The sequence below is a fragment of the Carassius gibelio genome, chromosome A8 (genome assembly GCF_023724105.1).
Source record: "Carassius gibelio isolate Cgi1373 ecotype wild population from Czech Republic chromosome A8, carGib1.2-hapl.c, whole genome shotgun sequence".
NCBI lineage: Eukaryota > Metazoa > Chordata > Actinopteri > Cypriniformes > Cyprinidae > Carassius > Carassius gibelio.
In genome coordinates, this window is record NC_068378.1 from 1,438,798 (window position 1) to 1,554,704 (window position 115,907).

The following is a 115,907-nucleotide window of genomic DNA, read 5'->3' on the forward strand; positions in this document are numbered from 1 at the left end:
CCTTCATTTTTTAATTCCAAACACTTCAAAACCTTTTTTCATACAGACAAAAAGTCATTCTGAGTAAATATGGATAGTTTCACGACTTTACAACACTGTATGGGTAACAGAAAATTAAAAAACTGTCAGACATCTCATCTCACTTCTGTCCCTCTGTTTGAGTGTATGTGCTTAGACTTCCATTGTCTGAGAGAAATTGCGCCCCTACAGGTGCAATTAACGGAGTTTTAGTTTCTCTTTTAAATCGGTTAAAATACAAATAAATACTTAGATTTAATTCACACTGACAAGCTAAACCAACATATATGATTATTACCGGGTCAGGGCTCATTAATAATCGATGTGTGGTCAGTGATACGTGAGAAACAGGAGAGATTAATCACCGCTCTGAGCAGGAGCGTGTGGAATGACGAGCTCAGAAAAAACGAGTTTATTCTTGTTTCATAGCTATTAAGAATAAAGTATTGCAGCGATATCACACAATTCACAAATTAGAACACACCAAGAGCTAAATTAAGATGTTTTTGAACTGTTTGTGTGAAAATTAAATATTTGTGGCTGCCTATCTGAAATCACCGCTCCGATCAGCGCGCACAGTGCCACAAGTTCAAAACTAACAAATTTATTCTTGTTTAAGAGCTTTTTAAAATAAAATATTGCCATAAATGCACACAATACACACATTATAACACAACAAGAGCTAAATACAGGTGTTTGTGACCCGTTTAAGTGTGCAAGACTATTTGAAAGCGCGACTGGCACAATAACATATATCTCTCGAGCTGCAGGTTTCTGTCTTTCGTCGTACGAACGAACACATCACGGACAAGATTATTTCAAAATACATAATAGCTTGGCGAATATAAACGAAAACAGCCACGTGAACATAAACTGTTGAGAAATAAATCTGAAGTGGATCTACTGGATTTGAATATTAAGTGAGCGCATATACCAGCTGCTTCTGTCTTCAATTTTAATCTATATATCTAAAAAAGGAGACTCATTTGTCTTGGCTGCTTTTTTAATGTAGCGTATTTATTTATTTACTTTTTTATACATTTTGTATAATTTCATAGTTTATGTATTACAATTATAAAAACAAAAATAAATTTAGCCACTCACATAGAAATATCTTAGGCCTTATCCTTTTCTGACAGTTTTAGGGATTTTAAAAAATCCTAAAAAACCTTATTTGTGCTGCAAATAATAATTTCAAACTCATTTGATACTGACCTATGACATCCTCTGACATGCTATTTATTTGAATTTACATAATGTCATGGATGTAACAGTAAATCTGTTCAGCTCACAGATGAAGACTAAGCTGTAATGCAAGCAGAACACTTATAAATCATTTAAGGATTTGATAACACTGTAAAATAATGTCTTATTTGCTAACATTAGTAAATGCATTGGTAACACTTTATAATAACTGCACTCATTAGTAAATAGTCAGTTCGTGCTTTATAAAGTCTTGTCCCAACATTAATAGTCATTAGTAAGCAGCTTATAAATACAGCTATAAATAACTTTTTCTTGGTTTATAAGGACATATTTTAAAAAGGAGAGTAAAGGGTCTGTTATCTTCCTAAGAAAAATAAAAATAAACAAACACAACACAGATTGATACAGAAATATTTATTTCAATATGCAATAAAAGGAAACTGTACACTTGAATTATATATATATATATATATGTGTGTGTGTTGGTATGTGGGAAGCACAGTTTTTGAGTGCACTGTAGACTTGCTCTCCAGGTGGATTCTGGTTGTATGCAGTCCATAAGGTATGGCTTTGTGTGTACATGTGAACAAGGAGAATCAACATGCTAACCAAATCTACTAATTTCCACTGTATTACTAATAAATACTTTAATAATAGATGCAGAAATTACAATGTGCCGTTTCAAATTCAGTGTCACATTTTATTCTGCACTTTTGAAAATGCAACAAGGTAAACTGACAGCACCATCGCTGTCATGACAGTACAAATAGTAAACAAAATTCCATACACTCAGAATAAAAAATGTGCATAGTAAAAAAGTTTGTGTGCATGCTTTATCGTTGTTGTATGTTTCGTTAAGTTTTAAGCCATTCTTCCTTTGAAGGTCGAGCTGGCTTTTGTATTTGGTGAAAAGTAGTTCTAATAATTATAGTACCTCAGCCATCTGAATTCTTACAGCCAGTCTTCTCGAAAATGGTGAGTGTGGACCAGGGCCGGCCCTGACCAATTTGCAACATTTTACCTGGCGCCTCATGCATATATATATATATATATATATATATATATATATATATATATATATATATATATATATATATATATATATATATATATATATATATATACATACACACACACACACACACACACACACACATTACAGCAGAACTGTTTCCAACACTCATAATAAATCATCATATTAGAATGATTTCAAAAGGATCATGTGATAGACTGGATGTCACATGTGACACTGAAGAATGGAGTAATGATGCTGAAAATTCAGCTTTGCATCACAGAAATAAATGATAATTTAAAGTATAATAAATTGAAAACAAATTATTTTAAGTTGTAATAATATAACACAATATTACATTTTTTCTGTATTTTTGATCAAATAAATGCAGGCTTGATGAGCAGAAGAAACTTCTTTCAAAAACATTAAAAATAGTAATGTTTCCAAACTTTTGGCCTGTACTGTATCCCCCCAAAACTGCACAACTGTAGAGTAAAAAAAAAAAAAAAAAAAAAAAAAAAAGTGATAATAAAAAATGCGTCTTAAAACTGATTGTACAAAATCACAGTCTGGGGACTCAGATCTCAGAACAACTGCTAACATTAAGTTTAAGGTAAAAATAACTGCCATGAAATTATAGTATCTTCTTACTCCTATGCAATAAATTGCTATTTCACTACATCTCTTTACCTCTGTCTTTATCCTCTTCTCTTCTTTTTGGCACTGTATCTATCGCAGACTATGCTCATTTATAATGTGTCATGTAAATTCGGCCTTCCGTCACAATCAGGAAACTTTCACCGTGTCTAGAACTGGCGCGAGCTGCCAGGCCCGTTTCTACGAGCTGTGTGTTAACAAAAGCAGTGCTGTATACATTGGATGCGGCGTCGGGCACGCTACACAACAAATTACCAACAACTGATTGTGCGCGCACTCTGTTTCTGACACACTTCAAGCACTCGATGGGCGGGGGAAGATTGAAGAGCCGGATTTTTTTTTTTTTTTTTTGCTTTATTTGGAAGTGTTTTGAATTAATGGTTTTTAAATAGTTGCCTATTATAAAAAAAAATATGTAAAAAAAAATAAAAAAAAAAAAAAATCAATCGTTCACTCATTCTGGCGCCCCTATGGATGAGTGGCGCCCTTAGCATTTGCCTATACCACGGGCCGGCCCTGGTGCGGACTTTTTTAGCCACACCAACCTCTGACTCTGAATCATCATCTGACGGTGACACTAGGCTCTGGCACTGGTACACTAGCCGCAGGTCGGAAGAACGAATCAATAGTTCGCTTGCTCATAGCTCAGACGCACGCACATATCAGGTTGTGATGATATTTGTCTCGGTTTCCTTCCCACAGATGTTTACGCCCGCTCAATTATCTCTAGGCCCCTCCCCCTCCACACATTTTAGCCACTTACAGTGGCCATTCCCTATTCTTCTCACACGCATTTGCCGCCTCACAGACAGGCATCACTCAATGAGACGCGAGTGTGTGCAAGTGTGTGTGTGTGTTTGCGTGCGTGCGTGTGCAAATCTACTGGTCAAAATTCAAAACTGTAAAATTCAGTCGCACACTCTCAAAATTTGGTCGCAAAATGCGACCATTTGGTCGCAGTCTGGAGCCCTGTATATACTTGATAAAAAAAAAATATATATATATATATATATATATATATATATATATATACTTGATAAAATATATATATATATATATATATATATATATATATATATATATATATTTTTTTTTTTTTTTTTTTTTTTTATCAAGTGTACAGCTGTACAGTTTCTTTTTATCCATCTTGAAAAAATATTTCTGTGTTCTGTATCCCTCTGTGTTGTGTTTGACTTTTTAGTTTGGTAGATGAATGTTCCTTTAAATCTCATTTGTGAATGATTTAAATGTATAAATAGTCTTTGCTTTAGATGAGCTCACAAAGGACTGTCACCATTAGGACTCCCTATGCATAGGGCCCGGGATCTTGTGCAGCGCCCCTGCTGACAACTAGAATAATGTTATAATACTTAAAGTATGAAAATACAATGATTGAACTTTATAGCTTAAGAACAAAACATTTATAGCTGTATTTATGAACTGTTTAATAATGCCTATTAAAGGAGTGCTATTATTATTTTTCAAATTTAGTTATACTGTAATGTTGTTGTTTCAGCATAAAAAAAAGTTCTGCAAAGTTACTAAGCTGAAAGTCCAATTCAAAAGGAGATATTTTATTTAACAAAAAACACTTTTTAAAAACTATAATGAACAAATTGTTTGGACTACAACAAATATTGTCCGGGATTTGTGATTTCACAAATATGGACGAATGGGATGAGAATTGGTTGAGCTGCACTATAGAAAGCAACGAGTGTGATACATATGTAGTTGACCATGAAGCCTGGAAGAGAAAAACAAAACTCCTTATATTCAGGTGTGAAGAATTATTAGGCATTTTTTCCTTTACTGATAAAATAAGCCCAAAAAAAGGTTTAACTCAGATTGAAAAATGTGTTTCTAAAGTTATATATATTGTTCTGTGAATGTGATTTCAAAGTCTAGATGATTCGGATTAACCCTTTAACTGCCGTATCCCTTAAAACCTGACTGCCAGAGTGCTATTGTGAATGCATGTGCCCGCTTGGCACAGTTTACCTGATGCCACAGGGGTGGTGTTGCACTGATGGCTTGAGCCCGCCATCGCTGCTTGCAGCTATATTTCTTCTTCTTCTTCTTCTTCTCCCGAATGAATCGCATTTTTGAGGGCTTTAACATGCTCAAAAAGTCATGAAACTTTGCACACGCGTCAAACCTGGTGAAAATTTTCGTCTGATATAGGATTCAGAAGAGGGTGTGGCAAAATGGCTCGACAGCGCCACCTATACCAAGAAAATCAACAGCCTTCCAGCTATGTTTCACGTACATGCACGAAAATTGGCACACATTTGTAACACACCAATACCTACAAAAAAGACTCTTGGAGCGAAATTCTAAACACAACAGGAAGTCGGTTATTTTTAATATTATGAGCATATTTTGTGTAATTTTGGTCATTTCCATGTGTTGCATTTTAACGAACTCCTCCTAGAGATTTCTTCAAATCAACACCAAATTTGGTATGCCTAATCTAAAGGCCTTTGCGATGTTAAATTGCGAAGATCTTGAGTTTTCGTTGAAGGGCGTGTCCGTGGCGGCCTGGCGAATTTCGATGATTCGCCATGAAAAATGAAGTTGCTATAACTCACACATACAATGTCCAATCTGCCCCAAACTTCACATGTTTGATGAGATTCCGAACCTGAACAGATTGACATGCCCATATTCAGTTATAGTCATAGCGCCACCTATTGGCAACAGGAAGTGACATATTTTTCGCTGCGACGAACTACTCCTAGAAATTTTATGACATCAATGTCTTTTTTGTGGTCAGTCTAATCTAAAGGCCTGTGCGATGTTCAGTTGTGAAGATCTTGAGTTTTCGTTAAAAGGCTTGTTCATGGCGCCGCGACGAAGTTCGATGTCTCGCCATGGGAATAAAAGATGTTATAACTCAGGCATAAAATGTCCAATCTTCCCCAAACTTCACATGTGTGATAAGAGTCCTGACCTGAACAGATCTGCAGGCCAATATTCCACCGGGTGTCGCAGAATGGCTCTATAGCACCACCTATACACTTTCAACGGAGTGCGCCTCGAGCTATGTTTCACGTACATGTACAAAAATTGGTACACACATGTAACACACCAATACCTACAAAAAAGTCTCTTGGTACGAAATCCGGATCCCAACAGGAAGTCGGTTATTTTGAATTTTCCCTTCAAAATTGGTGTTGTTTTTGCCATTTTCAGGGGTTGTACTTTAACGAACTCCTCCTAGAGATTTATTCAGATCAACACCAAACTTGGTCAGTGTAATCTAAAGCCCTTTGCGATAATAAATTGCGAAGGACTTGAGGTTTCGTTAAAGGGCGGGTCCATGGCGGCCTGACAAATTTCGATGTTTCGCCATGAAAAAGGAAGTTGCTGTAACTCAGACATACATTGTCCAATCTGCCCCAAACTTCACATGTTGGATAAGACTCTTGACCTGAACAGATCTACATGCCAATATTCAGTTATAGTCATAGCGCCACCTATTGGCAACAGGAAGTTACATATTTTACACTGTGACAAACTACTTCTATAATTTTTTTGAGATTAACATATATTTTGTGGTCAGTCTAATCTAAAAGCCTGTGCAATGTTAACTTTTGAAGATCTTGAGTTTTTGTTAAAGGGCGTTTCCATGGCGCCATGACAAAATTTGATGTCTTGCCACAGCAAGAGAAGTTGTTGTAACTCAAGCATAAAATGTTCAATCTTCCCCAAACTTCACTTGTTTGATAAGAGTCCTTGCCTGAACACATCTGAAGGCCAATATTACAGTATAATGATAGCACCACCTGCTGGCAACGGTAAGATTGGCACATATATGGGATATACTTTGATATATTCCACTTATATTTAGGACATTAAATGCATATTTCTCAACGTTCACCTTTTTACTAAAGCCACACGATGGAGGTGAGCCCGGGTGCGAGGGCCCGTTCATCGCTGCTTGCAGCTTTAATTAGGGCTCAAGCCTGGAGGGCGAGAGCCCTATTGTTTTCCTTAGGATTATTTGTTATTATTATTATTATTTATTCTTCTAATTTTTTTCCAAGGTTTCGGGGGCTTTTGGGGTCCTTAACATGCTTAAAAAGTCTTGAAATTTGGCACACACATTGGAACCTGCGGCCATAAGGGCCGGGCAGAGACTGATACACGGGCGTGGCACAGGGGCTCTACAGCGCCCCCTGGAATACTGAGGGCCATATATCATACTTACTTGCACGTAGACACACGAAACTCGGTACACATGTAGATCTCATCAAACCAAACAACTTTCGTACTGCATGTCATAGGCTCCGCCCAACAGGAAGTTGGCTATTTTGGGTTTAGTAGTCATATTTTTCGTCAAAGTTGTGGGGGCTTTTGGGGTCCTTAACATACTCAAAAACTCTTGAAAATTTGCACACACTTTGGAATCTGTGGCCTTTAGGAGCCTGCAGAAGCTGGGACCCGGGCGTGGCACAGGGGCTCTACGGCGCCCCCTGGAACACAGTCAGAAATGTTGATGTATAGCTCACACATACTTGCCAATATTCATATGAAACTCAGTACACATATAGATCTCATTGTGCCGAACAACTTTCGTATTGAATATCATAGGCTCCACCCAACAGGAAGTCAGCTATTTAGAGTAATGTAAAAAGCGCATGCTCTGGAATTTGAAATACTTGTCATAGGTTTTTTACTCGATTGCCGCCAAACTCGGTCAACATGATCTCAAGACATTGAGGATGAAAAATTGCCAGGGGATTTTTGATATCTCGAACGGTTTGCTCGTGGCGAGGCTTTGAAATTATGGCGAGAAATGAGAAACAGGAAGTGTCTAATACCATCCACATACATTTCCTAATTTTAATCAAACTTCATCAGATTATTCATTGTATGATGTCGATCACATATATGTGACTATTAGGAGTCAAAGTTATAGCGCCACCAACTGGCAGCAGGAAGTGTGTCATTTTCAAAATGCTTTGAATTCAGCATCTTATTTTTACTCGATTTGCTTCAAACTTCATCAGAATAATGTTAAAACACAGCCGATATAAATCTGCAAGGGGGATATTGATATCTAAAAATATTTTTGCCGTGGCAACATGTCAAACTGGAATACTTCTCAGGTGATTTTGAGTCATATAAACATACTTAGAATTTCATCAAACTCAGAACACATATCAGTATTAGGGACAGCTAGACACTGGCACAATTTCATAAGAGGGCGTGGAAGAGGCACTCTATAGCGCCACCTTTTGTCAAAAGTGGGGGGGTTAGTTTTAGCTACAGACACCAAACTCAGTACAAAAATTGTTCTTATCAAGATGGACAACTTTCTAATTCACAGTCATCAGCTACGACCAACAGGAAGTCGGCTATTTTGATTTGAATGTGGATTGTTTTTTACATTTAGCTGTGAATTAATGCATACTGCTCAGAGGAGAGTAACACTATACACACCAAACTTTGTCTACATGTTGAAAAAACATTGAGGAACTTAAAATGTGAACGGGTTTTGGATAGCTTGGATGGTTTTGTCGTGGTGATTTTTTTAAATGACATTAAAGATGGAATTATTAATGTTCCTGCATTTTTGAATTCCAAACACTTCAAAACCTTTTTTCATGCAGAAAAAAAGTTATTCTGAGTAAATATGCATAGTTTCATGACTTTACAACACTGTATGGATAACAGAAAATTAAAAAAACTGTCAGACATCTCATCTCACTCTGTCCATCTGTTTGACTGTGTGTGCTTAGACTTCCATTGTCTGAGAGAAAATGCGCCCCTACAGGTGCAGTTACCGGACTAAAAAAGGGAGGAGACTGTCTTTTGGTTTCACTTTTAAATCGGTTAAAATACAAATAAATACTTGGATTTAATTCAAACTGACAAGCTAAACCAACATATATGATTATTACCGGGTCAGGGCTCATTAATAATGGATGTGTGGTCAGTGATATGTGAGAAACACGAGAGATGAATCACCGCTCTGAGCAAGAGCGTGTGGAATGATGAGCTCAGAAAAAACGAGTTTATTCTTGTTTTATAGCTATTAAAAATAAAGTATTGCAGCGATATCACACAATTCACCAATTAGAGCACACCAAGAGCTAAATTAAGATGTTTTTGAACTGTTTATGTGAAAATGAAATATTTGCGGCTGCCTATCTGAAATCACTGCCTCCGATCAGCGCGTACAGTGTCACAAGTTCAAAACTAATGAATTTATTCTTGTTTAAGAGCTTTTTAAAATAAATTATTGCCATAAATGCGCACAATACATCCATTATAACACAACACGAGCTAAATGCAGGTGTTTGTGACCCGTTTATGTGCGCAAGACTTTTTGAAAGCGCGACTGGCAGAATAACATTGATCTCTCTCTGGAGCTGCAGGATTCTGCCTTTTGTCGTACGAACGAACACATAACGGACAAGATTATTTCAAAACACATAATAGCTTGGCGACTATAAACGAAAACAGCCACGTGAACATAAACTGGATCTACTGGATTTGAATATTAAAGTGACCACATTTACCACTTGCTTCTGTCTTCAATTTTAATCTATATAAAAAAGGAAACTCATTCGACTTGGCTGCTTTTTTAATGTGTGCGTATTTATTTATTTACCTTTTTATACATTTTGTATAATTTCATAGTTTGTGTATTACAATTATAAAAACAAAAATAAATTTAGCCACTCACATAGAAATAGCTTAGGCCTTAAACTTTTTCTGACAGTTTTAGGGATTTTTAAAAATCCTAAAAAAAACTTATTTGTGCTGCAAATAATAATTTCAAACTCATTTGATACTGACCTATGACATCCTGTGACATTATATTTATTTTAACTTACATAATCTCATGGATGTAACAGTAAATCTGTTCAGCTCACAGATCAATACTAAGCTGTAATGCAAGCAGAACTTTCACAAATGCTTATGAGTCATTTAAGGATTTGATAACACTGTAAAATAATGTCTAATTTGTTAACATTAGCAAATGCATTGATAACACTTTATAATAACTGCACTCATTAGTAAATAGTCAGTTCATGCTTTATAAAGCCTTGTCCCAATATTAATAGTCAGTAGTAAGCAGTTTATAAATACAGCTATAAATAGCTTGTCCTTGGTTTATAAGCACATTTATTAAAAAGAAGAGTAAGTTATCTTCCTATGAAAAATAAAAGATAAAAATAAACAAACAACAACACAGATTGATACAGAACTCAGAAATTGTATTGTGGAATTATGATAAAATCAGCCTGTAAATGAATTCATACTCCTCCTCATACTACTCCATACTCCTTTTTCAACATGATGCCAATATACTGAGATGTGTTGCCATAGAGATTTATTAAAGTAACATAAAAAATACAATAGTTATTTTACTATATCTTTACAAATTTTCATTCTAACTCTTCATAATTTTTTATATAAGTAGAAGTCCTGATTTGAAGGAAGCACAGTAAGTTTCATAGCTTTATCCTTTTCAAGAGCCAGCATAAAATTAAAACTATCATAACTTATAAATCAAGCTTGCAATTCTTAGTACCTATAATGGCCACCAGAGGGAGCTATAGGATTACTTTTAAATAATTATTGTAGAAACGAGTATGATTTAAATAATTTATAGAAATCTTTCAAATAAAATAATATGTATTTTAGGAATTTTACTGATGAAATGACCCTCACTTAATTAGAATAACAAGCTGAAGTATTGTGAACTGTATATTAAGAATAATTCTTTATAGGCTTTATGGACAGATACGTTTTGAGTGACTCTTGAAGGTTCAGCACCACATCCTCTTTTACCACTGTTTAAAGAATTAATCTTACAGAACAGGTGTGAATGAATTTGGGATAGCTTGAATGGTTTTGTCGTGGTGATTTTTTGAAATAATAGTAAAAAAGGAACCAGTAAATGTCTTTTTATTTTTTTAAAGTGCAGCTTCTAAACACTTCAAAAAAAAAATGTACACATAGAAGACCAGTCATTCTGAGGCATATTTCCTCAGAATGACTGGTCTCATGACAATAGTTTCATGACTATACAACACTATATGGATGATAGAAAATTAAAAAACTATCATACATCTGATGTTACTCTGTCCCTCTGTCACTGTAGGTAATGTGTGTGTGTGTGTTAAGTGAATTAGGTGTGAAACTATCAGGGAGCATTTAGTCTCCAGCGCCAACATTTTACAGAACTGCCACTTTCCTGGAGTCTCCAGAATTACTCGGTGTCAGGCTCTGAGAGACTTAAGATTCCAAAAAATGATTTAATTAGAATACCATGAAGTATTGTGAAATACTATATATTAAGGCTTTATATATAGGCTTTATGAACAGATTAAAGAGACTCGTGAAGGACCAGCACCACCTCCTCTTGTTCGATGGTTTGAGGATTAAGATTTAGGAGCTCATTTTTATTCCACCTCCTTTCCTGAAAGTCTGTCTTGCAGAATTGACTAAAAATTAATCTTCACATTATTTCCTAATTATTTTGCAATTCTTTTTGTTAGTTCTTCTTGACCTGTTTTTCTCTTCCAGCTTTCCTGGACTATTGTATAGCACTCATAAATGATTAAATAAAAAATAATGGTAGTTATTAAGATTGATATGGTTTGGAATTGGTAAAATGTGCTTGGAAAAAAATCACAATAAAACAATGTTTTAATGTTTAAGTTTGGAATATTAACTGACATGAATGAATGCTATATAAATATTGTTCATGTTAACATAATGTTTATGAATGGAATCTTATTGTAAAGTGTTACTAAAGTTATATATATATATATTGTTCTGTGAATGTGATTTTAAAGTCTAGATGATTCGGATTAACCCTTTAACTGCCATATCCTTTAAAACCTCACTGCCAGAGGGATATTGTGAATGCATGTGCCCGCTGGGCACAGTTTACCTGATGCCACCGGGGTGGCGATGGCATTGGTGGCTTGAGCCCGCCATCGCTGCTTGCAGCTATATTTAGGGCTCAAGCCCGAAGGGGCGAAGAGCCCTATTGTTCCCCTAAGGATTATTAGGGCCCGAGCCAATGGGCGCAGGGCCCTATTGTTCCCCTAAGGATTATTCTTATTATTTTTATTTTTTTTTTAACCTTCCGGGGGTTTTTGGGGGCCTTAACATACTCAAAAACTCTTGAAAATTGGCATACACATTGGAACCTGCGGCCATCAGGACGCTGCAGAGGCTGGGACCCGGGCGTGGCACAAGGGCTCTACAGCGCCCCCTGGAACACCGTCAGAAAATCCTGAACCATAGCTCACACATACTTGCATGTATTTATATGAAACTCAGTACACTTATAGATCTCATTGAGCCGAACAACTTTCACACTCTATGTCATAGGCTCCGCCCAACAGGAAGTCAGCTATTCAGGGCTGTTTAAAAAAAGCATGCTCTGGAATTTGAAATACTCCTCTGAGGTTTTCCACCCGTTCGCCACAAAACTTGGTGAACATGATCTCAAGACATTGAGGATGAAAAATTGCGAGGGGATTTTTGATATCTCGAACGGTTCGCCCGTGGTGAGGCGTTGAAATTAGGGCACAAAATTTGAAACAGGAAGTGCCTAATAACATCCACATACATTTCCTGAGTTTCATCAAACTTCATCGGTTTGTTCATTGTAATATGTTGCTCGCATATATGTAACTATAAGGTGTCAAAGTTACAGCGCCACCAACTGGCAGCAGGAAGTGTGTCATTTTTTCAAATGCTTTGAATTCAGCATCTTATTTTTACTCTATTTGCTTCAAACTTCATCAGAATAATGACAAAACACGGCAGATGAAAATCTGTTGTGGGTATACTGATATCTAATATAGTGTTGCCATGGCAACGTGTCAAACTTGAATATTCTGTTATGGTGATTTTGAGGCAGACAACAAGCTCAGATTTACATGAAACTCAGAACACATATCAGTATTAATGATATCTAGACAATGGCAAAAGGTTTTAAAAGGGCGTGAAGGAGGCACTCTATAGCGCCACCTTTTGTCAAAAATGGGGGGGTTAGTTTTAGCTACAGACACCAAACTTGGTACATAAATTGTTCTTATTAAGACGGACAATTTTCTAATTCACAGTCATAAGCTATGACAAACAGGAAGTCAGCTATTTTGATTTGTATTTTTATTTTTGGGCAAATTCGGGTGTGAATTAATGCATACTCCTCACAGGGGACGTGCACTATACACACCAAACTTTGTCTACATTTTGAAAAAACATTGAGGAACTTAAATTGCGAATGGATTTTGGATAGCTTGAATGGTTTTGCCGTGGGGATTTTTTGAAATAATATTAAAAAGGGAAACATTATTTGTCTTGTATTTTTAAATTGCAGCTTCCAAACATTTCAAAACCATTTTTTATTTAGAGAACATGCGATTCTGAAGAAATATGCATAGTTGCATGACTTTACAACACTGTATGATTAAAAGAAAATTATAAAACTGCCAGACATCTGATCTCACTCTGAGGCATTCTCTCTGTGTGAGGGAAGGGAGGGGGAGGGGGTGGGGTGCTTGAGGGCCTGCCTGACAGAGAGCGAGAGAGAGAGAGAGAGAGAGAGAGAGAGAGAGAGAGAGAGAGAGAGAGTTAACAACTCTTTAATCAACAGAAAAAAATCTGTAATTGTGTGTTGTTGATTTTTTTCATCATTACAGCTTAAGAAATCTCTCTATCATTTTCTATCATTTTTAGGGACGAAAAAACCTAGTACAATTTGTAGGGCTCAGACAAAATGATTTTATATAATTAGGTTAAGAATTATGTTAATTGCAAAATAAAAAAAAAGATTTTAAAAATACATACACGATGACTTGTATATATTTTTTTATTCTGATAATAATTTTAAACTTATTTGATACTGACCTATGACAGCCATTCTGTGACATGACATGACATGACCTGAATTTACACAATCTTGCTGATTTAACAGTAAAACAGTTCAGCTCACAGATAAAGACTAAGCTGTAATGCAGGCAAACATATTTTACAAATGCTTATAGATCAATAAAATTGTTAAAAATGCTTTTTCACAAAGTACATAATAAGGCACGTTGATATTCTGATGACATTTTTTTCCAAGTATATTTTACCAATTTCAAATCACATCAATCTTAATAAATACTATAGATCTGGTATTTCATGATTTATGAGTGATATATATAATTGTCCTCGATGGCTGGAAGTGAAATACTCATATTCAGGAGTGCTGAATTTTTAGGCATGTCTTCTTGTCATGCATTGGTCATTGAGCTCATTGTAGCGATGCTTCAGGTGTTGAAATAGATTTGTTATAGATTATACAGGTTCACTGTTTGCAGAGTGTATACAGTATGTGTATGTGGTGCAGACGCAGTAGCGAGAGCATGTTATTGTTACGCAAAAACACATTAAAATAATGTGCGAGCATGAATCTCTCCGCTTGCATGCACATTTCCTTTACTTTGACAAAAAACGCGTCCTCTGATACATGCTGCTTTTGCTCGGAGAGCGTGCGCGCACTTAAAACTCGTTTCCTCTGCTCAAACTGTGTCCTGTGCACTCACAACTCTCTCTATGCTTATGCGCTAGATATTCATTCTTTTCACACCTTTCTACTTCTAACCTTTTCTGTTCACATCTTTTACCATGTGCAGTGTGAATGCTCTGATCCATTAACATGGGCTCTGAAAAAAATATGCATTACAGATAGAGCTTGTGAACCTAGCCTTGCATAGGCATATGCACAGTCTGTCCTGTTCTCCTGCTCCATTTAGGAACGCTTCATTCGGACTGGTTCAGATAGCAACACCAAACGTGCAGTGTGTAATACCTATCATGGCCACCACCAGATGGAGCTATAGGATTACTTTTAAATAATTGTTTTAGAAACGTGTATAAAGCATTTAAATCATTTATAAAAATCTTTCAAAGTAAAATAATATGTATTTTAAAAAGCTAATGAATTTTACTGGTAATATAGTTTTATATAATAATTTCAGAAATGTTTATAGATCAATAAAAGTATTTTTAAAAATGGTTATAGATCATGAAAAGTGCGAATAAGCTCTCTTTGGTTTACATTAGTTAATGCATTAACTAACATGAACTAACAATGAACAATCTATTTTTCAGATCATTTATTAATCTTTTTTATGTTAGTTATTCCTATCATTAAAAATATTATTATTTATGTTTTTTCACAGTACATAAACTAATTTTAAAATAAAAATGTAATAATAAAAAAAAAATATTAATAATGTATTAAAATATTTTAACTAAGCTTTAATTAACATTTATATAAACACTTATATTGAAAGAGACTGAAATTGAAGTAATTTTTACTTTTAAAAACCACTTGTAAGACACAGTTAACAAATGCAGTGAGCAGATGAAAGGACAGAACAACAAAGATATATAGTGCCCCCTATTGGCAACAGGAAGTGTCATATTTTACACTGCGACAAACTACTCCTAGAAATTTTTTGACATTAATGTCTTTTTCGTGGTCAGTCTATCTTGAGTTTTTGTTAAAGGTCGTGTCCATGGCGCCATGACAAAATTGATGTCTCGCCATAGGAAGAGAAGTTGTTGTAACTCAGGCATAAAATATTCGATCTTCCCCAAACTTCAAATGTTTGATAAGAGTCTTGGCCTGAACACATCTGAAGGAAAATATTCCATTATAATGATAGCGCCACCTGCTGGCAAAAAGAAGATTGGCACATATAAATGACTGACATATTCCACTTATATTTATGACTTTAAATGCATATTTCTCGCCGTTCGCTTTTTTTTACTAAAGCCGCTTTCTGGCGGTGAGCCCGGGTGCGAGGGCCCGATCATCGCTGCTTGCAGCTTTAATTAGGGCTCAAGCCTGGAGGGCGAGAGCCCTATTGTTTTCCTTAGGATTATTTTTTTTTTTTTTTTTTTTCTTTATTCTTCTAATTTTTTTCCAAGGTTTCGGGGGCTTTTGGGGTCCTTAACATACTCAAAAACTCTTGAAAATTGGCACACACCTTGGAACCTGCGGCCGGGCAGAGTCTGATACACGGGCGTGGCACAGGGGCTCTACAGCGCCCCCTGTAGTACTGAGGGCCATATATCATGCATACTTGCACGTATACATATGAAACTTGGTACATATATATAACTCATCAAACCAAACAACTTTCACACTGCATGTCATAAGCTCCGCCCAACAGGAAGTTGGCTATTTAGGGTTTTATGAAAAACACATGCTCTGGAATTTGATATACTCCTCTGAGGAACTCCACCCGTTCACCACAAAACTCAGTGAACACGATCTCAAGACATTGGGGATGCTAAATTGCGAAGAGATTTTTGATATCTCGAACGGTTTGCCCGTGGCGAGGCGTTGAAATTATGGCGAGAAATGAGAAACAGGAAATGTCTAATAACATCCACATACATTTCCTGAATTTGATCAAACTTAATTTGTTTGTTCGTTGTATGATACCGATCGTATATATGTGACTATTAGGAGTCAAAGTTATAGCGCCACCAACTGGCAGCAGGAAGTGAATCATTTTCAAAACGCTTTGAATTCAGCATCTTATTTTTACTTGATTTGCTTCAAACTTCATCAGAATAATGACAAAACACGGCCGAAGAAAATCTGTTGTGGGGATATTGATATCTAATATAGTGTTGCCATGGCAACGTGTCAAACTTGAATGTTCTGTTCTGGTGATTTTTAGGCAGACAACAAGCTCAGATTTACATGAAACTCGAAACAGATATCAGTATTAAAGATAGCTAAACCATGGCAAAAGCTTTGAAAAGGGCGTGGAAGAGGCACTCTATAGCGCCACCTTTTGTCAAAAGTGGGGGGGTTAGTTTTAGCTACAGACACAAAACTTGGTACATAAATTGTTCTTATCAAGACGGACAACTTTCTAATTCACAGTCATAAGCTACGATCAACAGGAAGTCGGCTATTTTGATTTGAATGTGTATTTTTGAGATTTTACAGTTGTAAAATTAATGAATACTCCTCACAGGGGAAGTACACTATACACACAAAACTTTGTCTACATGAAGAAAAAACATCGAGGAACTTAAATTGCGAACAGATTTTGGTTAGCTTGAACGGTTTTGTCATGGTGATTTTTTGAAATGACAGTAAAAAGTGAAACATTAATCGTCTTCTATTTTTAAATTGCAGCTTCCAAACCTTTAAAAAACATTTTTCATTTAGAAAACCAGTGATTCTGAGGAAATATGCATAGTTTCATGACTTTACAGCACTGTATGATTAAAAGAAAATTAAAAAACTGTCAGACATCTGATCTCACTCTGTCACTCTGTTTGAGGAATGTATGAGTGCTGACTGTGTGTGTGTGTGTGAGTGTGAGTGGGGGAGGGGTGTGAGCTGAGTGGCAGACAGACAGAGAGAGAGAGAGAGAGAGAGAGAGAGAGAGACTTAAACATCTCTTTAATCACCAGAAAAAAAAACTGTTTTTTAAATTGTTATTTTTTTGTTGTTGTTGTTAATTGTGCTGTTTTGATTACAGCTTAAGAAATATCTTAGGCCTTATCCTTTTCTGACAGTTTCAGGGATTAAAAAAAATCCTAAAAAACCTTATTTGTGCTGCAAATAATAATTTCAAACTCATTTGATACTGACCTCTGACACCCTGTGACATGACATTTATTTGAATTTACATAATCTCAAGGATGTAACAGTAAAACTGTTCAGCTCACCGATGAAGACTAAGCTGTAATGCAAGCAGAACTATTTCACAAATGCTTATAGGTTAATGAAATCATAACAAAACACTTTTAAATTATTTAAGGATTTGGTAACACTTTAAAATAATGTCTCAATTGTTAACATTAGTAAATGCATTGGTAACACTTCATAATAGCTGCAATTCTTAGCTAAGCATTAGTAAATAGTCAGTTCATGCTTTATATAGCCTTCTCCCAAAATTAATATTTTAGTAAGCATTTTATAAATACAGCTATAATTAAATTGTTCATGGTTTATATGCACATTTATTTTGAGGAGATTAAAGGCTGTAATCTTCCTAAAAAAATGTAAAATAAAATATAAAATAAATAAAATAAACAAACACAGAACTCATAAATATTTATTTCAAGATGCAATAAAAGAAAACTGTACACTTGAATTTTTATATATATATATATATATATTAGGGGTGTAACGGTTCACAAAATTCACGGTTCAGTTCGATACGATACACTGATGTCACGGTTCGGTTCGGTTCGGTACGTTTTAGATACAGCAAAATGTAAAAACATCTCAACTTTTCAGAATGCCGCAAGCGCACCGCGGGTCATGTGACAAGAACTAACCAATCAGCTTCATCCTTTCCCGTAACAACGTTGAAAACTCAGCCAAGATGAAGGAACAGCTGTTCACAGTTGTATATGGATTGCAATTTTGAAATAAATTTAGTAGCAGAGCTACTGCAAGCGATTTTTAGAGCTGCAAATCCATTTATCATTCGCTGAAATTTCCGCGTCTCATGGAGAGAGCACGTCATTGTTGCTTAGCAAAGACAGACGCCTCATGAGCGCTTCTGCCCGAGCGCTTTGGAAAGGAGGAGAAAGATGCGCTTAGCGTTTTCCATGCGTTTTTAGGCGCGATATGTGAACGGCCTCTAAGGCGCTCGCTCACTCAGCACGCGCTGAAGGCTCGTTGCAAAATGTCTAATGCATTTAACAGACCAGAAATATAAGATCCTAAAATAACCAACAGGTCTGGTGTGGGTGCACTTTGGATTCCCTGTAAGCTATAATACTGGTGTCTAAATGCTGGAGGGATAGTTTGTTGCGTGCTTGTTTCTCCTTTTTTTTCGTCTTTTCCCAGATACTGACACAATAAGGTGATGTCAGCGTAAATGAGTTGACATGTTTCAAGTATTCCCGCTGGTGTTTTTTTTTTTTTTTTTGTATTCCCGCTGGTGTACCCTGTCATGTTGCAGATGCGACATACCGTTGTTTTTTTATCCACCACTCTCTTGCCATCACCATTATAGCTTAAAGGGAATCCAAAGTGCACCCAAACACCAGACCTGTTGGTTACTGGAGGATCTTCTTTTTTCTGGTCTGTTAAACGCATTGGCCGTTTTGCAACGAGCCTTCAGCGCGTACTGAGTGAGCGAGCGCCTGACTGAGTCGCCCAACATAAACATATAAGTTGGTGTTTTTTTCTTCTTCGGGAGTGTCAGGGGCGTTGCCTGTTACGTCGTTTGGGTTATTGGGCTACCTTGTTGAACGCATATCATTATATTTCTACCAGAAAGACTCGGGAGATAGAGGAATGTACGAAGCATACATTTATTGACAGCTCAGCGAGCACAAATATAAATTTCTTTGGCGGAAGGCCCCGTCCATGGTTCGTAATCCGAGGGTAGCGAATCTGCATTTCCTGCCTGAAGACGAAGGCAGGGGCGCAGCAGACCCCCCCCCCCCCCCCCCGGAAGGTAAGGACAGGACCATCCTGGTGGTGGGTGGGGGTTGGTGACTGTGAATTTTTGGTGATTGACAGTGTGTGTGGATTGTAGGGAGGGGCTGTCTGGCAGAGAGAGAGAGAGAGAGAGAGAGAGAGAGAGAGAGAGAGAGAGACCTAATCATCCCTTTAATAATCAGGAAAAAAAATCTGTATTTTAAATTGTTATTGTTTTTGTTGTTGCTAATGGTGGCGTTTTTTTTCCTTTCATTACAGGTTAAGAAATCTCTTAGGCCTTATCCTTTTCTGACAGTTTTAGGGATTTAAAAACATCCTAATAATCCTTATTTGTGCTGCAAATAATAATTTCAAACTCATTTGATACTGACCTATGACATTCTGTGACATGACATGTATTAATCTCATGGATGTAACAGTAAAACTCTTCAACTGACAGATAAAGCTGCAATGCAAGCAAAACTATTTCACAAATGCTTATAGGTAATTAAAATCATTACAAAACACTAATAAATTATTTAAGGATTTGGTAACACTGTAAAATAATGTCTAATTTGTTAACATTAGTAAATGCATTGGTAACACTTTATAATAACTGCACTCATTAGCTAAGCATTAGTAAATATTTCATGATTATAAAGCCTTTTCCCTTAATAATAGTCATTATTAAGCAGTAATACATCTATAAATAAATTGTTCTTGGTTTAATTAAAAGCACATATATTACAAAGGAGATTAAAGTCTCAGTTGTCTCATAAAATAAATAAATAAACCCAACCCAGTTTGATTCAGAATTCAGAAATATTTATTTAAAGATGCAATAAAAGGAAACTGTACACTTAAATAGCTTTTGAGCGATTCTTCAAGGATTAGCATCACCTCCTCTTGTACGATGGTTTGAGGAATATATCTTCCAGATAGTACCACCACTCCCTATATGCAGAGTATGCAGTCTTCGTAGGGCACCAACTCCCAGAGGGGGCACCATCCCAGTTGCTCAAAAAAAAAAAAAAAAAAAAAAAAAAACATGCGCCATTCTCCCATCCGTTCGTAATTGATGGATGGACATCTATGCCTGGGTATAGGACATCAGCAATCCGACACAGAGAAAAGAAAACTAAAGAAAAAAAAAAAAAAGGCATAAAGCTGTCTTGACATTGGACATTCAAGAGTCTCAAATTTAGGGACGGTCTCTAAAGTTACATGTGATATTGTTATACACTTTTCTAACGTCAGTAGCATTTGAAGAGAATTACTTACAAAAACAACTGTAATTGTTCATCTAGGTGACAGCTATAATGCACAATTAATTTGAATGTTTGATATTTATTACAACAAACTGTAAGTCATATGTAAATTTGCTACTTTTTCACATGGGCTCAAATGCAAATTTGAAGCTCAATAGCATTTGAGAAGAAAGACTTGCAGTCACAAAACAATTGTAATGTGTTCATATAGGTGTCAGCTATAATGCACACCTTATACATTTTTTTATAAATATAAAAATAATGTGTTACTAAAGTTATATATATTGTTCTGTGTATGTGATTTCAAAGTCTAGATTGGTCGGATTAACCCTTTAACTGCCGCATTCCTTAAAACTTGATTGTCAGAGGGTTACTGTAAATGCTTATGCCCGCTGGGCACAGTTTTCCCGATGCCACCGGGATGGCGTTGCACTGATGGCTTGAGCCCGACATCGCTGCTTGCAGCTATATTTCTTATTATTATTATTATTTTTTTTATTTTTTTTTAAACCTTCCGGGCATTTTTGGGGGCCTTAACATGCTCAAAAACTCTTGAAAATTGGCACACTCATTGGAATCTGCGGCCATCAGGACGCCACAGAGACTGGGACCCGGGCGTGGCACAGGGGCTCTACAGCGCCCCCTGGAACACCGTCAGAAATCTTGAACCATAGCTCACACATGCTTGCATGTATTTATATGAAACTCACTACACTTATAGATCTCATTGAGCTGATCAACTTTCATGCTCTATGTCATAGGCTCCGCCCAACAGGAAGTCAGCTATTCAGGGCTGTTTAAAAAAAGCATGCTCTGGAATTTGAAATACTCCTCTGAGGTTTTCAACCCGTTCGCCACGAAACTCGGTCAACATGATCTCAAGACATTGGGGATGAAAAATTGCGAGGGGATTTTTGATATCTCGAACGGTTTGCTCGTAGCGAGGCGTTGAAATTATGGCGAGAAATGAGAAACAGGAAATGTCTAATAACATCCACATACATTTCCTGAATTTGATCAAACTTCATTGGTTTGTTCGTTGTATGATACTGATCATATATATGTGACTATTAAGAGTCAACATTATAGCGCCACCAACTGGCAGCAGGAAGTGTGTCATTTTCCAAATGCTTTGAATTCAGCATCTTATTTTTACTCTATTTACTTAAAACTTCATCAGAATAATGACAAAACACGGCCGATGTAAATCTGTTGTGGGGATATTGATATCTGATATAGTGTTGCCATGGCAACGTGTCAAACTTGAATGTTCTGTTATGGTGAGTTTGAGGCAGACAACAAGCTCAGATTTACATGAAACTCAAAACACATATCAGTATTAGTGATAGCTAGACAATGGCAAAAGCTTTTAAAAGGGCGTGAAGGAGGCACTCTATAGCGCCACCTTTTGTCAAAAGTGGGGGGGTTAGTTTTAGCTACAGACACCAAACTTGGTACATAAATTGTTCTTTTCAAGACGGACAACTTTCTAATTCACAGTCATCAGCTACGACCAACAGGAAGTCGGCTATTTTGATTTGAATATTTAAATTGAGCTCTGATTTAATGCATACTCCTCACAGGAAATGTTCACTATACTCACCAAACTTTGTCTACATGTTGAAAAAACATTGAGGAACTTAAATTGCGAGCGGATTTTGGTTAGCTTGAACGGTTTTGTCGTGGTGATTTTTTGAAATGACAGTAAAAAGGGAATCATTAATTGTCTTGTATTTTTAAATTGCAGCTTCCAAACACTTAAAAAAAAATCATACAGAGATCAAATCATTCTGAGGACATATGCATAGTTTCATGACTTTACAACACTGTATGATTAAAAGAAAATTAAAAAACTGTCAGACATCTCAACTCACTCTGTCCTTCTGTTTGAGTAATGTATGTGTGCTGACTGAGAGTGTGTGTGTGTGTGTGTGTGTGTGTCTGTGAGTGGGGGATGGGCATGAGCTAAATGGCAGACACAATGAGAGAGAGAAAGAGACTTAATCATCTCTTTAATCACCAGAAAAAAAATGTATTTTAAATTGTTATGTTTTGTTGCTTTTGCTAACATTGCTGTTTTCATTACAGCTTAAGAAATCTCTTAGGCCTTATCCTTTTCTGACAGTTTCAGGAATTAAAAACAAAATTCTAAAAATACTTATTTGTGCTGCAAATAATAATTTCAATCTCATTTGATACTGACCTATTCCATCCTGTGACATGACATTTAGCTTAATTTACATAATCTCATGGATGTAACAGTAAAACTGTTGAGCTCACAGATGAAGACTAAGCTGTAATGCAAGCAGAACTTTCACAAATGCTTATAAGTCATTAAAGGATTTTATAACACTGTAAAATAATGTCTAATTTGTTAACATTAGTAAATGCATTGGTAACACTTTATAATAACTGCACTCATTAGTAAATAGTCAGTTCATGCTTTATAAAGTCTTGTCCCAACTTAAATAGTCATTAATAAGCAGCTTATAAATACAGCTATAAATAGCTTGATCTTGGTTTATAAGCACATTTATTAAAAAGGAGAGTAAAGGGTAAGTTATCTTCCTATGAAAAATAAAAAAATGAAAATAAACAAACAACAACACAGATTGATACAGAACTCAGAAATTTTATTGTGGATTTATGATCAAATCAGCCTGTAAATGAATCATACTCCTCCAAGAAGACACAAGTAGTTCACACCAAACTTTTTCAACATGATGCCAATATACTGAAGATGTTAAATTGCGAATGGGTTTAGGATACCTTAAATGGTGTGGCCATACCGATTTATTAAAGTAACATAAAAAAATACAATAGTTATTTTACTATATCTTTAACATTCTTTATTCCAACTCTTCATAATTTTTTATATACGTAGAAGTCATCATTTGAAAGAAGCACAGTAAGTTTCATAGCTTTATCATTTTCAAGAGCCAGCTTAAAATTAAAACTATCATAACATATAAATCAAGCTTGCAATTCTTAGTACCAATAATGGCCACCAGATGGCGCTATATGATTACTTTTAAATAATTATTGTAGAAACAAGTATGATTTAAATCATTTATAGAAATCTTTCAAAGAAAAATAATATGTATTTTACTGATAAAATGACCCTCACTTAATTAGAATAATATGCTGAAGTATTGTGAAATACTGTGTATTAAGAATAATTCTTTATAGGCTTTATGGACAGATAAGTTTGGAGTGACTCTTGAAGGATCAGCACCACATCCTCTTTTACCACTGTTTAAAGAATTTATCTTACAGAACAGGTGCGAATGAATTTTGGATAGCTTGAATGGTTTTGTCATGGTGATTTTTTGAAATAACAGTAAAAAAGGAACCAGTAAATGTCTTTTATTTTTTTAAGTGCAGCTTCTAAACACTTCAACAAAATGTACACATAGAAGTCATGCTGAGGAAATATGCATAGTTTCATGACTATACAACACTATATGGATGATAGAAAATTAAAAAACTACCATACATCTGATGTCACTCTGTCCCTCTGTCACTGTGGGTAATGTGTGTGTGTGTGTGTTTGTGTGTTAAGTGTGTGTGTGTTAAGTGTGTGTGCTGAGTTTGTGTGAATGTGTGGGAGAGGGGATGGGCTTGGTGTCAGAGAGAGAGAGAGAGAGAGAGAGAGAGAGAGGGAGGGAGACTTAATCATCTCTTTAATCACCAGCAGAAAAAAAAGCAATTTTGTGTTGTTGTTGTTTTTTCATCATTACAGCTTAAGAAATATCTTAGGCCTCAACATCAACTGTTGCTGCTTTATATAGCCTTCTCCCAAAATTAATAGTCATTAGTAAGCATTTTATAAATACAGCTATAATTAAATTGTTCATGGTTTATATGCACATTTATTTTGAGGAGATTAAAGGCTGTAATCTTCCTAAAAAAAATAAAAAAAATAAAAAAAATAAAATAAACAAACACAGAACTCAGAAACATTTATTTCAAGATGCAATAAAAGAAAACTGTACACTATATATACATATATGTACAATTGCATAAGTTTATATTTAATTTTTTTTATCAAGTGTACAGCTAATAATAATAATAATAATAATAATAATAATAATGCATTTTATTTAAGGAGCATTTCAAACCACTCAAGGTCACCGTACAACAAGTAACAACAGTAACAATATTAAAACAAAAAATAACAGCAAATAACAATGTCAATAAAAAACACAATAATATTAGAATAGCACAACATATTGTGGAATACTATATTAAGACTTTATATATAGGCTTTATGAACAGATAGGTTTTGAGAGATGCTTGAAGTACTAGCATCACCTCCTCTTGTACGACGGTTTGAGGAATATATCTTCCAGATAGTACCGCCGCTCCCTATATGCAGAATACGCAGTCTTCGTAGGGCACCAACTCCCAGAGGGGGCACCATCCCAGTAGCTCAAAAAAAATAAAACATGCGCCATTCTCCCATCCGCGCTCGCGACCGCTCGGACATTTGCGGATGAATGTTCGTAATTGATGGATGGACATCTATGCCCGGGTAAAAGACATCAGCAATCCGGCACAGAGAAAAGAAAAATAAAGTAAAAAACAAAACAAAAACAGGCATAAAGTTGGCTTGACATTGGACATTCGAGAGTCTCAAATTTAGGGACCGTCTCTAAAGTTACATGTGATATTGTTATACACTTTTGTAACGTCAGTAGCATTTGAAGAGAATGACTTACAGTCATAAAAACAACTGTAATTGTTCATCTAGGTGACAGCTATAATGCACCATTAAATTGAATGTTTGATATTTATTAAAACAAACTGTAAGTCATATGTAAATTATGCTACTTTTTCACATGGGCTCAAAAGCAAATTTGAAGCTCAATAGCATTTGAGGAGAAAGACTTGCAGTCATAAACCAATAGTAATGTGTTCATTTAGGTGTCAGCTACGATGCACAACTTATACATTTTTTATATATATTAAAATAAAGTGTTACTAAAGTTATATATATTGTTCTGTGTATGTGATTTCGAAGTCTAGATGGTCGGATTAACCCTTTAACTGCCATATCCCTTAAAATATGATTGCCAGAGGGTTACTGTAAATGCTTATGCCCGCTGGGCACAGTTTTCCCGATGCCACCGGGGTGGCGTTGCACTGACGGCTTGAGCCCGCCATCGCTGCTTGCAGCTATATTTATTATTCTTCTTCTTCTCCCGAATGAATCGCATTTTTGAGGGCTTTAACATGCTCAAAAAGTCATGAAACTTTGCACACGCGTCAAACCTGGTGAAAATTTTCATCTGATATAGGATTCAGAAGAGGGTGTGGCAAAATGGCTCGACAGCGCCACCTATACCAAGAAAATCAACAGCCTTCCAGCTATGTTTCACGTACATGCACGAAAATTGGCACATATATGTAACACACCAATACCTACAAAAAAGACTCTTGGAGCGAAATTCTAAACCCAACAGGAAGTCGGTTATTTTTAATATTATGAGCATATTTTGTTTAAATTTGGTCATTTCCTTGTGTTGTATTTTAACGAACTCCTCCTAGAGAGTTCTTCAAATCAACACCAAATTTGGTATGCCTAATCTAAAGGCCTTTGCGATGTTAAATTGCGAAGATCTTGAGTTTTCGTTGAAGGGCGTGTCCGTGGCGGCCTGGCGAATTTCGATGATTCGCCATGAAAAATGAAGTTGCTATAACTCACACATACAATGTCCAATCTGCCCCAAACTTCACATGTTTGATGAGACTCCGAACCTGAACAGATTGACATGCCCATATTCAGTTATAGTCATAGCGCCACCTATTGGCAACAGGAAGTGACATATTTTACGCTGCGACGAACTACTCCTAGAAATTTTATGACATCAATGTCTTTTTTGTGGTCAGTCTAATCTAAAGGCCTGTGCGATGTTCAGTTGTGAAGATCTTGAGTTTTCGTTTCAAGGCTTGTTCATGGCGCCGCGACGAAGTTCGATGTCTCGCCATGGGAATAAAAGATGTTATAACTCAGGCATAAAATGTCCGATCTTCCCCAAACTTCACATGTGTGATAAGAGTCCTGGCCTGAACAGATCTGCAGGCCAATATTCCACCGGGTGTGGCAGAATGGCTCGATAGCGCCACCTATACACTTTCAACGGAGTGCGCCTCGAGCTATGTTTCACGTACATGTACAAAAATTGGTACACACATGTAACTCACCAATATCTACAAAAAAGTATCTTGGTACGAAATCCGGATCCCAACAGGAAGTCGGTTATTTTGAATTTTCCCTTCAAAATTGGTGTTGCTTTTGCCATTTTCAGGGGTTGTACTTTAACGAACTCCTCCTAGATATTTATTGAGATCAACACCAAACTTGGTCAGTGTAATCTAAAGCCATTTGCGATGTTAAATTGCGAAGGACTTGAGGTTTCGTTAAAGGGCGTGTCCATGGCGGCCTGACAAATTTCGATATTTCACCATGAAAAAGGAAGTTGCTGTAACTCAGACATACAATGTGCAATCTGCCCCAAACTTCACATGTTGGATGAGACTCTTAACCTGAACAGATCTACATGCCCATATTCAGTTATAGTCATAGCGCCACCTATTGGCAACAGGAAGTGACATATTTTTACACTGTGACAGACTATTTCTAGAAATTTTATGACATCAATGTCTTTTTTGTGGTCAGTCTAATCTAAAGACCTGTGTGATGTTTAGTTGTGAAGATCTTGAGTTTTTGTTAAAAGGCGTGTCCATGGCGCCGTGACGAAGTTCGATGTCTCGTCATGGGAATAAAAGATGTTATAACTCAGGCATAAAGTGTCCGATCTTACCCAAACTTCACATGTGTGATAAGGGTCCTGGCCTGAACAGATCTGAAGGCCAATATTCCATCGGGTGTGGCAAAATGGCTCGATAGCGCCACCTATAAACTTTCAACGGAGTGCATATGCACATTCAATGGAGTGCGCCTCAAGCTATTTTTCACGTACATGTACAAAAATCGGTACACACATGTAACACACCAATACCTACAAAAAAGTCCCATGTTACGAAATCCGAATCCCATCGGGAAGTCGGTTATTTAGAATTTTATCTGCAAAATTGGCGTTGTTTTTGCCATTTTCAGGGGTTGTACTTTAACAAACTACTCCTAGAGATATATTCAGATCAACACCAAACTTGGTCAGTTAAATCTAAAGGCGTTTGCGATGTTAAATTGCGAAGATTTTGAGGTTTCGTTAAAGGGCGTGTCCATGGCGGCCTGACAAAATTCGATGTTTCGCCATGAAAAAGGAAGTTGCTGTTACTCAGACTTACAATGTCCAATCTGCCCCAAACTTCACATGTTAGATAAGACCTCTGCCGTTAACAGATCTACATGCCCATATTCAGTTATAGTCATAGCGCCACCTGCTGGCAACAGGAAGTGACATGATGTATGCTGTGACAAACTACTCCTAGAATTTTTTTGAGATTAATGTATTTTTTGTAGTCAGTCTAATCTAAAGGCCTGTGCAATGTTAACTTGTGGAGATCTTGAGTTTTTGTTAAAGGGCATGTCCATGGCGTCATGACAAATTTTGATGTCTCGCCACAGCAAGAGAAGTTGTTGTAACTCAGGCATAATTTGTTCGATCTTCCCCAAACTTCACATGTTCGATAAGAGTCCTGCCTTGAACACATCTGAAAGGGCAATATTCCATTATAATGATAGCGCCACCTACTGGCAGTCGGAAGATTGTCATATATATGGAATAAACATTAATATATTCTACTTATATATATGGGTTTAATTGCATATTTCTCACCGTTCACCTTTATACTAAAGCCACTCACTGCCGGTGAGCCCGGGTGCGAGGGCCCGTTCATCGCTGCTTGCAGCTTTAATTATTATTATTATTATTATTATTCTCCAAAATGAATCGCATTTTTGAGGGCCTAAACATGCTCGAAAAGTCATGAAACTTTGCACACACCTCAGAACTGGCGAAAATTTACGTCTGATATGGGTTTCAGAAGTGGGTGTGGCAAAATGGCTCAACAGCGCCACCTATACACGTTCAACGGTGTGCGCCTCGAGCTACGTTTCATGTGCATGTATGAAAATCGGTATACACATGTAACTCTCCAATACCTACAAAAAAGTCTCTTGGAGCAAAATCCGAAACCCAACAGGAAGTCGGTTATTACTTGTCACGCAGGTAAAAGAAGGATCCAAAAGCAGAGATGACAGGAATAACAGTCTTTAATGAAATAATATATAACAAAGGCAGTCCGTCCTTACAGCACACAGAACTGGTAAATAGAAACTAGAACAAACGGAAAGACTCCTGTCTCGAAGAGTAACAGAACAGGACTCCCTTGAAGCAGACTTGAGGCTCAGGAGTGGATAATTCAGGCAGGGTGAGAGAACCACATAGGTTTACAATCAGCAGCAACGGCAGCAGAATACAGCAACAACTTTGGGGCTAGACTGTTCCAGGCAGACAAGACAAGAATAGGTGAGTACCTCTCAATGCGGACAGGATGTAACTGCTTGACAAAACGCATGACATGTAACAATAATCCAACAAAGAATCTACCAGAGCAACCACCAGATAAAGGGTGAACACTTAGGGCAAAGTAGAAACAGGTGTCAAAGCAAATCAGCGCGAGCGCTGATTGCAATGACAAGCAGGTGCATGAAGAGAGAGAGGTCAGCGGGACCGAGAAAGAGTATTATAATAAAGCTAATAAGGTGTGTGAGTGTGTGTGTGTAAAAGAGTGAGAGAGCGTGCGAGAGAGAAAACGGAAGAAAAACCTGACTTATGACAGTACCCCTCCCTCAACGAGCGCCACTAGGCGCTCGAGGAAGGAGCCTGACGGGACCGGTAGAAGTCGTCAATCAGCGAGCGGTCCAGGACATCCCGGGCTGGAATCCACCGCCTCTCCTCAGGACCGTACCCCTCCCAGTCCACCAAAAACTGGTGACCACGCCCCCGGGGACGAACGTCGAGTAGTCTTCGAACCCTGTAAATGGAGGCCCCCTCGTCAATAGGAGGAGGGGGAACGGAGGGACGTGCGGGCGCACGAATAACGGGTTTAATGCAAGACACATGAAATACCGGATGAACACGGCGCATCTGACCCGACAGTCTTAGCTTTACAGCGACTGGACTGATGACCTTAACAATAGAAAAGGGTCCAATAAAACGAGGCATGAGCTTGCGAGACGTCTCCTGAATAGGCAAATTGCGGGTGGATAACCACACCCTCTGTCCGCAAAAATATCTGGGAGATCTCACCCTGCGGCGATTAGCGGCACGACGAGTACGTTCCCTAGTCTGACATAAGGCAGATCTCACCCTCCTCCAGGTACGCTTACATCTCTGAATAAAAGCCTCGACGGACGGAACCGAGGCCTGAGACTCCTGGGCGGAGAAAACAGGCGGTTGGAAACCAAGGCAACCCTCAAACGGAGATAACCCGGTGGCGGACGAAGGGAGAGAATTATGAGCATATTCGGCCCATGGTAACTGCTCGCACCAAGACGCGGGATTCTGAGAGGTAAGACTACGCAGCATGCGACCAAGAATCTGATTGGTCCTCTCGGCTTGCCCATTGGTCTGTGGATGGAATCCTGACGACAGACTGGGGGAAGCCCCTATCTGGCGACAGAACTCCCTCCAGAACAGAGAAGTGAATTGCGGACCTCTGTCAGACACAATGTCCGAAGGAAGACCATGGATCTTGAAAACGTGATTAACCATAATCTGTGCGGTCTCCTGAGCCGACGGTAATTTAGGGAGCGGAATAAAATGCGCAGCCTTAGAAAAACGGTCCACGACGGTGAGAATGACCGTATTGCCAGACGAAGAGGGAAGCCCAGTAACAAAATCCAACGCAATATGCGACCAGGGACGCGAAGGAACGGGAAGAGGTCTGAGAAGACCCGCCGGAGGATTATTACTAGATTTAGTCTGAGCGCAGATAGAACAAGAAGCAACAAAACGACGAATATCGCGTTCACGAGTGGGCCACCAAAATCTCTGACGGATGGTCGCTAAAGTACCTCTAACTCCGGGATGCGCGACTAATTTAGAAGAATGACCCCAGCGAAGAACCGTCGAACGAGCAGCCTCGGGAACAAACAAAGTTCCCTCAGGAGCGCGGGGTGGTCTTGCAGTGTGAGAAAGAGCACGCCTGACCGCTTGTTCCACTCCCCAGACGGCTGCCCCGACCACACAGTGCTGAGGTAAAATCCTCTCATCGGTCGAGGCACCCTCTGATGAGTCAAACTGCCGAGAAAGGGCGTCAGGCTTGAGGTTCTTGGAACCGGGTCTAAATGAAATAGAAAAATCAAAGCGATCAAAAAATAATGCCCAGCGGGCCTGACGAGCGTTAAGACGTTTAGCAGAGCGAATGTACTCCAGGTTGCGGTGATCCGTCCAAACAATGAATGGTACACTGGCTCCCTCAAGCCAGTGTCGCCACTCACCTAGCGCCAGACGGATAGCCAAGAGTTCTCGATTACCCACGTCATAGTTGCGCTCCGCGGGCGAAAGACGGTGGGAGTAAAATGCGCAAGGATGAACCTTGTCATCCTGGGAGGAGCGTTGCGACAAGACAGCTCCTATCCCAACCTCGGAGGCATCGACCTCAACAATAAACTGACGTTCTCGATCAGGAGTGATCAGGATGGGCGCAGACGTAAAAAGCCTCTTAAGACGGTCAAACGCATCCTGAGCAGTCTCAGACCAAGCAAATTTGGACTTGGGCGAAGTGAGAGCGGTAAGAGGGGCGGCAACCTGGCTAAAGTTACGAATAAAGCGCCTGTAAAAATCCGCAAACCCCAGAAATCGCTGGAGCGCGACTCGAGAATCGGGAACAGCCCAATCAAGAACCGCTCGAACCTTGTCAGGGTCCATACTAATCCCCTCCGCTGAAACGACCGAACCGAGAAACGTAACCGATTGGGCATGAAAAACGCATTTCTCAGCCTTGACGAATAGGCGATTCTCTAATAAGCGCTGCAGGACACGGCGAACGTGTTGAACGTGCACCTGGAGAGAGGGTGAGAAAATCAGGATGTCATCCAAGTAAACGAACACGAAAACGTTTAGCATGTCTCTTAAGACATCGTTTACTAACGCTTGAAATACAGCGGGGGCGTTGACCAAACCGAAAGGTAGAACCTGGTACTCAAAGTGACCGACAGGAGTGTTGAACGCGGTCTTCCACTCGTCTCCCTCCTTAATACGCACTAAATGGTAGGCGTTGCGCAAGTCTAACTTTGTAAAAACCCTTGCGCCCTGTAGGATCTCAAAAGCCGACGACATAAGAGGCAAAGGATAACGGTTCTTGACTGTTATGTCGTTCAGCCCTCGATAATCGATACAAGGACGCAAAGAACCATCCTTCTTCTTTACAAAGAAAAACCCAGCGCCGGCGGGGGACGAAGAAGGAGTAATGATCCCCGCATCGAGAGACTCTGCAAGATATCTCTCCAGAGCCTCTCGTTCGGGCGCCGAAAGAGAGTACAGTCTACCGCGAGGAGGCGTGGTGCCAGGAAGGAGCTCGATAGAGCAGTCATACGGACGGTGAGGCGGTAAGGATACCGCCCGGGAACGACTGAAAACCGCCCGCAGATCATGGTACTCCTCCGGGACACCAGACAAATCATCAGGCTCCTCCTGGAAAAGAGGAACAGAAGACACGGGAGAAACAGCGGAAACCAGACAATTTACATGACAAGCTAAACTCCATGAATGAATAGACCCCTTAACCCAATCAATGTGAGGATTATGTTGGATAAGCCAGGGATGTCCTAAAACAATGGGGGTAAAGGGAGACTGAAAAACATAAAACGAGACTGTCTCAAGATGATTACCGGAAACAATGAGACTAACCGGACTGGTGACACGACAAACAGAAGAGAGCTCTCTGCCATCCAGGGCAAAGACAGTGGCGACATCAGTCAAATCAACTAAGGGAATCTTGTTCTCACGAGCCCACATCTCATCGATAAAATTGCCCTCCGCACCCGAGTCGACGAGGGCAAGACCGGTAACAGAAAAACCAGCCCAACGGAGAACAGCGGATATAGTGGTTCGAGACCTTGGTGATGAGGAGATGACAGAAGCGCTCACCAGTACTCCTCCGTCTACTGGCGAGCTTTGGCTTTTAAACTGCAGGATGAAGCGAAATGGCCCGCCGTACCACAGTAAAGGCAGAGACGGTTAATAATTCGCCGCTGTCGTTCCTCCGGGGAGATGCGTACGCCCCCCAGCTGCATGGGTACAGCATCAGGTTGGTTCTGAACAGAAGCAGTAGCAGAAGGAAAGTTATCACAGGATGTGAAAAGTGGAGAACGAACTCGACGCCTCTGCTCGAAACACTTGTCAAGGCGGATGGCCAGGTCGATAAGTTGATCGAGCTGAGTTGGCGACCCCCGCGCATAGATCTCCTCCTTAAGGTCTGCATTCAACCCTTCAAGAAAGCGAGCAGTTAGTGCAGGATCATTCCACTCACTTGTAGTAGCCAGAGTCCGGAACTCTATCGCGAAATCTGCTACAGATCTTCTGCCTTGACGTAGCACAGCAAGTAGACGAGATGCCTCGCTGCCGAAGACGGATCTATCAAAGACCTTGATCATCTCATCCTTGAAAAGAGTGTACTTGCTGCAGCATGCAGATTGCGCCTCCCAAACTGACGTACCCCACTCGCGTGCTCGTCCCGTGAGGAGAGAGAGAACATAAGCAATGCGGGCCCGATCCTCTGCATACGTCTGGGGCTGAAGGGAAAAGACAACCTCACATTGGATGAGAAAAGCTCTGCACTCAGTAGGCTCACCCGCATAACAGGAGGGATTGTTGACTCGTGGCTCAGAGGGCAGCTGACGGTTGTGAGACATGGCAGATTCCTGATGCAGGTGAAGTAAACGGGCAGATAGATCAGCAACCTGAGCTGAAAGACTCTTAACAGCCTGATGAGCGGCGGCCAACTCCTGCTCATGTTTTCCAAGCATAGCTCCCTGGATCTCGATCGCCGACCGGACAGGCCTCTCATCTGCTGGATCCATGATGGTTGGATTATTCTGTCACGCAGGTAAAAGAAGGATCCAAAAGCAGAGATGACAGGAATAACAGTCTTTAATGAAATAATATATAACAAAGGCAGTCCGTCCTTACAGCACACAGAACTGGTAAATAGAAACTAGAACAAACGGAAAGACTCCTGTCTCGAAGAGTAACAGAACAGGACTCCCTTGAAGCAGACTTGAGGCTCAGGAGTGGATAATTCAGGCAGGGTGAGAGAACCACATAGGTTTACAATCAGCAGCAACGGCAGCAGAATACAGCAACAACTTTGGGGCTAGACTGTTCCAGGCAGACAAGACAAGAATAGGTGAGTACCTCTCAATGCGGACAGGATGTAACTGCTTGACAAAACGCATGACATGTAACAATAATCCAACAAAGAATCTACCAGAGCAACCACCAGATAAAGGGTGAACACTTAGGGCAAAGTAGAAACAGGTGTCAAAGCAAATCAGCGCGAGCGCTGATTGCAATGACAAGCAGGTGCATGAAGAGAGAGAGGTCAGCGGGACCGAGAAAGAGTATTATAATAAAGCTAATAAGGTGTGTGAGTGTGTGTGTGTAAAAGAGTGAGAGAGCGTGCGAGAGAGAAAACGGAAGAAAAACCTGACTTATGACAATTACTAATATTATGAGCAAATTTTGTGTCATTTTTGTCATTTCCATGCGTTGTATTTTAACTCCTCCTAGAGATTTATTCAGATCAACACCTGTAACGTCTGTTTTGGCTTTTGTTTCTTGTTCACCATTTTTCATGTCTCTTATTTTGTAGTTTGTTTCATGCTGTTTGTGTCATGCTTCCCTTGCCCTCATGTATCTCTGTCTTGTGTATGTGTCATGTTCTCATTGGTTGTCTTGTCATGTGATTTATCAGTTCTGGTAGTTCATTGGTTGTTTTAGTCTTGTGCCTTGTTCCCCATTGGTTTGTTCATGTCATGTGTCCTTCTTTGTCTGCTATAAGTAGTCAGGTTTTTGTCCTTGTGCCTGGTCGTGTATTAACGTATGTAACCTGCTGTCGGTGAGTCTAGTCTGTTCATGCCACGTCAAGTCTGTTTCTGTCAAGTCAAGTCAAGTCTCTGTTTATTGTTTGGATGTTTGGATTTTTGGATTATGCACCGCTGTAAATAAACTGCACTTGGGTTCATCTATGCTCGCCTTCAGTGGACTGATTGTTACAGAATACACGACCAGCAACCATGAACCCAGCAGTTGCCCTCCTTGGCCTACGCCAGGGGACTCGTCCCATTGAGGATTATGTGGAGGATTTCTGTTCTTTGTGCCACTTAGTGGACTTCAATGATGTGGCCCTCAAAGACATTTTCCGTTTTGGACTCACAAAGGAAATCTCTTTGTTAATGCCATGACACATACCTCACTGCACTCCGGTTGAGTGGTTCCTCATTTACTGTGGGGATTGCGGATGAGAGACCCTGCTATCCTTCAATACCTACCACACCGGAGCATTGTGATGTCCCGCCTGTCATGCCTGCCAAACCACAGCCGATTCACGTCATGCCCGCCATGCCTGAGTCCCCGGCCGAGATGGCCGCCGCCACGCCTGAGTCCCCGGCCAAGATGGCCGCCGCCACGCCCGAGGCCCCGGCCGAGATGGCCGCCACGTCCGAGCCCCCGGCCGAGATGGCCGCCACGCCCGAGCCCCCGGCCGAGATGGCCGCCACGCCCGAGTCCCCGGCCGAGATGGCCGCCCACGAACTCCCTGCCTGTCCTGCCATGGCCGAAAAGGCCGCCCACAAACTCCCTGCCTGTCCTGCCACGGCCAAGGAGGCCGTCCATGTCCCTGCTCCACCATGGCTTCCAGCTCTGCCTGCACCGCCTGGCCACCCCGCTAGGCCAGCACCGCCATGGCTGCCCGCTAGGTCTGCACCGCCATGGCTCCATGCTCTGTCTGCTCTGGATCTGCTCCACGGCCCAGGTCCCCCTCTGCTTCTTGTTCTGTCACTGTTCCACGGCCCAGGTCCCCCTCTGCTTCATGGTCTGTCACTGTTCCACGGCCCAGGTCCCTCTCTGCTTCATGGTCTGTCTTTGCTCCACGGCCCAGGTCTTGTCCCTTTTCACGGGCCTGGCCCTCCTTCACTCCCCCTGTTCCGTCTCCACTCCACCACCTTCCTGAACCTTTTGTGTCTTGTTGTTTGGGCTTCTGGAGCCGCCCTTATAGGGGGGGATATGTAACGTCTGTTTTGGCTTTTGTTTCTTGTTCACCATTTTTCATGTCTCTTATTTTGTAGTTGGTTTCATGCTGTTTGTGTCATGCTTCCCTTGCCCTCATGTATCTCTGTCTTTTGTATGTGTCATGTTCTCATTGGTTGTCTTGTCATGTGATTTATCAGTTCTGGTAGTTCATTGGTTGTTTTAGTCTTGTGCCTTGTTCCCCATTGGTTTGTTCATGTCATGTGTCCTTCTTTGTCTGCTATAAGTAGTCAGGTTTTTGTCCTTGTGCCTGATCGTGTATTAACGTATGTAACCTGCTGTCGGTGAGTCTAGTCTGTTCATGCCACGTCAAGTCTGTTTCTGTCAAGTCAAGTCAAGTCTCTGTTTATTGTTTGGATGTTTGGATTTTTGGATTATGCACCGCTGTAAATAAACTGCACTTGGGTTCATCTATGCTCGCCTTCAGTGGACTGATTGTTACAACACCAAATTTGGTATGCCTAATCTGAAGGCCTTTGCGATGTTAAATTGCGAAGCTTTTGAGTTTTCGTTAATGGGCGTGTCCGTGGCGGCCTGGCGAATTTCGATGATTCGCCATGAAACAGGAAGTTGCTATAACTCAGACATACAATGACCAATCTGCCCCAAACTTCACATGTTTGATGAGACTCCTGACCTGAACAGATTGACATGCCCATATTCAGTTATAGTCATAGCGCCACCTACTGGCAACAGGAAGTGACATATTTTACACTGCGATGAACTACTCCTAGAAATTTTATGACATCAATGTATTTTTTGTGGTCAGTCTAATCTAAAGGCCTGTGCGATGTTAAGTTGTGAAGATCTTGAGTTTTCGTTAAAAGGCGTGTCCATGGCGCCGTCACGAAGTTCGATGTCTCGCCATGGGAATAAAAGATGTAATAACTCAGGCATAAAATGTCCGATCTTCCCCAAACTGCACATGTGTGATAAGAGTCCTGGCCTGAACACATCTGAAGGCCAAAATTCCATCAGGTGTGGCAAAATGGCTCGATAGCGCCACCTATACACTTTCAACAGAGTGCGCCTCGAGCTATGTTTCACGTGCATGTACAAAAATCGGTATACACATGTAACACACCAATACCTACAAAAAAGTCTCTTTGTATGAAATCCGAATCCCAACAGGAAGTCGGTTATTTAGAATTTTCTCTGCAAAATTGGCGTTGTTTTTGCCATTTTCAGGGGTTGTACTTTAACAAACTCCTTCTAGAGATTTATTCAGATCAACACCAAACCTGGTCAGTGTAATCTTAAGCCCTTTGCGATGTTAAATTGTGAAGATCTTTAGATTTTGTTAAAGGGCGTGTCCATGGCGGCCTGACAAATTTCGATGTTTCGCCATGAAAAAGGAAGTTGCTGTAACTCAGACATACAATGTCCAATCTGCCCCAAACTTCACATGTTAGATAAAACTTCTGCCCTTAACAGATCTACATGCCCACATTCAGTTATAGTCATAGCGCCACCTATTGGCAACAGGAAGTGACATGTTTTACGTTGCAACAAACTACTCCTATAATTATTTTGAGATTAACATATATTTTGTGGTCAGTCTAATCTAAAGGCCTGTGCAATGTTAACTTTTGGAGATCTTGAGTTTTTGTTAAAGGGCGTTTCCATGGCGCCATGACAAAATTTGATGTCTTGCCACAGCAAGAGAAGTTGTTGTAACTCAAGCATAAAATGTTCAATCTTCCCCAAACTTCACATGTTTGATAAGAGTTCTGGCCTGAACACCTCTGAAGGCCAATATTCCATTATAATGACAGCGCCACCTGCTGGCAACGGTAAGATTGGCACATATATGGGATATACTTTGATATATTCCACTTATATTTAGGACATTAAATGCATATTTCTCAACGTTCACCTTTTTACTAAAGCCACACGATGGCGGTGAGCCCGGGTGCGAGGGCCCGTTCATCGCTGCTTGCAGCTTTAATTAGTATTATTATTATTATTACAGTGCCAAATGAATCGCCTTTTTGAAGGCCTAAACATACTCAAAAAGTCAGGAAAATTTGCACACACCTCCGAACTGGCGAAAATTTACGTCTGATATGGGTTTCAGAAGTGGGCGTGGCAAAATGGCTCAATAGCGCCACCTATACCCCTTCAGCGGTGTGCGCCTCGAGCTACGTTTCACGCACATGTATACAAATCGGTACACACATGTAACACACCAAGACCTACAAAAAAGTCTCTTGAAGCAAAATTCTAAACCCATCAGGAAGTCAGATATTTTTTATATTATGAGCACATTTTTTGTCATTTTTGCCATTTCCATGCGTTGTATTTTAACGAACTCCTCCTAGAGATTTATTCAGATCAACACCAAGCTTGGTCAGTGTAATCTAAAGCCCTTTGCGATAATAAATTGCGAAGGACTTGAGGTTTCGTTAAAGGGCGGGTCCATGGCGGCCTGACAAATTTCGATGTTTCGCCATGAAATAGGATGTTGTTGTAACTCAGGCATAAAATGTCCAATCCTCCCCAAACCTCACATGTTCGTTAAAAGTCCTGCCCTGAACACATCTGAAGGCCAATATTCCATTATAATGATAGCGCCACCTGCTGGCAACAGGAAGATTGGCACATATATGGAATAAACATTGATATATTCTACTTATATTTATGAGTTTAAACGCATATTTCTCACCGTTCACCTATTAACTAAAGCCACTCGCTGCCAGTGAGCCCGTGTGCGAGGGCCCGTTCATCGCTGCTTGCAGCTTTAATGTTGTTTTGTGTTTTGACAAAATAATAAAAAAGTTCAGTCAAATGTTTAATATTTTTTCTTAAATGATAAGTGTGTGCTCACCCTGCACTCTTTCCCATGCAAGGATTAGCATGAATTTACAGGAGTATTTAAACAAAAACGGCCAAACAAACAAAATGTGAATGGTTTTGTCACGCTGTCTAGTCTCTGTTTCCCTGGGTGTCCACTAGTGGGCTTACTTCCCCTTAGGCACTTCACCGTAGGCACTAGAATTCCTCTAGTCCTGTCCTGTCATCACAGTAATTGCACTCCTGTTAATTGCACCAGGTGCAGTCACTTTATTGTCATTAGCCTCCTTATAAATACCAGTCTTTTCCTGTTGTTTGTATGGAGTCCTTACCTTTCGTGTTGCCAGCCTTCTCGTCTTCCGAGATTCATCCCTGCCTTCTCGTCCTCCGAGTTCCCGTTCCTTTCCCTTTCCTGTTCTCTCTTTTGTTTATTTGTTTTGGACTGATTGTTTGGTTTTGACCTTGGCTGTTTTTGACCTCGATTTGGATTACCCCAATAAACATCTGCGATTGGATCTCTCTCTCTCCCTGTGTCTCTCTGGGTCACGATCGTCACAGAAGGACTCCATCACTGAGATCCAGCTGTATTGTCTATTCATGTTTCCTCCCCAGCCACCGAGCGGGATAGAGGAAATGGTTTTGAGGGTACCCGCCTGGTCGTGTTTCGTGGGACCAGGGGAGGTCGCTCAGAAGCGAGTGGTCGAGAGGAGTTCCGGCATCGCTCTCCACTGTGGCCCCCCGTCGACCCTGGGTTTGAATGGAAGTCGCCATCTCACGTTTGTCTTGCTGCTCTGCCGCTCTGTCCAAGCATGGCTGCATGGACAGGCGTGTGGAGTGTTGCCCAGAACATAACCATACCACCAACACTAACTGTATGCAATTATAATTGTCAGTAAATATACTTGGAAGTGGTCCTGATTGAACTGTATATCGTGTCACTTGCATAGAAAATGAATATCAGGGTCAAAAGGAAATAATGATAATACTTGAACCATCCTTAGCTTGCACATTTCTTTCATTTTGAAAATCACAGCTACTGGTGATTATGACATTATGACTACAAAATAGTCAAATAGTCAAAGTGTTTGTTTTCTGTTCTAGGTAAGATCATTTACACAAGGTGTTATAGGCCTGGGTAAATAATTAGAAAATAGTAGTTCTGTCGAATGAGAAAAGTTCAGTCATGCATTTAAGATGTAGAAATGATGTGTTTGTCAAACACATCCAAAGAGTTTTCTACTCGTGTGAAAAAAGCACTTGGGTGCATAAATGTAAAAACAACAAATACGATTTTGCTCATAATTAAAATGTAGTTTACTCAGTTTACTGTGTGTGTGGTTCAGATATACCCTATGTTATGGGGAACAATGATGGCAATATCCAAAATCCGTGTGGATTGTTTTGACAATTTTGCTGGATGATAAATTGTCCAAGAAATTATCACGATAAACGATAATATTGTCGTTCTAAGACCAGTTTCAATTAATATAATGATAATGGCATAATAACGCAAGGGACAACTTTTCAAAGATCAATAAATTTTCATTTTATTTTATGGCAGATTCAGAGCAAGAAATACTAACATGTTGTGTGGCTTAAAATTAGTTAATTTAGTATGTTATATTATGTTTATTAGCCAGTAAGGGATGCTCATATTTACCGTTTAACCTTTAACCGAAAGTAAACATTTTGACCAAACATCACCTCTTTTTTGTGCTCAAGTTCGTTATTTCAAATGCAGTATGCACACTCATAATGGAAAACACACTCGTTTTTTCCAAGCGCCCGCAACGCATCGAAAACAACAGCTTTTCAGAATGCCGCAAGCGCACCACGTCATGTGAAAAGAACAGACTCAATCAGCTTCCTTCGGGGTGAAACACTGCAGAGTTTTTTTTTACTTTTCTTCGAAAATAAATCTTGTAGCAGAGTTAAAGCAAGGGTTTCTCTGTGGTGGAAATCGATTGCTGAAATGTCGTTGTTGTAACGGAGATCGCAGCTGATGGATGCTTAGCAACGTCAGATGCCTCAGGAGCGCAGCTGCCCGAGCGCTTTGGAAAGAAGGAGAAAACGGCGCGTGCGAGTTTGTGTGTTAACTGGGCGCATTGACACATGCAATCACACGCCTACAGACATATTTAGCTGCGCAAGCCAAATGAAGCGAGTGAAAAGTAGGCCCATTTCGACAGAAAGGGCAACGAAGTTACTTGCAAAATATGCTACGCGGTATTAAAATAAAGCAGTAGTGCAAGTACAATGCTGTATCACTTGAGACGCAAACATCCACAAGGAAATGAAAGGCACTTCCCAAAGCTGGCCAGAGCGAGAAGTTATCTCTTTATTCCCGGGACATCTGTGCCATTTGGATAGGGTGTTTTCTACCAGCTGCGCTCCAGACTAACCCCACATCGTGACATGTTACATTATTTAAATAAACATTTTAAAAATAAATTAATCGCAGCCGAAAAAATTATCAAGCTCATTCTTTTTTTTATCGTGTGATTAATTGATTTATCAACTATCGCGACAGGCATAGATGCGATACTGTAGCTGACGGCAGCATGTTTACAATTTTATCTCTAATAGTATCGATCTTGGATGAAAAGTAGGCCTACTTCATAAAGTCATTACTGTTGTGCTGGGGGGAAATGTCAACCTGTTGATGCTTTTTTTTTTGTTAATTTAGTCACTGTATTGAATAAATACCTAGGGTTATGTTTGTTTTATTCTAAAATAGAAGGAAAATAAACAGATCTAGCAGTTTGTAATGCTTTTCTGTAGGGTAGTGGACAACACTTCTGGAGTGAACGCTGGCGCTGTTAGCTGCCGCTGCTCCTGCGATGAAATTTTATTTTATTTGCTTTTATTAAGTATTTGTTTCAATTTGTTTTAAATTGTGTCTAAATTATTTGACCCTGCAAATTTACTATAAGCCAATGAGTATATTTTAGCTACCCATTATAGCAATTTTCTGTCTCTGCTGCTCTGCTGCTCCTGGTCGATGGTGTGTGTACCTGTTGACTGTCTGCACCCCTAGCACCTCCAGCCTGGAAACAACAATCATGAAGATTGCAGACTTACTTGGCCGGATCATTTGTCTGTGGGCCATGAAGATCGCCATTTGTTCTGCCTTATTCCATCCCGCGGGGTCGACGCTTCAGTACTCGGCGGAGGAACTTCTCCAACTTCGGTTGCGTTTTACTGATCCTCCATCAACACTACGCTTTCATCCAGACATCACCGGCCAGCACCGTAGGAAATATGTTCACCGTGGATCCCGTCGATCCTACAGCATTTATGACTCGTGTAAAATACGGTAATTTTGGTCGCAGAAACCTCGTCCAACACGGAGGTCAAAGTGGATTGTTGACCACAGCGTCCTCTCCAATCTTAAAAGATTGTCAGGTATTGATTCCAGTAAAAACAACCTGTCATTTGGATTGCTTAACATCCGCTCGCTCTCTGGTAAAGGACCTCTACTACATGACGTGTTGTCTGACCGTAAGTTGGATTTTTTCTGTTTAACTGAAACCTGGCAGAAACACGGTGACTACTTTCATTTGAATGAGTCTGTTCCTTCAGGATATACTTTTATTTGTAAATCCCGCACTATTGGCCGCAGTGGGGGTATTGCGATTCTCTATAAGGAGAAATGGAAAGTATCACAATTAACTGTGCCCACATATTCCTCCTTTGCATGCATTGCCATAAAAATAAACGGGGCCATACCGACTATTCTCATTACTGTTTATCGCCCCCCTAAAAATAACTCAAGTTTTATATCTGAACTTTCTGACCTTTTAACTGATCTGTGTGCCATGTCTTCCAATGTAATTATGTTGGGTGATTTTAACATTCATATGGACAATTTGAGAAATGCAAGTACATGTGATTTTTTATCTTGTTTGGACAGTTTTGGCCTGCAGCAGTTTGTGAATTCTCCTACTCACTCTAAAGGTCATATTCTTGACCTTATCTGCTGCTCTGGTTTAGCACCATATAATTGTATTGTTTCTGACCTGTCTCTATCAGATCATTTTCTAGTCTCTTTCTGTGTTCAGTTGACAGTTTTTAAGTTGAAGACGGGCCATAGTATCACTTTTCGGAACATAAAGAACATTGATGTCTCTAATCTTGCTGATGAACTGGCCAGCTTCTCAAACAAAGTGAAATTCTCTATTCCTGATGTTCTGATTTCCGTTTACAACAGTGGACTAACTGAGATCTTGGATGTTTTTGCTCCTGTTAAAACTCGGACTGTCTCTTTTAATATTTCTGCTCCATGGTTTACCCCTGATCTGCATCTACTCAAAACTAAGGGACGGAGGCTTGAACGTTAATTTGCTAAATCTGGTTTAATGGTACACAAAGATATGTTGAGTGATCATATGTACCATTATAAGGAAGCTCTGCTTAAAGCAAAATCAGATTATTATACTAATATAATTGGAGCCAGCGAAGGAAACTCTAGATCTCTTTTTTCTATAGTAAAGAAGGTTTCCTGTCCAGCAGATGTCATGCCTTTAAGCCTGTGTTCTACAGAACAATGTAATAATTTTATGACTTTCTTTGAGTCAAAAATTAATAAGATCCATCAGCAGTTGGCTATCAGTAATTTAGCTCTAAATCCTCTGAGTCTCTTAGTCCCACAAATGACTGTACATTGTACTTTTAATTATTTTACCCTACCACTTACAGCAGAGATACGGGATCATATTCAAAGATCTAAATCCTCCACTTGTCAGCTCAACCCAATGCCTACTTGCTTGGTTAAAGCCGGTGTATCATCACTGTCCTCATTATTCACTAAAATTATTCATTGTTCGCTTGATACCGGGCATGTACCGTCCTTCATGAAAACCTTAAAAAAATAGGGGCTGATCAATTAAATTTTGAAAATTATAGACCGATTTCTCACCTGCCATTTATTACTAAAATTTTGGAAAAGTGTGTCAAAGCTCAAATTCATGAACATCTGTCCAAGAATGCATTATATGAACGTTTCCAATCTGGATTTCGTTCTCATCATAGTACTGAGACGGCCTTGGTTAAAATAACTAATGACTTATTAATAGCAGCTGATTCTGGTATTCTGACTATACTAGTCCTACTTGATCTTAGCGCGGCATTTGACACAATCTCGCACAAGATACTTTTGGACAGGCTATTATCTATAGGAGTCACGGGTACCCCCTTGTCCTGGTTTAGATCATACCTAACCGGTCGTAATCAATATGTCCAAATAAAAAATTATAAATCAAGATCATATAGAGTTAACTTTGGAGTTCCTCAGGGATCTGTTTTAGGGCCTCTTTTATTTATGATCTACTTACTTCCTCTTGGTTTCATTTTTAGGAAATACGGTATTAATTTCCATAGCTATGCTGATGATATCCAGTAGTATTTATCTTCTAAACCTTGTAGTTCTTCTCATCAACCTGTTTTGAATGAATGTTTATCTGAAATTAAAGCTTGGCTTTCAGTTAATTTCCTCAAACTAAATAGTGACAAAACCAAAGTTTTATTAGTAGGTACTAAATCAACTTTGGCTAAATCTGATTGTCCTTCTTTAGTTATTGACAATAATGAAATTTATCTTTCTCAAAAGGTCAGGAGTCTGGGTGTCATCCTGGACAGCACACTCTCCTTCGAAGCACATGTAAATAATATTACGCGCCGCATATTTTCATTTGCGTAATATTAGCCGACTTCGTCCTTCTCTCACTAAGAGCAGCACAGCAATTCTAATTCATGCGTTGGTCACTTCACGAATTGACTATTGTAATGCTCTTCTCTCTGGTCTTCCTACAAAACTTCATCGTAAACTTCAACTGGTTCAAAACTCAGCGGCATGTGTCCTGTCTAGGACTTCTTTACGCGAGCACATCATTCCAATTCTTCAACAATTACATTGGCTTCCAGTTAAGTACCGTATTGATTTTAAAATTCTGTAATCCTCCGTATCTCACTGATCTTTTAAACATTTATACTCCTTCTCGCTCTTTGAGATCGCCTCACTCTTTTTCCCTTGTGTCGCCACGTATTCGCTTAACTACAAATGGGAGCGAGAACTTTTAGTTTTGTGGCGGCTCGGCTGTGGAATTCGCTTCCCCCCAACATACGGAATTGTGACAGTCTTCAAACTTTTAAATCCCGTCTAAAAACTTATCTTTGTACTCAGACTTATGTGTGAATTGCAGTTTTCCTTTCTTTGTGTGATGGATGTAATTATGCTGTACATTTTATGATTTTATTTTTATATTGTTATTATTTCACTGGTTGTTTGCTGTAAGGTGTCCTTGGGTGTTCAGAAAGGCGCCTTTAAATAAAATGAATTATTATTATTTATTATAGTGTAGTTTTGTTTTCCTCCAGCTGCTCTCCATTTTCCAGGCTGCTCTCTTTAAGGTACGAGTGTGCTCACACCACGGTGTTAGACTATTTTCCTTTATCTTCCTTAAGCGTAAAGGAGCAACCGTATCTAAAGAGTCCATAGTTTCTCTTACATCATGAAGTTGTTCTGAGTTTTTGGATGTGCTGAGGAATTTAGATAAATCAGGAAGATTAATTACAAAGCAGTATTTTGTAGGGAAATGTTAGACCATACTTGTAAATATGAGTAGAATTTACAGTTTTAGCTCTATGAAGTTGACACAAGATTATATAATGATCTGTGGTCAACTTGGACCACGTGTTCCTTGTAAACTAGTGATGTGTCATTTGTGAACGAAACGTTATTTTTGAACATATCTTTTAGGTGAATGAATCGTTCTCATTCAATGACTCATACTTCTCGTTCACTGAAGTTCCCCCTCCACAACAGTGTGGCACTATTAGCAGTGCATGCGCAGCTCGATGAAGCGAGTAACAAACATTTCATCCTGTCAAAAGAATTACTCAACCTCGAGCCAATAGCCTCCGAGTATGAGATGTTACGGAGCATGTGATTTGTTGAATGTAGTGAATGAATACGCCCTTCAATGAACTAGTTTCATATGAGTCTGAAGGAGATTGAGAGATATTGTTTGTGATCGAAATGAATGATCTGATACCCATGTCGTTCGTGAACGAGCTGAATGATTTAGTACATCTGGTTCGTGAATGAAATGACTGAACTGGTACACATGTCATTCGTGAACAATTAAATGAACGGATACATGTCGTTCATGAATGTAATGAAATGGTACTGTACATAGCTCATACGTGAGCTAAATGAATGAGAGTAAACCGGGTTAGTCTGCCCTTTAGTATGTTTCTCTAGCAAAATGCAAAGCACAGTTATAGGTACTGTGCACATACGCTTGTTTTCATATTTAGCATACAGAACTGCACATTTAATCCCTGATTTATTAATGTGAATATATAATGAACTGTTTGACCAAACAATTAAAACGCTAATTATGCAAGAAAACCTTGTGCTTTGTTCATCTGAACAACATAATTTGTTGACTTTATATATTGAATGTGATTATGCACACATTTTAATAGAGCCAAATCAGTTTTGTAACAAGTGAATATAACAGATAGACAATGTTTTTCACCACCTGCTGGCATATTTTGTGTAATACGAAGAAATGGTCACTGAATGACTCAGTGAACGAATCTGAACGAATCGTTTTGGTGAATGAACTGAAAATGAACAAATCTCTTAAAGGAATCATCATTTCCAGAACTATTATAAACACATCACATCATAAAATAACCTTGACAACATCAAAGGTGTTCTCTTGTTGGGATACGAACCTCAGCATGTCCATACCATTGGAGAGAGAGAAAACAACCTTATACATTGCCTTGCGGAAGTATTCATACCCCTTCATTTGTTCCACGTTTTGTAAGGTTGCTGCCATGTGTTAAACTGCGTTGTTTTTTAGGATTTAGGCCCGATCCCAATTCTACCCCCTTAGCCCTTCCCCTTTCCCCATCCGTTTCGCGCGTTCACATGAAGGGGTAGGGGTGTCTCGATTCTCTTTTGGTTGGAGGGGTAGGGGTAAGGGGAAGGGCCAGATAGCCCTTCAAACGAAGATTTTTCAGGACAACAGTTAAAACGAAGGGGTATGAATTATCTCGGCAACATGGCTGTTACAGCGAACAAAAACACACAAAAATGTAAGCTTTTTTGGCATAAATTAAGATTTTAAACGAAAAGTAATCATATGTTTTATGTTACATTCATTTGTGAGTTCATATTAGCGGTCATGTTACTCAAATAAATGTTTGCAAAAAATCGCTTATATTTGCTAACGTCATATCATTACAGACTGCATGATAATGCCACAGCATATGTCTGATCAGTGCGATAACTGCCGTAGACACTGATGGGGCCTAATCCCCCCAATAATTAGAAATCGCTAAACCATTTTCTCAAATATTGCCTATTCGAGAGAGAAGAGAGAGAGAGAGAGAGAGAAATGAAGGTTACGTGTATTCACGTCTGTGCGTTTATCTTTTTAGAGTGAGTTTACTTAAAAACAGTGATTGTATCCTCTCGCTGCTGGACAATATAATATAATATCCCCGGCAAGGACTGAGGGACTCGTCAGAGTAGAAGAAATACTCTTCTTTTTTGTTAACACACCTGATTTAGAGAACCAGCTTGTTAGAAGTGAGCTCCGTGCATGAACTGTGCTCCCACTGACACGCTCCCTACTCCCTGAGTAGGGGAAATCTATTGAAGTTTACCTCACTTTGGAACATTCATTCATGGATTTGTGCAGCGCAACCTCTTCACACACGGACAAGTGTGAAAATCATATACCTCTGTAAATAAATACAATTTAAATTCACTTCTCACACACTTCAGAGCACTTTGAATGGAACTTCACTTCGCAATCATGGCGGAATATTCTGTGATTTCCACTTTGCAGGGCACTTACGTTCGAATAGAACAAAAGTCTGGATTGATAAGAGAAATGTAAAAATGTGCAGAGCAGGGGGGCAGGAGGACTGAAATTGAGAGGTGAAGAGATGAGGAGAAGGATGGCAGAAAATGCTGATGTGCAATGCTTTTGGCATCATAACCAAAAAGGACTTGAGGATGTTAAGATCCTTCAGCTAAATATTTAGTTACTTATGCAGAGTAATCATTTCAGTTTTTTTTTTTTTTTTTGTGACAATTCTGCTTTTGCTTTGTCATTATGGTGAATGAAGTGTAGATTGATGTGGGGGGGGGAAAAAGCTATTTAAAGCAGTTTAACAGTTTAAGCCTGCTTCAGAACAAAATGTAAAAAAGAAGGGGTATGAATACTTTCGCAAGGCAATGTAAAAGTTGTAAACTTAATATATAGCCCAAATAGCAAGAAATTTTGAGCCAAATTTTTGCCATCTTAGGTCATTTTGTTTTGGATCACCATTTGTATTGATGAATATAAGTGAGAAGAACCATACAGTAGTGGCCAAAAATGATGTCCAGAGAGGATATTTCTCAATATTTGCTTTTAATGATCCCACAATATCAAAATTTATTTAGTTATTTATTTTTATTTTACACATTACAGGTCGGATTATGGCACATTTGGTTCAATTCAGGGTATACTTCCTAACTTTGTCCATATGTCATTTTGTTGTTGTTTAGGCCAGAACTGTAGTAAATTAATTAACCAATATACTGTTTCCCCACAAAAGTTGTATATTCAACATACTGAAGCCTATCCTGAACACTATTTCTGGGGTTCTCAGAAGCGGAAGTCATCATAGAGAGGTAAACTTCTAGTGTTTTCACCTGAACCTCTGTAAAAACTTACTGAAATTTTTGCACTGCATCTGATCTAAATCATGTGCTTCAATTCTGTCCCAGAAATGCATAGTAGATGCAAATCAACAGTGATAAAACAAGACACTTCATCAGAACCACTGACTTGCTGAATTGCTTAATTTAAATGTTCTAAACCGATCCTTGTCATGTAGCCATGTGTAAATCATTCTCATCTGGATGCTTTACATATCTAAAGATCCTGCTGATTAAATTATGCATGACTATAATTAGTGTAGTAAACACAAAATCTTATTTCATTAATTTGTTTGTTGTTTATCACTTTCTACCACCTATCTGAAATACTATTATTCATTAAGACAGAAATGCAGAAGAATTATAACCTGATGTTAAATGTTTTTTCTTTTTTTTCTTTTCTTGAATACCTAAGCTATAAGTTATCAGTGTTCTTTATATATGTTATATTGAAAGCAATGACAATTAATGTCTATGAAGGTATAGAAGCCCATTTGTGTCTTTATGTGTGTGTGTGTATATATATATCTTTCTTTTTTTTTTTTTTTAATGAGAGACAGGAGGTATGTGTGTGTGTGTGTGTGTGTGTGTGTGTGTGTGTGTTGGTTTTTGTGGTTTACAAGGACTTTTGACCTGAATACGCACCAGCATTACAGGGACATTTGGGTTTATGAGGACAGGGCCCATGTCCTTATAATTCCGACAGTGTATATGCCTTTCTCTATGTCCCAGAAGCTCCCTCTCAAATTTTCGCGCCATGTCCTAATATACCACAAAACCCTGAAATTTTACTATACACTGTGTATCCTCCGAACTCGGGAGTGCGCCCCTGCAGCCCGGACCCGGTACTGCATCCGCGTCATCGAAAATTTGCATATTTTACACTTGTGTAAGTTTGGAGGCCGCTGATTGGCTAGATCGGCACCGGAGGGCGGGAAATCGCGAAAACAAAATGGCGGCGGTGGGCGGGACTACATTCTGCCGCTAATAGCTCCGTACAAGTAAGTTAATGCAGTTTGGTAATTATTTAAACACTTTTTTGCTATAATTTATCGATTGTATATGATTATATAAATGCATAATGATCGTGCAATTAAACATATTCCTTAAATATCATCATATAAAGTATGAATGGGACTTCAAAGCTGTAATTACTCAGTTTAATATCAGTATATTGATGTAACGCTATTAATGTAACGTTTCATAGATGGTTATTTAAATATATTATTATTATTGTTATTATTATTATTATTATTATAAATCCCGTATACTCGTGCTCTAATCAGCGAGGCAAGGGTGTCGGTTTGTAACTTCCTGTTTGGACCGGACACAATCTGTGCACCTGAAGCGAAGACATCTGTGGTGTGAAGCTGTTGGAAACAACTATTATATGAAAGGTTAGTAATACTGCTGTTAAATCGTTTCTCTGAGAGTTTGTGGCTCAGTTTGGCTTGTTCGTGAGTGTCTTCAGTGCTCTTTAGAAAGCAGCTAGCGCGTGATGCTAATGGCGCTAGCGTGTTTACACTAAGTGTCCTCTATTAAGAGTAACATCAAACAAGAATCAACAATGCTTGTCAGTTTAACTTCTTTTCGTTCACAGTATAACTGTAAATGTAATAGAACAGTCTAGCCATCATAATAATCTGTTGTCATGGCTACAGTCTGTGAAGGGGAGGGGCAGTTATGTTTAATATTATTACTGTTCAGCTTGGTTTAATTAATAAACACAGAGATGTGCTCTTTTCACTTCCCAATACTTACTGTATATAATAAGTAAAATCACCTTTATTTGTATAGTGCTTTGTAGAATACAGATATACAGAATACATCATATTACACATATATTCTGTTCAGTAGAACTGTCATTATTCGTTTGCATATTAAGTTGAAAACAAACAAACGTAATATTGTCAGATGGAGGCCAACAGTTCTTATTGTTATTAAAGCAGACACAGAGGATGGCTGAAGGTGCGAGGCGAAGGAGAAAGCTGAGGCCATACAGTGTTCACTTCAACAGAAAGACCAGAATGGGCTCAAGGGCAGGTTCATCACTGATCTTAAAGGTGAGTTGATTTATTTTGTCATCATATAGTCAGCATTAAGTTGTCTCAGTCCTGTATATCTTTTGTTGGGCAAAATAAGACATTACTAACCATTTGATGGTTTGTAAATGATGACAGGATTTTCTTCCTATGCCTTTAAAATGTCTCGTGTACTAAATCTGTCTCTGGTTGATGACGTGTGGTTCTCTGTGATGGTTTCACCTCTCTGTTGTTTTAAAGTGTCTCGTTTACACCCGTGTTACGAGGACCCTGTTTTATGAGGACCATCATAAGAACATACACACAATGTGACATCAAGACTATGTTCTTATGATGGTCCTCATAAAACAGGGTCCTCGTAACACAGGTGTAAACATACACACAATGTGACATCAAGACTATGTTTACACCTGTGTTACGAGGACCCTGTTTTATGAGGACCATCATGAGAACATATGAGAATCTCAAGGCGTTTCTCAATGTCAAGGAAGGATCCTCGGAAGCCAGAATTTCGAGGATGCTACGTCATCGACATCCGTCGAAGGACTGTTCCAATGTCGAGGATCCTCGGAATTTCAACCAAGGACTGAGTCCTTCGTTCGAAAAATATCCCATACACAGGAAAGGATGCATATGTGTAGCCTTCGCGCTCTCAAATCACCCACAATCCTAGAGTCGGAGTGTTAACGGTTTTTATTTACGTTACCAAACATTTGTTATAACTGTAGTAAATATATAAGTAAAGTTTGCCAGTACAAATTACTACCATATTAAGATTGTAATTTATACAAATACAAATTACGTTATTGATGGCTAACTGAACCGGACCTGTCATTTAACAATTGTTAGCTTGGTTGCGTCACCGGCATTTCTTTTATAAATAACTAGTTAAGTTGTCCAAAGTAATTTAACGTTAATATTATACCATTATACCACAGCGTTCTTCAAACTGACCTTTTCACTGACGCAATGACGTGCATTTGCTAGCCTGTTCCATTTACGTGTTCTCCGAATGCTAAAGAGGAGCCTCACCTAGCCTCTGACGGAAGTGACTTGGAAGGACCAGTCCTGCTAAGGAAGTATCCTTGACATTGAGAAACACCTTCAGTGTGGCGTTTGTTTGACAAAAGCCTGGTATTTGAAGACCCTAGTTATCACCATGACATTGGGCTGTGTGAATGTGAAATATTAGGCTAAATATGGATCATTCACATCTCATTGTGGCCATGTGATATTCAAAATGTCTAATTGTTACCTTTAGATTAAGTATATTGTAATATAAGTTGGTAAAAAGTCGTTCCCCTTGTTTGAAATTTACTGTCAGGCTGTATACTACTGTATTCTGCAGTTTTATCATATTTGTGTCATCATCATCATCATCATCATTATTATTATTATTATTATTATTATTTTGGCTTTTTTATTTAAATAACATTCTCCAAGATTGCATATTATTTATTCAAAACTTTCAGTATTTTCAAATGATAACTGAGTAGAATCAGTGTCTAAAGAACCTAAAGAACTCTGAACAGGGCACAGCAGCTATAAAGGTATCCAAGAAGTTCTTGAAATAATTGTGCTAGTCCTTAAAAGAGTAGAACAGATTACGTTGTCCACATGTGTTTCTAAGAGACATTGTTTGCTGCATTATTGTGGATGTTAAAAGTGAGTCTTGGTTTCATGCTGTATAACTAACACAGACACTGTGTCTCAAATCACCAGTTTTTCTCATACACAGAAATGCTTGAAATAAGCTGTCCACATTTGTCTAGTTACCAATGTCCCGGTAATAACAAGGTTACAAATAGACCAGACTTTTTTCAAACTAATAACACACTGAGACTCTTCAGTCAAGTCAAGACCATGTTCTTATGATGGCCCTCATAGAACAGGGTCCTCGTAACACAGGTGTAAACACATACACACAACCTGACATACTTCAGTATACATGCATGTAATGTAATACTTACAAAGTCATGAACATTAACTTGGGTAACACTTGAAAATTTAAATATTGGTTTGAAATATTGTAATCTTGTAAATTACATTGATAGAAGCAAGATTATAAAATAATTTAATGTTTTAAATCAGTATTTTATGCACTCATTTATTGTCACAGATATCTAATTTGATGTTCTTTTCTATATTGTGGTTGAACCGTCCACTCTTGAAGTCAATACTCTGTCCCAGTCAGAAGACACAGATGTAGAGAAGGTTCTGCGACTGATTGATTGATTGATTTTAATTTAAATTTGATTTTTTGATTTCATGTGTCAGTGATCAGTCAGTGTTTATGGACTCCAGTATATGTGCATTATCAATTTGTACAGTCCCTGAATCCTTTGTCTGCAGTAGAATGTTTATTTTTTTTATTTCTGTTTCCTTAATTTCAGGTGACTCTGAAGAAGGACCGGTTACTATTGGATGATCAGGACTGTGTTGAGTAGGTAATAAAATGTGCATTGCATATTTGATGAAATGTTAGATTGATGTTGTAAGAAATCGTCTCTACATGAGCCTTGCTTTTTTCACTGTTTTCAGATGTCACCAGTCAAAGAGCATGTGTTGAATGAGGAGCAGAGCTTTTTTGTCCCCGCTGAAGGAGTTAAGGAGGTATTCACATGTTTCAGATGAACTGTTATTTCAGTGCAACAGTGAATGCTCTGAAGTCTGATGTCTTCATGGGCTGTGATATACTTAGCTGTTACCAAATGTATGTAATTTAATGACGTGTTTTCAATTTCAGTAATATTAGTCGATGTCTGAATCAGGAGTGTCCAGACTTGGTCCTGGAGGGCTAGTGTCCCGCAGAGTTTAGCTCCAGCTTGTCTACACACACCTGCCTGGAGGTTTCTAGTATTATCTGCTTCAGGTGTGTCTGGGGTTGGAGCTAAACTCAGCAGGACACCGGCCCTCCAGGACAGAGTCTGGACACCCCTGCTCTAAATACAGATTTGTAGTAATATATTGACCAGTACCTTTTAAGGTCTGTAACGTAAATGTTCTTTTATGATTTTAAATGATCTTATTAACTAAATGACCACAACTTCCCTGTCATTAAAATACATTAAGTTATTATTGAAAGACAGTGTTGCTCTTAAAGTATCACATGTATGTTTTAGGAGAACATTGAGATTGAAGGTACGTCCATCCTAGCATGCGTAGCACAGCGGGTCTTTTAAACTCACAGGAATGTTTAAGGCAACTCTTCTCTGAAATATGTCTTGTGTTCACTGTAGAATGTAGTGTCTTTAGGAATGGTTTATAAATGGTGTGTGATTGTGTTTGACTTCTGAATGCAGATGTTTTTCATGTTCTGAGTTTTATTTTTCATTGAAGATGAGATCAACATGACAGATTCTGATGACGCTGATCCTGAAGAAAGTGATTCTGATGATGAGGCTCTTGCTGGAGCTGCGGGAGACTCCAGTAATGCTGGTATGTGTCAGCTAAGTGTTTTTTAAAAATAATAAAAGTTAAAAATATTATTGGGTAACGCTTTATTTTAGGGTCTCTAAACTACAGTGGTGTGAAAAAGTGTTGGACCCCTTCCGGATTTTTTTTTTTGCATGTTTGTCACACTTTAATGTTTCAGATCATCAAACAAATTTAAATATTAGTCAAAGGTAACTAACATAAAAGTAAACACAACATGCTGTCTTTAAATGAAGGTTTTTATTATTAAGGGAAAACAAAATCCAAAACTACATGGCCCTGTGTGAAGAAGTCTTAGTGGTTTTTGCTATCCTAGGAACTACCAAAAGTCCAGTGTTTTGTGACCTTAGGGTGCGTGATGGGTTGTAGCGTGGTAGAAGGCTAGTTAGGTACGCAGGAGCTAAACCATTTAGGGCCTTATAGGTAAGTAATGATAATTTGTAACTGATACAGAACTTAATAGGTAGCCAGTGCAGAGACTGTAAAATTGGGGTAATATGATCATATCTTCTTGACCTGGTAAGGACTCTAGCTGCTGCATTTTGGACGACCTGTAGCTTGTTTATTGACGAAGCAGGACAACCACCTAGAAGTGCATTACAATAGTCATTGCAATGCATGAACTAGCTTTTCTGCATCAGAAACAGATAACATGTTTCGTAGCTTGGCAATGTTTCTAAGATGGAAGAATGCAGTTTTTGTAACATGGGAAATATGATTTTCAAAAGACAAGTTGCTGTCTAATATAACACCCAGATTTCTGACTGTAGAGGAAGTAACAGTGCATCCGTCTAGTTGCAGATTGTAATCTACTAGATTCTATGTACTGTTTTTTTTGGTCCAATAATTAATATCTCTGTCTTATCCGAATTTAATAGGAGAAAATTATTGGTCATCCAATCTTTTACATTTTTAACACACTCTGTTAGCTTAGATAATTGAGAAGTTTCATCTGGTCTGAGTATCATCAGCATAACAGTGGAAACTAATCCCATATTTTCTAATAATATTACCAAGGGGCAACATGTATATTGGAAATAGAAGGTGACCTAGGACGGATCCTTGTGGCACTCCATATTTTACTGATGATAAATGAGATGATAAACACCCCATTTAAATAAACAAAATGGTAGCAATCGGACAGGTAGGATCTAAACTATCTTAGAGCCTGCCCTTCAATACCTGTATAGGTTTGTAATCTATCTATGAGGATGTCATGATCTATGGTGTTGAACGCAGCACAAGATCAAGTAAAACTAGCAATGAGATGCAGCCTTGAGCTGACGCAAGAAGCAGGTCATTTGTAATTTTAACAAGTGCAGTTTCTGTGCTATGGTGGGGCATGAAACCTGACTGAAATTCTTCATACAGATCTTTTTTTTTTTGCAGGAAGGAGCTCAATTGAGCAGACAAAACTTTTTCTAAAATTTTAGACATAAATGGAAGATTTGAAATAGTTTAAATAAATAGATTTTGAAATAATTTGCCAGTTCACTAGGATCTAGTTGTGGTTTCTTAATAAGAGGCTTAATAACCACCATCTTAAATTGTTTTGGGATGTGACCTAAAGATAACGATGAGTTAATAATATTGAGAAGCGTTTTTTCGCCTACTCTTTCAGTAATTTACTGGGTACAGGATCTAATAAACATGTTTTTGGTTTAGATACAGTGACAAGTTTATTTAGCTCTTCCTGTCCTATAGTTGTAAAGCACTGCAGTTTATATTTGGGTGCGATGGATGAAACTGAAGTGTTAGATGCTGTAAAATTGACATTTGTTATTGTATTTCTGATGTTATTTATTTTATTAGTGAAGAAATTCATAAAGTCATTACTATTAAATGATGGAATATTAGAATCAGGTGGCGTCTGGTTATTTGTTCATCTAGCCACTGTGCTAAATTTGTGGAACAGCACTGGAGAACCTTCCCAGGAGTGGCTGGCTGACCAAAATTACCCCAAGAGCACAGTGACGACTCATCCAAGAGGTCACAAAAGACCCCACAACAACATTCAGAGAACTGCAGGCCTCACTTGCCTCAGTTAAGGTCAGTGTTCATGACTCCACCATAAGAAAGAGACTGGGCAAAAATGGTCTGCATGGCAGATTTCCAAGACAAAGACTAAAGGCTCGTCTCAGTTTTGCCAGAAAAAATATTGATGATCCCCAAGACTTTTGGGAAAATACTCTGTGGACTGACGAGACAAAAGTTGTGTGTCCCGTAATGTCTGGCGTAAAAGTAACACTGCATTTCAGAAAAAGAACATCATGCTAACAGTACAATATGGTGGTGGTAGTGTGATGGTCTGCTTCTGGACCTAGAAGACTTGCTGTGATAAATGGAATTCTGCTGTTTACCAAAAAATCCTGAAGGAGAATGTCCGGCCATCTGTTCGTGACTTTAAGCTGAAGCAAACTTGGGTTCTGCAGCAGGACAATGATGCAAAACCCACCAGCAAGTCCACCTCTGAATGGCTGAAGAAAAACAAAATGAAGACTTTGGAGTGGCCTAGTCAAAGTCCAGACCTGAATCCTACTGAGATGCTGTGACATGACCTTAAAAAGTCTGTTCATGCTTGAAAACCCTCCAGTGTGGCTGAATTACAATTCTGCTTAGATGAGTCGACCAAAATTCCTCCACAGCGCTGTAACAGACTCATTGAAAGTTATCACAAACACTTGATTGCAGTTGTTGCTGCTAAGGGTGGCCCAACCAATTATTAGGTTTAGGGGCAAACACTTCTTCACACAGGGCCATGTAGTTTTGACTTTTGTTTTCTCTTAATAATAAAAACCTTCATTTAAAAACTGCATGTTGTGTTCACTGGTTTTCCTTGACTAATGTTTAAATTTGTTCGATGATCCAAAACATTAAAGTGTGATAAACATGCAAAAAAATAAGGAACCAACACTTTTTCACACCACTGTATTGTCTTATTAGCGTGCATATTATTATTAGTAGTAATTAAGCACTTATTAATGCCTTATTTTAAATGACCTTATTCTACATTCCTAATCTTACCCAATACATTAATGTAACAACTGCCTTATTTACTAATAATAAGCAGCAAATTAGGAATTTATTGAGGGAAAAGTTGTAGTTAATAGTTCATAAGTGTTCCCTATTCTAAAGTGTTACCGTATATTGTATTAATCCAGCATTACTAACAGAATATTACTCAAATTAGGGATGCATCAGTTTTGTATTGGTGTATTATCTGGCTATACCAATATGTTGATACTTAGTGTTTAGGCAAAAAACTGATAAATGACTGTTTCAAAAATAAACGTTTAACAGGCCAATTCCATTAGAATATATATACTGTATATATATGTATTTTCTGTTTGAGTTACTTCTGAGTTTCCTGATCATTATATGTTTGTCTGCAGGTGTTCAGAAGATGCCCATTGAGAGCACCACTGAAGTTCCTGAAGGTACCAGAGGTTTAAATTGCAATAGCACCATCAATGTAAGTACATGAGCTCTCGTAGAGTTACAACTCACTAAAGTATGTATTCTTCTGTACAGAGAGTGAGAGTGAGGCAGAAACTGAAAACACACGGAGAGGGCAGAAAGTGTCCTGGTCAAACACTGAAGTTACAGCTGTAATCAAACATTTTAAGGACCACAGAGCTAAAGGAAAACTGGCCACAATGACTGAAAACCAGCAGTGTAAAACTGCTGAGGATCCTGTTTTGGTGAGATGCAGTGCACAGAACATACAGGATTTTGTAAGAAATCGAGGAATTATCTTAAAAAGGAAAACCCAAAGCAAGTGATGTTACAGTACATCCTGTGTCTTGATGTCATTCTATTATCATGAGCACTTTGGTTGTTGTTTTTATTTCCAATAGTGCAAAACTGTTATAGCAGCAGTTCATACAAATATCTCCATGTAGAAAACAAGTTCAATTGTTAGTTTGTCAAAAACTTTTCATTCTGGAAGTGAACGATTCCTTTACAGATAAATCAGTTTCTCTACACATCTGCAGCATCTATTGTGTGCTCCGAGTTAATCTCATGTTTACTGTGTGTTTAGTAGGGATGCACTGATCATGATTTTTCATAGACGATACCGATATTTATTTATTTTTACAAGCAAACTGGTCGATTCCGATACAGATTTCCGATTATTATTATTATTATTATATTATTTTTTTTAAGCAACAAACAAGAAAGGAAAGTATGCATAAACAAGATGTTTATTTGGTATTTAATAGGCCAAACTGGCTTTTGGCTATTGAAAACAATAACTGTAACCATCTGAAATTAATGGCAATAACTGCACAGTAAGTAGCCTACATTCAATACAAACATAGATGCTACAGACATCAGCATTTAGCTTTTGTTTTTGGATTGGGTTGAAACTACATAGAACTGGCCTTAAATTAAAAGATTAACTGTAACCATGTGAAATTAAAGGCAATAACTGCATAGTTCTACAGTCCAAACAACACAATCAACACACATTCAATAAGAGGTTTCTTAATCAGCATATAGTATTTTAGTTTTAAAATTTGGTTTTAAATTTAAAACAAGGTCTTTACCAATGAGACTAAATAAAAGTATGCTATATAAATATTATTCCAAAATGTTAAAATCAAATAATGTTGGTGCGAATAAAGCACAGATGCAAAGTGGTTCATTCATCCAATTAAAAAAATAAATAAAATAGGGTAATGATTCACATCTATATATTTTTTTTTACTTGAGCCAATGAAAAATAAAGAACTATTCTCAAGTTAAAAAATAAAATTGTGAATCATTACCCAAAAATATTTTAATTGGATGAATGAAACCCTTTTTTCAGTGTGCTTCAGCAGGTGATTTTTAAATCAAATTAAGTCAATGTAATTTTAAGGAAAAAGGAAAATAATCCTATACAGAACTGACGTTTACTTCTGACTTTTCAAACGTGTATGCAAGTTATACTTTACAAAAAAAAACATTTCAGTTTTGTCACAGTTTAATCTGTGTCGTTTCTCATCCAGCTCGCAAGAAGTTGATCCTTCACTGTCTTCGCTTGTGCAGGGCACGGAAAGGTACGATACGCTCGAGCAGCTTCAGTGAGCACAGGAAAGGCTTTTATTTGTGCAGCAGTACACTAGCGGCTGTTCGCTTCCTGCTGTCTATTCCTCAGATGTGTAGCTCGTGTTGCCTGTGTCCAGCACACAGATTTTGAAATACTTCCACACAAATGACATGATAGCGAATGATTACAATGTAGTCTGTGCACGCGGGCGCACTTACGGAAAAATCGGCCGATCGTGTATTTGAAGCAAAAACCGTCCGGTTCCGATTTATGGCCGGTCAACGGTGCATCCCTAACATTTAGTGAGGTACTTACAACATGAGGCATGGCTTTTGATTTATAGTTTTTTTTTAAGTTGGTAAATTAGACTTAATTATTTGTTGTTTGTTTTGATTTGTGTGGCATTCCTTTTTTTATAGAAAGATTACCCATTTTAATAATTGGCGAATTTTACGTTTTTTGTTTATTTGTTTTTATGTCACAAATTTAAGTCATTATTAAAGTACTTCTAAAACACATTGGTGTCTGTAATGTTTTGTATTGTGTTAAAGATCCTGTACTCTTTAACCACCTCAGTCTTGGTAATGCAGCATAGTGACATGTCTGTGTGTTGTGTACGATCAGGTTCCAGTAAATCACATTTGTCCCTGTAATGTTGGACGATGTGCAGTTGTGTATTGTGTTAAAGATCCTGTACTCTTTAACCACCTCAGTCTTAGTAATGCAGCATAGGGACATGTCTGTGTGTTGTGTATGGGGTCAAGTACCTGTAAAACACATTGTCCCTGTAATCCAGAAAACTGACATGTTTTGTGTATTGTAAAATGAGTGTCCTCCTAAATCAATCTGACCCTATAAATCCCAATTATGTAATGGGCGGGAACATTATAGGAGGGGCGTGACAGTCCTTGTGTACCACCAAAATATCATATTGTCATATTATCCATTCTATTGTGTGTAAAGAAAATCCAAAGTGATATTTGTATTCTGCAGAGTAAAACAAAATTTTTGATAGTTTTATCATCTCTGTAGGACACCGGGAAAGGGGTGTCCCCTTAAACCACCATCCAACTGGTTTGGCCATCAAAGTACTGCTAAACCACAAAAACCAGTATGTGTGTGTGTGTGTGTGTGTGTGTGTGTGTGTGTGTGTGTGTGTGTGTGTGTGTGTGTGTGTGACCCCAGTGTGTCTGAGCCTATTGTGCACCACGGTGATCCTTACTATTTTTGTGTTTCTATATATATTAAAGACTGTGGTATCAAATGTTCACACATTATAATTTGTTACAGTTTAATATTCCAAAATGTTATAATATTCAGTTACATTACTGTTATGTTCATTGAATTATTATTATTGTTATTATTTACTTATTTGTTTTCTGTATATGTACACTAAGCTTTGGCAGTATTGTATCATTTACATTCATGAAAATAAAGCAATATTGAATTGAATTGAATATATATGTGGATTTCTAACTTCAAAGCTTGTGAATTAAAAATCAACTATGGACACAGACTGCCAATCAGCGCTGTCGTGTTGGAAACAGACAGGATGACGTCAACGACGCCTTGCTCCAGACGCTCGTGTCCGTGCAACTGTGAACGAGCCCGAGAGGAAGAAAAACTCTGGCACGCTTGCAAACGGGGTCACGAACTATGACCTTTCACTGGAGTAAAACAATAACACATAATGTGCAATAAACCCGAGAGCAAAAAACCTTAACGACCGTCCGTATCACAGGTGAGCAGCTTTTAATTTCTGCATGTCGCACAATGGTTGGTCAAAAAAAAAAATCCGTTTGCGTGAGGAGATACAGGCCGATAGCTGTTCTCGGAGCTCATCGGTGCTGTAAACAATCAAGCTTGTGTTTTTATTCAACGACAAAAGTCTGATCGAATACAGTATACTTTAGAATGCCTGGCATATTTCACGTTATTATAAAGCAACTGTTGTATATACATGTAATTGAGTCAATCGTTGTGATGTATATGCATCGGTGTACATGTTGTAGATATTAGCTGGTTAGCCTGAGAGCTAACATGAACTCGACCCTTTTACCTTTGCCACCGCGGGTCTCTTCAGTGGGAGGATGTTCATGATGTGTAACTTAGGGGATACTTTTGAGCTGTCGCCTGACTTGACCTCAGTATTACCCCGATGAGGAATCACGAATGTTTTCAATATTAATTATTTTAACATACGTTTAACAACGGCTTCGGGTGTGTGTGTTTTTTTTTCTTTCTTTCTTGGCCTTACGCCAAAGTCTCCATTTTGTTCCGTGTTTTGAACACGACTTCCTGGAGAGCTTCGCTCTGAGGCGCATTATTAACTTTAGCGGTAACCAATCAACGAGTCGTTGAATGATGACAGACAGCAATGCCCGCCAATCAATGAAAGTCTTTCCCGCTTCATCTGAATCTGCTTATAGCTACAGTGTAATTTGTATGGATTTGTTGATTACATGAATGCTAGTAAAACAAGTGTATTTTATTTATTAATAAGTAAATTGATTTACAAGGCAATAAAACACAACTTGTTTAAATGTATATGGCCAAATATTAATACATATCTAAAATGCACAAATTAATTCACAAATATTGATTATTGGGGGAAAAGAATGTAAAATTATTAAATGTTTCTACGGAAAACCCTGAAATTATTAAATGTTTCTACAGAAAACCCTGGAATTTTGTAAAACTAAATTTGTGGTTGTCTGGAAAAGACATAAAATGTATAGAGTCAAGGGCATTTTATATTAAATAATAAGACCTCATTAGTTAACCTTAGTTAATGCGTTAACATTCACAATGAACAATAGCTACATTTGCATCAGAAGTTATTAATCTTTGTTAAAAAAAAGAGCTTTTTAAATGACAGTTGCAACTTTAAATTTTAACAATGTTTTATTAAATATTGGAATACCTAAGATTAATGAATATTCAGAATAATTTTTAATTGGCAGTTTGTTAACTAATGTTAACTAATGAAGCCCTAATGTAAAGTGTGAATGAACAATAAAGAATCAATGGTGTAGTCCAAATTAAAATGAAAAAAGAAATGTTTACAAATAAATAGCTTATTAAGTCTAAATATTTAAGTATTTTGCTGTGATGAAAACCATAGCGAATCCACAAATTTGAATGGCTATTTAAATGTTTTAGAAAGTAGTCCAGCTGCTTTATTTATAGGGTTTCCAGAGTAAAGGCTGCATTTTCTGCAGTTTAGCGCCATCTGCTGTCAGAGAGTGAATGTGCTTTCATTCAGCGCGTCTCACGTGTTCTTCATGTGCTTCTCATGCGCGCTTGTTTACATCAGAGCTCACACTTCTTTCAAGCAGCATACAGCGGTGCTGTGCATTTTGACCAGTTGATGGGAATAGTATTCTTAAAATGCATTCCAAATTCTGGATAATTTGTAATATATAACTATTCACGGTATTTAGAAGTGCCCACGATAATAATATTGTGCATATTAATTACCGCAATATTTCTCTTTAGCGAATACCGGCACATGTCTAGCTGTAAGTGAAAACCCCTTGTATTCAGGTGTGCATAATTATTAAGATGGTTATCTTCTACAGATAAAATCTTGAGATGCACTAAAAACAAGCTCCCAAAACTTACTGCTAGATTCTGGGTGATAAATTCCTCAAACAGTGGTACAAGAGTATGTGGTGCTGGTCCTTCAACAGTGAGTATTTTGGTACACTTCAGTATATGTGTTGAGAATTAACAGACTTCTGTGATGTGATTCGGAGAGCAGATGAATGATTTAGTCAGTCCGTCTGCTTCCGGACCTGGTCCCCAGTTATTCAGGTGGCCTATGTGCATATAATTATATTAAGCAAAGAGGTTCTGCTCTATGAAATGGAAGTATTATAAAAATATTTTGAACATTAGTTAAAGCCGTTTCTTATGTTAATGTTCATTCATTTATACATCTATACTAATACATTGCTAACAGTTAAAAGTTTACATTACAGTACATTAACCAATTCAGGAACTAACTTGAAATAATAATGAACAATATTATATTTATAAATTTACACAAAGATGAATGAATGTTAGAGATGGGTTAAAGATGTAAACTATTTAAATTTTGTTAATGCCGAGATTAAACCCACTATGAAATCTTCCAAAAGCTGCAGATATGAAGTGTCTGTATAAAGGAGAAACATCTGGGGTTGCATATAATATTATTTTTGTGCTTGGAAAACATACTGACTATTCTTTAATATCTGTATTTGATTGGCACATAGGTGGAGTTTTTGTTGGCAGATGCAGAGCTGGCCTTTGTCCAATCAGAAGCTTCTAATGACTTCACACCACCATGACAACTAATGTGGAGGTGCTGGCTCAGCAGATATTGACCACTGAGCAGGGTTTAGAGGTGAGTGATGTGAGATACAAAAATGAGGTGATTTAAAGAGGTCGAGCAGTGTAAGGTCTTTGTTGAGCATCTGTCAGCCCAAGTCACTTCGTCACTTAGTCAGCTCAAGTAAAGTCAGTACAGTGTTGATTCAACTTAATTCAAAAAAGAGTGTTTTTGATGTTACAAAGCTGATCAGTTCTGAAACTAATTTGATTTAGCTATAAAGCAGCTCTACAGTGTCATCATTTAACTCAGTTGAGTTCAAGTTTGGTTCTCATCTGATAATCTCAGTGCAGTTAAATCTATTTCTGGAAATTAATTGTGATTTTGACAACTCAATATATGCAAAAAAATAAAATAAAAAAATGGTGGACATGCTAGATGATTTTATCTAATTTGACTATGTTGTATAATGTCAGTCAGGTTTATTACAAAGCTAGACTAGGAAACAAGTTAGAGCAGAGGTAATATGTGGAGAGAAGGACAACTGTGTGTGTGTGTGTGTGTGTGTGTGTGTGTGTACCTGTTATTGCCAACATTACGAGGACCAAATGTCCCCAAAAGGATAGTAATACCAGTTTTTTTCTGGTCCCCATGAGGAAATAAGCTTATACATCATACAGATTTTTTTGAAATAGCAGAACGTTTTGTATGAGTGGTAGGTTTAGGGTTATGGTAAATGGATTACATCTATGGAATGTCCCCATAAAACATGGAAACCAGTGTGTGGTATGTGTGTGTAAGTAAGTGACTTGGTTTAATGTTGTGGACAGGTTTAGTGATGTTTGGCATTAGTGTTGTTTACCCCAGTTGAACAGTGATTTTGTGGTCAGCTAAACTGGAAGGTTTGCAGGGATTACAAGGAGCTTCATTTTCCCAAGTTTGAGTTGTAGATGATTCTCCTTCTTCAAAGCTGAGATGTCTGAAAGGCAGGCAGAGATTGTAGACCCTGGTCCTACCATCTACATAATGAATACTGTCTGTCTCCAATCACCTGGTTTTTCTCAGCCTATCTGCCATCTGCACTGTTCTCCACCAGCTCCTATTTTATTCTCTGTCTATTAATGTAGAATGTGTTGATCTAACTCTTCATTTTGATCCTCAGTACCACACATGAAAATCAGCACTTTCTGAATATTTACAACACAATTTAACAGTACTGCGATAATACTGATAATGTCATAATTTTGGTCACTGTAATCGTGAAATTACACTTTCAGAGGAGAAACAAAACATTTAGAAAAATGAATGCATGCAGTAAAATTGTTCTAGAAAGAAAATAAAAACTTAGCGTCTTGGTAGAGAAATGGAGAGTGATCAGCAGGCTACAAATACAAGCAATACACCAACAAGGAAGCAGTCGAAAGAGGACTGTGTCAGTATGTGTGTAATAATTTCTGTGTTAGCAAGTGGTTGTTTGTCTGTGTGTGTCACTGCCTGTCTATATTCTGAGGACTTGTAAGTTGTGTTTTCTGTTCTTTATATCATGGACTTCATGCTTCAGAGTGCTTTTGTTTTGACTGCTGGAAATGATCCTGTCCTTCGCATCTTTCTTGATGATTGAACCACACCTTACAGAAGAACTGACCTGAGATAACAGATTTATCAGCATTTAGACTCCTTCTCCTTCTTGGATCCCTTGAGGACCACACCAGTGAGCTCCTTCAGTAGGCTCATCTTACTCCCAAGTCAACACCGATCACTGATCACATATTTCCAAGCTAGTCTCAAGGACTCACTAAAAGACCAGCAGCCCATCTAAGGTTTTTAGGGGACATTCAGTGACTTAGTGGAACATGCACTCCTCCTGAGTTGGATCTCCCTTCCCTGTGGGTGAGGAGGAAGGAGCTCTGCCCAGCCCCACGCCTACCACAGACCCAGAGCCAGCCACCTGGTTTGTCCTGGATCTCAGAATCTGAGCCAGAAGCCATATCCGTCCAGAAGGGGGAATAAAAGGACTTTAGAGATCTGGACTTAATTCTAGCCCATACTCCCTGGGGTCCTTCCTCCTGTGTCGAGCATGATGATCTCCCCATCCACTGATGCTGTCCAGCCTCCAGGTTCCTTTGTCTTCACGTCTTCCATTCACATCTTCTACCTTCTCTCTGGCTCCACTGTTGTCCTTGCTTACTTCAGCTCCACAGTGTCTTTAGCTCGGTTCTGCAAGTCATTGAATCCTCCTTAAAAAAACATCTTGATAGATTTGCTTCTTATAAACATGCAGCTTTTCACTTCACAAGATGTTTACTGATGGCCTGGAGACATGTGGGCTACTTGTGAATTATTATGATATTTTTATCAGCTGTTTGAACTCTCATTCTGATGGCACCCATTCACTGCCGAGCATACATTGGTGAGCAAGTGATGTAATGCTCCCAGAAGAGGTGAGTTTTCAGCTGTCAGGGATTCATCTGTCCGGGTAAGGTTTGGAATATCATTCCTTTAGTGAGGAACAGTGAACGAGAACGCTTGGAAAATGATTTCTGATTAAAATACCATGAGCGCCGCTTGCTTACTGGTTGGCAGATGACAAAAATTTAGCATGACTGTCTTTTTGGAATGCATATGTAATTATCTTTTATATTCCCTTTGTTTCGTTTGGCACTTTGTTGAAGTGAACTACTTAAGTTACTAGAAAAACACACTGCCTTTGACCCTCAGAAGAAGATGTATTTACTCAGTCTGTGTGTGTGTGTGTGTGTGTTGCAGGTACACTCATCTGCCTCAGACAGCTCAGTGATGAGCTCCTCTCCCCAGCGCATTCAGATCATCTCCACTGACCCCTCTGTCACAACCCCTCAGAGAATACAGGTCCACACACTTGCTTTATTGTAGATGGTGCACTGACACATTCAGACATACTCACACTCTTTCTCTTTTTCAGATCGTCACTGAGCAGCAGACGGGTCAAAAAATCCAGATCGTGACAGCACTGGACTCCACTGTGCCCAAACAGCAGTTTATCCTGGCAGCACCTGATGGCTCTTCAGCAGGCAAAGTCCTCCTGGCATCACCTGAGGGTACTAGTGCCAAACAGCTGATCTTTGCCACTGCTGATAGCCTGGTGCCTGGCCGAATTCAGGTATGATGTCACATGAATGCATTGGTGTTTCTTCCACCATGGGCATATTTGTGTCTCAGAGGATTTTTGTGTATTATTTTTCACTAACAACAGGCCACGCCACAATCATGCAGATAAACTTTATTAGGATCAAGTCAGGTTTAGAGGAAATAGGATGAGAAAGGGTGTAGTAGCCGTGTTTCCACTGGCGAGCTTAAACCGGGCGTGCTAGTGCGTGCCAGGGCCAGTCGCGTTTCCACTGTCACTTCCGGGGCTTGATTGTGCCTCGCCGGGGCTTCCTCGGGGCCAACGGCCAGGGTTTTTTGGCCCGACGAAAACCTTGGGCCAAAGCGGGCCAGCTGGGGCTAGAGGAGGGGTTATGAACAAAGGTGGGGTTTCAGCAATGCGGATCATTTCAGAGAGATAACAGCTTTAACACCGGTGTTAAAGACTTTTTAAAATAAGTTGAGCTCAAAACTCACTCTTAGTTTGCAGCAAGTGTTTGAAATAACTTGATCCGATGTGGATTATAATCACTAAACTAGGCAGAAATATTTATAAACGATGTAAAAGACTATGCACGCTAAACATTAACGTTACCATAGTAAACATGGTAAATATGACGCTTGGATAAATCAGACGTCAGCTTCTTATTCTCTATCACAATTGTGTATTTATTAAGTAAGATTTTATCTGTCGTCTTGTATCATGAGTTTAGCTCCACGTTGCATATCATCAAAATATAATAATGATTTTTGTCCGGGAGCTTTTATAAAAATAGAGAGTCTGCGCTGCTGATCATTTCAGAAAGATAACAGCTATAACACCAGCATTAAACACTTTTTTTAAATAAATCAAGCTCAAAACTCACTTTCAGTCAGCAGCGAGTCTTTGATATAACTTGATCCAATGTGGATTATAATCACCATACAAGGCTGAAAAATTTACAAGCGATACAAAAGTATGTGCATTAACATTACCATAGTAAACATGGTAAATATGACCACTTGAAATCAGACGTCAGTTTCTTATTCTCTATCACAATCGTGTATTTATTAGTAACTTATATTATCTGTCACAAGCCTCGTCTCGAGAGTTTAGCTCACGTTGCCTATCAAAAAATGTATTCATGTTCGGGAGCTTTTATAAAAATAGAGATATTATCATTCATTCTAAATGTGACGCCTACTGTGGCTAATAAACAGAAACAGACTCAACTGAACAAGCAGGCTATTTTCATGAACGTTACAAATAAATCAATTAAATAGAAATAAGTGTATTTGTGTGTGATTAATTTTGAGTCCTGATAAATGAAATCAATATGATCAATGTATCACTTATTCTATAGTTAAAAAATCGATGCTTTTGAATGTGAATATATAACAAAGCATGCAAACAAACGGCCGCTTTTATCATGTTCGTTTTGTGATCGCACATGTTCCAGTGACTTATTTCTTAGTTTTCTGATAACTCCTCTTTGTTGGTGAAATGATGAGGTTGCATGACATTGTTCTGAGAGGCGTGTAAAGGGCGTGTTTTAGTGACGTGCAGCGGTGCTTCAAGCTCCACTGTGGAAACCCTGCGCTATTCTGGCCTCGGTGCTACTGGCCCGAGACTATGAGCCCCACCGGCCCGCTTTAAACCCTGCCTCGCACTGACCCGACAGTGGAAATGCGGCTAATGATTCTTCTGAACTGGCTGACCAGGGTGTCTTGTTAGGGAGACTCAGGGTGGGGGCTTCATCTGTAGAAAATGCGTTAGGTTACTAGAAGACCCCCCTGGATGCAGCCGGGGAATACAGTGCGGGATGTAAGGAGAGGAGGGGGGTGAATGTATGTATTAGAAAGGTAAGGGTGGGGGGACGAGAAAATGAGTCAACAGTTCAGAGAAGGTCGGTCTTGCATAAATAGCTGACAGGGGACGAGCTGATTGGTTGAGGCTTGGCCTGGTTCACGAACTTTAGTTAACTTCATTAACTCCATTTCAGTACTTGCACTTACGTGTAGTTATAGTTAAGGTTAGGTTTAGGAGTAGATTCAGGGCTAGTACCTAGTTATTCCCCAATTAGTGTAATTACTATTATAAGTACAGTTTTCAGCTCTTAGATCACATTAAAACTTTTTTGATACCTTTTTTGCAATTATTGTAACCCCGTCTTCATTTATATGCTACTTTTATGCATTTTATGTTTAGATTTGATTGTTGTACTCATGTCCCAGACCCTGAATTTCAATCGTAAAACATTAAATACATCATAAATAGTCTAACTATTGCATCCAGGGTGCAATCTGCAGATTTTCACTGACTCTGCTGTTGATATCCCCGATTCTAGTAATTTTTCATCCCCAGACAGGAATCATTTTATACCCGATTCTGGTCAGGCGGTATGCATTTCCCGTTTCCGAGAGTAGATGATGTTTTCTTACCGGCATATTAACTCTGGAATATTAACAGATTCTACCACATGTAACAGTAAGTAATTGGATAAATATTATGTTATAATTTTAGGTCCACAGTATTTTATTTAAATAAATCAAAATGCTAATTGTGACTTTTTATCTTGTAATTCTGAGTTTATAATCTTGTAATTCTGAGAAATCTGAAGTCTTAATAAAATCCTTAGAAACCTTGCTCCAGAAAACATTAGTTAATAAAACAGGGAAACTCTTTGCAGTTACTTCTTTCACAAGTAGTCAGCATGTGATGTTATGGTAAATATATGTATGGTGAAACAAATTAGAGGACCAGAACTAAATTTTGTGAAAATTGTCTGTATTTTAAATAACCATGTACTAATGCCTGTTTTTGGATAGTCCAGTAAATCATTTTATTTTATTTTTTCTTGTTGATAGATACAAATCAAAAGACGATTATTTGTAATTGAATACAAATTTTGGCATCAGTGAATAACAGTCACATTATGTTTTTCCCATTACTCCATGTTTTATTTTCATGTGAAAATAGAGTCAAATCTCTATTAGATTTTACTCTATTTTAAAGTAGCCCATATACTGTCATACTACCTGTGAATTAGAGAATTGCTTTTATCCATGGCATCATCATCATCATCGTCTGTGCCCTGGGTTGATCGGTGGGCATGTAATTGTGCTATAAAAATTCTACCCTGCCTGAATGCCAAATAATTAATCCTTCTGTATTTTCTGGTAGTTTGTTACAGATGCAGTGTCAGTGGAGAGGCTTCTGGGTAAAGGGGCAGACATGAGCCGGGCACAGCCAATAGAATACTGTGTGGTGTGTGGAGATAAAGCCTCAGGTATAAACGCATTAAATGTGAATAATGCCAGTGCATGCAAAGCAACATAACATATGAGAGACGTGTTGTCTGTTAAATATTGCATGCTGAAATAACAAAACATTCCTGAAATCACCAGGGCTGCATTTCCTAAAAGCATTGTAAGCCTTAGTCTAGGCAGATTGTAAAGACCATTGGTGCCAATGGTTTCAATTATGTCCTTATCAGCGCAGGCCAGTTCTAATATAATTGGTTGGCTGTTTTCAGGCTCCAGGCCACTGCAAAGAGCATTTCAGAGAAAAAAAAATGAATCACTAGATTTGACAAGTATATGGGGATCATATTGGATCTTTGATTCAAGATATTTAAGAGTTTGTTTGAGATACATAGTAAACTTCTTGAACTTATTTGTATATTACATGTTCTCAAATTGATATACTGATTACAAGTTTAAAACATTAAAGATTTACATCAAGCCTCTGAAGGGTGATGTGAAGACAAAAGGAAATTTGGTTGTCAGTATCTGGTTCGCACTGATTAAATGTGTTGGCCCGAGTGTCAGTATGAGGCTGCTGCTGCTGCTGCTGCTGATGATTTAGTTCCAAATCAAGGAAACACCATAGTTAAAAAAAAAAAAAAACATTAAAGGAGTAGATCACCCAAAAATTTACGTTCCAAAAATACTCCTTCCGGTTTGTCACAAGTTTCGGAAAGTTTTTTTCGAGTATGGCTCTGTGTGACGTTAGATGGAGCGGAATTTCCTTATATGGGTCACCCAAACATTTACGATTGCTGACAACTCACTCATCTTCAGGCCAGTCATGAATGATGTAGATTATCGTATTTCTTGATCGAAACAGATTTGGAGAAATTTAGCATTCCTTCGCTTGCTCAGCAGTGGAGTGAATGGGAGCCGTCAGAATGAGAGTCCAAACAGCTGATAAAAACATCACAATTATCCACAGCACTCCAGTGCATCAATTAACTTCTGGAGAAGACAAAAGCTGCCAGAACTAAATTAATCATTAAGTAATTTTTACTAAAATACAAGCTCTCTGTCCATAATATTGCTGTCTTCAGCGAAATTTTTTTTTCTCTCGTCTGAATCAGGAGCAAACTCTGCTCATGTCAAGCACCATTTTCAAGTAAAAACAGTTCCAAACAAAAATGTGGACTATAGCCAGAAGCGATATTTAAAAGTTAAAATGCCTAAATTATGTATTTGCTTCTTACAAAGACACAGCCTTTCACAGGACATTAACTGATGGACTGGAGTCATGTGGATTACTAGTGGATTATTGTGATGTAATTATTAGCTCTGACGGCACCCATTCACTGCAGAAGATCCATTGGTGAGCATTTCTCCAGCCCTGTTCTAATGAAGAAACAAACTCATCTAGATCTTATTTGTCCTGAAGGTTTTCAGCAAATGTGTATTTTTGGGTGAACTATTCCTTTAAGTAAGCCACTCAGAAACAAAAGGAGGATGGCTGGGACAAAGACAAAGAGAGTTAGAAAGTCTACTCTGAGCCTTTGAAGCTAATTTAAATCATTTAACGAGATAAAGAAAGTTGTACTATTGAATAAGTGAATAAATCCGCCGCCTTCTCTGAGAGCGGTTGAAAACACATCCTACATGCTTGACCCGCAACAGCGCCCCCTATTTACCTGGATCTTCTACTTTACAGGTCTATTTAATTATAAATAATAAAGCATGTTGTTGCATGTGAATTGGTCATTGTATTTTGTCTGTGACATTGGATATGTTTGTTTACACTGTATTATTTTTTATTTCTAAATCAGTGCGCTGTGCGGGTTTGTGTATTTGAAGGGAGGCATTATGGGGCAGTCAGCTGTGAAGGGTGTAAGGGCTTCTTCAAGCGAAGTGTGCGCAAGAGTCTGACGTACAGCTGCCGCAGTAACCAGGACTGTGTGGTCAACAAACACCATCGCAACCGCTGCCAGTTCTGTCGTCTCAGGAAGTGCTTGGAGATGGGCATGAAGATGGAGTGTGAGTGAATAAAAACCACCATTCTGCCATACCATGAAAAACAAGTACAAAACTGTAACTGGGATAGTACATTTTTAACTTAAATGTGCACTTTAGGTATTTATACTAATACAAAGATGCACCTTTTAACTTTTGTACCTTAGTGTACTGTCACAGTAACAGCTTTGTACCTTTTCTCTCTGAGAGGTAAACCTGTGTCTGTTCTTCTGAGAGCGTATAACACCCCCTGGCCATTGAAACCTGGCTGGAGCTCAGCTGTAAACCTCTTTCAGAACTGGCCCATGTTACCATTTAGACGAGAGCCGAACAATGCCGTTACTGACTATGATAATATGCAGCATTCCCACAAACAAACACACGACTTCTTGCAGGATTTAAAAGCATATTATTATTATTATGAAGATATGTAAGGGGGACTTCGTGGCAAAAATAAAATGCCACGAATGTGTAGATTGTGGCCCCTTTAAATGTTTCATAATTGCACAGTGTAAATTTGGAAGACTGAAGCTTCTGACAGTATTCATGCTTTTTGTATTACTTACATAGCTGTACAGAGTGAGAGGAAACCCATTGATCTTCCTAGAGAAAAACCTGCCAACTGTGCAGCATCCACAGAGAAAATCTACATCAGGAAAGACCTGCGAAGTCCCCTCATCGCAACACCAACCTTCATCTCTGAGAAAGACGCCTCACGGTGAGACTTACGTTCACAAACCCTCTGCATGCTCTACATGATGCTTATTAACCAGAGCTTTGGTAAAAAAAAAAAAAAAATGAATATACATGAATCACATGAATACAATTCTAATAAAAATGAGTAATTTAGTGTAATATAGTTAAATACGGGTTATTTCTTTTATTATAATATTTATTTCTTAGACATAAGTATATCAGATTCTGGTTGATTTTAGTTGCTTTGGATAAAAGCATCTGTTAAATGAATTAATGTCAATATTTTTATCGTGATTTAATCCTCTGTGCAGGTCCAGGCTGTTGGACTCTGGGATGCTTGTCAATATCCAACAACCTTTGATACAAGCTGATGGCACATTACTATTAGCAACAGACAAAGTAAAATCATCTACATAACTTTTCTGTGTCTGTCAGTGTTTTTTTTTTTTCAGGGTATCCCAAACCGGAGTTTATAATTACCTTGGGTGTCTTTAGATTGTGATTGCCAAAATGACAAATTATAATGAGTAAGACGATTTACTCTGATCTCATATCAAAAAAAAATCATATTTATTGAAAGATTAAACATTAAATTAAATCTCAAGGGATTATTAAAAATAATAATTTAGATCAGAATACTGACAATTTAAACGGTTGGGAGTCCCAGATTCAAAATGTTTTGATATTTGGTGTTGTTAAATTGAATATTTGTAAAATAATAATTATACAAATTATAAACATGTGAAAAATGCTGTAGGTGTTAGGTATTTTTTTTTTTTTTTAAACTCTGAAATAGCTATGAAGATGTTATTTGTTCATCAGGCGGAGTCAGGACAAGGTGATCTGGGAACACTGGCTAATGTGGTTACTTCATTAGCCAACCTGAACGATACGGTCAGTAACGGAGAGATGACAGACAGTCAGCTGGAGGAATCACCCAGTGAAATCACACGGTGTGTTACTATTGCAGACAATAGTTGTGTGTGTTTATCACTGTGTACAGAGGTATGAAATTATGGTATTAGTTACAGGAATAAGTCATCTTAAAAAGAAAATTACTCCGTTCCAAACCCGTATGACTTCTTTCTTCTGTGAAAGGGGTTGTTTTGATCATAAAACAAAAGAAGATTGCAACATCTTAGTTTGAATCAAACAAGTCATATGCACTACTTTTATGCTTGTTTTGCTGTGGTAAAAAAGAGAAGCCTTTTTACAGAAGATTTTGAATGGCTTAAAATTGAAATTTCAAAGATCTGGTTTTAAACCGTACCATCAAAACAAGGTAAAGAGTGTGAGTGTTCTGAGTGTGATGTCTGGTGTTGCAGTGCCTTTGACACGCTAGCTAAAGCTCTGAACCCCAGCGAGGCGGCGGAGGGCCAGCGCTTGTCAGAGGTGGATGGGGTGGGTGGAGCCACAATACAGGTGATCAGCAGGGATCAGATCTCCCCGCTCATAGAAGTCGAGGGACCTCTGCTTACAGACACACACATCAGCTTTAAGGTGTGTACATGACATACTTATACTCTTAAAAAGGCTTGAATTCAACATAAAAAAAGAAACTTTTGATCTTTTATGCTGCTGTTGTAGAGTTGACATCTAAGTGCTGTTCTTTTTTCATTGATTAGCATTAATGTAATAAATTTACTGCAGTAATAAAATTAAAATGTGGATAAAAAAGTGTTTCATTGGTCCAAGTGGTGGTGCTCTTGAGAGTGAATCCACATTCTGGTCTAAATGTCTCCTCAAAAGTGGATGGCGGTAACATTTTAAGACGAGTAATCTTCCACATTTACACATTTAAATTTACATTTACACTCAAGATCTGACTCCTTTCCAGACTGACCCACTTTTCATCTATTAAATCCTTTATGGATTATATCAAGTAACTCTGAAATGCCACAAAATGGGTTCTGAATGCCGTTTGAGTTTTAGTGTACAGTGGGGGTCAAAAATGTAGAATAATTCAGATTTTTGATGTTGGAAGAAGTCTCTTCTGCTTACAAAGGCTGTACAGTAAAACTGTAATATTGTGAAATATTATTACATTTTATTTTGAATATATTTAAAAATGTCATTTATTGCTGTGATGTGCAGCATCATTACTCCAGTCTTCAGTGTCCTTCAGAAATCACTCCAATACGCTGATTTGCTGCTCAAGTGACAAGTGACTATAATCAATGTTGATGTTAAATAATTAGCAATAAAGTGGGTGTTAGAATTAGTATTTTTTTTAGTATTCCTTCTATAAATTTCACATGAATGTAGCTGATGTTGGTTAATATAATAACAGTTGTAATATTGGGACAATTTATATTCAGTAAATGATCGATTTAAGTATATTTCACATTATTGAATGAAAATACAAAACAACTGATTTGAAATGAACAAATTACACTAGGTACTGTTTCCTAATTGATGAACATTGCAACACATTCTTTATTACTGTGAAGCTGGTAAAAAAAATGTATTGTATAAAGCACAATATAAATAAACATGACTTGATATAGCATGTGTGGAAACATAATGTTGCTTAATTGCAGCTGTTGATATCAGTTATTAGACAAAATGTAAGAGTCTGTAAGATAAAATACAGTTAATTTGTGTGTGTGTGTGTGTGTGTGTTTTATTATTCTAAATAATAAAATATGGTCTTAAGTGTTTGATTATTTTCTCTCTGTAGCTGACGATGCCAAGCCCAATGCCTGAGTATCTGAATGTGCATTACATCTGTGAGTCTGCATCACGCCTGCTCTTCCTCTCCATGCACTGGGCGCGCTCTATTCCAGCATTCCTTGCTCTCGGGTGAGATTTCTGTTGTGGGCTTTCTCTCTATTCTCCTGCATGCTATCTCTCTAGAGTATGTTAGTTTCTGTCTCTCTGTACCTGTAGGCAGGAATGTAACACAGCTCTGGTGCGAGCATGCTGGAATGAGTTGTTTATTCTGGGTCTGGCACAGTGCGCTCAGATCATGAGTCTGTCCACCATCCTCGCTGCCATCGTCAATCATCTGCAGTCCAGTATCCAGGACGGTATGCTACAGTCTGACATCTACAATGTTCTCAGAGTGTGATTTCAGCTGGAAACTAGAGATATTATACAAGAAAACAGTTACACAGAGTCTGCATCCACGTAAGACAAAGCGACAGTAGGAACCAAAAAGTAAAAATAATTTTAATGATGAAAACATCTCAAATTCTCCAATATAAAAAATTATTAACCTGTTCATTTGTTGATGTAACTGTTGTGTTGTCATTCGTCTTTAATCAACTAACAAGTGCTCTCCTCTCAGTAGACAAGCTATCGAGTGAACGCATTAAACTAGTCATGGAGCACATATGGAAGCTGCAGGAGTTCTGCAACAGCATGGCAAAGCTGCAGACAGACGGATATGAATATGCCTACTTAAAAGCCATGGTCCTGTTCAGTCCAGGTACTCCTGCCAACAGCTTTACACAACTATTCAATTCCTCAGAGAAGGCCAGCATGTTGCATTTGAGTGATTGACAAAGTTGAAATATAACAGATATAAACTCACAACTGGTTCATTTATTCTCAAGATCACCCAGGTTTGAGTAGCTGTAGCCAAATTGAAAAGTTCCAGGAAAAAGCGCAGATGGAGCTCCAGGACTATGTGCAAAAGACTTATCCCGATGAGACCTACAGGTCTGTTCCATATTAAAGTAATACTCTGGGTGAAATGCATCATAGTCTCGATCAACAGCATTTGTGGCATGCTGTCAGTTAACACAATCATTTTTTACTCAACATGTTTGCATTGTCCTTCTGGTTGAAATTTAGCATAATGCATATGGCAAGCAACTAAGCAACTGAATTTTTTAATATGCAGTTCACACTGTTTTGCATCTATGGCCTTAACAACTTTCAGGTCTTAGAAACTACCATTTAGATGAATGGGAATGGTAACGATTTGCTTGCTACAGGTATTCTTGACCTCCTTGGACACAAGTGTTAGAGCTGTAATCGGATCTTAAAAGTTAGGCCCGACAGGACCCGAGCCCGACAGGTTTCAGCCCGAGCCCAACAAGTACATTTTGATTGACAGCTTTTTTAAAGCCCGAACACGTTTGCAGCCCGACATTATTCAAATGTGCGCACACACAGCTCTTTTGCCTTTTGTCAAGAATGAGTCATTTATTCATGTTTTAACATAATTTACTCATAACTAACGTAGACTAGACCACTTGGAAGTTGGAATAACTAAATAAAATAAGTCCTCTGTGACAACGTAACATCTCAGCACTCTAGACATAGGCTCATTTAACCTTTAAATAGACCAACACACCTATAAAAACGAGTCATTAAAAAAAAAAAAGATACATTTTAAATTAAGATGGGTATTTGGCAATAACGAAATTAAAATAAAGGCTCTGCCGGATTTGCTTTGCACTAGATGATATTTATAGAATAATGCCAACATTAGCGTAAATACTCTGTCCACATTATACATTTAAGACTCAATGAATATTTAGTTATCATTTGAAAAACCTTTAGTCACAGAGATTAGGCTAGGTCTACATGTTTTTGTGGAGGAAAATGATTGAATCCACTGTAGATGTCTTCAGCGTGTTCCTGCGCTCACTGATGGTGCGTCATTATTCACTCATTATTCTCATTATAAACAGGGTCAAAACTTTTCCACACTTCAGACTTTGCTTTAGTTGCTGGTGCAACCAAAACATTTTTCTCGCGCTAACCCGAACCTGCGTAAGATTATATAAATTAAGACATCACTCCTTTGAAATTCTCTGGCCCTAAGTGTATTTATGATTATTGTTTTTTTTTTTCTGTGGTTACTGACAACATGCCTTATTTGCTGATCAGAGAACTGGGGTCATATTACATTTAGGTGTGTTTTGTTTATTGGAGTTGTTAATATCCTTTCATTAATTGCTCATTGATGTTGCAGGTTGGCCCGAATCCTGTTGCGTTTACCAGCGTTGCGGTTGATCAGTTCCAGTATAACTGAAGAGCTGTTTTTTACCGGCCTTATTGGAAATGTACCGATTGACAGTATCATCCCTTATATCCTTAAAATGGAGACTGCAGACTACAACAGCCAAATCACAGGCCCCTCTGTGTGATCGCGCTCTGATTGAGACTGAAGTCATGCAAGTCCCATCATCCCCTGCCCTCACGGGGACTCAAATATATCACAATATATTGAACCGACCAACAAGCTCTACCTCAAGAGGAGCTGCAGCAGTGAAAGCCTTTCAGTATGTGACAGTTACCCTAGAAATATTGTGTTGTAGTTTACCGAGAAATGCATTATGGGACTTTCAGTTCCAATCACAGGACATTTGCCTCAAAAATCAAAGGCCTTTCTTTTTATAAACCCTTATTTAAAAACACGAGCACTTCATGATGATTCCAAGACAAAAATTTTACAGCCCCAAATTCTCCTAATAGTTTTTTTCATTACCTTTGAGGACAATATCTGCAGCAATGATATTTTCCAAAGGAAGACGTGATTCTTGATTGCATGTAACAGTTGATATCAAGAATCTCTACTCATTCATTTTTCTGATAAAGCAGTTGAGTAGAATGCAAATTTTCTGTGTCACATGATCATGTACTTATTTTTATTTTTTTTACCATCACTTCTGTCATCATGAAAATCATCCTCCTTTTCAATATCATATCTTACCTTCATACTCATGTATTTATTTAATTGAGTCTAACTCTATAGTTCATACAAATGTAGATAATCTGATTTGCTTGGTTTTAAAAAAAATCATCTGTTATTAAATTATATAAAGGCATTTGATCTGTATCTTTATAGCATTTGACTGCTGCTGCAATGTACTAAATGTGTCATTTTCAGATGTAATATATCCACAGTTGTGATGGTTTAATGCACTTCGATGACTAATTAGCTTTTTATTTGCAGATATGTGCACAGATAGATTTTAAGTTAGTTTCTAATGTCTCATTTTGTCCTAATTGTAAGAAAAGTATTGACATGCACTTATTTATGTGACCCCCCCCCCCCCCAAAAAAAGAATAATATATTTGAACTTCCAGACTATGGTATTGACATTGTTTTTTATGTCCCAACGAATTATATGATAAGCCACACACACCCACTGTTACATGGTAAAGCATTTTTCATTTTCTGTTTCAGAAACACCCCCCAGAAAATGTTTTATATGATTTCAACACCGGCAGGCAGTTATTTTAAACACAATTGTGTATGTATTGTAAAGCGTAATGTTTTTTATTTCAGTCAGTAAATGATTGGTTTATAGGTGTTGTAATGCTATGTTGTAATTATAGTCATTTCTGTTTTCATCTGTCTGTGAGACAATAAGAAAGCTGTGCATGAACTATCCTATAAATTTTATTAAATTCTATACTGATGTGGAGTTTATATATTGTGGAGTGAAAACACGTACACACACACACACAAACACACACATATATATATATATATATATATATATACATACATACACCCATTGTGCATTCAGAATGCACTCAGACCCCTTAATTTATTTTCTTTTTACTGATTTTTATGCTGTCACCTTTTGCAGCATATAAAATAAGACCATTTATTCAGTAATGTAATCGTTCGTGGTATTTGGAAGATCTAAGAAAAAACTTAAAATTTTTTATATCATTGGAGAAAGTAAACTAAATAAAAGATAAAATACCACATAAAATTCTAAATCATAGTAAACTGAGCCAATTAATTTTAAATGTGTTATTAGTATTGAAATTTGTAGACTCCAGCTGAAATCCAAAAATGGTACTCTAAAAGGGAGCTAATTCTTCCCCTAATGAGCATTTTCAAGTGTCATATTACAAAAATTACTATATTTTATAATCCAATTTTTTTAATCTTGAAACACATATGGGGTGAATCCTAAAAAGCTTTTTGTGCACTCTTGAAGGGCATTTCGGGAGGGGGATGCTATTTGTAGGGACAAAATGAAAGTGAACAACTAAATCCCTTCCAGAAATCCGCTAGCGAAGGGACAATGCGTTGATGGTCACTTCACGGAAGTTATTTCCGTTTGTGATCACGTGATCTTCAGTTGGGAGATCTTGCAACGCTTTTTAAAGCAAAGTTGGGGTTAATTTTGAGTTTATATACAAACAAATAGAATAGGCTAATTCAATTTGTCTATTTTAGTGTAAGACAAAATATTTGTCATCAGGGATATAAATATGCTTTAAAATGCCAATGTAAGCAAGTTTAGTTTAAAAAAAGTTTAATCAAAAATGAAAGAAATATTTATTTGCAACAATTGACTGCTTAATGCTACATGCACACGCAGTGTTTTCAAGGTTACATTTGGTCTGTCATTCCCTTCGTCAAGGGAGATCCAAACGCTTATAGGAGACAGTAATGCCCTAGACCCGTCAAAGAACACACGTTTCCGTTTGGATTTCGCCCGTGGTTGAAAAGGTCTGAGTCTCAAGGTTCCATATTTGGTGGTTGTTTTGTGATAGAAAGAATATTGTGACAGAAAAGAATAATAAGTTGGAGTTTGGAGTTTGTCTTTTTTTTGTACAACACCTACACAAAATCTTACAGGAACCTCAAATGATGTGAAATCAACTTTAAATTGTGATCATAACTTATTTAGACATATGGCTTTAATTTTATAGCAATTTATATATTCCAAAACTTCTGTAACATTTACATTTTAATTTTTAAAATGCTTTCACATTATTTCTTGATGGTCTTTTTTAAAAAGAGACCAACCTTAGGTCCGTATTCCAAAGCATACATGAGAGAGAGAAAAATAAGTTTCTAAAGCTACTGCACTATTAAGATTAGGTAACAAGATACAACTTATGTAAGAAATGAAAATAATAATAATAAAAGAGAGAGAGAATTTAAAAAAAGAATAATAATAATAAAAATCAGCGAGGAACAACAATGTTGCTTTGCTTCATAAATCCACATTGCACCTTGACCAGATGCTACAGTTTAGCTCTAGCATCAATGTCTTGTTTAAGAATCCTTTGTTGCTCACCACATCCTGTCTGTAAAGATCAGCATGGTAAAGCACATTTTATATTACGGTGCGTTCCAACAGATCGCCTTTGTCCCAGAAGGTTGTAGTCAAGTCACCTTTATTTATATAGCGCTTTATACAATACAGATTGTGTTAAAGCAGCTTAACAGTGATAAACAGGAAAAATGTGTGCTTGATAATCCAAGAGGACAAAAGAAAACATTCAGTTTATCAGATAAAGTCACTTCATTGTTGATTCAGTGATGTCATCATCCAGCTCAGTTCAGTTCTCTTCCAACAGTGTCTGTGCAGTCAAGTCAACAATGCTGCCAGAAATTGTGTCTCCAACTAAGCAAACCAAAAGCTACAGTGAGACGGAACCAAAACCAGTGACAGAAATGGAGAAAAAAATAATAATTTGGGAGAAACCAGTGGGGGGGGGGGCAGTTCTCCTCTGGCCAGGTGAAACCAGCATGGTGTGGTTTAATTCCAGGCTGCAACGCACATCAGATTGAGCTAAACTAGTTTGGTTCTCGTGGTCTTGAGTCGACGGCTGACAAGGTCTTACCAGGGGTTCTTTCTCGATTTATCTAGCAGTCATATGATCTTCGCTAACATTCAGGGCTGTAGAGGTCATTTCTAGGTGGTGATCCTTCATCTGATCTGGATACAAACTGGATACGTATGGCTGCGGTGACTTCGGAATAAGAATGAAAGAGACTAATTTAGCATAGATGCTACTCTTCTTATGATTTAACTAGTACATCGGATGTTATGGGAAGTGTTCCTGGGTTCCGGTTGACCTAATCAATGCTGTCTAATGCAGTCGTTTTCAAATCGGTCCTGCGAGCACCCCCATCACTGAACATTTTCTGTTTCTCCCTCATCTATCACACCTGATTCAATCAACCTGATTCAAGTATTTTTTAATGGAAAAAGGTAGTTTTACAAATGCATTACAGTTTTTCAGCTATGCATTCTGTTGGTTTTGCGAACTGGTATGTAACGGAAACAGGTCAATTTAGCTCAAAGGGAATCATTTAAGATTTCAAAGGGAATTTGAACAGAATCACTGTTTCATGGCTGGTCACTGAGACGCCCTGCGATTCAGTGAACGAGCCGTTTAACATAAAATCTGCGCTGGATACTAATATCCAAACTATAGTGAAACACTATCAATTAGCACAGTAACAAGATCGGCAGTTTAAGACATTAATTTGTAAGCACAAAACACAAGATACTTCTCTTTTCAATATGAATAAGGCTTTATTAGATAAATCTAAGACATATAAACTAATCTAACACATAAACGCATACACTCACACATTCATACAAGTTGCAGGAAGATCGAAAGTTAGGAAAAGATGAGTTTAAGAGAATGCAAATACGGAATCCCAAGTTTACAGCAATACGTTAAATTGCATAGACATGAACAACCATCAATCACGTAATTAGCCCTCGCATTGAGTTCCTCAATGAAGTTAAAATTATATTAGATACACCAGTAAAGGTCACAGTCTGGAGGTAAAGTTACTTGCATCTCCTGTGAAGAAGGAGCCTCGGTGAAAGGGCTATCCGAGGTCGTTGATTGGCTGGAAGTTCAGTCGCTGAAGTGACGTCTTGGGAAGCCCGTGGTTGTTGGGCGTTGGCTGAAAGTGCAGAGTCGTGTGGGCTGGTTGAAGTTGAACGGGCACCCGAGGTCAGGCGTCGGAGACTCGACGTTACAAAACTTAACTCAGAACACGAAACTCTCAAACGGAAAAGAAAAGAAATAAAGTTTGACGAGACTAGGTTGTGTTCCTTCTCATCGTGGCTAAGTAGCAGCAGGCTTGCAGGCCGAAGCACGCTGGGACCGCGCTCAAAGAACAATGATGACTAACAGCATGGCTAGAAGCTAAAAGCTAAAGCTAGGTAGCAAAGCTACAAGCTAAAAGCTAAGAGCAGGCATGACTAATAGCAGAGACTAAAAAGCAGACTAAAAGCCAAGATTTTACGATGTCCTCAGTTTTTAAACTGGCCTGTTGGCCACACCTCAAATGTTGTCTTGACCAATCAGATATTGTCTTGGCTCGGGGGGTATCATAAATCATTTGTTTATCTTACCAAGCATGTGGTCCGAATTTTGGACATGATTCCTATAACACGAATATGAGACATGGGACAAATAAATTATTGTCAGGGATAATTCAAGCAAGAAGATTCGATCACACACATACCAAACACAATTATAAATCGTTAAGCTATGCCATAGTTATTTAAAAAAAAACATACAGAATAAGTGATTATAACATGATAGTCAAATGTGTGGGTTACACATAAATGAATATGGAGTGATGCGATGAACTGATTCATTTATGAGTCTTTTTGAGTTCATTCTGGTCCATATATATGTACAAAAGCAGTTTCTTTGCCATTCTCATGACAAAGACTTTTCTGTGAAGACAGAGGTTTAAAGCCCTTCCCCCCCTTAGGAATTTCAGTCTGGTTCTGCTAGGTGGGGGGAAGTCAGTGGAAGTGTTTAACTCATGGGTTTCCATGTGATGTCCAGCGTTGCATTTCAATTACGAACAACACATTTGGCACCAAATTTCTCTTCTTTGAATTCAAATTGTAAATAATTGTTCTAGTGGTGTTAATGTTGAAGCTGTTGTGTGAACAAGTTGGTTGGTCATCTTGCTTGGTTCTTGTGGCACTAGAACTGATTTATGACTTCCTGAGGAATTCGGCTCTGGTGTTTCGAACATCGCTTTGATAGACTCTTTAATTTGTCTGGTTCGACTAATTTCTGTTACAGGTATGTTACATCAGGCCATAATGAAATGTAGCGCACATATAGAGATCATCAGCATAACAGCAAAAGCTAACACCAGGTTTTCCCCATGATATCTCTCAAGGATAGCATTTAAAGCTTGAAAAGTAACAGTTCTAGTACTGAGCTTTGTGGTACGCCATACTAAACTTGTGAACAATATTTCTTCATTCACTACTACAAATTGATAATGGCCAGATAATTATGATTTGAACCATACTAATGCAATTCCACTAATGCCAACATAATTTTCTAATCTAACCGCACAAGTTTGTTTGTTTGTTTGTTTATTTGTTCTATTTGAAGCTGCTCATTGAAGCTGATCATTGTATATAACACCAAAATACTAGGAGAGCAATTTGAAAGCATAAGGAGCCGTCTACTCTGCTCTCTATAGCTCTTGTGAAATAATATCAATCAATCAATCAATCAATCACCTTTATTTATATAGTGCTTTAAACAAAATACATTGCGCCAAAGCACTGAACAACATTCATTTGGAAAACAGTGTCTCAATAATGCAAAATGATAGTTAAAGGCAGTTCATCATTGAATTCATTGATGTCATCTCTGTTCAGTTGAAATAGTGTCTGTTTTAATTTGCAATCAAGTCAACGATATCGCTGTAGATGAAGTGACCCCAACTAAGCAAGCCAGAGGCGACAGCGGCAAGGAACCGAAACTCCATCGGTGACAGAATGGAGAAAAAAACCTTGGGAGAAACCAGGCTCAGTTGGGGGGCCAGTTCTCCTCTGACCAGACGAAAAAAGTAGTTCAATTCCAGGCTGCAGCAAAGTCAGATTGTGCAGAAGAATCATCTGTTTCCTGTGGTCTTGTCCTGGTGCTCCTCTGAGACAAGGTCTTTACAGGGGATCTGTATCTGGGGCTCTAGTTGTCCTGGTCTCCGCTGTCTTTCAGGGCAGTAGAGGTCCTTTCTAGGTGCTGATCCACCATCTGGTCTGGATACGTACTGGATCCGGGTGACTGCAGTGACCCTCTAATCTGGACACAGACTGGATCTGGTGGCCACGGTGACCTCGGAACAAGAGAGAAACAGACAAATATTAGCGTAGATGCCATTCTTCTAATGATGTAGAAAGTACGGTGTTATGTGAAGTGTTCCGGTTCCAGTTTACCTAATTAATGCAGCCTAAAAATCCTTTAACGGATTTGGATATTAAAAGCATATTAGTATGTTATGTGTATGCCAGGTTAAAGAGATGGGTCTTTAATCTAGATTTAAACTGCAAGAGTGTGTCTGCCTCCCGAACAATGTTAGGTAGGTTATTCCAGAGTTTAGGCGCCAAATAGGAAAAGGATCTGCCACCCACAGTTGATTTTGATATTCTAGGTATTATCAAATTGCCTGAGTTTTGAGAACGTAGCGGACGTAACGGAGTATAATGTAAAAGGAGCTCATTCAAATACTGAGGTGCTAAACCATTCAGGGCTTTATAAGTAATAAGCAATATTTTAAAATCTATACGATGTTTGATAGGGAGCCAGTGCAGTGTGGACAGGACCGGGCTAATATGGTCATACTTCCTGGTTCTAGTAAGAACTCTTGCTGCTGCATTTTGGACTAGCTGTAGTTTGTTTACCAAGCGTGCAGAACAACCACCCAATAAAGCATTACAGTAGTCTAACCTTGAAGTCATAAATGCATGGATTAACATTTCTGCATTTGACATTGAGAGCATAGGCCGTAATTTAGATATATTTTTGAGATGGAAAAATGCAGTTTTACAAATGCTAGAAACGTGGCTTTCTAAGGAAAGATTGCGATCAAGTAGCACACCTAGGTTCCTAACTGATGACGAAGAATTGACAGAGCAACCATCAAGTCTTAGACAGTGTTCTAGGTTATTACAAGTAGAGTTTTTAGGCCCTATGATTAACACCTCTGTTTTTTCTGAATTTAGCAGTAAGAAATTACTCGTCATCCAATTTTTTATAGCGACTATGCATTCCATTAGTTTTTCAAATTGGTGTGTTTCACCGGGCTGCGAGGAAATATAGAGCTGCGTATCATCAGCATAACAGTGAAAGCTAACACCATGTTTCCTGATGATATCTCCCAAGGGTAACATATAAAGCGTGAAGAGTAGTGGCCCTAATAATACCATTAAACGATCGATCAGCACGGTGCATCCCAAAAAGTTGGAAGGGAGCTTCATCAGAGAAAATAACTTTGAACCAGTCTTCTGCTGTCCGGTCGTTGTACTTCCTGCAGAATTCCTGCTGAATTTCAGTCTGTTCTTTACATTTTTCTTAAGTAGAGAGAGAGAAGTGGTTTGGTGCCCTTCTTGACACCAGGCCATTGTCCAAAAGTCTTGGCCTTACTGTGTATGCAGCAGATGCTCTCACACCAACATTTTTTGGTTAGTGAAGCTTTTAGCAATTATTTTAAATGCATCTGATCACTTTACACAATAATCTAGAAACGATGAACATGAACACCACAACAGCTAAAGCAGTAAACTTTGCAAAACACAAAATTTGTCACTGCCGAAACTTTTGGTCATGACTGTGTATGTATGCTAAGCATTTGTTCACTCTTCTCCAGCCCTCTTAGTTGGTGCTAGATGGCGTGTTTCAATTGAGCAGACATTGTCAATAAGCACAAAGCAGGAGCAGTGTTGCCATATTAACAATTTTGTTGCAAGGTTTAGCTTCTTTTCAGACTACCTTAACAACTTTTCCTTCCAAAAGCACCCAGTAACAAATTGAGCTATTTCAAAAATGTATTTGGCAACCTTAAGCAACTTTTGATAAGTGACTCAGATGGTAAAAAGGCACACATTTTCCACATTAATTACACAAAAAGAGGAAACCAAAAAAATATTTTTACAGACTTTTCTTAGAGTGTTGCATATTAAATACGAATATATTGCTTAAAACTATAATTGTTCAGAATGTGTAGTTTTATTAGTTTAACAGCTAATAAAAAAACTTTAATTGTAATTGTTCAAAAATATGTAGGTGTTTAATAATTCAATGTTGTCAAGTCAAGTCAAGTCACCTTTATTTATATAACGCTTTAAACAAAATACATTGCATCAAAGCAACTGAACAACATTTCTAGGCAGAGCCGGCTCAAGAACGCATTTCTGCATTTGACATTGAGAGCATAGGCCGTAATTTAGATATATTTTTGAGATGAAAAAATGCAGTTTTACGAATCTAGATTATGATCAGTGATCATATTATTTACAAAAGGTGTTTTCGTAGAAAGGGATCTGATATTCAATAAGCCAAGCTTTATCATTTGTTTATCCGTATTGCATCTGTTTTTTGTTTGTTGAACCTCAATGTGGCGAGTGGGGTGGGGCCGAGGGACGTGGGAACAAGGAGTGAGGCCAGCGGAATGATTGGGAAATCAGCGACACCTGCGACCCACCGCCGGTCTCGAGTCCCACGTAGGAGATGGAATGATATAAAACTGGAGCGACGATAGTGAAGGACAAGAGATGAACAGGGACGGGTTTTATTTTATGTTTTGCTTTTTATTTGCGCGCATCAGTCGTCCGTGAGGGAGACATTTTGTTTATTTTGTGATTATTAAAGTTTCATTTTGATTGTGTGCTGGTTCCCGCCTCCTTCTTCCCGATAAATATGGAGATTTTATCATTACACTCAATTAAATTGTTACTCTTAACTTGGTTTGGACGTTTCGGGGAACAGACACAGTCTCTATAGTGTGATATCTAGGTGAAAGAGTCTCTATGTGCTGAGAATTAACTTACCTCTGTGACGTGAGGCAGTTAGCAGACGGTTGGTTTAGCCCGTCTTTCTGCTTCCTGACCTGGGCCCCAGTTATTCAAGTATAAACTCTAAGAATATATGCCATATTTCTAGTGTCGTGGCAAAATTTAAATCAACTCTCGTCAGCATAAGAGACAGACTCATTCTCAGGTATAATTAAAAAGAAAGCTTTATTCTTTGCAAAGAAGGTCAGACAGTCAAACAGCAACACTGAGTTCCTGCAGAGTGAAACCGACCCAGGAAGTGGGCAGTCCTCCACCTTATATATCTCTGCTCTTCCAAGGTTACACAGTTTCAGCAGCTGTAAATTTCCACACATAACAAGGAACACTCTCTATGGGCTGTTTCTCACACATTTAGGACTTAGGTGACCCCCTCAGGTCATCCTCAGACATCATCCCCCCACTATATGGCCCAATGACCCTCTCAGGTCATTCTCAGACATCTGTTTTCCCCCCTGCCCCACTGTGGGTACACCTGTAGTTTCCTTGACCCCGCTGGATCAGTTTCTGGGAGCCTGGCTAGAGCTCCCCAGGCCATCCCTCTGGCTCATCTGAACGATCAGGCTCGGCTATGCGATTCAGTTCGCCCGGCATCCCCCCAGGTTTTGGGATGTTCATGTGACGATGGTGGCCAAGGATGCTCCTATCATGCACGTGGAGGTCGTGACCCTGCTGGTAAAGGGCGCGACAGAGCCAGTCCCTCCTCTTTTACAACCCCTACTTTATAGTACCCAAGAAAACTGTTGGGTTACGGCCAATCTTGGACTTGTGCCTTGAACTGAGCTCTTCACAGACTTCTGTTCAAGATGACTACACCCAAGGGCATTTTCGGATGCATTGATCTATTGGATTGGTTTGCAACAATCGACCTGAAGGACGTGTGCTTTCATGTCTCCATTCTTCCTCGTCACAGACCGAGCAGAGGGATCTGGTGCTCAGACAACCTCGCTTGTCTGGGTCTTCGGGTCAACTGGGAAAAGAACAAACTCTCCACTGTGCAGAGGATCTCTTTTCTAGGTATTGAAATACTGTGCCAAGACATGTTGTGGTGTCAACAGATGCCTCTGCCACAGGCTGGAGTGCCATGTGCAACAGGCATGCTGCGTCAGGTTCCTGGACAGGACCCCAACTTCAGTTGCATGTCAGTTGCCTTGAGTTGCTAGCAGTATGGCTTGCTCGGCACCACTTCAGGTCCCTGCTGAAGGACAACCATGTTCTGGTCCCTACAGGCAACACTGCATCCATAGCATACATCAACTGTCAGGGCGGTCTATGCTCCCGCCGCATGTCGCAGCTTTCTCGCCATATCCTCTTGTGGAGTCAGAAGCATCTGAGGTCGCTTCGTGCCATTCACATCCCAGGCAGGCTCAATTGTGCAGCCGACGAGCTCTCACGCCAGCAGTCTCTTCCTGGGGGAATGTAGACTCCACCCCCAGTCGGTTCAGGAATGCTTTGGAGATGCTCAGGTAGACCTGTTTGCCTTTCCAGAAAATTCCCACTGGCAGTTGTTTTACTTCCTGACCGAGGGCACCCTTGGCAGGGACGCTCTGGCGCACAGCTGGCAGCTGGGCCTGCGCAAGTATGCGTTTCCCCCAGTGAGCCTTCTTGCACAGATGTTGTGCAAGATCAGGGAGGACGAGGAGCAGGTCCTCATGGTTGGGCCTTTTTGGCCCAGCCGGACTTGGTTCCCTGAACTTGTACTCCTTGCGACAGCACCTCCCTGGCAAATTCCTCTGAGGAAAGACCTTCTTTCTCAGAGATGGGGCACCATCTGGCACCCACGTCTTGATCTTTGAAACCTACATGTGTGGGTTCTGGACGGGTAATGGAAAGTTTAGGTACCTTGCCACCTCAGCTGGTAGAGCAAAAGTTTTTATAATTGAAAACTGCACTCCTGATGGCTTTGGCTTAGGTTAAGAGGGTTGGGACTTTTCAGGCATTTTCAGTTTACGAAGAATGCCTGGAATTCAGGCCGGCCAACTCTCAAGTTATCTTGAGACCCCGTCCTGGGTACGTGCCCAAAGTTCCCACCACTCCTTTTAGAGATCAGGTAGTGAACTCGCAAACGCTGCCCCTGGAGGAGGCAGACCCAGCCCTGGCCCTGCTCTGTCCAGTATGTGCGGTCCGCACCTACGTAGACAGAATTCAGTGCCTTAGGGACCTCAGACCAGCTCTTTGTTTGTTACAGAGGCCAGCAGAAGGGAAAGGCTGTCTCCAAGCAGAGGTTATACCACCGGATAGTGGATGCTATTGTCCTGGCTTATCAGGCACAAGACCTACCATGCCCCCTAGAGGTGAGAGATCACTCAACTATGAGTGTAGCCTCCTCCTGGGCGCTGGCACATGGCACCTCGCTAACAGACATCTGTAGAGCTGCCGCTGGTCGATGTCTAACACATTTGCAAGATTGTATAATCTCAGTGTAAAGCCCGTAAGGACCTGCTCGGTGTCAATCCGCTTGCTGCGCCATTCCACTCCACGGACTGGATGCGTGCGCCATTCCCCTCAGGTGAGTTCCTCAGTTCAGAACCCTGGGTTCCTCCAGCACTGATGATGTCCAGCACTTGTGTGCATGCCCTATCGGTCAGCCCTGTGTGGAACTAGGCAGCTCCATGTGTTGTGATTCCCCTTTCTGGGCAATCCCACATGTGCATTTCCACAGCAAGTCTCTTCGTAGCATGTGTCTTTCCCTTGGCAAGCACCTTGCCAGCTCATTGAAACTTCCAGCCTGCTTGCTGGTACCTCAGAATTCATGTGTATCACCACCTCTCTGTTGATACCTGCCTTCGTAAGTCCTCCTACGAGCAGGCAGTCTGCTAGCATACATCCAGCTAGAATATGCTACCCAGTGTATCCTGTTTCAGCTATAGGCCCTCTCTCGTACTGGCCTCACGACAGAGTGCTATCACTCACACGGGTCACTGGAAGACAGCCATGTGGTGCTTTGTAAGGGACCCCATTCATCAGTCTCTCTGACATAATGTAGGGAACATCTAGGTTACAGATGTAACCATCGGGAACAGAGACGTTACGTTCCCTTGCCACATCTCTGTTTCGATGAACTGCCGGGTCACTGGGCTCGGCTCCTCAGCAAAGACTTGAGTGCGAGTTGCTCGCGCTGCTCCTTATATACCCGCATAGCGGGGCGGAGATTGCGATGCAAATTCCGCAGACCAAGGTGCTCTGTGTACCATTGGCTCATTTTGTTACCACTCGAAGGTGATTGGGCTCTCGGGCGAGACCCCATTCATGAGTATTTTTTCTGACATAACGTCTCCGTTGCCTCCTTCAGGGAACAAGGGTTATATACGTAACATAGACGTTTCTGCAGAAAGGAGAAACTGTTTTCAAAAATCTGTAAAGATTATGAATGTCAATTATAACACATATGGAGTATTCTGAGTAAAGGAGCAAGGTCAGTACAACATGAATAGCTGACTTTATTTGCCATGCTTACAAAGACGTTTTTGTCCCCCTTTTTTTATTTTTTATAATTGTTTTATTGAAAGAGTTGTTTTCTCACTGTGAACATTTTGTCACACTATTAAGGACAAAAATAATGTTTGAGTTTCAAAAAACCTGAAGCAAAGTAGAGTGTATTTGAATATTTGGAATCAATTAAAATAATTAGAACCAGAAACCACAAAACATTAGCTACATGTAATCAAGAAAAAGAACAAGACATGGGTATAATTAGTCAGTTATGCATGAGAAGCTTGATGTTAATGTATTGTTTGACAGGAAGTTTGTGTTCTTCAATATTCCTCAAATCCAGTACAAAAATCCTGGGTTCAAATAATGATGTTGAAAAACATGACACCCTCACCCTTTCTTCGTCATTTGTTTATTTATTCATTATTTTTCAATATTGTTATCACTTGCTGTGATAGGCTATATCTTCTCACTTTAACGCTGTATTTAGATGATGGAGAGCAAGTGTTGGTGGATATGGAAGGAAAAGACCACAAATAAATTACGAACCATGTGAAGATGATCCTTGGCAAGTCAGAGTAAGTACATTTACATTTGTGCATTTGGTTGATGCTCTTAGCCAAAGCAACTTATTGCGTTCAGGGTATAGATTCAGTCAGCTCATGCATCGAACCCATAGCCTTGGCATTAGTGGTGCCGTTCTCTAAGGCTACTACATTAAGTAGTGTTTTATGTGATTTAAAGATAAAAATAAATCAAACTTTTGTTAATAAAGTACTCAGCATATAAGAGTACATCCCTTAAGAAACTTAACTAATATGTCTAATAAATAAAGCGCAATTGCTAAATTTGTATTAGATATTATGTTCCAGCAAGTCTGCTTGATCAATTACCAAAGAAGCATGTCAAAATGAACATACTTTAGTTTTATTTAAATGCTTTTAGTTAAAAATTTAATTAAAAATAATCTGCCTTGAAGTAAACCCCATAGCACCAATCATGCGGTTTTAGGGTGAGATCATATCCAAGTAGGGTATTCCTGCAATAAAGGAGACTGCAGTTTCAGGACCACATTTCCAGGACCCTACTGTTTTTTTTTTTTTTTTTATGCATTTAATATGCATATATGTATTAGCAGTTTATACCCTTTTATAGGACTTGCTATTCAGTTCTGTATTTGTATTATTGTTTTCAAGTTATTTATTTGTTTAATTGTATACATTTAATTATTGTCCTCACGATCCCCTAACCCTAAACATACCCTTCTTGAAATATTAACCTAATTTGCTAATATATCAGATAACCTAGCTAGTTGTTATAATTGATGCCATTTTATTAATAATAATATCACAATGTTTGAGAGAACAAAAATAAAACACTTTTAGATATCAATATCTGCATATGTGATGAACATTAGTTATTATCAGCTTTGGTATCTCCTTTGTACAGTAGGTATTTTGAGTAAGACAAGATACACAGAAGAACCGAACTGGAAGTGATGTGACCTGTTTTACAGAATACAATTTTCTGTGCACAACCCCTACACATGCAGTGCTCTATAGACTATATTTTGCATAATTTGGAATTTGCATATGTAATTATAGACAATATAGAATGACACGTTTAAATATGAAACTGCCAGAAGGTGGGGACAAGTCATTTATTCGTTCCATTTGTTTAAATCAACTGATTCATTCTGGAACAAAGAAACATTTTATTAATAGGCCCAATGAAAAGCAAATTCATGAAGTAAAAAAACTGCTGTGTGTTGCTTGCAGAGATGCACAACATGGCTTTTGATTGGAACCCTTTTATTTAGTTTTTTGCAAAATAAACTAAATTTTACCTGATGGTCTCTACAATTTAAGACACCTGTTATTAACTTCTTGTTAATATTAATATTAAATTGTTTCCCTGACTTGAAGAAAAGTCTGCCACAGACCACGCTAACCAGTTTATATAATCACTCTGAATGTGTGTGCGTGTCCTAAGAAGACTGCACTGCAACCTTTAAATGCTCAATACTAATAATAATAATAATAATAATAATAATAATTATGAAATGAATAGGAAATATACTTTGATTAAAAATCTATATCGGTTGCTTCACAGTGTCAGGTTTCAGTAACAAATAACCTAATTTGATCCATGAAACAGCTGCATCTCGCCATTTAAGTGCTGGCTTTGTGTTTTATTTATTTTTGAAGAAGTGAGTGAATGACAACCTAAGTTGACACTGTTAGATGTGCAAACAGCGCTTCTAAAATGTTCTTCTAAAATGATGCCTACAAGGTATAGTGATAAAAAAATATAAGGCTTCAGCCCTTAGCCCAACCCAGAATCACATTGTGTACAACCAGTGCTAATACCAGTATTACCATTTGAAGATGCATCCTAACCTGATTACAATGACTGATAAATGCATCATTAAAACACATGTGCCTGTACTCTGCTCTTATGTCTCTTTCTGTCCACAGTAAAGTTCAAGCTGAAGCTCTGTCTAAAATGGAGTTGTCTAACAATGCTAACTTTGGGCCCGATAAATATTTCCTGTGGGAGTGTATTAGTGAAGTGTAGGGTCAAGTTCCTCATCCTGGTTTTGTCCCACTTCCCAAAGCGATGACTGGCAAATACAAGACTAAACTGGCTGCAGGCTCTGATGAGTAAAGACTGTTTGGTAGGAAAGTGAAAATGCTTGTGGATGTGATTTGAAGTTCTGTGACTTTCACTCAGACTGTGACTATGGAAAGTTGACTTGTTTTATGAGCTTGCAAAAAAATAAACACATTTGGTGGTTATTCTGGAGTGAATAACTACAAAATAAATCACAACATTTTCATTCAGTGAATTTTATTAATTATTAGTGTTACATGTATGATGCCTGATATTGCTCAGGTTGTTAGTCACAATATGTTACTCTAATTACAAAAAAAAAAAAAAAAAAAAAAACATTTACAAAAGGCATTACATTCAGCCACAGTCTGTTCTCTGTACAAGAAAGCCTTGAGTCAATAGAAGACAGAAGTCACCAGTTTTGATGTCTTTTTGTAGAACTGATAAAACATGCTAGAAAAATCCAGGAGATTTTACATACAAATGGTACAGTTTTTGCAAAGCTATTTAGAGGCACAGCAGGCAATTATATTTACTAATGCCAACTGCTCCGGGTTTGTGTTCACGGTGTGTGCGTGTGTTCACTGCTGTGTGTGTGCACTTTGGATGGGTTAAAAGCAGAGCATGAATTCTGAGTATGGGTCACCATACTTGGCCGTATGTCACGTCACTTCACTAACTTTATGCCAACACTGGTTTCCATAACATTTGATGTATTTGTATAATTGCTATGTCATTTAGATGCAACAGAAAATAAGTACTTCTAAGTGGATAAAACAATGTATACAAACTCCAAAACAGACATCGTTTTCATTGTACAAGCCCCAAAAAAACAAAACATAATTATTGATTCAATCGGTTTAGTATTACAGATTTGCTGAATCAGATTTCAGATATTGTTTTTGACAGCATCAACTTAAATTGTATGGACAAAAATAGTTGAAACATTCTTTCCCTTCCTTTTCCAAAGTGAAAATAAAATACAATGGTTTGGAACGGCGAGTAATTAGTGAAAAAACTTTCATGTTTGAGTGAACTATCCCTTTGATGTTTCAAAGATAGAATCACAGGAAATCAGTGTTTCCATTAGTAAAGTGCTGGTTAAACATCCTAAAGTTAAAATTCTAGAGCAAAATGTATTCTGAATCAAAGTAGATATGAGGATGAAATACTGACTTTGCTGAACAGAAAATTATTTACTTCAGATATTTCAACCACTTATAAAACCTACCTATTTATTTGACTTGAAACTACATAATGTAAGATTAAGATTTTATTCACAAAAATATTTGAGTATTTAGCAATGCCAAGACTCACTGTATTTTATTTTTATTATTCAATTACAAATTTAAATAAATGAAAAAGATGTTCAGTTGTTCTGATCATGAACTGTCCTACTTCTATGCATTCTTGCATAGAATATCTGTTTTATATTTTTGTGTAATGCTTACATTGTTATTTGTAACCGAAAACAAGCCCTATCAATTACAAAACGAGTTTGTGATGGCCACTATTTTTTATTTTCTGCTCTTGTAGTGTTTGTTGCAGCTCCTTTAGGTTCTCAGACAAAAGCTCCACTTTATCAGAATGTCCGTTTAGCTTGGCGTCAAAGATATATGACCGGATATTATCGATCTGTTGTAGAAGTAGCTCTTCCTCAATCATGTCATCAACTGCTGTGCCATCTTCATCAACTTCTTCATCAAATGGATTGGTTGAGGCAGCTGGAATTTCATCAGAAGCCTCTTTAAAAGGGTTACCTCCATCTTCATAATCTTCATCTTCAAATGGATTTCTAGGTGACTTTACTTTAGCTGTATCTGTATCTTCCACTTCATCATTTTCTTCCTCAAACGGGTTGTACACTTTCCTTCCATTGGCGGTCTGAGAGTTTGTTGGTTCTTCCTTATCAGGAGAGATATGCTCCTCATCAAAGGGGTTTCTGGTGGGTGGAGTTGGTGTATGTTTATCTCTTAGCCTCTCTAAGGGAGGAGAGTTGCCTAATAGAAGTGATAAAGCCTTAGGAGAAGATTTGATTGGAAGCCCTGTGTCTTCAAAGTCACCTTCGACCTCTTCTCTTTTCAGAACATTTTCTCGTTCTCTGAAATCCAAGGTGGGGTTTTTTGATTGGTTCCTGTTCTCGAGCTCTCTTTGCTGCAGATGTTCGATTTGTTTCTGCTGTAACCTCTGTGAAAGCTGCATGGCTCGACTGGTCTGCTGAGCGTCAAACTCATCCTGCAGCTGCCGCAGATTTTCCTCCAGCATGGCCACTTCATCAGTGCGGTTTGCAAAGCGTGTCTGCCGTAAGAACGACTCTATGTTTTTGATCTGTTGCAGGAGAGGGTCATCCAGCTCAGAGTGAGTATGAAGAGTGTCTGATTGTGGCAGCCAGCCACCAGCTTTGGTAATGCGTGGACCGGAAACATTTTCATTTGCACCGAGGGCCACTCGGTCATGATCATTTTCCATTCTACGTTTTTGTGCCTCCAGACCTGCCTAGATTATGTAAGACAAGACAAGAGTTACATTATGACCTGGAAAAATAATTAATTTAATCAGACCAGCTTACTATCCCGCTATTTTAGAATCATTTTGTTTAAGTACTTAATTAACCAAGTGCTATTGAACAAGAACTTATAAATTCTTTGCCTCTTGATTTTTTTTTTTTTTTTTTTTGGTGTAACAATACGGAAAAAGACAACACATACTGTGCATTTAATCTACAATATACCCAATGAATAACTCACTGGAAAGCATGCATGGATCGCTTGTTTTTTGTGTTTCTTTTCAGGTTAGTTTTCACGTAGATGCTTTAAAATGTACCTGTCCCCCTTTTCCTTTCTAATCCTTATTAGCAATGTTGGTCATGGTCTGTTGAAAGATATTTGTTGAAGCATTTACAATTTTAAAGTGACTTTTAATAATTTATTGTTGAAGGGCGAGAAGAAAAATGTCAAAGTTTTCTTAATGAAAATACTTTTTATTGTGTTCATATTGCAAACCTTTAATTGCTTATTAAAGTTTAACGTAAGTTGCTCGTTATATGAGCATACATATAGGGCATAATTCATATATATTGCAAGGATATATATATGGCTGTAATTCTGCAGCCTTCTAAGTCTTTCCTGATTATTATTCTTTACCATATAAACACAATCTTCTTTGCTTCATTGGGTAAACAATCAGAACACAATAGATTTAGATAAAACTGATTCTAAAACCCACAATAAAAGTAGTGCCCTCAGAATACAACCTTTCAGCAGACAAAATCAGAGATATTAAACTGTTGTAGAAAAGTTTCCTAGGAACTTAAAGCTCTAAAGCTGAGAAACAAGGAAGAATACTCAGATGGGTAACGTGACAAACACAATTCAAGCTCAAAAGGTTTTGGAGTTGAGACATCAGAATCACCAATGATTCAATAAGGTTTTTGTCAAATAAAGAAACTGTTTAGCAAATTCGATTGATATGAGAAACAGAAAATGATCATGTTGTCATTTATTCACCAGTCTCTCCTGCTGAGCCTTTTTCTCCTGCTCCTCTCTTCTCTTCTTTTTAAGCTCCTCGTATTTCTCCTTGGTGGGGAGCGACGTCAGACCTAACAGTTTCTCCTACGGGTACAAGAACGTAAGAGTACTGAATGGATAATTTGAGTTTCTACCCTTATAGATTTTAATTTAATTTTAATTCAATTTAATATAGTTTTACCCATAAGTGTGTAAACCTCTCAGCATAATTGTAAAGATGTATATATAAAATTTCACCTGAATAAAAAGTGTAGCTGTGTAGCGCACCATCCTTTGCAGCTGCAGGGCTTTGGGGTGAGGCTGGACCTCATCTTTTAGTCCGAGTGTGAGTATCTTCTTACTAGTGCCAAAAACCCCCCACAGAAATGCTTTCTGTGAATCCTGATTTAGAAATGTACATCACGTCACAGTATGTGTCTTTAGTCTGTTGCCTACCTCAGAACGTCAATGAGCTCATAGTATTTCTGTATCTCCATCCTTAGTGCAGCAGCACTCTCTAGATTACAGGTTGTCTCCCCAGCACTACACATTACAGAGAAAACGTCAGAGTCTGGCAATGTTTGGGATATGGCACCAGACATTTAAATATCATTAAAGAAGTGAACAAATGTACATTTGTAGTGCATTTCTTTCGGCTTGAGGGCTTACTTGAGAGACTCTGCCATGCGCGTGTACTCTGGAGCCTTAGCTTCAACTTTCTCCATACACGTCCTTAACCTCTGCACAGCAAAAACAAACAATAGTATGACTAAAGACTACGCTTTATATTATGAGCTACCATCACTACAATACATAGCTCCAAGCAGCAATCATCAGGGTCCAATCATCAAGCTCTAATGGCCCATGTGGGTGTGGAGGTGAATCTTGAAAGGTACAGAAGTTTATATAGAAACAATTTACAAAAAACATGCTATTCTTAAGAGACATAAAAAAGATATTAATTAATGTGCAATAGTTTGAGTTATTCAGGATTTTTGTACAGCATGATCTAATGTATAATTTGTTATATTAAACTATGGGGTGCATGAAACATTACTGGTCATTAAATGTTTAATTACACCAAACAGTAAGGGTAAAGACTGTGTTACTCATGAATGTTAAACACATCTCTGCATTCGCTCAAACCGATTTGCTAAAATCAAAACATGGATAGTGATAGAGGAGCATTAGCGATTGTAATTGCCAATTGTGCAATAACTCACAAAGTGACTAATATAATAAATAACAACGCCATCCAAACTCATATTGACAAGACAAAATAATAAATAATACAATTTAGCAAGTAGCATATTAATTCTAACTGGTAAGACTCTTTCTTTGTATCTCTTTTAGTGTGTGAGAGAGAAAATAAACGGCATGAAGAGAGCAGATTTCCATTGAAAACATCAAGAAGTGGTCTCCCAAAACATTCACTTCTGATAAACAAAGATGTAATAAATGTAATTTACATATTTGTTTACTCTATGATAAAATTAAGCACAATGTTTAACAAAAAATGCTTGATTCTAAAGTTTGTACCTCATAGAGTTTGACGATATCAGGCACGTGGTCTTTTTCCTCCAGTTTGTGCTGCTGCCGGAGTAGTGCCTCCATGCAGTGATGGCAACAACGTACACGGTCCTCATCTTTCTCCTCCAACACAGATGTGACAGATGAGATGCTGTTAATAGAGCCACGGCGAGAGGTCTGCTGCGTCACTGGGTCTGCAGATCCAGGAGACCCACTCTGGCCTGGAGCCCACACGGCCTCCCTGGTCCCACTAGTTAATTTATCTGAAATCACATAACAGTACGTCCTGAATATCTGACTACCTGCTCAAGATAACCAACCAGTAGTTAAATACAAGTAATTCATTGGCAAAAAAAAAAAAAACACTACTTTCCCCAAGACCCCCCAATTTGTTACATTTATGCGTATTAGAGTAGCATATTGTCAGGGTTTCTGCAGGTTTTATGAAGTCATTTTTATTTTAATTTTAGATCTTTCAAATATCTTTTTAAGACAAATTAAATCTTAAGGGATGAATTAAAGGGACCAGAATAAGTAAAAATGTTCTCTGAATGTAAATGTCTATGGAGCACACAATAAAATTTGTATTAGCAGCACTTAATGCCATGACTGCTCCAATTCAAATCGTTAATTTGTCGAAGGCTAAAAAGGAAGGGTAAGTAATTTGGTTTAAAAATCCCTTTTTGTTATGTTGGTTGGAAAGTCTCTTCACATCCCGATAGTGATGTCAGGATCATAAACAAACAGGTTGATTCAGTACACCAGTACATCTAACTGAATCATTTGTAATACTTTGCATCGCGTGTCAGCAATCAATTTACTGGTCTATCAAATGTTTCTGACACTTTGACTCTAAAGTAATTTATTCTAAAGTCTAGTGATATCTGATTTGCTAACTTTTCTTTAAGATTAACTGCTCTAACCAGTTTGCAATTGGGATAGAAGTTGTTCTTGAAGCAACAATACACTGAACTAAGAACAGTCTCTTTCAGTAATATTCGAAATACTGAGAACCGATGAGTGTGTGGATACTATAAATGTAATGCCTGGAATCTGACTGAGGAGACAAAATGTGATGTATAAACAAATCATACAAGAAATATGTTTATGACTTGATTATTTAATGTGGTGGGGAATACTGAGACTATTATAATAGCCGAAAGTAGCAAATGGATATTTAAACAAACTTAAAGACAAGGGGGTATGACTCTGACTAACGTTTGATATATTTAATGTTTTACAAAACCAATGTACAAAAGCACTAAATCCCCATTTTAGGTACCACGAGTTACTGTGTCAGATATATCACTTTACTCACATGTGAAATGAACTTCCTGAAAGAACTGCTTCACAGAAATCAATTGGACCTCCCATCTTTACTGTATAGACTCTCCCAAATCAGTAACATATTGGACAGTCAGAATGCTGTCTTGTATCTGACAATTGCAGTATACAGAAAGGCAACTCACTATTTTTTTTCTTTTTGAAAAAAAAAAAGGACAAAGAATTTACTGAAGAAAATCTTAATGTATAGTACTTTCCACTCGATCTATCATATCTACACACGTGTAACTCACATGCCAGTGGCAGAGGAATAAACTCTGTGCACTTTCTGCACATAATGGACCCACAGAGTCTGCAATGGTGGCGGCGGTTGCGGATATTGAATTTGCCCCCACAATCAGGGCAAAATGGCACATCCTGATCATTCACCCACGATACCACCGACTTCTCAAGTGCTGAGAAAAAGTTGCATAGTAGTCACATTTTAAGTCATTATTTAAACAGTACAAAGCACGTGTGACATTTTGTTCACATACATCTTATTTGCGCTGCATCCATGTTGGTTCTGTCAAAGGATGTAAGCTGGCAATGAAAAGCAAAGTAGTAATGTGAAAAAATTATCAAATGGACAGTTCAATTTAAAATTTAGTCCTTTTATCTAAATTTATCAGATTGTTAAACTTTAAGAACAAAAAATTCTACTTGAGGCGGGCTGTAGATTAATGTTAACATATGTGGCGCTGCTGGAGGCAGGCTGTAAATTAGTGTAAACCTGTCGCGCTGCTGGAGGCGGGCTGCAGATTAATGTAAACCTGTGTCACGCTGCTGGAGGCGGGCTGTAGATTAATGTAAACGTGTGTCGCACTGCTGGAGGCGGGCTGCAGATTAATGTAAACCTGTGTCACGCTGCTGGAGGCGGGCTGTAGATTAATGTAAACGTGTGTCGCACTGCTGGAGGCGGGCTGCAGATTAATGTAAACCTGTGTCGCGCTGCTGGAGGCGGGCTGTAGATTAATGTAAACGTGTGTCGCACTGCTGGAGGCGGGCTGCAGATTAATGTAAACCTGTGTCACGCTGCTGGAGGCGGGCTGTAGATTAATGTAAACGTGTGTCGCGCTGCTGGAGGCGGGCTGTAGATTAATGTAAACGTGTGTCGCGCTGCTGGAGGCGGGCTGTAGATTAATGTAAACCTGTGTCGCGCTGCTGGAGGCGGGCTGTAGATTAATGTAAACCTGTGTCACGCTGCTGGAGGCGGGCTGTAGATTAATGTAAACCTGTGTCGCACTGCTGGAGGTGGGCTGTAGATTAATGTAAACGTGTGTCGCGCTGCTGGAGGCGGGCTGTAGATTAATGTAAACGTGTGTCGCGCTGCTGGAGGCGGGCTGTAGATTAATGTAAACCTGTGTCGCGCTGCTGGAGGCGGGCTGTAGATTAATGTAAACCTGTGTCGCGCTGCTTTAGGCGGGCTGTAGATTAATGTAAACGTGTGTCGCACTGCTGGAGGCGGGGTGTAGATTAATGTAAACGTGTGTCGCGCTGCTGGAGGCAGGGTGTAGATTAATGTAAACGTGTGTCGCGCTGCTGAAGGCGGGGTGTATATTAATGTAAACATGTCACGCTGCTGGAGGAGGGGTGTAGATTAATGTAAATGTGTGTCGTGCTGCTGGAGGTGGGGTGTAGATTAGTGTATACGTGTCGGGCTGCTGGAGGCGGGGTGTAGATTAATGTTAACATGTGTCGTGCTGCTGGAGGTGGGGTGTAGATTAGTGTATACGTGTCGCGCTGCTGGAGGCAGGCTGTAGATTAATGTAAACATGTCGCGCTGCTGGAGGTGGGTGTAGATTAGTGTAAACGTGTGTCGCGCTGCTGGAGGCGGGATGTAGATTAGTGGAGGGGGGCTTTAGATTAGTGTAAACGTGTCGCGCTGCTGAAGGCGGGTGTAGATTAATGTAAACGTGTCACGCTGGAGGCAGGGTGTAGATTAATGTAAAAGTGTCGTGCTGCTGGAGGCGGGGTATAGATTAATGTAAACGTGTCACGCTGGAGGCAGGGTGTAGATTAATGTAAAAGTGTCGTGCTGCTGGAGGCGGGGTGTAGATTAATGTAAACATTTCGCGCTGCTGGAGGCGGGATGTAGATTAATGTTAACGTGTTGCGCTGCTGGAGGCGGGGTGTAGATTAATGTAAATGTGTCGGGATGCTGGATGCAGGGTGTAGATTAATGTAAACATGTCACACTGCTGGAGGCGGGGTGTAGATTAATGTAAACGTGTCACGATGCTGGAGGCAGGGTGTAGATTAGTGTAAACATGTCGCGCTGCTGCAGGCGGGATGTAGATTAATGTTAACGTGTTGCGCTGCTGGAGGCGGGATGTAGATTAATGTTAACGTGTTGCGCTGGTGGAGGCGGTGTGTAGATTAATGTAAATGTGTCGCGATGCTGGATGCAGGGTGTAGATTAATGTAAACATGTGTCGCGCTGCTGGAGGTGGGGTGTAGGTTAATATACCATAATTCCTCAAATAAAAACCGTTAGTCAAATAAACGCCGGGCCTCCTACATTGGCCGGGGGCGTGGTCAACAAAGACAATTAAAGGCCGGTCTTAAATAAAGGCCTGGGGAAAATTTGGGCAGCAGAGCCAGATAACGAACGTACACACCCACCCACTGCCAGAGCGTTTCTCGTTCTCGAGTCAAGAACCAGTTGCATCGTTTTTGGATCACCAGTACACTGAACCAAGAAGCGTTTATGTCGTATAATTATGTGATATTTCGTGTAATCTGAAAAGTCAGTTTTGACTTTAAAATCAATTACTGACAAAGCAAGTTTGAAGAGAATTTACCTAAGCAAGTCATTTATAGTTAGTCAAACTGTTATGTTTATTGATAGTTTCCTAAATAATTTCATAATTGTAATATTTTCTAAACACAATAAAGTTTCTTTGAGTACTGAGGTTTTTTACAGCCCATAGTAACACAACAACAGAGATTAAGTATTTACTGTAAAAACAAAAGCCATGCACATGCACTATGCTTGGCAAAACATTCATGTTTGTTTTCCTACACTTGTTTATAGAGGTCGACCGATGTATCAGTTTTGCCGATTAATCGGCACTGATAGCTGATTGCTGGAAATATTGGCAAAAATACATGCCAATAGTTTTTCCAGATTGCATCTGTTGCTGAAGAGGCTGAGAAGCTCATCTGTGATTATACAGCATGAGAGCGACCTCTAGAGACCAATTCACTTTATTGGGGCATACTTCCTGTTGGCCTTCTGTAGCTAATCATAGCTCCATGTAGCTGTTTTTATTTTATATTTTTTCTCTATAATCTTTCTTACTATCACTGTCTGTTTGTTTGTTTTTTAAATTGTAAAATATAACTTAATTCACACCATATTTCTGATATTACCGATCAATCTTATCAGATTAACTTTGATCGTTCACTCTTCCGTGACTGCAGCACACCTGCAAAGCGTTAGCACTCGTTAGCTTGTCATTAGCGTTTTCTTTTCTCCTCTCCTCTCCTCTCTCACGCTGCAGTTTTCCACAAGTTCATCAAACAACCGCAGTAAGAATATTTCATCAAGCACGGTGAGTAATGGCTTCTCCTACAATTGTTATTTGCACCTCTTGCCACATGTACAGTTTATCTATCTCTGTCGCTGATGAGGGATTCACATGTGATAAATGCAGGGAAACAGTTAGGCTGACAGAGAAGATTTCAGAATTAGAGACACGCATCCAAACTTTAATTGAGGACAGTAAGAATGTTAGGGCTCTAGATATGGCTTTGGATGCGTCTAGCTCAGGGATTCCTGTACATTGTCCGGTTCCAGCAGAGCCCCTGCAGCAGGGCAACTGGGTGACAGTGAGGCAGCGTAGTCGTGGGTCAAAAAACCGCTCTTCTGTTCCGATCAAAACATTAAACAGGTTCTCCCCACTCAGTGATGCACCCACTGAGAAACCTTATGAAAGTGCTCTAGTTATTGGCGATTCTATTGTACGGAACGTAAATATAGAGACACCAGCCACCATAGTCAAATGTTTACCGGGAGCCAGAGTGCCTGACATCTTGGCAAATTTAAAAGTGCTGGCTAATGCTAAACGTAAATACAGTAAGATTGTTATTCATGCCGGCGCTAAAGATGTTCGACTTCGCCAGTCGGAGATCACTAAAAATAACTTTAAAGAGGTGTGTGAACTTGCAAGCACGATGTCAGACACTGTAATATGCTCTGGTCCCCTCCCTGCTTACCGTGGTGACGAGATGCATAGCAGATTGTCATCACTCAATGGCTGGATGTCTAAGTGGTGCCCACAGAATAACATAGGTTATATAGACAATTGGACGAGCTTTTGGGGCAGACCTGACCTGTTTAAAAGAGATGGTCTTCATCCCTCCTGGGGTGGCGCCACTCTTCTGTCTAGAAATATGGCAAATAGTCTTAGTGTTTATACTTGACTAACTGGGGCCCAGGTCAGGAAGCAGACAGACTGGCTAAACCGACCGTCTGCTAGCTGCCTCCCGTCACAGAGGTCAGTTAATTCTCAGCACATAGAGACTCTTTCACCTAGATATCACACTATAGAGACTGTGTCTGTTCCCCGAACTAGAAAATACAAAAAACGTCCAAACCAAGTTAAGGTTAACAATTTAATTGAGGTTCAACAAATAAAAAACAAATGCAATATGGATAAACAAATGATAAAGATTGGCTTATTGAATATCAGATCCATTTCTACGAAAACACTTTTTGTAAATAATATGATAACTGATCATAATATAGATGTGCTCTGCTTGACAGAAACCTGGCTAAAACCTGATGATTACATTATTTTAAATGAGTCCATCCCCCAAGATTATTGTTATAAACACGAGCCGCGTCTAAAAGGCAAAGGGGGAGGAGTTGCTTCAATTTATAATAACGTTTTCAGGATTTCTCAGAGGGCAGGCTTCAAGTATAACTCGTTTGAAGTAATGGTGCTTCATTTAACATTATCCAGAGAAACCAATGTTAATGATAAATCCCCTGTTATGTTTGTACTGGCTACTGTATACAGGCCACCAGGGCACCATACAGACTTTATTAAAGAGTTTGGTGATTTTACATCCGAGTTAGTTCTGGCTGCAGATAAAGTCTTAATAGTTGGTGATTTTAATATCCATGTCGATAATGAAAAAGATGCATTGGGATCAGCATTTATAGACATTCTGAACTCTATTGGTGTTAGACAACATGTTTCAGGACCTACTCATTGTCGAAATCATACTCTAGATTTAATACTGTCACATGGAATTGATGTTGATAGTAGGGATGGGCATGATTAATCGACGATCGATCATTGATCGTTAAGATTTTCCTCGATCATGTTAATTTGTTATCGATTAATCTAAAGCATTTTTTTTTAATCTAATGCAGGTTGCGTTGCGTAGTGCGAGTCTTGAAGCAATTAAATGAATTTCACTGTGTGGCAGCAATTAAATATTTTACCACCAGGGTGCAATATTTGACACCCTACTCGGTTATCTGTGATCTTCCGTTTTGATTTCAAAGAATAATCATGAAGATGTAACGGCGAAGTGTGGCGTGGGACCATTTTGATTTAAAAAGCGAACTAGTTAACTGCAAACATTGCGATGGGGTGTTTAAGTACAACTCGGCCACGACTCAAATGATGTACCTGTGCATCCCGGCAACGTCATTTCCCTCAGAGCGGGTGTTTTCGGCGGCTGGACTGACGGTCACCATGGTTGCGGTCGCGTCTGACACCAGATCATGTCAACATGCGGTATTTCTCAGCAAAAATTCGTAGACTCGTGCAGAAGTTGTATGCTAGTTATTAAAGATAGTTTATTTTTCATGAGGCTTTAAGTAGCATAATTTGTTACGTTAGCGTAATTGTTAGGAAGGCTAATATCTGGCCTTTTCTTCTAGCTTCGATGGTTTTGAGTTAACGTACATTTTAACAAAATCTGTCAGATCTAAGTATTATAATGTTTTTTTTATGTTATTGTTTAACATGATTATTTTGACATTATTATTATTTTGGAACAAGTGAGGTCTCTGTTTAAGAACGCCTGCTAGCAGCTGCAGGTTCCGCTGCTTTAGAGCACTGCATATGTACGCGCATATATGTTCGGTTTGCCTGAACGTAGTTTAACTGTCTGCCACAAGTTGATCTTGTAATAAAGGTCTCACCGAGGAAAAACACGCTGTATTTTTGTATTCATTGCATTTTTTTATTATAAAAAATAAATAATTATATTATAAAAATATTAATGATTAATCGATAGTCGATCGTTAATTCTCCCGACGATCGACTAAGAAAATTTAATCGAATGCCCATCCCTAGTTGATAGTGTTGAAATTATTCAGCAAAGTGATGATATCTCAGATCATAATTTAGTTCTGTGTAAACTTCATATAGCCAAAATTGTAAATTCTACTTCTTGTTACAAGTATCGAAGAACCATCACTTCTACCACAAAAGACTGCTTTTTAAGTTATCTTCCTGATGTATCCGAATTCCTTAGCATATCCAAAACCTCAGAACAACTTGATGATGTAACAGAAACTATGGACTCTCTCTTTTCTAGCACTTTAAATACAGTTGCTCCTTTACGATTAAGAAAGGTTAAGGAAAACATTTTGACACCATGGTATAATGAGCATACTCGCACCCTAAAGAGAGCAGCCCGAAAAATGGAGCGCAGCTGGAGGAAAACAAAACTAGAGGTATTTCGTATTGCTTGGCGGGAAAGTAGCATATCCTACAGAAAAGCATTAAAAACTGCTAGATCTGATTACTTTTCTTCTCTTTTAGAAGAAAACAAACATAACCCCAGGTATTTATTCAATACAGTGGCTAAATTAACGAAAAATAAAGCCTCAACAAGTGTTGACATTTCCCAACACCACAGCAGTAATGACTTTATGAACTACTTTACTTCTAAAATCGATGCTATTAGAGATAAAATTGCAACCATTCAGCCGTCAGCTACAGTTTCGCATCAGACAGTGCACTATAGACCCCCTGAGGAACAGTTCCACTCATTCTCTACTATAGGAGAGGAAGAATTGTATAAACTTGTTAAATCATCAAAACTTACAACATGTATGTTAGACCCTATACCATCTAAGCTCTTAAAAGAGGTGCTTCCAGAAGTCATAGGTCCTCTTCTGACTATTATTAATTCCTCATTGTCATTAGGATATGTCCGCAAAACCTTAAAACTGGCTGTTATTAAGCCTCTCATAAAAAAGCCACAACTTGACCCCAGAGAACTAGTTAATTATAGACCAATCTCGAATCTCCCTTTTCTGTCCAAGATACTAGAAAAGGTGGTATCCTCACAATTATATTCCTTCTTAGAGAAAAATGGTATATGTGAGGATTTCCAGTCAGGATTTAGACCGTATCATAGTACTGAAACTGCTCTCCTTAGAGTTACAAATGATCTGCTCTTATCATCTGATCGTGGGTGTATCTCTCTATTAGTTTTATTGGATCTTAGTGCTGCGTTTGACACAATTGACCACAACATTCTTTTGCATAGACTTGAACACTTTGTTGGCATCAGTGGAAGTGCATTAGCATGGTTTAAATCGTACTTATATGACCGCCATCAGTTCGTAGCAGTGAATGAAGATGTATCATATCGATCACAAGTGCAGTATGGAGTACCTCAAGGCTCAGTTCTAGGGCCGCTACTCTTCACGCTTTATATGTTACCCTTGGGAGATATCATCAGGAAACATGGTGTTAGCTTTCACTGTTATGCTGATGATACGCAGCTCTATATTTCCTCGCAGCCCGGTGAAACACACCAATTTGAAAAACTAATGGAATCCATAGTCGATATAAAAAATTGGATGACGAGTAATTTCTTACTGCTAAATTCAGAAAAAACAGAGGTGTTAATCATAGGGCCTAAAAACTCTACTTGTAATAACCTAGAACACTGTCTAAGACTTGATGGTTGCTCTGTCAATTCTTCGTCATCAGTTAGGAACCTAGGTGTGCTACTTGATTGCAATCTTTCCTTAGAAAGCCACGTTTCTAGCATTTGTAAAACTGCATTTTTCCATCTCAAAAATATATCTAAATTACGGCCTTTGCTCTCAATGTCAAATGCAGAAATGTTAATCCATGCATTTATGACTTCAAGGTTAGACTATTGTAATGCTTTATTGGGTGGTTGTTCTGCACGCTTGGTAAACAAACTACAGCTAGTCCAAAATGCAGCAGCAAGAGTTCTTACTAGAACCAGGAAGTATGACCATATTAGCCCGGTCCTGTCCACACTGCACTGGCTCCCTATCAAACATCGTATAGATTTTAAAATATTGCTTATTACCTATAAAGCCCTGAATGGTTTAGCACCTCAGTATTTGAATGAGCTCCTTTTACATTATACTCCTCTACGTCCGCTACGTTCTCAAAACTCAGGCAATTTGATAATACCTAGAATATCAAAATCAACTGCGGGCGGCAGATCCTTTTCCTATTTGGCGCCTAAACTCTGGAATAACCTACCTAACATTGTTCGGGAGGCAGACACACTCTTGCAGTTTAAATCTAGATTAAAGACCCATCTCTTTAACCTGGGATACACATAACATACTAATATGCTTTTAATATCCAAATCCGTTAAAGGATTTTTAGGCTGCATTAATTAGGTAAACTGGAACCGGAACACTTCACATAACACCGTACTTTCTACATCATTAGAAGAATGGCATCTACGCTAATATTTGTCTGTTTCTCTCTTGTTCCGAGGTCACCGTGGCCACCAGATCCAGTCTGTGTCCAGATCAGAGGGTCACTGCAGTCACCCGGATCCAGTACGTATCCAGACCAGATGGTGGATCAGCACCTAGAAAGGACCTCTACTGCCCTGAAAGACAGCGGAGACCAGGACAACTAGAGCCCCAGATACAGATCCCCTGTAAAGACCTTGTCTCAGAGGAGCACCAGGACAAGACCACAGGAAACAGATGATTCTTCTGCACAATCTGACTTTGCTGCAGCCTGGAATTGAACTACTGGTTTCGTCTGGTCAGAGGAGAACTGGCCCCCCAACTGAGCCTGGTTTCTCCCAAGGTTTTTTTCTCCATTCTGTCACCGATGGAGTTTCGGTTCCTTGCCGCTGTCGCCTCTGGCTTGCTTAGTTGGGGTAACTTCATCTACATCGATATCATTGACTTGATTGCAAATTAAAACAGACACTATTTCAACTGAACAGAGATGACATAACTGAATTCAATGATGAACTGCCTTTAACTATCATAACTATCATTTTGCATTATTGAGACACTGTTTTCCAAATGAATGTTGTTCAGTGCTTTGGCGCAATGTATTTTGTTTAAAGCACTATATAAATAAAGGTGATTGATTGATTGATAGAGACCGAAATCACTGACAGCACGTGCTGTTTGTTTTGACACATGAGGCTGTGTTCAAGTGTTCTAGAATAGAAGCAATTAAAGTGTGTGAGTATCTATATATATAATCCATGTATATGCAAGTTCATGATATGGTGTAGATCAGTGGTTCTCAAACCTCTCCATGAACTGAAACACCCACTTCAGGTCTTGCAGTCTCCAATAATGAGCTGATGAGTTGAATCAGGTGTGACAGATGAGGGAGACATACAAAATGTTCAGGGCTGGGGGTACTCCAGGACAGGTTTGAGAACAACTGGCGTAGATATTTAAAGATGCCCATCTAGTAGAGTCTGTTAAATTTTGAAGTTGCTTCTGTTAACATTAGTAAATGAACGATCTTTAATTAATAAATATAAAATTAATATGAATAGTTTTTGTTCAATATCCATTTTAGAAGCTATTCTAAAATAGGTTGATGAATCGTTATCCACCAGTGTGGTCTAACCTATCAGTATCGGTTTTAAATCAATTATCGGTTGACCTCTACTTGCTTAGAGTATATCAACAATCATATAAGATGCAACTGATATTACTAGGAGCATAATAGAAAAATATTCACCTTTTCCAGTCGTATAATGGATTTGTTGACTTCAATAACATAATGATCAATTCTTGCAGCTCTTTGCTTCTTGAAAAAATCCAAGTGACTGCGGGTGGCTCCTATTTTAACAGAAAATATTAACTAGCTTGGAATCTTGGAATATATATATAAATTGTACTCTTAGCTTTTTTGTTATTACAGGTCCTTCTCAAAAAATTTGCATATTGTGAAAAAAGTTCATTATTTTCCATAATGTAATGATAAAAATTAAACTTTCATATATTTTAGATTCATTGCACACCAACTGAAATATTTCAGGTCTTTCATTGTTTTAATACTGATGTTTTTGGCATACAGCTCACGAAAACCCAAAATTCCTATCTCAAAAAATTAGCATATCATGAATAGGTTCTCTAAACGAGCTATTAACCTAATCATCTGAATCAACTAATTAACTCTAAACACCTGCAAAAGATTCCTGAGGCTTTTAAAAACTCCCAGCCTGGTTCATTACTCAAAACCGCAATCATGGGTAAGACTGCCGACCTGACTGCTGTCCAGAAGGCCATCATTGACACCCTCAAGCGAGAGGGTAAGACACAGAAAGAAATTTCTGAACGAATAGGCTGGTCCCAGAGTGCTGTATCAAGGCACCTCAGTGGGAAATCTGTGGGAAGGAAAAAGTGTGGCAAAAAACGCTGCACAACGTGAAGAGGTGACCGGACCCTGAGGAAGATTGTGGAGAAGGACCGATTCCAGACCTTGGGGGACCTGCGGAAGCAGTGGACTGAGTCTGGAGTAGAAACATCCAGAGCCACCGTGCACAGGCGTGTGCAGGAAATGGGCTACAGAGAAGCAGCACTGGACTGTTGCTCAGTGGTTAAAAAAAACTTATTTCAGATGAAAGCACATTTTTCATGTCATTCGGAAATCAAGGTGCCAGAGTCTGGGGGAAGACTGGGTAGAAGGAAATGCCAAAATGCCTTAAGTCCAGTGTCAAGTACCCTCAGTGAGTGATGGTCTGGGGTGCCATGTCAGCTGCTGGTGTTGGTCCACTGTGTTTTATCAAGGGCAGGGTCAATTCAGCTAGTTATCAGGAGATTTTGGAGCACTTCATGCTTCCATCTGCTGAAAAGCTTTATGGAGATGAAGATTTCGTTTTTCAGCACGACCTGACACCTGCTCACAGTGCCAAAACCACTGGTAAATGGTTTACTGACCATGGTATTACTGTGCTCAATTGGCCTGCCAGCTCTCCTGACCTGAACCCCATAGAGAATCTGTGGGATATTGTGAAGAGAAAGTGGAGAGACGCAAGACCCAACACTCTGGATGAGCTTAAGGCCGCACTGAAGCAGTCATTTCTGAAAAAGGATTCCCGACCAAGTATTGAGTGCATAACTGAACATAATTATTTGAAGGCTGACTTTTTATATATTAAAAACACTTTTCTTTTATTGGTCGGATGAAATATGCTAATTTTTTGAGATAGGAATTTTGGGTTTTCATGAGCTGTATGCCAAAATCATCAGTATTAAAACAATAAAAGATTGTAGACCTGAAATATTTCAGTTGGTGTGCAATGAATCTAAAATATATGAAAGTTTAATTTTTATCATTACATTATGGAAAATAATGAACTTTTATCACAATATGCTAATTCTTTGAGAAGGACCTGTATAATAATTTTTTATCTGTAGTAATTTGGTAGTAAGAATCTTACCGAGCTCCTGCGGCTCCCACATGTAGGGGTCCACTCCTCCATAATAAAACGATTCATAACTGCTGTCTGTCCGCTCATCTCCATCCCGCTTTAACAGCTTGTCTGTGGCTTTCTTTGCCTTTTGCACCAGGCCTGAGAAAACAACATGAAAAATGCTTAATAACTGAACACGTCGGTGATTCCACTCATCAACTCATTAGCAGAGACTTCTAGACCTTAATGGCATGTCTCTGATAAGGGCTGGGGGTCCCTAGGACTGGAATTGAGAACAACTGTTTGTCTAGAAGATGAATCAGCTCATGCTGCCCAAATACATTACCTTTTGCATTGGTTTTGGTCCTCATGATTTGATTGTATATGAAACAACAAGCTTATAGCATGTCCCCATTTACTATGCCTCAGGTCATGAACTGTTTTAGATGGATGCTGAGGCTTTTTAGGTTGGGTACGATATGCTATCTCTGGTCCAGTTTATACTGGCTTCCATGGCTGCAGAGCACTGTGTTTTCCTGCCAAATGGCAACCCAGTGTGTCAAAATTCGATTGGCAGCAGTGTGACCACATAGGCCTTGGCTATGTACTGATGACAGAATTTGGCACTTGGTGGTAAGGAACATATATAACATACATTTGCAACACAGAAGCAAGCTATTTTCTTAAAAAAAAAAAAAAAAGACATCCACTTTGTTAGCGGTTACAGGTAACCAGAAGAATATCAAAGTCCATTAAACTGTTAAACTATTTGTGCTGCAAACCAGTGTGTTTAAGATTATGATAATAATTTTGCAATATCACACGACATAACAGACTGTTCTTGATCGATTAACTGAATACAATTTCTTTTAAAGGGGTCATATGATGCGATTTAAATGTTTTCTTTCTCTTTGGAGTGTTACAAGCTTTTGGTGCATAAAGAAAATCTGTAAAGTTGCAAAGACTAAAGTCTCAAAAACAAAGAGATATTCTTTATCAAAGTTAAGATTCGTCCACACACCCCTAAAATGTGTTTCAGAAGGCGGGGCATAGAGGAGAAACAATAATGTACAGTATGTGGAAAATAATGTTTTTTTTTTTTTTTTTACCATTGTGACGAGTGGGGCGGGGCTGAGAGCCGTGGGAACGGAGCGAGGCCGGTGAAGTGACTGGAAATGAACGACACCTGCGAAACTCACCGGTCTCACGTCCCACGGAGGAGATCGGAAGGATACAAAAGAGGAGCGACGACAGTAAAGGACGAGAGAGGACCAGGCCTGGAGTTTATTTTGTGTTTGATTTTGTTTGTGCATGACAGTCGTCCGCGAGGGGCTGTCGCGCTGTTTTGTATTTATTTTATCATTAAAGCTTCATTTTGATTGTCTGCCGGTTCCTGTCTCCTCCTTCCCGTGACGATGAAGCTTTACCGTTACAACCATAAACCGCATAAACACATTTCATTTCACCAAATAATGTTCTTTTTAGACAGCATCATATGACCCCTTTAAATAAGCATGAATAAACTACCGAGTAAGCCCTTGGAAATTATAACAATAAATTGTATTATTTGTCCTGTGTTTTATTAACCTGCATCTAGGGCTGGGCGATAAGATTCCAATTAAAATATCAAGTCGATAAATATGATAAGCTCTGGACAGTTTTACTCAATATGGATTGATCTAACAGTCTATCACACAGCATAGTTAAAACAGCTAGTCAGTGCACGTCGCTATTAAGCCTGAATATTGTGTGTCCCTGTGTGAACCAGCGTAACAGTTTCGTCTACTACACAAACACATTTAACACTTGTGATGAAAGATCTTCACGGCAAATCGCCAATAGTGTTATGAAAGGAATATATTACATCGGTTTACTAAATACTTTTCAACGATGATAATGTTTTGTGAGCAGAAGAGACTTATTTTAAAAACATTAAAAATCTTACTGATCTAAACGTTTGAACGCTAGTCAAAATACATCAATGTATGCTAGGCTATACATCAATGTGCATTTATATAATTATTATATACAGTTAAATCAATTGAAACATGATCATGATAGTTGCACTGTAAGTCAATCTCGTGCACTTTATACCGATGAGCAACTACATACAAGTCACACCTGCTCAATAAAAGAAGCTTCACTCAAAGCCTCAAATCATTTTCACTGCCTTTATTTTAGACAAACTTCTTGCAGTACTTGGGTATTGCACAATGGCTGATGGGTAAACTGAACACGTGCACTCCCTACGGACGGGAATAGATGGCAGACTAGACTGCGTGTGAAGTCCACTTCGTATGGCACTTTTGATCGGATGGAACACCTTTTATCACTTTTATCACTGTGACACCTTTAAACATTTATCTCTGTGACACAGGAGACACCCTATTCATGTTTATTTCCCTGAGTAATAGAATGTGAGAAATGGCAATCAATCCTATTCCAGCTTACTTTTCAGCTGACCACCAACGTGCCGGTTGTCACCAGAGTGTTCGTCTTCATAGTGGCCTTGTAGTTGGTAGAACGACTGGAGGTCCTTCAAACAGAGAGGACACAGGAAGCCCTCCTTCACCTCAGGTGAGTCCTCTAATGAGGGCGGGTAGATGGAGGCCATAAGATGGGTTTGGATGTGAGCGGCTGGATCCAATGCTTCTCAGTTTATGAAGCACCTGTGTGACAGCACCAGCCATACCAGACCCCCTCCATCACTCAAACAAACATACATGCAAAATATATTAAAATTACATAACCATGTGACTTCTTAAAATAAAACACATTTACATCATGTTAAATATTCGTTATATATCCTGTTATACAGTATCAAGTTAAACATTCATGTTAAAAGAGTACCCAAGGTATTTCCAAAAAATGAAGATTTTATAAAAACAGACACACTTGCCTGCATATTAAATGCTTATTGTTATTGTCTACATATTCAGTATTAAGCATTAAGTAACATTATCAACAACCCTGAAATATGAATGCATGGTTTATCTGTCAATCAAATGCATGTACATTAATATAGCGTCATTGGTTCAATTCATTTATAACAATGCAATAAAGTAGCATCATTAAAACTGGCATGATCTAATGGTCAAGAGTAGAATGTATTCATAATTTAAAGTTAACCAAAATGGACAAATGAGTATAAAATATTAATTCATGGAACTTAATCAAATGTTACATCTTTGTTGTAAAGCGTTACTAGTCACACAAAAATCATAAGCCCCATCACAAACCCTAGCTTAAATCTAGACCGGTTTCTAATGCTAAAACCTTTAAAATCACATATATGTGTTTTCTGCTTGGATCAGCACCTGTGAACATCAGAACAAGTGATGCACTGGATTTCATAAAGGCTGGACAGTGTTAGTGTCGAAATGGATACCTTACTCTATTTATTTATTTTTTATTGTGTGCCTAAAATCAAATCAATCAAATAAACAAATGTGCAGTCTGTCCTCTATTGTAAACATGTTTGCTTGTCTGTTAGTTTGACAGCAGGACTAACTTAAATCACACTGCACTGAGAAAGGAATACGTTTAGCTACCTTTTTCCTCAGCGATGGGCTTTCACATCCTTAACAACCTCTTAACAGAGATATCGAAATTAAACGCGCTTTAAATGAACAGTAAAGCGTTGATCAGAAAGACCATTGTGTGACTCGGCTTGTAAGGCGTGATCAGGAACACTGATCGTCATGTCAAAATAAAAGTCCTCTCAATGTATAAACGTCTTGCTGAATTTACTGTATTCTCTTCTTCTTCTTCTTCTTCTTCTTCTTCTTCTTCTTCTTCTTCTTCTTCTTCTTCTTCTTCTTCTACTTCTTCTTCTTCTTCTTCTTCTGCTTCTTCTTTTCTTCTTCTTCTTCTCTCTTTATATGGGTTTTACATTATAAAATGTTTATTTAACTTAGTTTAGCATTTTAAACGTGTTTAATTATTATTAATATAATAATAATAATAATAATAATAATAATAATAATAATTCTCATTATTCTCATTATTCACATTATTATTATTATTATTATTATTATCAACATAGCTGAAAAAAATGCTTGACTGATTTTAGCTGGTCTTCATAGCTGGACATAGCTACTTTGCATGCTGATTTCAGCCTTTTAGACTTGCACTCTACCTAACAATAGCTTCTCTAATCTTTTTGTAATCTATTTGTTTTCTTTTTATTTATTATACAATTAACAAAGGGAAAAGTTCTCTAACACTAGCTTGCTCTATATTTGTTTTTATATTTTATCTGTTTTATTTTTATTATATGATAAAAAAAATAAAATAAATAAACTTGCTATGTGTACTGTGTTAAGCTAAGTGACACTTGTTATAGCACGTGTATATCATGTATCTTTTGTTGATTTTGATTACTTCCATTGTCCTCATTTGTCGCTTTGGATAAAAGCATCTGCCAAATGAATAAATGTAATGTAATGCATTGCTAGGAATTGATTTGGGCAACTTCAAAGGCAATTTTTTCTGCATTTTTCTGCAACCAAACTTTTTAAATAGTTGTGTTCGGTCAAATATTGTCCTCCTAGCTAAACATACATCAATGGAAAGCTGGCCCAGGGTTCACAAATCATGGGAAATTTTACTTGAGCCTAAAAAGTGCATGTCATCATCTCGGAGAAGGGAAAGGCGCTGACATGCAAGCACTACATCTTACAATCTTGTCTGATTTCACTTATAACTACCCAGCACAAAACTGGTTCCATACAGAGATTATAAAATCTTGTGAAGGCATTGGGTTGTAACCCTGTCTCAGTGTGTCTGAACTTCTTTTTAAACAAATGCTCAGTGTTGCTGATGCTCAGATATTCAGGGCAAAACAATTACATTCATATGAGTCTAAGTGTTTCTTAAAAAATTATTTGAAGACTAATGAGGATGTTTCAGCCTCATGTCTTTGGGAAACTTGTAAAGTAGTGTTAAGAAGCCATATTATCACATATGAATCGTCTGTGAAGAGGCAGAAGTGTAGACGTTTG

The 115,907-nt window shown here is 38.6% G+C and overlaps 2 protein-coding genes, 1 long non-coding RNA gene and 1 pseudogene across 9 annotated transcripts; 3 read left to right on the forward strand and 1 right to left on the reverse strand.

Annotated features, from left to right (window-relative positions):
• Positions 1-49,670: 49,670 nt before the first annotated feature.
• Positions 49,671-59,431, forward strand: LOC128018178 (uncharacterized). 2 transcript variants are annotated; one of them, XR_008184760.1, is made up of 7 exons: positions 49,671-49,800; positions 50,353-50,466; positions 52,839-52,892; positions 52,987-53,058; positions 53,785-53,883; positions 57,273-57,317; positions 57,412-59,431. It is a non-coding gene; the product is annotated as an uncharacterized LOC128018178 (long non-coding RNA). The 2 variants fall into 2 exon arrangements; XR_008184759.1 differs by having other exon boundaries at positions 49,687-49,800; positions 50,350-50,466.
• Positions 59,432-60,488: 1,057 nt separating this feature from the next.
• nr2c2 (nuclear receptor subfamily 2, group C, member 2) lies at positions 60,489-78,675 on the forward strand. 3 transcript variants are annotated; one of them, XM_052603531.1, is made up of 15 exons: positions 60,489-60,656; positions 63,175-63,305; positions 65,997-66,098; positions 66,172-66,369; positions 69,517-69,622; positions 71,433-71,612; positions 72,159-72,306; positions 72,596-72,683; positions 73,107-73,237; positions 73,610-73,784; positions 74,965-75,086; positions 75,174-75,313; positions 75,574-75,714; positions 75,842-75,947; positions 77,212-78,675. In XM_052603531.1, the coding sequence occupies exons 2-15, from the start codon at positions 63,246-63,248 to the stop codon at positions 77,384-77,386; spliced, it is 1,872 nt and encodes a 623-aa protein (XP_052459491.1). In that variant the 5' UTR covers positions 60,489-60,656; positions 63,175-63,245; the 3' UTR covers positions 77,387-78,675. The 3 variants fall into 3 exon arrangements, 2 of the variants coding, with proteins under 2 accessions (XP_052459491.1, XP_052459492.1); XM_052603532.1 differs by having other exon boundaries at positions 75,577-75,714; XR_008184758.1 differs by lacking the exons at positions 75,842-75,947; positions 77,212-78,675 and having other exon boundaries at positions 75,174-75,413.
• Positions 78,676-89,129: 10,454 nt separating this feature from the next.
• LOC128018095 (28S ribosomal protein S25, mitochondrial-like) lies at positions 89,130-92,947 on the forward strand (annotated as a pseudogene).
• Positions 92,948-93,113: 166 nt separating this feature from the next.
• Positions 93,114-114,714, reverse strand: LOC128019179 (rabenosyn-5-like). 4 transcript variants are annotated; one of them, XM_052605262.1, is made up of 12 exons: positions 114,456-114,712; positions 113,356-113,612; positions 110,932-111,063; positions 109,227-109,327; positions 99,750-99,795; positions 99,507-99,668; positions 97,939-98,192; positions 97,069-97,139; positions 96,856-96,942; positions 96,658-96,760; positions 96,400-96,504; positions 93,114-95,389 (listed from the first exon to the last, which is right to left on the reverse strand). In XM_052605262.1, the coding sequence occupies exons 2-12, from the start codon at positions 113,516-113,518 to the stop codon at positions 94,379-94,381; spliced, it is 2,235 nt and encodes a 744-aa protein (XP_052461222.1). In that variant the 5' UTR covers positions 113,519-113,612; positions 114,456-114,712; the 3' UTR covers positions 93,114-94,378. The 4 variants fall into 4 exon arrangements, with proteins under 4 accessions (XP_052461222.1, XP_052461223.1, XP_052461224.1 ...); XM_052605263.1 differs by lacking the exon at positions 110,932-111,063 and having other exon boundaries at positions 114,456-114,714; XM_052605264.1 differs by lacking the exons at positions 113,356-113,612; positions 114,456-114,712 and adding an exon at positions 108,783-108,957 and having other exon boundaries at positions 110,932-110,973.
• Between the last annotated feature and the right edge of the window lie 1,193 nt (positions 114,715-115,907).

Bases quoted from the DNA above. Each gene is read 5' to 3' on its own strand.
- nr2c2 (XM_052603531.1), top strand. From the start codon at position 63,246: ATGACAACTAATGTGGAGGTGCTGGCTCAGCAGATATTGACCACTGAG. The intron at 69,623-71,432 runs GTATAAACGCAT...GTGTATTTGAAG, and splicing joins GTGTGGAGATAAAGCCTCAG to GGAGGCATTATGGGGCAGTC. The intron at 73,238-73,609 runs GTGTGTTACTAT...CTGGTGTTGCAG, and splicing joins TCACCCAGTGAAATCACACG to TGCCTTTGACACGCTAGCTA.
- LOC128019179 (XM_052605262.1), bottom strand. From the start codon at position 113,518: ATGGCCTCCATCTACCCGCCCTCATTAGAGGACTCACCTGAGGTGAAG. The intron at 109,328-110,931 runs GTAAGATTCTTA...CTGTTAAAATAG, and splicing joins GTGGGAGCCGCAGGAGCTCG to GAGCCACCCGCAGTCACTTG. The intron at 98,193-99,506 runs GTGAGTTACACG...ATGTGATTTCAG, and splicing joins TATTCCTCTGCCACTGGCAT to ATAAATTAACTAGTGGGACC.